The sequence below is a fragment of the Lagenorhynchus albirostris genome, chromosome 5, assembly GCF_949774975.1.
Source record: "Lagenorhynchus albirostris chromosome 5, mLagAlb1.1, whole genome shotgun sequence".
Taxonomy (NCBI): domain Eukaryota; kingdom Metazoa; phylum Chordata; class Mammalia; order Artiodactyla; family Delphinidae; genus Lagenorhynchus; species Lagenorhynchus albirostris.
In genome coordinates, this window is record NC_083099.1 from 71,844,835 (window position 1) to 71,988,524 (window position 143,690).

Here is a 143,690-nt window from a genome sequence, read left to right on the forward strand (position 1 = left end):
TTAACATCTGGAGCTCAAGTAGTTTGTGCTGCGCAAAGTCAGCAAGATCATTTGATATTCTTCAGTGAATGGCCATTTCCATTAGGATCCAACCAATTTCTGGTGCCCCAGGGACATGAGCCAGCCTCCTGTTGGGAGGGGCGATGTGTTAAAGACAAACTCCAGGGATGTCATCCTGTCCCCAGGCCTTCTGCCTTTCTAAAGATGAGCCCTCCTCCTGCCCTGCTGTTACTAATCAAATTAAACACGTTTCCCAAGTTGGTGCTGTAACCATGACTGTACATTTCTGCTTCTTGAAAAGTTGTGGCTGCAGGGATGTAAAACTCACCAATCAGCTGTGGCCCACCTGAGGCATGTCAGTCAGCTTCCTCTCTGTATCTTGCAATAGCTACCAGCCAGCCACAGAATTAAGCACCAACTCCCAGGTTCCTTTCCAGCCTCTTCACCCACCCCCTACATCCATTCTGGCCACATCAGAGTCCTCTTTCCTTAGCTAGATTCCCCCCTTCCCTGCTTCCAATCCTCTGTGTGGTTTCATCTGCTGGATTGTTCTCCCAACCTCCCCTTGTCCCCAGTTAAAAGTTTCATCTTCCCTCAAAGTATAGCTTCAGTGATTAAGATCACAAAGCAAAACTGACTTTAGCAAACTCCATTAAAAGACAACCAGGGTCCAAAGCAGTTGGATAAATAGGGTGGCTTTAGGTTCACTTCTAGTTCAGAGATCATGCAGGGGATTGGAATCTGTGCAGAGACCTGTGGAACAACCTGCTTCCCTGAGGCACCCCCTCTTTCATGCTGCTGGGACTTGCACTACCCCTCAGGAGCAACTGGACAGCTGCAGCTGAGTCACACAGGCTGCCAGGGGCCAGCCAGAAGCAGAGCTGTGTTTCTTGGCATTTCTCCCAGGTCCCCTGGTGGCCAACTTCTGTGGCTGTGCTGGGATTCAGACGTATCTCTGTGCTCCATGGTGAGATGCTTCAGTGCACTCGATCAGGATTTATTCATTCTAGCGTTCCTCCCACCGTAGCTCCAAAATAATCCTGAGAGGGGATTTCGAGCCCCTCCCACCGTGCCTCTTACCCTTTGCATGCTTTCCGTTACCTCCTGAAGCAGACAGTTCCCTGCACCTGCAGACCCTAGCCCAGCACACACTGGGCCAGGCTGCAGCAAGTCCTGGTACCTAGAGCACTTTGCTTTGCTCACCCTTGCAATACCAGTGACCTTGCAAACACTTGGTTGATCAAACAGTCCTCTCTCAACTTCCAGCAGAAAACTCAAGTGGGTGACTGGAGGGCAGGAGCCAGGTCCCATCAGAACCTGTGACTGTGTCCCAAACCCCCCAAACGCGGGCCCACCCCTCTCTAGGCTTAGCCAGGTCTTACAGAGTGGGGCTTTACTAAGATCCAAACATATTAGCTGTTTGTTAGATGAGCTCGTTTGTAGCAGATATTCAGAGTAGGGTTGAATCCAAAGGGAAAGGGAAAAGAGAGACCAAACTATTTTAGATTATATTTCAAAGCGAGATTGGTTTGTGAACTTTGAATTTTCAGAACAAACTCTGGGTGTGTCCAGGTCTGTCCACAGGGCCCAAGGTCTTAGCTCCATTCTGAGCCATGGTGCAGACCAGCCAAGCTCCGTGACAGCTCCTGGTTCCTCACTTTCATGGGTGGCCTTGGCAGAAGCTTAAATTCCTGCCATGGCTGTCTCTGCAGGTTGATCCCTGCTCAGTTCCTGACCAAACCTTGACCTTGGGTTCTGAGCTGCTGAGCTGGCTCCAGAAAGTGTTACTTATCAGAGGTCAAGTCCACTGGCTTCATAGACCACCTGTGCACCCGGGGTCTGAATATCTCCATGTTGTCTTTGTTCCCTCCAAGGTTTACGTCTTCAGGATCCCACTGTGGAGAAAAGACACAAGAGGTACCTTGGTGGAATAGGCCCTTCCCATCTCTTACAATTTCCCCAACGACAGCTCCAATCTTGGTCCTCATGGCCCAGGCACAGACAAGAACAAACAGGTAAGGACAAGTTAACCAGGTCTGTGTTTCTAGAACCTAACAGGGCAAGTATAACTTTAAATCAAGGAATTAATGGACAGCCACCCTGAACAGACCAACCCTACTTCCCCCTCCTACTCTCTGTTCCCCCCTCTTCACCAAGTCCTTCTCTAGTGAGACTCAGTCATGCTCCCTTTATCCTGATAATTCCCACCTCCCTGCCTAACTCATTCCTGGAAAAGACCAGGCAAACTCAACCCATTCTTTATGGCCCAGGTAAGTTCCTCCTCTTCTTAGAAGCCTATCCTGACACCCATTGAGCTCTCCCCAGCTTCTCTATACTGCCTGTACCACTGGTTTGCAGCTGAGCATGGGCAGCCCTGCCCTGTGTGTCCACCTTGTCCTCTCAGGTAGATGACAGAGCTTCTTAGGAGCAGGGTACTGGTCTGCCCTTGCCCCCCCACATGGTGTTTCCTCTAAACTTGAGGTCAGCAGACTTGTCAAAAACAAACATTTAAAACCTAATCCAGAGTGGTGGTCACTGCCTGTGAGTATTTCATCACTCTGACTCAGACAAGTATGGGAAATTGAAATGTGTAGGGGTTAAAAAAAAAAGGTTAAAAGGAAAAAAAAAATAGGTGAGCACACAAGCACTGATGAAGCTGTTTGCAAAATCCTCCTATTGTTCTAAAACAACAGATAAAGAGAGAGCTTTTCATGTGGGCCAAGAGCAAGGGCATCATCTTTAGTGATTCCAGCCACAGAGGCAAGTAGGGGTCGGGCTCGGGTCCTCTTTCTGCCACTAACTTGCTTTCTCTTCTCTGGATCTTGATTTCTCCATGTGTAAACTGGGAGGCTGAATCAGCAACTAGATAATACGATCTCTCATTTCTGAGTTTCTATGACTGGTGATTCTGAGTCATAAGGTTGCATTTGACAGTAGCAAAAGACCCAGGAAACAACAAGCAAAGGCCACACAGGATGTGTCAGCCCGGGCCAGACAATCTTATTTGGGCAAGAAAATAGAGCCAGGCACGGACATGCACTCCAAGAAAAGTGTTCCACCAGCTACTCAAACCTGAGCAGAATCAAACAGTCCAGTCCTCAGAGGGTCAGGACAAGGTCCTCAAGGCTCCCTGAGCCACTGAAAGATAATGCCCACGCCCCATTAGTTATAAAACACAAATTGTAGCTTTGTTTCCAACAGAAAGAGAGTCCCGTTCAATTCCTGATTTACTGCTCATAACTGAACTGAGTTCTACTACTTGGTCATGAAAAACAGTATCATGTTAAAAAGACCACCTCATTCCCAGTAACCTTGCAGGCCAGGGACTGAGCTGATTTCGTTGGTGCAGCTCAGCCCCTTGTACGTGTCTGGGGCTGTGTCAGGCACACGTATGCTAATTTCTCATCTACCTGTGGAGGCAGACTTGGGCGGACACCTCTAAGCAAATTCCTTCCAGATGTTATCAGAGATCCCAAGTAAAAGAGCTCCCTGGCCCCTCAGCCTCTGAGACCCAGTTGCCTAGCAGTGGAAGTGGGGGCCTGTTCCATTCTCTGAGAATGGACAGTGTGCTTTTTGATGAATTCTGTTTTCAAGTGGAGACCCACGTTCTAGATCTCAGTTCTGGACCAGTCTCACCAGGAGCGCCCAGGGTGCTCATTAAAAAGAGTGATGCTGGGCTTCCCTGGCGGCGCAGTGGTTGAGAGTCCGCCTGCCGAAGCAGGGCACACGGGTTCGTGCCCTGGTCCAGGAAGATCCCACATGCCGCAGAGTGGCCGGGCCCATGAGCCATGGCCGCTGAGCCTGTGCGTCTGGAGCCTGTGCTCCGCAACGGGAGAGGCCACAACAGTGAGAGGCCCTCGTACAGCAAAAAAAAAAAAAAAAAAAGACTGATGCTGGGGACCCACCCTAGACCCTATCTGTGGGTTGGGACCTAAGGCTTGGCATTTGAACAAGCTCTTAGGGTGGTTCTTAGCCGCCCTGATGTGTCAAAACCACAGCTCCAGTTCCTAAAATGCCTTCTTAAGAGTTATCCTTGCTACTCCTGACCAATTCCACTGCCGGCAAACAGAAACAGCCCACCACTCTGGTCAGGTGCACTCTTTAAAGTGGGTTAAGCCTTCGAAAACAATTTAAATCTCTTCCTTCTGAATTCCCAGAATATTGTGTTTTAAAATGTCATTTTAAGTAATAAAAACATCACTGGAATCCAGGCATTCAGAGAATTTGAGCAAAAGATAATCTACTCTCTTATCAGAAAAAAAATCCTGGGAGGTGACAGGCACAGGTGGCTGTCATGAATCATGTGCTTATTTGTCACTTGGAGGCGAGGAGGGCATAGAGACAGCAGCCAGCTGCCCAACGTCTCACGATGACAGCATAGGGGAATGTTGATCTCAACTCCTGCAGCCACTCCCGGCACCACTACCATTAGTGACCTGCTGGGCTTCCTCTTGTTCAAAAACTTTTGTTCCAATCAAGTTTCTTCCTTGGGTTATGCATCTTCTCTGAGCCCCTACTAGATGGTTTGCACAAAGCAGAAAGAACTCTGAAATGGAGAGCCTGGAAAAAACCCTCGACTTTCAGACTCTCCACTCATTTTCAAATTCTTTTTTTTCCTAGAGGAATTTGGCACGGGCCCAGCCATCCAAGGGGGGCTCACAAAAGCAGGAACTGAAATCAAGCCACAGGAAGTCCCTTGCAGAATAAAGAGAGAGCACGATTGTCCATACCTGCTCCGAGTTTAGGGCTTCCCAATAGTTCTGCTGCAGAATAAAAAGAGAGATTAAAAAAAAAGTGTTGACTAGGTTTTGCCACCATCACAGAGCAGAGATCAGCGCCAGCCCCTGTCTGCTCAGTGAGCCAGGAGAAAGGCCCTCCGCTGGTCCGGAGGCAAAGGAACAACTGACTTCAGCAAGCAAAAAGGCAGCAGCTACGAGTGGCTACAACTTAGTTAAATGGTCAGTAGGATAATTGTGATAATTATGAAGGGCTACAGGTCCTTGAAAAAATTATCATCTATGCACATTTAAAAATTACTATTAGAAATTATTATTAGGCATAATCATAAAGATTCCATTTATTAACCACATGGCTGAGATGAGTCAACACAAACCCATAAAACTAAGAAAGAGAGATGCAAATAAAACCCTCATCTTGAAACCATGGGGTATTTGCTACCAGCCAAGATTCATATTTAATCAGCCTTTACCGCACGGTTGGTTCCACCCCAAGCCTCAAATATGTCTGGCTCAGCTTCTTGAAGGGTAGTGTCGCTGTCTGCTCTCATTCGTCCAGCACCTCCTGTAGTGCCCAGGACACGTGTGTGTGTGTGTGTGTGTGTGTGTGTGTGTGTGTGTGTGTATTCATAAGCTATGAATCTGCAAATGTCTGTTATACTGATCTGCTGCCAATCTGCCCAGTACACAGGATTTGGCTTTATTGTCACATTGAAACAAAGCCCCTACTGTTCAATTCTTTTAAAATTTCCATTTTGAACAACTTCTGTTTGTTTGCTTTTGTTTGGTTTCTCTGAGCTCCTTGAGGGCTGCAGTTTGACTCAACTTTGAGTCTTAAGGACCGGCAGGGCTGGCGAAATGCACTCAGCCCAGTCTGTTACGTGAATCTGTACGTGCCTGCGTGCGTGCAGCTGTGTATCTGTTAGGATTATAAAAACTTTATTGAACACCTCTATTTGTCCACTGATAACTGCTAGACCAGAGATGGGGCTCTGCTCTGGGGCCTGCACAAGTCCCATTCTGGGTCAGAGCTGGAGGTAGGGGTGGAGTCAGGCAGAGAGGTCTGACCCAGGCTGTGCTGGCAGAGCTCTGCCCCAAGCTCAGTGGCAGGGCACCTGGCAGACTGGAGGCGAAGGGCAGAGGTTCCACCTTGAGACTGAGGAGGGCAGGGAAGGGGCACCAAAGCTGGGTCCTTGGTCAGTGCCCCCCACAAGAATGCCTTGCCCCCTGCTGGGTAGGATGAGGTGGCCACTGCAGGAGGGAGGGCAGGATATGGGGATGTGGGTGGCAGAAATGAAGCTTGAGAGTCGTCTCCCCAGTTTCTCCCTCTTCCCTCCCTCTCCCACCCACCCCTTCCAGGTCACATGCTTCCAGCATGGTACCTATGAACTACTTCCCCCCGTTCCACGGGAGGACAGAATGGACCTAGAAAACTTGAGTCACCACTGACTTCAGCTGTACCACGCCTTTTTCTTTTGAACAACTTTTTAATTATAAGATTTTCAGTCATACACAAAAGCTAAATCTAATGAACACCTGTGGACATATCCTCTTTCATTTGCTCTAGCTCCCCCAATTTTTTATTTGCTGAAGTATTTTAAAGTAAATAATTTCATCTGTAAATACTTCAGTATGTATCTCATAGATAAGGACTTAAAAACTCCTAAGCACGGGACTTCCCTGGTGATGCAGTGGTTGAGAGTCCGCCTGCCGATACAGGGGACGCGGGTTCGTGCCCCGGTCCGGGAAGATTCCACATGCCGTGGAGCGACTGGGCCCGTGAACCATGGCCACTGAGCCTGCGCGTCCGGAGCCTGTGCTCCCCGGCGGGGGTGGGGGTGGGGCCACAACAGTGAGAGGCCCGCAAAAAAAAAACAACTCCTAAGCACAATGCCATTAATACCTAACAAAACCGTGATAATTCCACAGCATTCATCTTTTAATGATATCCTGCTGGGGAAAACATAAACTAAAAAAAAGATTAAATGGAGAACACACAAAATTACGAAAAATGATGTTTCCACACACACTGCAAAAGACGGAAATGTTGATGACAACACAGGTGGAAAAAGTTACATAACTTCTGCAAATGTAATAGAAATAAAAAGAGAGATGAAAGAAAATATGCTAAGAATAAGAACATTAATAGAAAAACTGGAGAAACCCAAATAAAGTCTGTACTTCAGTTAACAGTAATGTACTAATATTAATTTCTCTGTGTTGACAAATGCAGCATGGTGGTGCAAGATGTTAACATTAGAGGGAATTGGGTGAAGGTATACAGGAACTCTCTGTCCTACCTTTGCAACGTTTCTGTAAATCTAAAATTACTCCAAAAGAAAGAGTGTATTTAAAGACAAGCAAACAAATAAAACAGTTTAAGAGTCCTCCAACTGAATTTGAAATGAAACCTTGAAACCTCCTTTTCAAAATCTTCAGCATCACAAGCAATCTAAAATTTCAGAAGAGTACCCTCTAGTGGAAGTAGTAGCCAGGATTTCTTTTTTAAGTCACTTTCTAAACTAATGATAATGTGCCTAGGGAATACAATTAACTCAAATCTTTGTAACTGAGGTCTCTCTCCACCCCCCACAAAGAAGTAAAAATAAATAAACATTTGTGTAGTCTTCCCTGTTTCAAGAGCAAAATTTGTTCATTTTTGTATAGAAATTTTTTCAAAACCCAAAATAAAGATTGCCCAGGGCTTCCCTGGTGATGCAGTGGTTGAGAGTCCGCCTGCCAATGCAGGGGACACGGGTTCGTGCCCCGGTCTGGGAGGATCCCACATGCCGTGGAGCGGCTGGGCCCATGAGCCATGGCCACTGAGCCTGCGCGTCTGGAGCCTGTGCTCCACAACAGGAGAGACCACAACAGTGAGAGGCCCGCGTATCGCAAAAAAAAAAAAAAAAAAAGATTGCCCAGAATTCTATCCCTAAAAGAGGGCGTCTATGAACAGTTATTGAATAGCCCTCTGAAATACAAACACACACACACACACACACACACACACACACACACACACACCCCAAATTATGCAAATGGCTTTTCCCTCTTAAAATATAATGAGCATTTCCACATATCCTTGAATTGTCTTTAGGATCACAATTCCATCATCTCCATGAACCACAGCATGTAGGGTTTCAATTCACCTCATTTCTAAAAGAACACTTTTTCGTGCTTCTGAAACCAAGAAGCAACCTATAGGCGCTGTCCACAGGGCATGTGGTAAGCTCTCCTTTGTTCCTGAAGACTCTGAGGTGTGTCTCAGCCACTGAGGAAACAGGGTCACTTTCTAGGACTGGGAGCTGGATGGGCCCTCAGAGACCATTTGTTCAACTCCCTCCTCTTACATCTGGGGAGAAGTGACTTCCCCAAGATGGGGGAGGTGAAATGGTGTTGGACTCAGGACCCATTATAAAGGTTTTTTGTTTTTTCTGATCATAAAGTTTTTTTTTTTTTTTTTTTTTTTTTTTGCTGTATTCGGGCCTCTCACTGTTGTGGCCTCTCCTGTTGCAGAGCACAGGCTCCGGACGCGCAGGCTCAGTGGCCATGGCTCACGGGCCCAGCCACTCCGCGGCATGTGGGATCTTCCCGGACTGGGACACGAACCCGTGTCCCCTGCATTGGCAGGCGGACTCTCAACCACTGCACCACCAGGGAAGCCCTGATCATAAAGTTTTGAGACTGGCCAGATACACGCCAGCTACAGTTCCGTCTTAGATTTCATCAAGTAGATTTCCTTTTTGATTTTCCTAGTACCTTACAGGCTTTTAAACCTTAACACCGTACGCTTCAAAAATCTCATCCTTTCAATTTCTTTAGTTAGTTAATTAAGCAGTTCTATAGCACTTACTCCGGATCAAGCACTGTCTCACCTCCCATACTTTCTTTCCTCCTCTCTACCAGCCCAAACTCCCCACTCAGCTCTTCCTTCCTGGGCTGTCGTGAGGAAAATGGGATGTGAGGAAAAATGGATCACAGGCCGTGGAGTGCTGTATGCAAAGCCCATGGTGAACTGGATCAGTAAGAGAGTTCTGACCCACACTGGGCCGGTTTCCCTTATAAAGATGACAGTTTCACTGCAGGGACATCCCACGGTTGGGATGAAGGGGAAGCCGAGATGAAGGCCTATGTATTACAACGGTGGGCAGCAAGGGTTGGGAGCGAGCACCTCTGAACTCCACTGACAAGGAGATGCAAATACTGTATTTAGGCCAAACTCCAAGACCACCAGTGGGAAAGGCCTTGGCAACCCTGGCTCCTGTTCCTGATTTTTTTAAAATTATTTTTTCCCATTAAAACAGGAGATATAATTGACATAAAACATTGTATGTTCCTGATTTTTTTGGAAGAAGTTTTGCTATTCATATGCTGCTCAGAACCGAAGAAGTGGCCCAGGGAAGGGCGGGAAATGGCCATGATCAAGTTGGATTCAGGAGCAGGGCTGCTGCAGATAAAACACAGGATACACCGTGAAATGTGAATTTCAGATAACAAATGGTTTAGTATAGGTGTGTTTATCTGAAATTCAAATTCACTGGCCTCTTGTATTTTTTGCCTGTTAAATCTAGCAACCCTACTCAGGAACACAGGGAAGGCTTCCCGGAGGAAGCAGGATTTAGCCAGGGCCTTGAAGGGCAGAAGACAGATGAGCAAAGGAACCCAGAGAAGGGAAAGCTGGCTGGATGTGCAGAGGAAAACCTGGAGAGTTAGCCCTGAACCAGACAACGAAATGTCCTAGAGGTCAGGCTAAGGGGTCTGGACATAAACTGTAAGCAGTAAGGGCCTTAGAGCAGGAAGGCCATGGGGCTGATGGAGTGTTGAAGATCTTGGGTAGGACAGCACTGAAAGGAGGAGGGACGGAGGCAGGAGCTCAGTCAGGAGCTCTTCCCTGGATTTCAGGCAGCGTAATGGAAATGCTTCTAGAGACTGCGGAGGCCAGAAGAGGTTTTCTGAGTGGCAGACACCCAGGCAGACACAGCAGCCCATTTTGCTGGTGGTTGGCCCCGCTGTTTTCCTGATGGAAGCCTTTCCACTTCTAAGAACTGACTCAGTGTAATTAACCTCCACCTAACTCCCCCAGTACACTTGCCCACTTAAGGTCACTTGCTAAATGGAACCTGAAAGATGGCCCAGTTCAAAGCTCATCATCTGCGGGAACAGTGCTCTGTCAGAGCCTCACCAGCTCCCTGAGTTCATTATCTCCACTTACTGAGCAAGTCCAGAGAAATGAACGGCGTCACCTGGTTCAAAGGCTCTCAGGGCCAGCGTAGGTGTCTGAGCCCACGTGCAGCCCGTTGTCCACTGCACTGCATCTAGCACCATCGGCAGGCTTGCAGGGCCCCAGCAGCACCCCCATTTGATCCTCAGAATCACTCCGTAATGTAAGTAGGGCAGGTCTCCTGATTCCCACTTACAGAGGGAGAAACTAAAACCCAAGAAGTCCAGGGCAGAACCAAGGCCGCCTGGCAGGTCAGCGAGAGCCTGGACAAGCCAGTGTCCACCTGACCCCTGGTCAGCCCTCTCTCTCCTGCTCAGCCCCGTTGCCCTGGGGGGGCCCAGTACAGTCCTTCCTTACCCCCAGGGGAACTAGCTGACTGTCCACACATTTCCGGACGCACCATCTCTCACTGCTGCCGAGCACATAGGGGCACACAGATCTGTGCAGGGCAGATACCATGCCCTGAACTTAATTTCTGGTCTTTGGGACCTATTAGAAATTTCTGGCCTCCTTCTTCATACTTATATGTATTTACTTCTAAAATTAGCACTTTCAGAGTCAGTGTGTGGGTGTGTATTCTTTTTATTAACTAATTAATTGTTTTTTCCTTGAAAGAATGATTTGGCTTTAAGAATGACAAACATCCAAGGGACTGTGTCCTGGTCTGCTGGTGCTGGAAGCAGGGTCTGGAGAGGGAACAAGCAGTCCTGGCTGTCAAGAGCCTTAGGCACAGAATTAGCAGGACACAGGGGCCTGGGACGCGAGCCTCTTCAGACAGCAATCTGGTGTGTGGTGTTTGGCTCTATGCGTGCGCGCGTGCGCGCGCGCGCTCGTGCGCACACACGCGCACACACACACACACGCGCACACACACGCGCACGCACACACACGCGCGCACACACACACACACACACACACACACACACACACACACACACACACACACACACACACACACACACACACACACTGAGCCAGCTCCAGGTACAGTCATTCTCAACATGCAGACTTTCTTCTGTTGACAGAAACAGCCTCCTGGCAGAATTCCTACAAAGCTTCAATGGCATTGCTAGGAAGCACAGAAGGAAAAAAATGACTAAACACAAAGCTGGACTCAATCTTTTCTTGCATCCCAGAGGCTAGGAGGAAAAAAACCTTTAAAAGGCACAGGAGCAGTCTCAACACTGAGGGAATGTCGACCCTGCACTCATAAAACAGGTGCTGGCTGCCCCGGCAAGTGAGTGGGCCGCTCTGGAAAGCCCTGCTCCCTCTGGGCCCTGGTCCCTCACGCACTGACCATGAGCCAGTGACCCTTCCTCCACATGTGTTCAGAACGCCCTCCGACGGCTGTGTCAGGAGACAGGCTGCCTGGTGTCGAGTAGCTGAGTGAGTAGGTGCACAGTCTCCGCGGAGTGTGCCCTGTCTTGTGGAGACGTCCAGAAATCCGCACAGCCCACACAAATGGCCTGTCTACAGGGTTATGAGTCACATTCAGGCTCCACTGCCATTAGTCTGGTGCCCTGACCAGCCCATCCAGTGGACACTTGAGAAAAGGTGAAAATGACCCAGTTCTCCCTCCACGCAAGCTCCCATGCCTTATCTGTCTCTACTTCACCTCTTTTCATGGGTGTTCTGCATCACTGGAATTCCTTGTAAATCCCAATGTTTTATCCTGCCTATTAGACAGGACCCTGCCTGAGAACACAGGTAAGTGGAGAGAGTCCTGTGGAGAGAGTTTTCTCATCTGTAAAATGGGAATGATAGATAAGAAACTCAGCCCTGGGTAGTTACTGCTGAGGCAGTGGGGTGTAGTGGGTAACAACAGGGTTTCAGAGCCAGACAGAGCTGTGTTCAAAACCCCAGGTCTGCCAATTATAACGATGACGATGATGATGTTTTCTTGGGCAGGTTACTAAAACTCAATGTATCCCAGTCTCCTCTTCTGGGAAACAAGAATATTTAAAGGTACTTGCCTCAGGGCTGTTAGGAGGACTATATCAAACAGTGCTTGTAAAGTATAGAACATACCACGCCTGCCTCATGACACACACGCAGTCACTGTGAGCAATGAATTTAAAAACGCGTAGTGAGCTGAGTGCTGTGAATACAGTGTATGTCGTGTTGAGGGACCTCTCTTCTCTCCACCTCCCCCAGCACGGCAGGAGGTAGGTCTTCAAACCTGTGGGTATGTGCCCCAAGGACATGGACACAAAAGCACCCTCTGAGAGTTAAGTCACAAAGTCGGAAAGGACCACAGAGTGACAAACACAACACCTTAGCGACAAAGAGTGCCCCCAGGCCTCCAGAGTGGGAGGCGCAAGCGTTCACCTATGGACCCGGGGGTCAAGCAGGAGCCCAGCTGGCTGGCAAAAGACACAGACGACTGTAGCCAGAGAGTACAAACAGATGCCCTGGGTGTCTCAGCCCAGTGTTAGGAAATATCTCAACTGTGCAATCCATCTCGGGAGCAAGAGAAGTCGCAAACCAGAAGAGGTGATGACCTGGGGCCCGGCTTCAGTCCCTTGGGGGTGTGGTCTGGAGGAGCAAAGTCATGATCAGACTGTGACCAACCTACCAAGTACCTCCCACTGCGTGTGGTGGGTCAGGCCAGCCCCCCTGCCCTCATGCATTTTTCTTTCAAATGCCCCCCCAAGAACATGTTTGCTAAATGAGTGACCCAAACAGGTGGATGAAATGCAGTGTCACACTCATCGGCTAAAAGACGCCCTCTTCCTCCCCTTCAGCCATCAGGGAGCCAGAACTTTTAAGGAATATTGCTCTGAAAAACTGGGGAGCCCACCCAATCAATCCCACCGCCCTGAGGCAGCTGCTGGTTGATGGGCTTGTGGCTTAACTCTCATTTTCTTCTTTACATCTTCCAACATTTCTACAATAAACATGTATTACGTTTAAGAGAGAATATATAGATTATAGAGAGAATAGAGAGAGAGAATATATAGATTACCAGAAGGCCGGATGGGCCACAAGCCTGACAAGCTACACTGTCCCCTGCTCGCATTTCCTCAGTGCCTGTGTTTAGTGAGATTCTAAGTAACTTCCAATCGGGACTCGGCGCTTTGTCATGTGTAGCGTGCGGCTGTTTTGGGGAATGAAGTAGGAGGCTGTGCTGGGGGTTCTGGAGGGGGTGGGTGGGGTAGATGGGGGCACCTGGGCTTCTAAAAATATACCCCTTGTTTAGCAAGGGCAAAAGCATTCATCTCCATTTGCCTCATGTATGAGCGCGACCCTGTGCCCTTGGAATTTAAAAGGAAAGAGCGAATAGAGGAGAGGGAGAAAAAGGACTGCAAAACACAGAAACTGCCCGAAACAGCCACAGAGACAAATTTCTGAATTGTTCAAGGTCACTGTCCAATCCTTAGCTCAGTTGAGGGTTCCCACAGAGCGAGCTTGCTTCCCACCCTCCCCAAGCCCCCTCCCCCCATCTCACCAACTCAACTGTCCCTTCCCCTCACTGAACACACTCTCCCTCTCTCCCCTTAGCCTTAGACTCTGCCCGGACTGCTGGCTCCGGGCTGCCAAGACATGCGCCTTGGGTTGTCCGACACATTCTGAGACGAGATCCAAGAAATAAACAGCACCAAATGAAGGACTCGGGGATACACGGAGCCCAAATGGTCCTTGGTCTGGAGCAGAATTTCTCCGTCAAAACCCACCTCTCAATGACCAGCTGTGTGTGTTCCAGGATCAAGAGATAAAGATGAGGGCAGTCCAGGCCCCTAGACCTAAAAGCCTGTGCACAGCCTGGCCGGGGAGACAGGTCCCTGCAGCCCTCAGGCTACACGGCAAACACCACCAGGGATGGAAGAGAGGTGTATGCTCTGAGCACCCAAGGGAAGGAGGCTTTAATCTCTGGTGTGTACGTGGAGGGGAGGGGAGTTCACACAGCAGGTGGCATCTGGGTAGGATTCTGACACACGGCAGTTGGGCCAGAGGAAATCCCAGGAAGAAAGGCCCAGAGCCCTGGGGATGAGGGAAGAGTCCACGGCCAAGGAGGACATGTAGGTGAGGGCAGGGGAGGGGCACGAGGCTGGGGCAGGTGTGCAAGGCCTGAACCCCACACTAAGGGATCTGGACTCTACCCCGCAGATCAGGGGCTCTAAGTCTTTCGGATTTCAGGGTCCACTACGAGTTGAACGAATCTGGGGGACTGACTCAGGACAGATGATTGATTACTTTGCCAAATAAGGCCATTAAGACCAACACCAAACCCTCAACACCAACTTAGCACTTCCTGTTGTCGTCAATTCATAAAAGGGCATTTAAATATCAAAAGAGTGGGAGACCCCAACAAACCCAGAATGAAGGACGGTCCCTCCCCCTGCTGGTACCACCTGTCCACTATGCTGTCCTTATTCTCACTTGCCACAGACAAAGGGAAACTTCCTCCTGACCGGGGCTGGGAGCCACAGCTGTGGGGCTGAGAGTGACAGGACCGTAGACCTGAGAGTTAGACCCATTTCCGGTATCCAAAATGTGATGTGTTTTGTTCAAAGATCCAAAAATTCAAAATGAGGCAAAGCTTATGAAAGTGCCAGGCACAGTGCCCATTGAGGGCCCTGTGTGTGACCCTGACAGCACCACAGGGAACAGCCTGGCGCTCCTTGCGGGGGAAGAAAGCCTTCCATGGTCAAATGGGTTTGGGAAACACCAAGACTCTTTAAAAAGTTTGTTAGGGGCTTCCCTGGTGGCGCAGTGGTTGAGAGTCCACCTGCCGATGCAGGGGACACGGGTTCGTGCCCCAGTCCGGGAAGATCCCACATGCCGCGGAGCGGCTGGACCCGTGAGCCATGGCCGCTGAGCTTGCGCGTCCAGAGCCTGTGCTCGGCAACGGGAGCGGCCACAACAGTGAGAGGTCCGCGTACCGCAAAAAAAAAAAAAAGTTTGTTAGTCAGCATTTATTTCTGCAAGACTTGAATGTGCCCCATGATTCAGCGTGCAGTGTTTCCATGACTCATTTGACTGTGGAAAGTCCTCCTCAGCGCGGACAGCGTGGGAAAGTTCTCGCGCAGATGCTTATTCACTACTGAGTGGGCATGAGGCTGGCGTGGGCCGAGGAGAACAGAGCAGTGCAGGCACCTCAGAGGCACCAGCAAGCACGCGTGAAGGAGGACCCGTGCACCTGCCGGCGGACACAGCACCTACCTCGAGGTCAGAGTTGATGGAGGAGACCTGGGAGGAGCTACTGGAGGACACGCACGCCCGGATGACCTGAACCGGAGGGTACGAGGGGGGCTCCTGCAGGGACGTGGCTCCCGTGCTTGTCTGTCCATCTCCAGGCAGCCTGGTGGCACTGCAGCTCGCCTGCAAGGTGTGCGGGGAAGGGCAGGCAGGAGACTTGGTTGGCATCTTTGTTTTTCGCACTGTCAGAGCATCCACGTGCTTCAGCGTTCAAAAGGCACGAAAGGACGCAGCTGCCTCCACCCTCCTCCTGTGGCCACTCAGCTCCTCCTCAGAGGCAGCCGGCCCTCCTTTGTGTGTCCTTCCCAATAGTCTGTGCACACGAGAGCAAATGCATGTACATGTTTCCCCCATTTCCACTAACGGTAGTACACTCTATACTCTCTTATGCATCTTGCTTTATTTCACTTAACAACATGCCTTAGAAGTAGTTTCATAGCAGTTTTTTTTTTGGTAGCATTGTACAGATGTTCACAAGCTATTTAAACCAGTCCCCTGCTAATGGACGTTTAGGATATCCCCAGTCTCTTGCTTTTACAATCAACCCTGGCTGCAGTAAATTACACCGTACATTAAAAATTTCAGGATATAAAGGATAAATTCTTAGAAGTGGAATTGCTGGATCAGAGGGTATGAGCGCTTGTAATTTGGATAGATCTTGCCAAAAGTGTGCTCCATAGAGGCTTAACCAACGCACCCGCCAGCAGCCTATGAGAGTGAGCTGGGAAGGGTTAAGGGAGGAAGAAACTTGTGAGATTACCTGTCTGTCTGTCTGTCCATCTATCTCAGAAGACAGCTTCCTCCCACAGGCCTCACAGGGGTTTCCCCAGAGAGCCTCAAGGCTCCCGGCTGGGCTCGGAGCCGGGCAGTCATCCCACGGACACAGCACAGGGGGAATAACCCACCTTCTGGACCGTATCTTCCACCAACTAACCATACGTGACCTCGGCAAAACACTTATCCTCCGGAGTCTCAGTTTCCTAATCTGTAGAAGGGGTTGGTAACCCCTGCCTTGCTTCCTTTGAACTGGTGTCACGGGCTCAGGTTTAGTAAACGTCCTGGACACACGAGAAGAACAGCTGCTCATACGGGTCCCCAAATCACGCAGGGCTCCAGCCCTGGAGGGGTCAAGGGCACAGTTCCCCGTGAGAGTCGGCTGCAAGGGAGGAAAGTCCACAAAGGAGACAAAGACAGCTTTCTGGGTGGGAAAGGGGGGGAGGCGGGGCAGCAGAGGCCTCCCAGGCCACAACAAAGGAAATAATCTATAAATTCCTCAGGTCTGAGCACACCTGAGTCAACAGAGAAAATGGAGTTTTCAAATGCTGCCAGCTGTTGACTCCTAGGACCCCACACCCTCGGCCTCCTAGGCTCAGCCTGACCCCAGCTGCATCTCTTGGAAAATCTCTCCTTGACCAGCGCTCGGGAGGTGATGCTGGCAAGAGTGAGCACCACTCTGGCTCTTTTGCCCACTTCCTGATGGTAGTTCAAACAGGACGTATATCAAGGCACATGGCAACAGGGTACCGATATCACCACAACATGCCCATCGGGACAGCCTCATGAAAAAAAGAAAATAATTTGCTAATGCAGCAGGCATGAAATCGTGGCATGAAACGGCGGCATAAAAAGCATGTCCTCTGCATAAAAGCTCAGGTGCCAGAGTCAGACAGGATTAGTCTGAAACCTATTCCTGTGATTTTCTAACTATGGGATCTTGGGCAAGTGAGTTAATCCTCCCTGTGCCTCATTTTAAAAGAATAATAAGGGGGGCTTTTCCGGTGGAGCAGTGGTTAAGAATCCGCCTGCCAATGCAAGGGACATGGGTTCAAGCCCTGGTCCGGGAAGATCCCACATGCCGCGGAGCAACTAAGCCCATGCGCCACAACTACTGAGCCTGCGCTCTAGAGCCCGCGAGCCACAGCTACTGAGCCTGAGTGCCACAACTACTGAAGCCTGCACGCCTAGAGCCCGTGCTCCGCAACAGAGAAGCCACCGCAATGAGAATCCTGTGCACCGCAAGTAAAGAAAGCCCGTGGGCAGCAACGAAGACCCAACACAGCCAAAAATAAATAAATAAATATTGAAAAAAAAAAAAAGAAGAAGAAGAAGAAGAAGGGCTTCCCTGGTGGTACAGTAGTTGAGAGTCCGCCTGCCGATGCAGGGGACACGGGTTCGTGCCCCGGTCCGGGAAGATCCCACATGCCGCGGAGCGGCTGGGCCCGTGAGCCATGGCCGCTGAGCCTGCGCGTCCGGAGCCTGTGCTCCGCAACGGGAGAGGCCACAACAGTGAGAGGCCCGCATACCGCAAACAAACAAAAAAAAAGAATAATAAAATGATTAAGTATTAATAAATGACAATAGAAATAATACTAGTATCTACCTCAGGTTGTTCTAAGACTCTGCCTTGCTAATAATTGTAAAAAACATTTATCAAGCGCTTACTCGGTGTCAGCCATCATGCCCAGTAAGAAGCAGCACAGCATTTTGGTCAAAGGCACAGACTCGGCAGAGACAGGTCTGAATCCTGGTTCTACCACCAACAAACCGTGTGACCTTGAGCAAGTTGCTTAACCTCTCTGGGCCCCATTTTCCTTTTCTGTAAAATGAGCATAATACCTCAAGGGTTGGCTGTTGGATTAAATGAGTTCATCTATGTAAAGCACTTAGACCAGTACTCCAAGCACTGTGACCAGTGAGTACAATAAGCATCATGGAAGGGTTGGCTGTTATTATTTACTCAGAGCCTGGCAAGTAGTTAGCCCTCAGTAAACAGACCACCATGCGAATGATGACCCTAGAGCCCAGGGAGGCAGCTTCTGCCCAGGCTAGAGGGTGGGGCTCCTGGCTCCCTGCTGGGAGCTGTCTTGGAGGCAACTCTCGCCCTCTGGTGGACACAGAAGGAAGAGGCCGAATGGAAGTATTTGCTCAAAAATGTGTTGGCTGGCCTCAGTGGAGGAGAACGGAAGAGGAACACAGTCTTCTCTCAAGGAGTCTGCTCTCCAGTGGGCATCCACTCAAGATTCAGGTACTGGAAGGGTTCAAGTGAATGCAACTTTTGCACTATTATTTTTCACAAGTTCCACGATTTAAAAATTTCTAGTGCAAAGCGTTGGCCAGATGCTGCCAGGGCTCCCTGTGCTTTCCCCAGGGCTTCCCATCACCCACCCACCACCCACCCTCTGGACAGAAGAACAGCTTAATGGCCGAAGTGGACTCTTAATCGTGAAAGCGTGCTCCAAACCTCCCAGAACTTCACTTACGTCACATACAGGTTATTTACACCCACTTTCCAAGGAACAACAGCAAAGAGTAAAACCTTTCTCTCAGGCACAAAGTCTGAGCGTCAGCACGTCCCAGGGGCAGCCCAGCGGGGCGGCTATCACTGCACTCTGGGTTCCAAACGCACCTGTACGGAGAGCCCGTGACCTGACGCACCAGGGTTTTGGCAAACAAGACAGAAGGAGACAAAGTTTATATCCCAGCAGGAAACAGAAAACAAACAAAAGTAAAAGATCACGATAAGTGCTTTGCAGAGCATTTTAAAAGGTAATAAAACAAACAGCAGAGGGGTGGAAGCAACTTTTCCACAGAATGAGTGGTGGGGGAAGGAGAAGGTGACATTTTTACTGAAATCGGAAAGACGAGAAAGAAGCATCCATGCAAAAAATCAGGAGGAAGAGCATGTAGGCAGAGGAACGGAGAGAAATTCTGTGCAGAGAGAAGTGAAGAGGGGAGAATAGGAGGCAGTGAGGGAGGGGGAAAGCGCGGGGCTGTGTCAGGAGATTAGATTTTATTCTGCGTGAAATGGGAAGCCAGAGGAGTGTTTTAAACCAAAGACGAACAAGATGTCATTTACATTTGTAAGAGACCCTTCTGGTTACTGGTTGTAAATGGAGGGGGTGGGACAAGAATAGCAGTGAGAGGAAAACCAGTTAGGAGGCTCCTGGATCTACTTGTTTTTTTCTTTCTTTACTGAAGTATAGTTGATTTACAATACTGTGTTAGTTTCAGGTATACAGAAAAGTGATTCATTTCTACATATTTATATGAATATACCTAGATTCTTTTTTTCCAATTCTTTTCTATTACAGCTTATTACAAGATATTGAATATAGTTCCCTGTGCTATACAGTAAAACCTTGTCGCTTACCTATTTTATATGTGGTTGTGTGCATCTGTTAATCCCATAGTTCCAATTTATCCCTCCCCCTACCCTTCCACTTTGGTAACCGTAAGTTTGTCTTCTACGTCTGTGAGTCTGTTTCTGTTTTGTAAATAAGTTCATTTGTAATTTGGGGGGGTAATATTTTTTAGATTCCACATATAAGTGATATCATATGATATTTGTCTTTGTCTCACTTACTTCCCTCAGTATGATAATCTCTAGGTTGGATCTACTTTAAAAGAAGTATTTGCGAGACTCACAGACGGGTGATATGGGCACGGGCGTATAGTGAGGGAAAGAGAGGAATCTGAGTTTGACCCACTGCACGGACAGTGGTGTCGCTTACTGACATGAGGAAGATGGGGAGAGGAGCTGGTCTGGACATGGAAATCCAGAATTCTGTATTGGACACGGCACGTGTGAGATGCCACATGGGGACGATGAAGAGGGAGGATGAAGAGGTAGTGGGGCAGCCAAGACTGGAACTGAAGGAGAGGAAAAGGATGGAGACACAGGCCAGGGAAATCAGCCAGAGCTGGCAGGTAGGGCTATGGGACTGGAAGAGTGTACCCAGAGAAGGGAGCCCTCCTGAGGCGGAGCTGCGGTACAGCAACCTTGAAGTCCGCTCACCAGGAGGAGCCCGCAGAGGTGAGGGTGGCAGAAAAAACAGGACAGGGAGGGGCCCAGAAATCAGAAGAAGCAGGCGGCCAAACGAGTTGAACCTCAACTGGACAGAAATGACCCCGGGATTTAGCAACTGGGAGGTCGCTGTAGCCTCGACAGGAACGACTTAGTGGGGTGCGGGACATGGAGTGGGCTTCCTGTCGCCTCTTTCCCTCCAACACTCTTCCTCCTGAAGGCCCCCCGTGCAGAACCCTGGGAGTCATCTGGAGCATGCAGTCCTCTTCACCACCACATCCTCACTGCCCCCACTGCTCTACCTGCCGACTCCACTGCAGCTCTGCTTCTCCATCGGCTGCAGCCTTGGTTCAGGCCACATCATGTCTTTCCTGGACTTACAACTGTCCCTCACTGACCCCCTTGCTTCTAGTCTCCACTCCCTAGTCTGCCCCCCAACAATGCCTGAGTGACGGCTCTAAAATGCACGTCTGACCCTGAGTCTCTAGTCCTGAAGCCTCCTGTACTCCCGTCACCCTCTGCGATCTCACACTTATGCCGCCTCCACCCTTTCATCTCCGAGCTCCCCTTCATCTGACCACCACCGCCCGCCCCCCACCAAGGCCTCTGAGAGTTCCTTCCTCTTTTTACAGGCTTTCCTGCCTCATTCCGCCCCTCCTGTAGCTAAAGTGTCACTTCCTCCAGGAAGCCTTCCAGGACTACCTCCCACCCTTCTGTGGCCCACAGCCACTTACCTGCTGCACAGGCTCGATGGTCAGCTCCAGGTAGCGGCTGACAGCTGCCATCCTCTTGAGGGGCTTGCAGTAAGGAAGCGTGGTGAGAGGCACCCAGTCCGAATTCTTTCAAGCGGGGATGGGGAGACAGAAAGGGGGATTCTTAAAGTCAGGAGACCTTTTCTCAAAACACGATCCCAGTTTCTTCAAAAGAACCCCTACAGTATTTTTTTCTGTTCTTTTATGGCACATCTCACTTTCTGCTTCCTGTGAGATGTATCTTATCTGCCTCTTTGAGGTCACAGTAGGTGGGTGGGTCCCAAACTTGGCTGCACTGTGGAATCACCTGGGCTTCTTAAAAAACCAAACAACTGAAGTTTAGCTCTCACCCCCCACCCCGCCCCACACCAGACATTCTGATTTAATTGGTATGGATGTGACTTGCAGAGTTTAAAAGCCCCCCAGATCATTCTAAATTATGGGAAAGTTTGGGAACCACTGAAATGGGTGCTAAATAAGTGTTTTTGTAAAGCAGTGTGGTTCTTGAACTTTACTGCGTACCAGAAGCACCCAGAGGACTTATAAAAACACCCCGGGTTTTGGATTTGGTAGAGCTGGGTGGAGCCCTAAGATCTGCATTTCTAACAAGTTTCCAGGCAGTGCTGGTCCGGGGACCACACTTTGAGAACCACTGATGGAAAGACTGCTGAAGAGATTACAAAGGCTCCACTTCCTGTCTTCAAAATACTAAACACACAGGGCTCTCTTGAAATACCTTAGCTCCCCATTGGGATATAATTTTGTAACAGTTTCTAGAATGGAATGAAAATAACTTCCCACTAGAGCCTCCTTGGGAACTTGGATCTTTGGTCTAAGCACCTGTATCTCCCCTTTTACCTTGGTCATACCCACACTACCTTCTACTTCATTAACTCAGTCAGATTACACTGTTAAACCTAGAAAATTCGGAGGAGGGGACCCGGTTCACTCACACGGAGCCTCATTTCTACTCCGAAAGAAATGAAGGTAGTGAGGAGTCCAGGTAGTAGGCGAGACTTTTTTTCCTCAAAAAATGATCTTAGAAAAGGGGGAGCTGCTGTATGTTCAACTCTTTACCAGCTCTCTTATTATTATGAGGCACTTTCTCAACTATTTGCAACAAGGACTTTTGACAAAGAAAAATTGCCTCAGTTAGCACAGTTCTGCTTACTTAGAGGGGTCACCTGATTAAATCAGCAAAAGGCAGAGACAGACACATTCACTGGTATGACATCATTGTAAAGGGTGGAAGTTATTTGTAAGCAGCACTTTTAAAAATCAGCTTTTTAGTGATACCAACTTTAAAAAAAAGCCGTGTTAGTATGTGGATGTCAGATGCATGCACAAGTGGGAACTTAAGTTTTTACGAAATGAGGGCAAAAAGCACATTACTTCTAAACTAACGTATTAATTTATATAGTATGTGAACTTAAATATATATATGTAAATTACCAAATAGCGTAATAGCAAACTTAAAAAATATTTTGTCCTTGGGAAAACAGAGGATCCTACTTATTCAGGGCACTCAGCATTGCGCGTAACAGTAGTTTTTTAAAGTGACCAACTGGCCAAGCTCGTGGGGACCCCCAGGATTCCCAGGCCCGGCCCCGGTGAGGCTCGCTGCCTCTGCCCATGCTGTGCACAAACACCGGGGGGCCCCGTCCAGCTGTGAGACCTTGCCTCGGTCCTTGCCTCCTGGTTTTCTTCCTCCTTCTCTGCACAGGTCAAAAGGGCTTGGGTGTCGGCATTCTCTCTGGCTTCAGAGGCAAACCCCAAAGCATGTCTCAGCTTGCTCTTCATCACCCAGGAAAGGAAAATGATCTGAGAAGTGAAGTTAAGGTCCACAGAGGCGGAGGACTTCAGCCACCGGTGCTGCCTTCACCTCTGCACCCTGAGGGCTCCATCCTGGGCTGGTTCCTTACCTCCCCGGGATCATCCTGTCGGGTCGGCCCCAGAACAGACACAGCTCATCTGAGGACAGAGCCAGGTCCAACACTCCCTAGCTGCTATCCCCCTGAGGGCCCAGTACCCAGCCAGACGCTGCCTCTAACAAGCACTTAATAGATACTTGTTACACAAAAAGATTTTGAAAACCATTTTCCCTGGCTTACAAGGACAGTACACGTAGTGGGTTGAAGAGTGTCCTCCCAAAATTCATATCCACTCGGACCCTCACAATGTGATCTTATTTGGAAACAGGGTCTTTGCTGATATAATTAGTTAAGATGAGGTGGTAGTGGATTAGGGTGGATAAGGTAAGTCCTGTGGCAGGAACCTCACAGGAAGAAGAGAAGTAATGCAGAGATACACAAAGGGAAAAAGGCCAGGTGAAGATGGAGGCAGAAATTAAAATTATGCTGCCAGCTCGCCCGGAGATGGAAACAACCTAAGTGTCCATCATCGGATGAATGGATAAAGAAGATGTGGCACATATATACAATAGAATATCACTCAGCCATAAAAAAAAACGAAATTGAGCTATTTGTAATGAGGTGGATAGACCTAGAGTCTGTCATACAGAGTGAAGTAAGTCAGAAAGAGAAAGACAAATACTGTATGCTATCACATATATATGGAATTTAAGAAAAAAAAATGTCACGAAGAACCTAGGGGTAAGACAGGAACAAAGACACAGACCTACTAGAGTATGGACTTGAGGATATGGGGAGTGGGAAGGGTAAGCTGTGACAAAGCGAGAGAGAGGCATGGACATATATACACTACCAAACATAAGGTAGATAGCTAGTGGGAAGCAGCCAGTGGGAAGCAGCCGCATAGCACAGGGAGATCAGCTCGGTGCTTTGTGATCGCCTGGAGGGGTGGGATAGGGAGGGTGGGAGGGAGACGCAAGAGGGAAGAGATATGGGAACATATGTATATGTATAACTGATTCACTTTGTTATAAAGCAGAAACTAACACACCATTGTAAAGCCATTATACTCCAATAAAGATGTAAAAAAAAATAATAAAGGTGACTCCAATCTAAAAAAAAAAAAAAAGAGTCACGTACCACAATGTTCATTGCAGCTCTATTTACAATAGCCAGGACATGGAAGCAACCAAACCGTCCATCGACAGATGAATGGATAAAGATGTGACACATATATACAATGGAATATTACTCAGCCATAAAAAGAAACAAAATTGAGTTATTTGTAGTGAGGTGGATGGACCTAGAGACTGTCATACAGAGTGAAGTAAGTCAGAAAGAGAAAAGCAAATACCATATGCTAACACATATATATGGAATCTAAAAAAAAAAAAATTGTTCTAACGAACCTAGGGGCAGGACAGGAATAAAGACGCAGACGTAGAGAATGGACTTGAGGACACGGGGAGGGGGAAGGGTAAGCTGGGATGAAGTGAGAGAGTGGCATATATACACTACCAAATGTAAAATGGATTACATGTGGGAAGCAGCCGCATAGCACAGGGAGATCAGCTCGGTGCTTTGTGACCACCTAGAGGGGTGGGATAGGGAGGGTGGGAGGGAGATGCAAGAGGGAGGAGATATGGGGATATATGTATGTGTATAGCTGATTCACTTTGTTATAAGGCAGAAATTAACACACCATTGTAAAGCAATTATACTCCAATAAAGATGTTAAAAAAATAAAAAAAAATTATGCTGCCAGAAGCCAGGGAACCCCAGGAGCCACCAGAAGCTGGAACAGTCAGGGAAAGACTCTCCCCTACAACCTCTGGAGAGAGTGTGACTCCACCTGGATTTCGGACTTCTGGCTTCCAAAGCTGAGAGAATAAATTCCTGTGGTTTAAGCCATCACGTTTGTGGTTATGTGTTACGGCAGCCCTCGCAGACTCAAATAGTATGTGAGAAAATCCATTTCTAAACTATTTATGCTAAATCTACAGGTTTTCCACCCCTCCCCCAACCCCACCCAGCATCTCCACTCACCACTGTTTGAGCTTAGCTTGCCCTTGAGGCCCTCACACCAAGGTCACTGGGGTGTCAGCACATCAGGCAACACCTGCTTGGGGATCAGAAACGGGCTCAGCGATCACTGACAGCTTTTCTCTCTGCTTCCCCACCCCAGGCTTCCAGCACCGAAGAGGACAGAAAGCAGATGATCACCCGTGTAGGGCAGGTCAACTTGCAAAGCCCTTCCCAGCCTGTGAGAAGACAAGGCAAAGGTGAGGAAAACAGGTTCACAGAGGACAGGGACTAATCCAGGTGGGGAGCAGCACCGAGACAGGAGCCTGGCTCTTCTGTGATCCCAAGGCCAGGAAGCTTCATACTCCCCTCTGCTGTTTCACAAAGCTCCAGTCAAGAGATATTTCTTCTTATTAAAAAAAAAATAAAAAGGAGGAGGGACTTCCCTGGTGGCGCAGTGGGTAAGACTTTGCACTCCCAATGCAGGCCGCCCAGGTTCGATCCCTTGTCAGGGAACTAGATCCCACACGCATGCCGCAACTAAGAAGCCAGCGAGCTGCAACTAAGGAGCCAGCCTGCCACAACTAAGACCCGGTGCAACCAAATAAATGAACAAATAAATAACATTTTAAAAGGACACAAAGCACAAAACTGCACATTGCAATTGTGTCTGCCTCCCCCAGAATTCAAACCACCACCCTGGCTACTGGGAAAGAATTCTTTCTAGCAAGAGGGTAGGAGGGCAGATGAGACACAGCAGCCAAGCCCCCGGGCCTGGGGTGGATACGGTGAGGTCCAGCGCTGCACGGCCGAGGGAGGTCAGGAACCAGGGTGTGGCCCGTAGCAGGTATTCAGGCCGCCGGTCATGGGCCACGATGGCCGAGGCGTAGAGGAGGCCAGCCAGGGCCGACAGGAGCCGGGTCCACAGGTAGATGGAGGGAAATGTCCTACCCCAGCACTGGGCAGAGAAAGAAGGGGGCTGGGCTGGGAGGAACACTGCCACCTCCCTCAGCTCCCTTAAAGCTGATTCTAAGACCCAGGCCCCTGGTGATGTAAGAGGTTGGAGGGCAAGCCCTCTGCCCATGGCCAGTCCCCAGAGGTGCCACTTCTGTTGGGCTTCAAGCTGCTTCCAGGAATTCCCTGGCAGTCCAGTGGTTAGGGCTCCTCGCTTCCACTGCAGAGGGCATGGGTTCGATCCCTGGTTGGCGAACTAAGATCCTGCAAGCCGCGCGGCGTGGCCAAAAAAAAAGAAAGCTGTTTTCTTTGTCTGGTGAACTCCTATTCATCCCTCAGAACCTGGCTTAAACCCAACTCTGGGAAACCATCCCTTAACACCTCCACCCTAAGGGGAGCAAGTTATTCCCTCTTCAGGGTCCCTCACACCTCTGACATATCCCTCTATTGGAGTGCCTTTCACCCTGATCATGACTTAGCTCCTTACACATCTGTCTGTCCAACAGACAGAGGGCTCCTGAGAGCAGGGCTGAGGTCCTCACCATCTCGGTGCCCTGGAACCCAGCACTGGGCAGGGGCTCGTGAATGTCAGTGGGGAGAGCAGGACAGAGACTGAATTATGGAGAACCAAGGGCCCACTCTTCTCGTCTCGGGGCCACCAACTCTGAACCAGGCGGGACGGGAAAGTCAGGAAAATTAGAGATAACATTCTGGAAATTTTGAAGCCAAGGGGATATTTCTGGAGAATGAGCAATGGAAATATTGGTTTTTAAAAAAGGAAACATACAATATTTATATGTAAGTATCCTTTACAGGTATAACGTCACTTTATATACACATTAAGTATATATACAAATATTATGTATTTCCAATTATATACAATTACATAGGTATTTAAATCAATACATAAATATAAATTATATTATATATATATATATATAAAACTTAGTTTGCTCATTAGATGATTGTACTTAGAGACATACAGACCTTGGTTAAGGAACGGAAAATATTCAAGAGAAAAAGCATGTTTTAGCCGATTTTCTCCATTTTAATTTAACCCTCAAAAAGATTCCTGGGACTTGCCTGGTGGCGCAGTGGATAAGAATCTGCCTGCCAGTGCAGGGGACATGGGTTTGAGCCCTGGTCTGGGAAGATCCCACATGCCACGGAGCAACTAAGCCCGTGTGCCACAGCTACTGAGCCTGCACTCTAGAGCCCACGAGCCACAACTACTGAGCCCATGTGCCACAACTACTGAAGCCCACGCGCCTAGAGCCCGTGCTCCGCCACCACAATGAGAAGCCCGCGCACTGCAACGAAGAGTAGCCCCTGCTCGCCGCAACTAGAGAAAGTCCGCGCGCAGCAACAAAGACCCAACACAGCCAAAAATAAATAAATAAAATAAAATAAAATAAAAAAAGATTCCTGGGGATTCTCCGGTGGTCCAGTGGTTGGGTGTCCACGCTTTCACTGCCAAGGGCTTGGGTTCAATCCCTGGTTGGGGAACTAGGATCCCACAAGCCACACAGCACGGCCAAGGGAAGGGGAAGAAAAAGAAATAGATTCCTCAGGAGTGTTATATCTACCTCTGCATCTCTTCCAGTTTTGTTCCCAGGCCTCCCTGTTTCTGGCCTGCCACCCCCTGAGCAGACGGCACGCAGCCGGGGACAGTGGCCCCTGGCCCACTGGCCCCAGAGGTTGCGGGTGGAGTGTCACTCCTTCCCATCAGCCCGTCCCACCTCACACGGCCCAGCAGCATGGCTATGGCGGGAAGACTTTGGGGTCCTCCAGCCCACCCACCCCCATTTTACAGAGGACATTGATGGGCAGAGGGGAAGGTGACTTGCAGAGCCGGGCTAGGCCCTGAGCTGGATGAGGCCAAGCTGGGGGAGCCCTCTGCTCTCACTCCCTGCCAACCCACGCCCAGCGCCCACTGACTCAGAACTCAAGCTCTTCTCAGGGTCGGTACTAGGGTCTAGAGGGCTCCGCCTGCGGCACTGAACACACAGCTGTGCTTCAAGCATCACTGCTTGAAGACTGGAACTGGCTCGGTGACTCGAGATGTGGTATGAATTTCTCCAGCACACACAGGCCTGTCTAGCAGGTCAGGACAGACGGCTGGGAGGACGACCTGCCTGGTGGCTTCCCGGCAAATCCGCGCTGGGGACTGGAAGCGGGCTGTGCCTCAGACACTCTTACAGCAGCAATGATTCCCGGTGTTGTCAGCACAATGCTTTACTGATCAGTGCGTGTTTCGCACCCTTTGTCCTGTTCAAGGACTTGCTCCTGGAAAAATGGGAACTTTTCCCACCAAAGCCTCCCAGCCAGGCTGCTCCTCAGCGCCCCCTGCAGGGGTAAATTAGAAGCAGCTTCTGGGGGATCCAGGGTCCAAGTCCAGGCTGGCTTGGCTTCCCATAGCACTGCAACCCTGCTGGCTTTCTCCCTAACGAGGGAACCCTAGCTCTGGGTTATTCATGGGACCAGAGACACTCAGGGCTGGCAGCCCCTCCGAGATTGCCCAGCTCAGTCCCCTTGCAATCTCCCTCTATCTTCTTGCCAAGGGGCCATCAGGTTTGAATGCCTCTAGTGATGAGAAGCCCACTACCTCCTAAAGCAGGAACAACACCACCAGCTGTTCTCAACATGCCAGGCACTGGGGAAAGTGTCTAACCCATGGAATTCTTCCTTTAACCGAATGGGAAGCGGCCCTCCCAGTAACCTCTTGGTTATTGATTCTGGTCTTGGTCCTGTTCTCCGAGACTGCAAAGAACAAGGCTGCTCTTTCTGCCCCAGGATAGCCCTCTGTTTCCTGTATCCGTGAGCTTCCTTTTCTCTAGGCCAAATGCAGTGACTCATTAAGAAGTGTCTGCTGGAAGCTACCCTGGGCAGACCCCAAGCACCTGGAACACAGTGAGAAATGAAACAGACAAGGGCACTGCTCTCACACTGCTGATGCTCTGCTGGGGGACCAGGCAGCAACCTGGTAAGTAACTAAAGGAGCTCATTCAGGCTGTGATAAATGCGAGGAAGAAAATTAAGCAGAGGGAGGGACACAGCGGTGGGGCTGGCCTGGGGCTATTTTAGGTGGGATGGTGTTATGGGTTGAATGGTGTCCCCCCAAAAAGATGTTGGAGTCCCAACCGCCAGAGGTAGTGAATGTGGCCTTATCTGGAAAGAGAGTTTTTGCAGATGATCAAGGTAAGCTGAGGTTATTACGGTGGGCTCTAATCCAAGAGGACTGTGTCCTTGTGAAAAGAGGAAAGTCAGACACAGAAACGTACGGAGGGAAGCCATGCGACCACACACACACACACACACACACACAGGGAGAACTCCACACAAATCCTGGGGTTGTGCTGCCACCAGCCAAGGGACTACCAGAAGCTTAGAGAAAGGCCTGGAACGGATCCCTCTCTAGGGCCTTCAGAAAGAGTGTGGCCCTGCTGACACTTTGGTATCGGATCTCTGGCCTCCAGGACTTAAAGACAGTATGTTTCTGTTGTTCAGAGTCTGGGATACTTTGTTATGGCAGCAGCAGGAAACTAACACAGGTGGTCAGGGCACTGCAACTGTTCCTTCAAAGGCCCGCATGTGACATGGCTTCCCAGCCCTGACCACACCCTGGAGGCCCATCCCAGCGGTGGCTGAACTGAGCACAGTGTTCCCCACGCTCCCCTCCCTTGCCCTGGAGACAGCATCTTTGCTGATGAGGCCCTGTGCCACGGGAGGTTTCAGGCTGCAGCTCCCACGAGCGGTCAACGAAGCACCCGCCTCCTCAAATCCTGTTCTCCTGGGATTGCTGTTAAACCACAGTGCTCTTGGGCAGGACTAATTGATGAGCCGTCACATTTCTGGCGTCAGGCCCCACCATTTCCATGCGTCAATATGGGGCTCTTCGGCAGGCGCTCTCCTGCCTCGGTGGTCTTTCCCGCACACTCTGCTCTGCCCTGAGTGCCTTCCCTTCGCCTCTGCCTCCTTAGACCCCACCTGGCCTTCGCTGCCAACCTGGGGCCGCGCCAGCACCCAGTGCCTGGCAGTGTGAACAGTTTTCACCCTCGCTCATTTGAATAATGCAGGAGGCTTCTCTCTTTCTTCCAGAACCCCAAACATTCGATTCTTTCTTAGAGCATTCAAACATCCTGCTTCCCATTTCTGTGTCTTCCTTGGGGAGACTGTGAGCTCCCCAAGGGCAAGCAGGGCATCTCAAGGCACGTCTGTTCCCCCAAGGGACTGGCCATCACATGACTTCCCTAACCCCAGATGCCCGAAAAATACTGCCAACAAGACACTCTCGAATACACAGACCCCAGGAGCTGCATGACCCTGTTCTCTAAAAGCTCAGATCTTCTCGCTCCTTAATGGGGTGCTTATCCATCCAAACTCAGGGACTCCTTCCGGAGAGCCTGATTTTCATTTGCTACGAAAAATGGAGAGAACACGGTGCCCTCTCCCTGTGAGTCTCAGGACTCTCCGAGGCCTGGGGATGGCTGTTCGCTGCCCACACACGTGTATACACGCACACACACCCACGTACACACCCACACGCGCACATGTGAACGGAGACACCACCTCTCCACCCCGGTGACCTGGAGCTGGGAGGATGCTCCCAGATGCCCTAAGACCTGCCAGGGTGACCCACAGTCCCGGCCCCAGACTCACGATTCTGGAGAGTGGGGGGATCCGGGAAGCCCAGGCACCCAAGGCTGCGATGCCACCCAGCAGGTAGCCAAGGATTTCAGTATTGTCCTGCGGGAGCAGTGATACACTCAGCACCCTGAGGATATGCCCATGCACCCCAGGCCCGTCCTTTTCTGCTTTTAGAAGGTTCTTCCCAACAAGGCCTAACCCTGATGCCCACCCCCAGGGCATTTGTTGGAACTAGGAGAAAGGGAGGGGCCCGCATTGCCCCCGCCCCCCCCCCCCCCCCCCGCCGTCAGGTCCCCCTGAGCAGGCTCGACCTCACCTGTACCAGGCTTCCCAGCAGCCTCCGCTGCGACCCTCGGATGGGGCCTGAAGCCTTCGGGACAGCGGCCCACAGAGCCCAGCCTGGGCCCAGGCTCAGCGGCAGGACCAGGGCAAATATGCTGGCCCTGAGCTGCCGCCTCCTCTTTCTCTCCCGGGAGCCCCGACCTGCAACAGACACCAAGGTCCCACAGGGCTCCCGGGATCTGGAACTCGACAGACAGCTGCGTGGGAAGAACTGGTGTCGACCCCAGACCCGAGGCCAGGATGGGCTCCCCCACTGTTCCACAGGCCAGCCCCTCACCCCCCTTCAAGGGCCTGTGGTTGGGTTTTCCCCCCTTCCCCTTATCCCCCCACCCCCCCATGACTGGCACTCTTCCCCTTCCTCAGCCTCTCACAGTGTTTTATGTTTCAAGGCAGGGCAACGTGATCCTTTTTCATACGCATCTGCACGCACACAGAGTCGCCCGTCCTAGACTGGAGACCGCTGAAGGCAGGCACCGTGCCCGGCCAGTTCTAGAATCTGCACAGAGCCCGGCACAGAGTGGAACCGGCACAAGCTTGGTGAATGTATTATAAGTGGGCACACTGGTGCCAAGGCACCAAAGCTGTGAGTAGGATAAGCATCGTCTTTGAAAGTCTCCTTGAAATAGAAGACAGATCCGCCTCTGAACAATTCCAAAAAGAACATTCCTCCTCTGGGCAGCCTCGAGCAGCTGAGCGCATCTTACATCACCCCTGATGCAAGCATTTCCCTTTGGGACAAGGGTCCGAGCACACTGCTGCCCCTTCTCAGGAAAGTCCCAGTCCCACATACTTAAGGCTACTCATCCCATCTCAGTCACTTCCAGCGCCCGCTCGGCCTGAGGCAGCCCAGGTGGTTCGCTTGGAGCCCCTGGACTTGCACACTGAGTATCACTGTCCATCCCCAAAGCCCCGCCCCCTCCCCTTCCTGACCTCTGCCCATGCTGCCCTTTCACCTGGAATGCCCTTCCTTGCGGTCCCAGTTCCGACGTCACATCCTTCTCTGACACCTGCAGCCCCTCCCCTCCTCTGGTTGCCCATTGTGAGCCCACACCCCCTTACTAGCAGCGCTAACTAACTTTTAGGCCCCTGACTCCCCGCTCTGGGTGAAACCAGGGAGCTCGCCCATTCGTCTGTGCTTGGCAGGGTCCAGGCTCCGGTGTGACAGGGAGAAGCACTCAGCACACTGATGGATGAAATGAGTGGATGGGTGAAGACAGGAACAGATGGCAGCACACTTACCTGAACTGGACTTGACTTTGGAGCTGCAGACTGGGAAGAGAATGGACACAAAGCTCACCAGGTCAACAGCTGCTAGGTAGACACCAGTGAAGACCTGGGAGTAAAGGAAAGAGGGTCTTGGTGTTCAAACACCTTTCAGCAACTGTAGCACCGCTCATTCTGGCTCTCCTCTACCACGTGTGTTCCACTGATGTAGGGCTTCCAGGGACACCTCCAACCCCAGGAAAGGTTGGTTATCACCTCCATTTGACTAACGAGGAGATGGGGTGCTTAAGTAACCAATCCCATTATGCAGACGCCCATCAGAGAGATGGGATAAGAACTCAGCCCGCCCCACTTTCCACTGGACAGCATGGTCTCTGCTGTGCAACTTTGGCCCAGCCACTGAACTTACCTGGGCCTCGGTTTCCTCATCTAGAAAGCAGGGATGATAACAGTGCCTCCCTCCTTGTTAAGTAGATTGTATGGGCCGATACATGGGAAGCTGCTTAGGCCAGCGACTGGACGAACGTAAAATGCACCCACCCATACATGCACTAGCTACTGACGGTATAGTTGACACTTGAACAACTCAGGGGTTAGGGCACCGACTCCTCTGCAGTGGAAATTCCAAGTATAACTTTACAGTCAGCCCTTTGTATCCGAGGTTCTGCATCCATGGTTCAAGCAACTGTGGATCCTGTAGTGCCGTAGTGTGTATTTATTGAAAAGAATCCATGTATAAGTGGACACACACAGTTCAAAGCCATGTTGTTCAAGGGTCCACTGTACTTAGTGCTTAAGAGCATGCGTTCTGGGGTTTGAATCCTGACTCTGTACTTACTAGAGGGTGACTTTAGCAAGGTTATTTAACCTCGCTATGCCTCAGTTTCCACATGTATAAAACAGGGATAATGAGAGCACCCACGTCATAGGTCGATTTGAGGATTAAATGAGTTAATACATGAAAAGCCCTTAATGTCAAGTACATAGTTAAGTATTTAATAAATATCAGCTATTATTATTGGACTTGAGCTAGGCCTCATTATAGTCTATCAGCTAATGACAATGGGCTCCCAGAAGGAAAGGTGATTTGTTTCTGCTAGAACGCTGCTCACAGCAGGGTCTAGAACTCTCCAAATCTGTGTCCAACCACTAGGCTCCCCTCTTTCACATCTACCTGGATGGCAAAAGGCCAGGACCAGCCCCCTGAGGTGGGACCCATAGGTCCTCCTTGGGATATGTGTTTTGGGATAAGCCCCTTCTACACAGATTTGTTTGAGGGTCTAGACGTTGGAAAAACTTGAAACTGCTTCTGACTTGCTCCAAAGCCCACATCACCACCTGGGAAAGGATTCAGACACCCCTGCCTGAGCTGCGGCTGGGCCCTGGGCTCTAAAACCAGTAACAGCAACAATCCCTTTTTACTGGATATCTACTATGCGTCAGCTGGTGTTTTAAGTGATGGGGATATGGTAGCGAATAAAAATTTTTGCCCTTATGGAGCCGACATTCTAGTAGGGGTTAACATACAGTAAGCCATAAACATAATGAATAAGTAAAGTCGATGGTATATTAGGGAAAACTAGAGCAATGAGGTTGTCTGGAGCACCTGTGGTAGAGGCAGGGCACACTTTTAAACGGGTGATCAGGGAGGCCTTATTGAGAAGGAGATATCTGAGCAAAGACTTAAAGGAGGTGAGCAGTGAGCCACGTGGGTATTGGAGGAGCAGGAAGGCCAGCAGCGGCACAAGCCCTGAGGTGAAACTGCCTTGCATGGGGAAGGAACGAGACAGAAACCACTGTCACCTGTAGGCCCAACACACCTGGATGGTGAGCTGTTTGGCCAGAATCGCCCCGATGGTGTCACACAGGCTGGTCAGGAGGCAGCAGGCAGCACACAGCACCGATTGGTCCCGTCCGGATTTCTTCCCACACCTCAGATAGAGAAGCCTGCGGGGACAGACAGGCGTGTGGGCAGAACACAGAGACGTGAGTTTGGGTTCCCAAAGCAGGTGTCTGAAAAGGGCAATTGTGACTTTAGGTCCCTCAGAATCACTTTCTTCCCGATATTCAGCAGGTGGTTTTGACCTTAGTTTACAGGTGGTTAAAGAAAGGATGGAAAGCCTCCGAACCTCTGACCAACAAGCCCATGGCAGGAGGCAGACCTCGTGAAAGGATGAAAGAAATTCCTCCTACAAATCTGGCTGCCTCAAGTTCGTGACCCACCACTCAGTGCTGACAAATGAGCTGTCAGCTGTTATGTTTTGAAAGGCAACAGGAGGGTTATAAAAGTAACCCAATCATTGCAGTTTAACTGCAGAGCAGAGTTAATTGCCTGGATTAAAAAGGCAACTGGCTTCTTTGAAATTAAAATGCAATCCTTCTAATCCATCTGTGCGGTGAAATGGCCTGGCTTCTGCCAGCTGCATCCAAACTGATTTCATTTTGGGCGCACGTTCCTCACACACCGGGGGAGACTCCGCTAAGCTGCGATGGCACTTTGGGCTGGCCTCCCCCTAGGGGCCCCACTGCTGGCTTCTCTCCCTTACTGCCCGCTTTCCACCCCCAGGAACAAGCGCAGGAAGGCAGGACAGACTGGAAGGGGCCAGATGTCTCTCTGTCAGCATCATTGACCGAATCTTGGAAATACTTTATTCTAGATGTTTCCCTGCTCCATTTCTATGGAGAAACTGAGGCACGATTGCAGCTCTGGTTTCACTTCATTTAACCACAGGGTGGTGCTCACTCTGCATCATTAGGACCATATGGCTGGTCCTGAGCATCAGCCCTTGGGACTAATGAATGAGGACAGAAGGCCATTGGGCTCCCAAACATTCCCCAACCAGCCAGCCGAAGCCCAAAGCTCACAGTAGGAATACTGTGGGTCCTGAAACTGTTTCAAGGCCCAGGAGTGAAGACTCCTACATTAGAGACTCTCTGAGTTGGACCCAAATTAGAAATAATTCATTTAGGGCTTCCCTGGTGGCGCAGTGGTTAAGAATCCGCCTGCCAATGCAGGGGACACGGGCTCGAGCCCTGGTCTGGGAAGATCCCACATGCTGCAGAGCCACTAAGCCCGTGCGCCACAACTACTGAGCCAGCGCTCTATAGCCCGCGAGTCACAACTACTGAGCCCGTGTGCCACAACTACTGAGGCCTGCGCGCCTGGAGTCCGTGCTCTGCAACAAGAGAAGCCACCGCCATGAGAAGCCCACGCACCACAACAACGAAGAGCAGCCCCCGCTCACCACAACCAGAGAAAGCCCGTGTGTGGCAACCAAGACCTAACACAGCCAAAAAGATAAAACAAATAAATAAATAAATAAATTGATTTTAAAAAAGAAATAATTCATTTCAACCCTCCCATTTGAGAAAGGAGAACACTGAGGCCTATGGTGAAAGGTGAGTTAACGGCAGGCCTCTGCTTCACGTGTGGCGGCTCTGCGTGTGCCCTGCGGCTCTCCGGCCACTTCCCCAGCTCTTAGGGGTCAGGGATCCTGGGCTGACTCTGACCCAGTCCCCACACAGCTGAGGCAAGGCGAAAAGGCAGAGGCTGTGCTCTCAGCCTGGCCACTGGGCATTCTCGAGGGAGCTCCTTAACCTCCCCAAGCCTTAGTTCCTGGAGGGTAAGACGTCTAATAATACTGGCTTTAGAGGGTGGCGGTGAGGGACAAGTGAGATAAGGCACATAAAGTGCCTTGTTAGTTCCCATCCTCTGATCTGGGTAGTTTACCTCACAAGCCTGCCCCTTTCTAGTAGGTTCTGGGATTTCGGTTCTTCCCATTTACTCAGGCAAGTTAGTTAACCTCTCAGCAGCTCAGGCTTCTCATCTAAGCGGGATCAATGACAGTCCCTACCCCATGGGGCTGTGGCAGGGATCAGTGAGTTAACGCAGCACTAGGCCCTCAGTAACTGTTCTAAGTGTCTTCTTATTCATATTCCAGGGACTGGGCAGTGGAGCTGCAGAATCTCTCCACCAGCGTCAAATGCCTGAGGGGAACGTGACTGCCTGTCAAAGGTGAGCCGGTGTCAGCCTCCCTCAGGGGTGGTCCTTCTCCCCTGCCAGGGAATACGTGGGTGGCACCATCCTCCAGAGCTTGGGACAGGGTGGCAGAAGAGCTGGAGACCATCTTTACCCAGACTTCACCCTTAGAACCCAGGTTATGGGGACCACTTGGCCAAAACACTCCAGGTGTCAGACAGACCAGGGCAAAGTCTGTGGCCAGAGTCGGATACTAGCCTCCCCTCTTCTCAGCTAAGAGGGCCAGTAAATTGAGGCCAGAAACATTGAGAGACTTGTCCAAGGCCCTTGCCCTCCGCCAAGGGTTGATGGCAGTGTTGGAGCAATAATAATGCTGTTTAATGAGCATTTAGTAAGAGCTTTACCAGTACTATTTGATCCTCCCAGCCGTCCTATGTGCTATCAGGCCCATTTACGTGAGTAAAACGGGCCCCAGGGATCTTATAGCTCGCCCAGCTCACACGGCCAGTAAACGGGGAAAGGCTGACACTAGAACCCAGGACTGGCTGCTCCCAGTCCACGGCCCCGTCCACTGCACCACCCAGCCTCCTCCTGCTGGCTCCCAGCCCAGTCTCCTGTGCGTGGAATCCGGAAAGAAGTATCTGATTTCAGTCTACAGCAAAATGTTCCTCTCGATCCTGCAATTGTGCTGCCTCCTGCATCCTCCCTTTCTGCCCCCTTCCCTCTAGGTTTCCAAGCGCGAGTTGGCAGGGGGCAGCGCCCCATTTCCCCCCGCTGCCGCCCCGGTCCCCGCCCTGGCGCCGCCCGGCCCCAGTCCCCATTACAGCGCGTGGACGGCGATCCAGCAGGAGAAGGCGCAGATCCACAGGCCGAAGGAGATGCAGACACGGTGGCGGGCGAAGCAGTGGTCCAGGTAGTCCCAGTCCCAGAGCGCGGGCGCAGGGCTGGGCGCCTCCCCCATGGCTGTATCAGCTTCGCCTGGCCCGGTGCCCGCGCCTCCGCCTGGCCGGGGACCCGCGCGCAGCCTCCCCCCGCTGCCCGCCGCCCCGGGCGCTGCCTCCCCGCGCGTCTCCTCCGGTTCTGTTCCTTCGCGGCGGCCCCAGCCGAGCGCGCCGACCGCAGGCCGGAGATGGGCGCGCCCAGATCCGCGCTTCAGGGGGCGGGCGGCGGCGGTCAAGACTCGAGGGAAAAGTTTCCGGGAACGCGCGGCTCCCCACCCCTCGCGCTATTGTCGGGGGTCGGCGGGCGGGAGGCCGCCCCCCAGTGGCGGAAGCCGGGAGCAGCCTCTGCACAAAGGCTGCGCCCCACGCCCCCCAGACAGCGGCAGCACGGCTCCCGCGGACCCCTTCGCTACCACGCACCCCCAAACCCGGCGGCCAGAGCGGGATACAGTGACCTGCCGGCGCACTGTGAGGCACCTCGCCCGTTCATTAACCCACCATGTTTCCTGAGTCAAACAATACACACTTGGCGCCTGGGGAGCTTGCTTGGGCGCTGGGGATCCCGCGAGGAGTGGGGCTTGGTCCAGATGGTTAAAATGGCACAATACAAAGGGTGCCGTGGGAGGCCAAGAAGGAGGAATCAAACGCGCCCCTCTGCATCCTCCCTTACTCTTTTCTGAGGTTGGAGCTGCACCCTGTGTCCCTGTTCCGTTGCCCAAGCGGGGCTCTGGAGGCGAAGTCCTCTTACCCCGCGACCCCCGCAGCCAGGGAGCCCCGTGATTTTTGCAATCTGTCCCCTCCCATCCAGCCACACTGCCGTCAGTTCAAGTACACAGGGCTATTGTTCTTGAAATCAAACTATTATTATGATTTAAAATTTTCCTTGTTGATTTTAATAACTTTTCTTAAAGGACATGACTATATCATTTCTTTTTTTTATTTTTAAAAATAGCTTTACTGAGATCCCATTCATATATCATAAAATTCACCCATTTAAAGTGTACAATTCAGTGGTTTTTAATATATCCACAGAGCTGTGCAACCACCACCGTTATCTAATTTTAGAACATTTTCATTACCTGCCAAAAAACCTAGTGCCTACTAGCAGTTGCTCTCCACCCCTCTCAAGCACTCCCAGCCCTAGGCAACCACACATCTACCTCTGTCTCTATGGAGCTGCCTATGCTGGACATTCCTTATAAATGGAATCATCCAATAGTGACCTTTTTGTGACTGACTTCTTTCACTTAGCATAATGTTTTTAAGCGTCATCCATGTTGTAGCATGTATCCGTATGTTATTTCTTTTTATGGCTGAAAAATAATCCATTGTATGGTTGTACCAGATTTATTTATCTTTTCATCAGTTGATGGACATTTGGGTTGTTTCCACTTTTTGGCTGTTATGAATAATGCGCTGAGAACATTTGTCTACAAGTTTTTGTGTGGACATAGGTTTTCAGTCCTCTTGGTCACATACCTAGGAGTAGAATTGCTGGGTCCCATGGTAACTCTGTGTTTCAAGTTTCGAGGAACTACTGGACTGTTTTCCAAAGTGGCTACACTATTTTGTTGGTTCATTCATTTTAAAAAAGTTATGACCACACACGGGAGAAATAAAACACTATCTGTCAGGCATTGTGCTAGGAGCGGGGGACACATTGTTGAGAAAAACAGATGTTTTTCTACCTCAGTGGAATTTACAGTCCAGTAGAAAAGAGAGAGATATTAAACAGGCAATCGAGCAAATAAAGATAAAATTAAAATATGTTATTAAGCAAAAGGGGCCAAAATTCAAATAGTAACATGATTAAGATGAATTGATATAAAATTCATGCCAACCAAGACAAGATTAAAGGGTTAAATTAAAAATATATGTAACCCAAATTTCTCATAGTGTATAAACAAAAAATGCTCCTAGTCTGAAACCTCTGCCTTCTGATTCTTTTTTTTTTTTCTTCTTCATCTTTTTTTTTCTTCTTTGTTTTTGCCTTCTTGTTCTTTTCGGGCTCTTCCGGTGTTTGTTCTCTGTGCTTACAAATGGTCATCTCTACCTTGCTTTCCTGTGGGTGCTGACCAGTGGCTGCCTAGATCCTGGGTTCCTCTAGTGATGCTGTCTACTTACTGCTCCCAAAGGCAGATCTATCCAAAGATAATCTATTCCACTAATTATCTCACTGAAGTGAGGACACAGCCCACAGTTTTGTGTCACTCTCTCACCAGGCCCTAAGGTTGCCTTATGCTCTCAGTTTTGTTTTGACTTGAAGATACCACTATTTAATTTGATTCAATCTTTGTTACGGTTTCCTTCTCTCTCAGGCTCAGCATAGACCCTGGGGAGGTGGGCCTAATTTAAAAGTTGCGGGGACTTCCCTGGCTGTCCAGTGGCTAAGGCCCCGTGCTTCCAATGCTGGGGGCACGGGTTCGATCCCTGGTCGGGGAACTGAGATCCCACAAGCTGCATGGTGTGGCCAAAAAATAAAAATAAAAAATAAAAGTTGCTTCAGGGAATTCCCTGGTGGTCCAGTGGTTAGAACTCGGCGCCTTCACTGCCGTGGCCCCGGTTCGATCCCTGGCCAGGGAACTAAGAACCCTGCTTGGCCAATCCTCCTCATCCACCTTGGACCAGGTTTACACACATTAACGTCTTTTTCTTAAATTAGTAGTTAATTCTCCACCTTTTCTGTGACTCCTCTGAGAATCTGAAGAAAACCTCATCCCTGAAAAATATGAACTTGTGTGCACACCCACACACAGTTTCTCGTATAATCTTAAGGAATTTATGGAACTCCTGAAATTCAACTATGGATTCCATAGCAGAATAGACCCAGACTAAAAATCCCTAGTTTAAGGGTTTAAGTCCTACAGGTACCCTGCCTGAGCAGTTGAGGCAGTGTGGCCCACAGATTGTCGGTATCAGAGTCACTCTGGCTGCCTGTCAAAAAGCAGACCTACTAAATCCAACTCCCTGGGCATGTGTCCTTGGAATCTGCATGGATTAGTTTCCGGGAGTTGCTGAAACAAATCACCACAAATGCAGTGGTTTAAAGAAACAAAAATGTATTCCCTCAGTTCTGGAGGCCAAAAGTCTGAAATCAGTTTTCACTGGACCAAAATCAAAGTGTTGGCTGGGCTGCCTGTCCATGGCAGCTCTGGGGGAGAAGCTGTTTCTTGTCCTGCCTCTTCCAGCTTCCGGTGGTTGCCAGCGTTCCTTGCCTTATGGCTGCATTCCTCTGATCAGTCTCTGCCTCCTGCCTCCGTGGCTATATTGCCTTCTTCTCTTCTGTGTGTTAAATCTCCCTCTGCCTTTCTCTTATAAAGACACTGTGATTGCATTTGTGGCCTACTCAAGTAATCCACGATAATCTTCTTGTCTCAAGTTCTTTAACTTAATCACGTCTGCAAAGACCCATTTTCCACATAAGGTAACATTTACAGGTTCCAAGGATTAGGACTTGAAATCTTTGGGGACCATTATTTAGTCAACTACACTGCTTTGCACAAGCATTTTAGGAGATTCTTTTTTTTTTTTTAATTTATTTATTTTTGGCTGCGTTGGGTCTTCATTGCTGCATGCGGGCTTTCTCTAGTTGTGGCGAGCGGGGGCTACTCTTCGTTGCAGCGTGCGGGCTTCTTATTGTGGTGGCTTCTCTTGTTGCGGAGCACAGGCTCTAGGCGCGCGGGCTTCAGTAGTTGTGGCATGCGGGCTCAGGAGTTGTGGCTCGCGGGCTCTAGGCCGTAGGCTCAGTAGTTGTGGTGCACGGGCTTAGTTGCTCCACGGCATGTGGGATCTTCCTGGACCAGGGCTTGAACCCATGTCCCCTGCATTAGCAGGCAGATTCTTAACCACTGTGCCACCAGGGAAGTCCCTTCTTAGGAGATTCTTATGAGACACACTAGGTTATGAGATGGCCCTCAGTGGGGCTGGAGAGCTGCGGGGAGCTGTTCCCAGTCTCTGGATATCTTGGCTCATTGGATGATGCAGTGGGAAGACGTGAGCTTTGGAGAATCTTGACTGGAATTCTCACTCCGCATCCTTGCAGGTGTGATTAGGGTGAAGCACTGATTCTCTCTGCACGGGAGTATTTTTACCTGTAAACTGAGAATAGGAGTACCTATCATAGAGTTACTGTGATTATTAGACATCCTGCAGATAAAGCATCTGGCACATGTCAACAGTGGCAATTGTTATTGTCCTTCCTAGGAAGAACCTCAGATCCACTAAAAAAAAGAGGTATAGGGCTTCCCTGGTGGCGCAGTGGTTGAGAGTCCGCCTGCCGATGCAGGGGACGTGGGTTCGTGCCCCGGTCCGGGAAGATCCCACATGCCGCGGAGCGGCTGGGCCCGTGAGCCATGGCTGCTGAGCCTGCGCATCCGGAGCCTGTGCTCCGCAACGGGAGAGGCCACAACAGTGAGAGGCCCGTGTACTGCCAAAAAAAAAAAAAAAGAGGTATAAAGAATATGTGAAAAGGAAGATCAACAATGGAGGGAGACACAGAGCTCAGTTCTTCCCTTCCCCACCACGTTCCAGGAGCATCTGTCTTCTGTGCTGTGCCTCCCAAGTGAGTTATCTGCAGCTCAGAGCTCCCAAACTTTAGACTCACATATGCAGCTGCCTATGCGTGACATGTCTTGCATGTCTTAATTGAGCGCGTCTAAAACCAAACTGGGTGGTTTTCCTTCCCAAAGCTGCTCCACCGGTGGTCTTCCCTACAAAGGTGATTGGGCGTCCTGGTCCTGAGGGGGTAGGTGCCTGCTCCCCTCCTCTGTTAGGGTGCCTCTCAAGCACGATGAGTGTTGTCTTTCTACCAGGCTGTGAGCACCTTGCAGCTGGGGTTGGTTAGTTCCTACCTGTCTCCCCAGCTCAGTGCCTGGCACATAGTTAGAAAAATATTTACGGAGTGAAAATATTGATTTTTAAACAGGCCAGAGAAATGTGATATGTACTTAAGAACATATTGAAAATGCTTTGGGTAGTATAGTCACTTTCGTAATGTTGATTCTTCCAATCCAAAATGGTTCTAATGAACCTAGGGGCAGGACAGGAATAAAGACACAGATGTAGAGAATGGACTTGAGGACACGGGGAGAGAGAAGGGTAAGCTGGGATGAAGTGAGAGAGTGGCATGGACATATATACTCTACCAAATGTAAAATAACTAGTGGGAAGCAGCCGCATGGCACAGGGAGATCAGCTCGGTGCTTTGTGACCACCTAGAGGCGTGGAATAGGGAGGGTGGGAGGGTGGGAGGGAGGGAGACGCAAGAGGGATGAGATAATGGGAACATATGTATATATATATAACTGATTCATTTTGTTATAAAGCAGAAACTAACACACCATTGTAACGCAATTATACTCCAATAAAGATGTTAAAAAAAAAAAAAGAAAGAAAATGCTTAGGTGATACCTAACATTGCATGTGTGGGTACATTGGGGAAGGCTTTCAAGAAATGCATGAGCTGGGCTCTGGAGAATGTTTGCTTTTTTTTTTTTTTGTGGTTTTTTTTGCGGGCCTCTCACTGTTGTGGCCTCTCCCGTTGCAGAGCGCAGGCTCCGGACGCGCAGGCTCAGCGGCCATGGCTCACGGGCCCAGCCGCTCCGCAGCATGTGGGATCTTCCCGGACCGGGGCACGAACCCACGTCCCCTGCATCGGCAGGCGGACTCTCAACCACTGAGCCACAAGGGAAGCCCGAGAATGTTTGCTTTTGGTGGCAAGGCCATAGCACCAGTCCAGCAAATGTGCTCCTGGAGGTGGTAAGAGCTTGTTTATGGGCACAGGAAACAGCAGAGGTTCTGCAGCGAGGGGAGATGGGCGAGAGGGGCAGATGGTCCGGTCCTGAAGGAGCCAGGACTTCATCTTGTAGGGAACACTTAGGATGATGCATTCTAACCAACTCCCTCCCTGCCATTAGGACCCCTCCCAAATTCTTCCAGTACCTTCCATAGGGCTCTCCACTTGATCCGCCCTCAGGAAGTGTCTCAGTTCCTTTACCAGGCTCCCCCAAGGCCCAGAAGCGAGTGTTTTTCTGGCCATGGTCCAGAGTTTGCCAGAAAGAAAAACTAACAAGAGGACCATAGCACACGTCCTCCCTCACAGCTCGTAAACTTGTCCTGTTGGTAGAGGCACTGTGCCCATCGGCATTATCCTGACGCAGGAAGGGCTGCAGCGGGCTGAGCATTTCTGAGGAATGGGCGGCCAATCAGGCCGTAAATCCCAGCCGCTTGTGGTGGTGGGTGGGACAGGCTAGCCGGCTCACCAGCTTTTCTCTTCTGAGGACACATTGCCTCCTGCCAGTGTTCTTTAAAATGCATTATTGAGAGGAAGGGCTTGGGGCTACTCCTCAAACAACATTTAAAAAAAAGTTCTGCATCGGTGTGTTTTACCTGCTATAAATACAGAGAAGTTAATTCTAAGAGAATGCAATACTGACCCTTCCAAATCTTTTAAAAAATTTTTATTGAAATAGAGTTGATTTACAACGTTGTGTTAATTTCTGCTATACAGCAAAGTGATTCAGTTATACATATATATTCTTTTTCATATTCTTTTCCATTGTGGTTTCACAGGATATTGAATCTAGTTCCCTGTGCTAGCCAGTAGGACCTTGTTTATCCTGGCCTTTCCAAATCTTAATCAGTCCCGTTGTGGACAAGTTGGAGTGTTGTGATTGAAGCAGGTGGTAGGACTGTTGGGGTCCTGGGTTCTATTTAAAACTCTGTCATCAACACACTGTAGGATCTTGTGAGGGTTTCTTCACCTTTTTCCCCTCAAGCTCCTTGTAACATCTGATTGCTGAAAGTCACTTCCTGCATGTCACTCAGAAGCTAGGCAAGGGCTAATAGAACGGACAGATGTTGAGATGTTACATCAAGGAAAGTCCTTTTTTTTTTTTTTTTTTTTGCTGTACGCGGGCCTCTCACCGTTGTGGCCTCTCCCGTTGCGGAGCACAGGTTCCGGACTCGGAGGCCCAGCGGCCATGGCTCACGGGCCCAGCCGCTCTGCGGCATGTGGGATCTTCCCGGACTGGGGCACGAACCCGTGTCCCCTGCATCGGCAGGCAGACTCTCAACCACTGCGCCACCAGGGAAGCCCCAAGGAAAGTCCTTTTTTAAAGGGACTTTAAAGCAAGGCAACTCACCTTTTTTAAAAAAATTAATTAATTAATGTATTTATTTTTGGCTGCGTTGGGTCTTCGTTGCTGCAAGGGCTTTCTCTAGTTGCAGCGAGCAGGGCCTACACTTTGTTGCGGTGTGCTGGCTTCTCACTGCAGTGGCTTCTCTTTCTGCAGAATGTGGGCTCTAGGGGCGCGGGCTCAGTAGTTGTGGCGCACAGGCTTAGCTGCTCAGCGGCATGTGGGATCTTCCCGGGCCAGGGCTCGAACCCGTGTCCCCTGCACTGGCAGGTGGCTTCTTAACCACTGCGCCACAAGGGAAGTCCGGCAACTCACCTCTTAAAGCGAATTGAGCACTTGAATATTTGCATTGAGATAATTATTTAAAAGAAATGTAAGTTCTCACTGCCGTTTGCAATTCAGAAAGCAACCAGCATCCTGCTAAGTTCCTACATGCCAGTATGGGAGCTGGATAACCACCCTGCCTAAAAGCCAGCAAAGGCAAAGAGTAAAGACAGAAGCTCTGTGTGTATCTGTTAATCGTGGTAACTGTTTGATTCTGTAGTCTTCTGGTACAATTTTGTCTGTGCATCTGAATGGCTCCTGAGCCCTTATGGCATTTAACTGTCAACTCTTACAACACCTCACTCCCCGATTTTTTATTTTGAAAAATTTCAAGACTACAGAAAGGTGAAAGAATACCTACCTAGATTCACCAACTGTTAACATTTTGCCACATTTGTTTTGTCTCTCTGTCTCCACTCGGAAACATTTGAAATTGCAGGTATCATGACATTTTACCCTTAGTATGCATCAGCATGTTTCTCCAAGGATAGTCTCCTCAGAACCACACTTCTATTGCACTGATACAATAATCTTATCTAATATGCAATCCGGGGATGGGGTGGGGGAGGGGAAGTGGATGAAGGTGGTCGCAAAGTACCAACTTCCTGTTATAAGATACATAAGTAGTAGGGGTGTGACGTACAACATGATGAATATAATGAACACTGCTCTATGTTATATATGAAAATTGTTAAGAGTAAATCATAAGAATTCTCATCACAAGGAAAACAATTTTTTCTATTTCTTTAATTTTATACCTATATGAGGTGATGGATGTTCACTAAACTTACTGTGAGAACCACTTCATGATGCATGTAAATCAGATCATTATGCTGTACACCTTAAACTTACATAGTGCTGTATGTCAATTATATCTCAATAAAACTGGAAGAAAAAAATGTAATCCCTATTAAAATTTGCTCAGTTGTTCCAATAATGTCCAGTAATGTAGTTGATTTTTTTTTTTTTCAATTTAGGATTGACTCATTTAGCTGTGTGTCTCTTTAGCCCAGGTCCCTTGTTTTATAGATTGTCCCAAATGTGGGATTCATCTAGTTGTTTCCTCGTGATTATATTGAGGTTAAGTGCTTTTGCAAAAGCAGTACAAGGTGATGTCGTGTACTCCCTAATACACTGCATCGGGGGTGCAGAATGCCAGGGTGGCGTTCCACGAGTGATGCTGAGTTTGATCACTTGTTTAACGTAGTGGCTGCCAGGTTGCTCCATTGTAGAAAGCACTTGCCCTTTGAATTTAATAAGTAAGGGTGGGTGATACTTAGAGGGGTGTGACTATCCAGTTCCACGACGACCTTTCACTCAGTGCTTTCAGCATCCGTTGGTGATCTTGCCTGAATCCTTGATTTCGTTGATGGTTACAAAATGATGATCCTATCATTCCTTCTACGTTTTCTCCCTGGGGTTCTTTTGTAAAAAAGTTTCCCTTCCTCTCCCTTTTTTGAATATTACTATGGATTCAAAAATCCTTTTTAAAAAAACTCAATGGTTTATAATCCAAAAGATTATAAGTGTTTTAATACTGTGTGTTGCCTACTTTAGAAGTAGACAAGATGTATAAATTATAAATGTGAAATTTACCCCTATTCTCCCCCAACTCTGAAAAAAATCTCATCATACTGACCTTTGATTGTTGGGTCAGGCAGGAGTTAACAGTCATTACCTTTAGCAGTTAACTTCTGAAGATGTCACTAGCCACATTTTAAGGGCTTAATAGTCACATATAGCTGTAGTTACGTACTGGACAGCACCGATTATAGAACATTTCCATTATAGCAGAAAGTTCTGTTGAAGAGCACTGTATTACCACATCCATGGCAGCACTATTTTAAAAAACCAAAACCCATTGGGTGATAAGGATGTGTTACTGTAGCTTCATCCATTGTAACGAACGAGCCACTGTGGTATGGGGTGTTGACAGTAGGGGAGGCTCTGTGTGTGGGGGGACTGGGGATAAATGGGAACTCTCTGTACCTTCTGCATAATTTTGCTGTGAGCCTAAAACTGGTCTAAATAATAAAGTTTATTAATTGAAAAATTAAAAAAAACCCAAACCTGAGAAACCTCTACAAGCCCACCAATAATAAAACTGATAAATTGTGATATATTCACACCATAGAATACTATTTGGCAATGAGAATGAACGATTTACGATTACACGTGAGAATATGGACGAATCTCACAAACCCTGATTAAAAAAGTGAGATACGTAAGGGTACACACCGTTGATTCTGTTTCTATATAATATAAAGTGAGGCGAAAAGGTTAGAACAGCGGTTAGGTGGGTGCTGGTCATGCTCTGTGCCTGCATCAGGGTGCTGGCTGCGTCAATGTGTTGCTTGTGGAAATTCAGCTATCTGTACACTTATGATTGTGCACTTTCTGTATACGTATTGCACTTCAATAAAACATTTAAAAATTTTATTGAGGGTCTACTTTTTGCTAACATAATGCCTTTTGTTTTTAAATTGCTCAGAATGGTTATTGTTTCCTCTTTATACTGGAGACTTTTAAAAAAATATATTTATTTGGCCGCATCGTTGCAGCGCATGGGCCCTAGAGCACGCAAGCTTAGCTGCGGCATGCATGTGGGATCTTCGTTCCCCGAACAGGGATCGAACCTGTGTCCCCTGCATTGGAAGGCGGATTCTTAACCACTGGACCACCAGGGAAGTCCCTATACTGGAAACTTTTGAAAGCACCATTTTTCCTTTCTGTAGGGCCTCTCGCCTTCACCTGGTTTACAGTACGTTGAACACAACAGACGACAAATGGTTGTTAGGCGTGGAAATTTAAAACGATTTTCCTCACTTCTCCACAAAGACCGAAGATGGGAAAAGGCTGGTAAAACAAGGTCGGAGTTAAGTAGATTTCTGGCTTGCTGCCAAATTTTTCCTGGTTCCCCACCAAGAAAACATATGCTGCTATTGGTTTCTTGAGAGAAACCACACTTCCTACTAATGTCCTGAAAAGTAAACAGATGACAGATGTATAGCAGGTTCTACTTGAAAAGGGTGGCATAGTCCTTGTAATTAAATATTGGAAAAACATTTCGAAACAAAAAATTTGATAGTGTGATAATGACTGCACTTCGTAAATTTAAGTACTAACCTGTAAAACAAGGGTGAGAATACTTAAAAATAAAAATTGCGAGGATGCTTAACGAGACATGTTCTGGGCAGAAGCAAAGGTGAAACTAGAAATTCCCTCTTCGTGGTGTCCTAGTTTGGGTTCCTCAGACTGTAAGCAAAGACTTAGGTTCAGTTAGTTTATCTGGGTGGTACTTCCGTGAAGCAGAAATGAGGAAGAGGAGAGTGAGACCGGGAAGGGAGAAAAGGTAAGGTGAGTTCATGAGACGGTTTTAGCCGTGGGCAAGTGGGGCTCAGTTCCACTGAGGAAGAACATGTAGAATGTACACACTGGGTGAAAGGGAAGCTGGGGTGCTTACCAACTGGCCCCCATTCCTTACTGGTTGGGGGTTACCCCAGGAATGTTGAGCCCCCAGCCCTTCTAGACTGCCCTGTGTGCAGGCTGAGCAAGCTCCTGGGGTGCAGGAAAAGTCCTCAGGTGGGAAAGCAGAAAACACAGGGCTTGTGGAAAGCTGTGAGCCTGCACAGGAACCGTGTATTGGGCTGCAGGCGAACTCCAATTAGGCTAAGGGATGTGGAGTGGGTGGGGCATCTGCACAGACATCATCTCTTACCAGCAGTACATGCTAGGAAATTGAGTCAGATACTCTTCCCAATTGTTACACACCCATGAATGTTAAATATCAAAGGCATACATCAAGAAATAAGCCCTCACATTTACGTTCGACTTTTGACAGGGGTATCAAAATAATTCAGTGGGGAAAGGCTAGTCTTTTCAACAAATGGTGTTGGGACTACTGGATATCCACATGCAAAAGAATGAAGTTGGCTTGTCCCCTACCTCACACCATATACAAAAATCAACTCTGGCCCAAAGACCTAAATTTAAGACCTAAAACCCTAAAACTCTTGGGAAAAAACACAGGAGTAAATCTTAGTAACCTTTTATTTGCTATACTTTCTTAATTATAATACCAAAAGCACAAGCAACCACAGCAAAAAAAGATAAATTTGGACTTCATGAAAATTAAAATTTGGTCAATGAATACTTATTAATGAACAAAAATTTTTAATTTCCCATATATAACAATTTTCAAATATACCAAATACATTATGGTCAGTTAAAGGCAAGCCTTCTTTTAAAAAAAATTTTTTTTAAATAAAAAATATTTTTTTTAACACCTTTTTTTTTGGCCACACCTCATGGCTTGCGGGATCTTAGTTCCCCCACCAGGGATAGAACCCAGGCCCTTGGCAGTGAAAGCAGAGTCCTAACCACTGGACCACCAGGGAATTCCCAAGGCAAGGCTTCTTAACAGTGAATTCATGAACTTTGGGGACCTGTGAATGTTCTGATACATTTTGCAAAATTGTGTAGGTGAGAATGTGCATTTTTCTGGAGAAAGCATTTATAACTTCCATTAGATTTCCAAAAATATCTATGACACAGAACAAGGTAAGGATCTGAATTAAGGGACTAATGAGGCTCAGAGAAAAAGAGAGACAAAAGTAAAGAAGTGAGAGGCTGAAGCAGCCATAGTGTATTACAAAGGTGATTGTAAAAGGTCAACTGCCCTTGTTGGTCAACTACTCCTGATGGTCCTAAGTGCTAAGGACGTCAAGGATCCCTACACCTAAAACAAGAACCAGCTGCTTAGCTGCCACTTTCCTCACTCGCTGTGGGTCTGGCTATAGAAAAACCCACGCTCCCCTCTGGGGAAGAGACTCACGGCGACTTTCAACAGAGGATTATGCTCTTCAAGGGCTTTTAAAAATCACCCGTGCTAGCCCCTATTCCAAGACGTGATATGCCTTCTGCCATATTAGGGGTGTGTATTGGGTATGTGTGTGAGACGGAGAATCACAAATCTCATAATGTACTCAAAAATCCATCTAAAATCCCAGCATGTTTTAGCAGATTAAAATTGTTTAAATAATGTGAAATGTCCAAATTGCAGTGTAGCTACACGAACAAATAAAAAATCCATGTGGCAATTTAATTTTAATATCTCTTCAAAAAATTCCCAGATTACAAATTACTATGCATCTGTATATATGTTTACACAAATAAACATACATCATTCATTCCCCCATCTCAGATTCAGCCTCCTACAGGAACAGGTTTCTGGGGCTCCAAGACGACCCTGTTAATTGGAGTTGGTGCTCTGAGGAGCCCCTCGGTCTTGATATCAGCTGTTGGGTGTGAATCACAAGGGCAGGGTCCACCCTATAGCACCACAGATGCACAGTGCAGATGCTACTTCTGTTGCAGCCCAAGTTCACGTATCCAGGTGCTTATAGAGTCTACGACTTTTCTCTTTTTTATTTCTGTTGCCATGTTTTTTCCAGGGCTTCCCAGCCCCCGTCTCAGACCTGCTCACAGTAGCTGCCGTCACCAGGCCACTCCCAGGCTTGTAGCCCATGACAGCCTGGACTCCTTTGGTCAAAGCTCTCAAATTTTCCTAGGAAATAAGAGAAAATATTATTGGCGATGTCAGCAGTCTCCTTTACAGGATATGCACAGGATTGCTTATGGAGAACTCCAAGAAAGTGGACTTCCATCTCTCACTGGTCCTCTTTCTCTCCCCATTCCTTAAATAAGTTTCTCAGTGTTTTGTCTTCACTCCATTCTCTTTGTCTTCAACTTTGTTTAGTCCACGGCTTCAAACAACATCTATAACTAGGCTCAGTACCAGCTATTTTCTGGAAATCTCTATCTTGATACCAAACTTCAACCGGCTGCAACCCAGAGTTAGTTAGAAGCTGACTCTCCATTCTTCATTTCGGCCAGTGGTATAAGAATCTGCCCAGCCCTGAAGATGGCGCACACTCTGTCTTCCTTATCTATCACACACAGCCAGGCACTAAGCTCTGTGGATTCCACTCTCAAGAACTCTGTTCATCTTTCCCCCTCTTCTCCATCCCCACTGCTCTAACCCAGGTGTTCATCAGCTTTCACTGAACTTTCACTTTCACTGCAAGACTCCTCAGATCCAGTGTGCGCATTTCTATCAGAGTGCTCTATTCTGTATCTCTCTAGTCCTGTCCTCACAGATCTCTGATGGCCGCCTGTGGCCTGGGGAATCAAGTTCATATTCCCTCACGTGGCACACAAGGCCACCTACAACATAGGCTCTTTACTGAAAATATCCACAGTCTCACATCTTTTTGCCTTTGTTCATGCTACTCCTTCTATCTGGCCCATGCTACTCCTGGAAATCTGGCCCTCACCGCTTCTTCCAACTGACACATTTTTATTTGTTCCTCAAAGTCCAGCTTAAATATCACTTCTTTTCTGTAGGTTAGCAAGGATGTGGAGGAATTAGAAACCTCATACACTGCTGCTGGGGATGTAAAATGGTGCAGCCACTTTTGGGAAGTTCGGCAGTACCTCAACTGTTAAACTTAGAGTTTCCACATGACCCAGCAATCCCACTCCTAATGTATATACCCAAGAGAAATGAAATATATGTCCACACAAACACTTGCACATGAATGTTCATAGCAGCATTATTCATAATAGACAAAAAGTGGAAACAACCCAAATGTCCAACAACTGATAAATGCATAAACAAAATGTGGTCTATCCATTCAATGGAATATTATTTGGCAGTAAAAAGGAATACAGTACTGATACATGGGTGAACCTTGAAGCCATTAGGCTAAAGAAGCCAGTCACAAAGGACCACAGAGCATATGATTCCATTTACATGAAACGTCCAGAATAGACAAATCTTCATATAGAGAAAGTAGCTTAGCGGTTGGCAGGGGCTGGGGGGAAGAGGGGAGTGGAGAGTGAATGCTAATGGGTACAGGGTTTCTTTTCGGAGTGAGTGGTGATGGTTACATAACTCTGCAAATATCCTATAACCTACTGAACCGTATATTTTAGAAGTGTGAATTTTATGGTATGTGAATGTTATTTCAGTAAAGCTGTTATACAAAATGTACTGGATCAGAAGTTAAAAAAAAAACTTTAAAACTTACCTGATGGAAAAAAGTTTTGTCCACTACATTTTCAATCTGATTTGCTTTTTTATTTCTGTGTGGCTGCATTTTTATTTCCCCACCATTCGCTTTTTTCTCTGGGAGTCGCTGGTGTTGATACTGAAAGGTCAGAGGATCTCTTCCAGGAGGAGGATGACAGTACAGGAGTTTACCCTGCAAAGACAACATGCATGGTAACAGCACATCCTCAGGACCATCTGTGTGAGAGGCCACAGAGGAGGCCTCTCCACAGTGCACACTCTGATGGAACTTTCGGCCATTTGACAGCTGAGCTGAGTTTTGGTCACTGCAACTGGAGAGTCCCAACTTACACCCTGATGATGATCCTTAGTGCTCTAGAGGCCTACCTCTTCCCACAGCTCCCACACAAGAACGAAATCTTCCCTGTGCCCCCTTTCACCTTGTTTACCGTACTCTTCAGTACATGTATATGATTATACTTAAGAGAATATTTTCCAAAACAAAAGCCAGGACGTAGTTGGACAGTGTGGCTGTACTGATGGGGACACTGGGCCTGCTGCTGTTGTCCACTGGGTGCCAAGTTTCCTCTTTCCACCATAAACACTCTAAAAACTGTGGTTGTTTTTAACTCATCTCCCCCACCCTCCATAGTTTTACAAATGGTAAATGAATGAATAATTCATCTATACAAATATTCTATTAACTGTTTTCCTACCGAATTAAAAAAAAAGAGAATACGGCTGCCCTCTTTTATTTCTATGCTCCAAGCTCCGCTGATGGTGTATTGAGAAGAGGAGGGAATAAAGTGAAATCCTCACAACCAATTAAGCCCCTGGAATGCTTTTTTGTAGAAAGAAGTAGCTTAATAAATAAAAACTATTGGGGCTAATTAAGTGCCAGGCACTGAGCTTAGTGATGTGCGTGTGTGCGTGTGTGTGTGTATGTCTCCACATACATACACTGTTCTCATTTATTTCCCATAATAATCTCATGGGATAGGTACTATTAATTCCTATTTTACTGATGAAGAAAACCCAAAACTTAGCATGTCCTCACTTGTAATTGGAGAATAATACCTCACAGACTTACATTTTTTTTTTTTTTTTTTTTTCAGTACGCGGGCCTCTCACTGTTGTGGCCTCTCCCGTTGCACAGCACAGGCTCTGGGCTCACGGGCCCAGCCGCTCTGCGGCATGTGGGATCTTCCCGGACCGGGGCACGAACCCGTGTCCCCTGCATCGGCAGGCGGACTCTCAACCACTGCGCCACCAGGGAAGCCCCTTACATATTTTTAATGAGATGACAAACGTAAAACATTTAGAACTATTCCTAGCAGGGCTAGCTTTGAATAAATGTTAGCTATGATTATTATTTTTACTGGACAAGTGTTGGAAGACAGGTATATAAACAGCTACACTACAAGGAATACCGTGATATAGCTGCAGTAGAAACACACCCAAGGGCTGGAGGAGATGGAAAAACTGGAGACATAAATTTATCACCTTCACTGCAAATAGGTATTCAGAGATCTTCGTCTCTTTCATATTATGTCAGTCACTTCTATGATTTATATGATGCTAGTTCTCCTGGATCAAGAATATAATTCCAGTTATGGCACAATATCAATGAGAAGATATCTCCTTTATAACCCAGCTGGTTGCCATTACCCTAAACATACGCTGTGGAGAAAGAAGACCTACTTATTCCAGAGGAACGAGAAGCAGGGTTCACTTACATTGACATAATCCTTCAGGATGTAGCGTGCAGATCGAGGTTGGTCTGGCTGTCCATGTGCTGTCATGAATCCTCGCATACCTGTGAGGAGAAATGAATTTTGCAAAACCTAAGTTAGAAAACATCACAACAAAGACAACTGAGGTGATGGAAATCTAGCCTTTTCTGTTATTACACTGTGCATTCTTACTTAACCTTAAAAAAAACCAAATCAATTAATAATGTAGAAAATATTTTGGTTAGCATTACAAAAACATCTGATAATCCAGGAGAACAGACTACATTGTTACATCTGATCTTCTGACAACCACCTAGCAACATGCTGTGACACATTCAACCTCTCTCTACTCCAGTCATTTCTATCTCTCTGATTTTAATTATTGATTCAAGGAGGCTACTCGTACAATGCTATGTTGTCAATATTATTAGCAAACCCCAAAGCAACAGAGCAAGTTTTCTTATTTAATGATATGTCTACACCTTTTTCAGTTTCCCAAACATGCAACGAAGATCCCTTTAATACTAATTCAATTAGAAGGGAGTAGCAGAGCACAGCAGGTGAGAACACAGCTTTGGCTGACAGGTTCAAAACTCAGTTCCCTCCCAGACTAGCTGTATGTTGGCTCCTTAAGTTTAGAAGAAAGTATCAATACTTAGAACCGTACACAAAAAAACATTTAGGAAAAGGAAAAAAAAATCTAAAGATTAAAAAAAAAAAAGGATTACAGTAAAATAGTTTTTCCCAAGTAAAACACCGAACCCAACAAAACTAAGAAGGAAAAACATTGTTGGGCTTCCCTGGTGGCACAGTGGTTAAGAATCCACCTGCCAATGCAGGGTACATGGGTTTGAGCCCTGGTCCCAGAAGATCCCACATGCCGCAGAGCAACTATGCCTGTGCGCCACAGCTACTGAGCCTGCGCTCTAGAGCCCACGAGCCACAACTACTGAGCCCGCGCGTTGCAACTACTGAAGACCATGCACCTAGAGCCCGTGTTCCACAAGAGAAGCCACCGCAACGAGAAGCCCGCACACTGCAAAGAAGAGTAGCCCCCGCTCGCCTCAACCACAGAAAAGCCTGCGCGCAGCAGCAAAGACCCAATGCAGCCAAAAACACGCCCCCAAAAAACAAAAAAACCCCACATTGTTTATTAAAGCCGTTAACTTCTACAGGGCTAAAAAAACCATAAATAGACACTGGGAAAAACATTTGCAGCATAGGTAGCAAAGAACTCCTACAAATCATTACGACAAAAACAAATGATGCATAGAAAAAAGTGATTCTCAGAAGACAAAATGGCTAACAAATATATGGACAGATGTTGAATTTCACTAATATTTTAAGAATGTTCAGTCATCTGTTTTTACAAACTGGTTTTGTCCTCACTCTCTTTGATTTCATCAGAGAGAATCAGATGAAAAATCTTAAAAGACTCACATTTCTTTCAGTTTTATCTGGAAATCAAACCAGATGCAAAGTTTAGTGCAAAGTCTACCTTTCCCCATCTTTCAGGTTAGCACACTGGAGAGGTCTAGATTAGGAAATCTGGGTTCTCACTGAGGCTATGCCACTGACCAGACACCACCTTGGGCAAGTCATTTCATGCTCTGATTTCAGATTACTTAGGAAAATCTGATTTCAGATTACTTAAGAAAAGGGGGATGAGAGGTGGGGGAATCTTTAAGGCCCCTTCTTGTCCTATGATGTTGTGACTATGGCAGTCTTGCAACAAGTGCTTAGTATTCATCCTCTTTAAAGTCGCTCAACTAAAGTAAATTCAAGGTCTGATTTTAACCATATAAGTGTGGTTTATATCAAATCACCTTTCTCTGCCAGTAAATACTCAAATAACCTGAACTCCTTCCCGGCTGGGGGCAATTCCTTACAAGGCAAGCCACACATGCATGGAAATTTTTTTAACACCGCTTTTTCTTTAGGTAGATACGCGTCTTTCCAGATTACCTTTAAAGCTTGTGTTTAAGGTAAATAAATCACAATGAATTGGAGAAATGACAGACAAAGATAATTCCCATGCAGAAAAGGAAAAAGCCAACATAGCCTTAGATCAGAAGCCCTGTGTCTACACTTGGGTCCTAGGCCTCCCATAGGAAAGGGCCTGAGACAGCCTGGGAAGATGTGTCTCCCAGGCACTTGATTTCTACGATGAAGATCTGGGGAAGAGGCAAAGGATACAGAGCAGCTCCTTCTCTAACTCTAAAAAGCACTTAACACTGAAGTAAAATACCACTCAGGCAGTGGCCGGCTCTCCCTCCTTTACTGCTGGACCAAGTCAGCTACCTGGAGGCCACCTAGTGGGCAAGACCAACAGGACAACAAAAATATCAAGCCTGAAAGGTGACATGACAAATGCTAAGGAAAACTTCTGAACTTGTACCTTTGCAGAGTATTCCTCTTAGTAGCTATACTATTATTTTTTGTTCATGTTTTAAAATAAATCACAACTCACATCCATAAGCCGTCAACAGCTCTTCTGACGTTGGAGGTCGCTGGGGATCTTCATCTTCTCTAGGTTTTATGATGTCAATGCCATACGTAGCTTCTAAAACATGTCTTGGAATATTCTGGCAAATGTAAGATTGTCAAGGAATCCGTTTCTTTGAACTGACCCCTTCCTCCTCCCCATGGTGTCTTCTAAGAACATGGTTTCAGCACCTCTGTGACAAAAAAACTTTTCACCTCTCCAAAGAAGAAGTACGATTATTCGTTAATTTAAAAGACTTTTCTTCCCTCTTTTATTTTGTGTTATTATTATTTTTTTTTTGCGGTACACCGGCCTCTCACTGTTGTGGCCTTTCTTGTTGCGGAGCACAGGCTCCGGACGCGCAGGTTCAGCGGCCATGGCTCACGGGCCCAGCTGCTCCGCGGCATGTGGGATCTTCCCGGACCGGAGCACGAACCCGTGTGCCCTGCATCGGCAGGCGGACTCTCAACCACTGCGCCACCAGGGAATCCCCTCTCCCCTCTTTTAAACAAAGCCTTATGCACAATGATCACTTCCAAATGTATCCTTTAAAAATATTATCTCTGAAAACAGACCTTAAAGATGACACATTTTTATGTAAATACACTATAGATTTGTGAGATGACCCTAATTCAGACATAAAGCACCGAGTCTTTGTTTCTAATCCTTACAACTATGTAAGGAGTGATTATTTTTTCCTCCCCTGTCTATTGCCCAGATTTTTCTTAAGCCCTAATATACACATAACAACCAAAATTTTGGCACAGCATAGAGGATATTAGTGATATAGGTGGGAGGTGATCTCTCATCTGGTCAATCGGGAGGATTCCACTGCAAATCATCTCAGCTTTGGTAGAGACAAAGGACGGCATCACCAGGCCTGGGCAGTCACATAAGCAGAGGCCAGGTTCCACATAGAGAGTCTGAAAGACACGTAAGAGGTTTATGCTGGGCATACAGCAAAGGAAGGGAAAGGAGGGCAGCAGCACACGAGTGGCAAAGAACTTCAGAAAACACCCAGAGGGAGGAACTGGCGGAGAAGGAAATACAGAGGCCGATGCTGTAGAAATACCTGAAAATGCTTGGTGTGACCGGGCGTGGCAGACACAGACACCTTCTTGTTGCCCATGATGGTGTTGATTGTTGAACTCTTACCAACGTTTGGGTAGCCCACCTAGAAGGGTGTCAGAAGGAATGTTTACAGTATAAGTTGGCAAGGATCACAGGATGCCGAAAGCCTACCCTATGTAAAAAGCCTATCTAAAGCTAAGAACATTGGACTGGAAGTCTGAAGACAACCCTGAAAGCTCTCATTCTAGTATCTCTTGTAAGTGACGTGACAGGTAGGGATGAACTGGGAGACTGTAGAAGATAATTAATATGAACAGTGGTGTAGCCAATATAAGCCTTGAGAAAGTTCATTCTTTGAGTTGGGCTTTGCCTGTCACCCAGTCTGCTCCCAGGATGCCCGTGGGCAACAAGAGGGCATCAATGTTCCCTATGACGCCAGGGCCTGAGCTCTAGAGTACCAGTGTAGCTACCAAAGGATGGGGAATACAGACCCTCACGGAACAATTTTATGATATATTTCATCTTACCAGTCCAACAGTAAGTTGTCCATTCTTCACCTTCTTTCCAGAGTGTAGCTGTTTAAAGATCTCCAGTAATTCCTGCTTTGATACCAGGTGGCTAAAATTGTGTATCTGCCTCTGCTGGGGGGTCTTCCTTCCTTGCGCCTCAGAACGCACAGTACAGCGCTCCTTCCAATCCTGGCCGCAGGCCTGCTCGTCGGGGCCGCTGCTCTCTTCCGAACACGTCTGCCAGTCCTCCTCCTCCTGCCAGCAGTCCTCATACTCACTGTCATCTTCATCACTCCTGGCAACTTCATTAACTGAAAGATGTTCAGTCTCTTTGTGTAGAGTTTCAGCTTCGTCACAACTGGAGTTTTCAAACTCAGCTGTGATGGCTTCTGCACTGTCTCCATTTACTTCTTCCTGATGAAATAACAGAAACCACCAAAGTTCAGAAGTGTGTAACAACTGCACTCTTCACTCTGGTGAACAACATTCAGAGTTGGTTACCTAAGATGAACACAGGACAAGGAAAGTTACGAAGGAGAAAGAGAAAGGTGAACAGAGGGAGAAGACAGCATGAGGATATAACCAAACTATCAACAGTGGTGTCCTCTGGAGTGGTGGACCTTCACTTTACACAGTTTTGTATTATTTGAACTCTTTACAAATAACATGTATTACTTTCCTAGTAGATAACTCTTTTACCTATTAAAAGAAAGCAAGGGTTTAGAAAAACCTGTATCAAGCTGAACTCCTTGGCAATACACTTTTTTTGGCAATGGTCTGTAGAATAAAACAAAGCATTTCTCATGAACGATAAAACATTTAACATTCTCTTCTCTGCACAAAGCAAGAAGGGTATATAATTTGTAATCTGAGCTTCACTGTATATTTGCATTTTCAAAGACTGGTTTGCATAGTTAAGGAAACTGCTATTCTTTTATAACTGCCTTTAATAAATCATAGCACCATGGAGCATAGGTCCCTGTGTGTGAAGTATGAGAGCAACAAAACTCAACGCTGCACATGGAAATTATTCACCAACCAACGATTTCCTCTGGAAAGAGAAAGGTAAAAGTCATCTACGATTCATGGGTGTGTTAATCCTTCTGAATTCCTATGGGTAGCAAAGCAGAAATATGGCAGATTTATAGTATTACCAAGCAGTATCAACAAGGGAGAACTGATTCAGATTCAGAAGTGATGGAAACCTATCATTTCCAAATAGTCTAGCATTACAATGAGTAGCCACCGCAGGAGAGGGCATGATGAACTCAGTTAAACAGGCATCCTACATTTTAGGAAAGAGATATTAAAAAAAAATGTCAGGGAAAAAAGGTATGATTTCATTGTCATTCCTGGCAACTCAAAAAGAAATATGGAATTGGAAGCAATTTCTATGATAAATGAGCAATAAATGTAAAGAAGTCACTGTGTGCTCTTCTGCAGACACAAGAATGTACACTGAGCATGAATGTGCATTAGGAAAACTAAGGCTAGGAGCAGTTTTGGTTCAGGAAAAATGATAAAGGCAACAAAAGGACTTTGCAGTAGTTACATCAAAAATAGAAAGAAAGAAGGGAAAAGTCAGTCTTTTGGGGGAACACAGTGCAATTTAAGAGATGGCCAAGAGAAAACCAAAGTACTCAATTCAAAAAAATGTCCTATTTTTTTAAAATAAGGAAGGTTAAGCAACCATAGAGAAAGAACCAAACTTCAGATAGGTGAGAAAACAGTGAATATCTATTTTTAGTAAGTTCATGTTTGACACTCAAATGACAGATGTGATTAGATAATATCACAATGGTAGCTGGCTACTTGACTTGGAAAATCATGAATAACAGATTTCAGAAGACCTGGAAGGAATAAATAGGGTTCAACTTTTAAAAAGGAAGAAAGAATATCTTCCATAAATCATGCACTGTTAATCCAGAGTCTGACAGGGAAGCAATTCCTCAAGTTAGGAAATTCCTCCAAACAATTCCTCCCCTGACAGTAATGGGAGGCAACAACGGGTCCCTGAGAACAGATGGTGCAAACAAATCCCACTTCCCTTTGCAATCTACTCCTTGGTTGATAGGTCAGGGAATACCACAGATGCAAAAGATGAAATGAAACACATAAAGTACTCAGAATAGCAGTGCCTGGCTAAGAATAAGTTTTCTATGGGTTAGTTTTGATTAACAGTAATAACAGAATAACTATTGTTATAGCCTTTCAAATACATCTGTATGCATCACACTAAAATGCTTGGTACTGAGCGCTTATTAAGTCCACAAAAGTTCACAGAGCTCTATCCTTGGCTCCGGTCTACTCAACAGCGTTATCAATGACCAGAAAGAATATATAGAAGGGCCAATACAAAAGCTGCAGATGACTCAAAGCTGGAAGAAGAGAAAAGCAAATGACACTTGCAAAATGAATTCTACCTTGTTCCCAAATCACTAATATTTAAGAGGAACAGCATGATCCTAAGCTGAGCTAAAACCAAAATGAAAACCTTTTCCCACGTGTAAAGACAGGATGAGATCTGCTTAGTAAGTCTTGTCTTTTAAATATGTGAGGGATGTGGCTGTTCACAGGTTCAATGAGCCAAGAGCATAAGCTCCTTTGAAAGGGGGTGAATTAACAAAAACTCTGAATTACTGGGAGTATCCTGAGCGCAAGAAACAAGAGTACATGTCCTGGGCAAACCACACCTGGAATACTGTACTCAACCAGCTGCCACCCACTTTAGGCGTCTGACACAGGCAGACAGGCGCTCAGGGTGAGGAGTGCTCTGGAGGTCACGTCAATATAAGGAGCAGGAAAGCAGACAACGTCTCTTCTGCAGAAGAGGGAACACGGGGAGAGAGGAAGAGGCCTCAACTTAGGAAGAGGCCTAAACAACATTCTAACCTTGGAGATAAAAAGGAATGAGACACCTGGTGTCTGCCATTTAAAGGAGTCACAGAGACAGCATGTGACTGCCAGGGAGGTGAAGGGAAGAACTCCTTCACAGAGTTAGAGCTCACTAACTTGTGAGCTCACCAAGGGAGGGTGTTGTATTCATAGCACCCTAACCAGTCAGCAAATAGTTGATAAATAGAGGCGAGAGGAAAGGAGGTGGATAGGAAAAGATATGACTTTAAGTCTCTTCCAGCTATAAGATTCTATTACTAATTTCTTTTCATAGTTGGTTACCATTAATTTTTACTAGAAAATAACTCCTAAACTGTTTCTGTAAAAAGTGGATTAAAAGATACAGAAAATAACATGGTATATCTTAATTTAGGACTACTTCATTTCTTTGTTTTCAAAACAAAGTCAAAAGAGAGTCTAATCAAGTCCAGAGAAGTTACTACATTCAGTTGTATCTGATTTTTGTTCCGACTTCTCTTAAAAGCAATTACATACAAGGGCAGTATGAAACTTCCTATACAATTTTCTGCCTAAAATTTTTAAAAATTAAAAATTATAGCTACTATCAGTGTGCATCATAGACCCCTGGGATAGCAGACGATTTAAAAACCAGAGAAAGCAACCTTGTGGCTTACTTTTCGACTATCTCAGCACTTAGGGAAAAAAGAAACAAATAAAACCCCACACATCAACAATAAACAAACAAACAAAAAAAAAAAACAGAGCACACTTAACAGAAGCCAAAATCCTCCTCCTTGAAACCCAACCTGAAAAAGTCCCCCAGGTTACCTTAGAGTCATCAATCAGTTGAATGGCTTCAGACAAAGCCGACCAGAAAATGACCTTCACGTTTTCCTTTTCGAAGAACTCGGCCCAGGCACTCCGCTGCTCGGCAGTCATCAAGTCAGCCTTATTTATCAGAATAACATTCTCCTTGTTGTCATCAACTGTTTTCACATAACATTCCTATGCAAGATAAAAGATATTTAGATACTTCTCCAAAAGGGGGAAAATTAGGCTAATTATACTGAAGATCCCCAGCTATGACTAAAAGTTTTTACCGCCCCCAGTTTTATGTCATTCCTAATTTAAAGATTTTTAATCGTGATACATTCTATGGATCCTTTCAGCAAGCTCTGAAAAGAAGTTAGGTCATCTATACCTAGAAAAAATACTCTTCACATAAGAAACTGGAAAGGGTAAAAGAAATGCTTTCCTGCCCAGTTTAAGTAAAACAGGTTCTTATTTCTTTAAATTATATAGTTCCTCTCTTTAATAATCTTGAGTTCTTTCTTTTAAGCAAAGTTAAAGAACTGTATAACTAGATTTGTCGGCCAGCAGGGACTATCTTCAAGCCAAGTGATGATAGCTAATAATAATCTTACCTATTAATATAAAAAAATATTTTTGAAGGCTAAAAGGAAAAGAAGACTCAGTGATTAAATTAATTCCCAAGCATAGCTCTCCATTAGGAAACAGACCAGAAGTATGAAAGCTGAATTAATAAGAGTTTCCCCATTAAGACTGTTATTCACCAGTGGCTTTTAAAATAATCAGTACTATTCCTACTCTGGTCCTCAAACAAAAATAGGAATACTTCATGTGTGTTCAGTGTCTTATTAATTGAAAGCCTGTATCACATTATTTCTTGTGATCCTCACACCTTAATGATTACCCCCTTAATGTTTGTGGTGTTTTACAAACTTAGTTCATTTGTAAAATACCACAGGAGGTAATAAGTACGGTGTGAGAAGAGAAAGTTTAGTGGGATGGGTAAGTGAAGGGACTAGGCATATGCTAAAGTAAGCAAAATGCTATTTCAACTAGTCTCTTAAAAAATGAGAAACACTGGCAAATGCCTATTAACAAAGTGGCTTCGAAACTAAAAGTAGGAAGTTCAAGTGTTTGTGCCTTCCTGCAGATGGAAACAACTGTTTGAAGAAAACACCTATCTAAACAGTCCCAAAATGCAAACTCCTGACCTTGGGAGGAGCAGGAGGCCAGATTAAACAAAGCTAGAGGAGGGTGCAAAGGCCTGCCTAGGCTCACCGCTATCGGTGATGCTGTCCTCCCACTGCTGCCCAAGGACTTAAAGTTCGAATCATGTCACATTTTACTTACCAAATCCTCACACCTAAATAGGAGTGGATTTCGAGCATCTACTATCTGGACCACGATATCACTGAAAAACAAATGTGAGATACACCAATCACTGTGAAGTGAAAGGAAATAGTAGCAAACACTTTCGACATATTAAGCGCTGGTATATTTAACTTTTTAAGGTGCAATTATCCCCAGTTTATATACGAAGAGACTGAAGTTTAGAACAGCTAAGTGGCTTGTTCAAGGTCACCAGCTACTAAGTGAGGGAGCTGGAATGAGAACACAAGCACTCTGGACCAGAGCTTGTAGTCTCTGATGATGTTTCATTGTTAAAACTTTTACCTGTATCTTCTAGTAAACTCTCCTGGAGAGATCAAAGAGTATTCCGAAGACTTCAATCCAAGGTGAGGTCTACTGTATACTCAGTGCCTAGTTTACACTTGTGTTAAGTAAGGCCTCAAAACCCCCTAATATATCACCTGCTCACAGCTGCCACCACATCAAAGCCTATATCATATTTAAACCTAGGGCTGACATGTGTACATGTAGCAAATCATCACCCACCAGTTCCAGGAATGTGTTTAAATGGCAAAAATACAAAACAGCAAAATATCAACTTAAGTTGCCATAATGAAGCAGGAATGATGAGTCCAACGCCTTCCATCACATGTAAGATGATGTAGCAACATGAAAACTTTCCGCGGCTGACAGCAAGCCCCTCGAATCCCTCACAAATGTAGTGGGGACGACAGCAGCTGAGCACTGTAAGAATAAATACTGCACTTCTCCGGCAGAATCCTCCCTCCCTTCAGACCCTGTGGCTAGGAAAGCTGCTTTAAGGGCCAGCTGTGACTGCCACTGGAGGGAAACAAGCTGGATGTGCTACCACCTTCCACCCGTCTCCCGCAAATCCGTATCTGGTCAGCTTTTCCTCAGGTAACTCCTATGCAACTGAAGGAAATGTATTAAATCAAGGTTACCATTTAGGGCAGAGCTTTTGACAAAGTGCATTTTCCTTCAGAAGAGTTAAATTTCCAGCATGATCTTGTGAGTCAAAGAAACTCACAGACCTGCTAATTTATGACAAATTGCTTTTAAGTTCTCTAGTTAAGTGGGTCCTAGTATTTCCTTCTTTAAGGTAATATCTACCACTTTCCAACTGTGAGAATTTAACAGTAAATGCAAAAATGACTGCAAAAAATGGACAAAGCCTAATGAACTAAAATAACAAGGTCCACACACATTATGTCTACCTACCAAACAGGTAGAAAGAATAACCAGCTTAGACACACCAGTAAGAAAAGAAGAAAAGTTTAAGGCAGCTTGCTTCGTGTGCTGAATTAGGATGCCTAGAAAAGTGCCAGCTATGTACTGGGAAGGCTGATGCAACACAATGGAAGCGCCTTGTCTTCCTGGAATACGGCGTTCTGCCCTCCGTACCTCGGCAGTTTCCGCCATTTCAATGACATATTATACATCAAATCTTTTCTGATAACTACTCTTGAAATTAAAGAGGCAGATGGCGTAGCTAGCCTGTTACCAAACAGGAGACATCTGCTGTACAGAACATATCAATAAATATTTCCTATTAAAAGACACAGCAGTAGTCACTTTATTGATGTTTCTATGTGACTCAGATCCACTTCTGTGCGATATAAACTATATTCCCTGAGTCAGGAACGTGTTCTCTCTTGTAAAAACACAGAGAAATATCACAAAAAAGTAAAAGAGCAAGTAATGCTGTAATGCAATAGAAGCTAGAAGTTTCAATAGTACAGGCTCACTCTGGGGAAACAAATTGCTTATTTAGGGGCATGAAAAGCAAGGGAAGGGCCTTGCTGTTGCTGAACCTGGAAGAACACATATGGCTACCTCTGTTCCCTCTCAAAGCCTGCAAAACATGAAAGCAAAGACTGGAACTCATCAGAACAAAGAGAAAGAAAGAACAGCAACTAAGAAATGTCAGCCCAATGAGAAGTGAGCCTGTTCATGCCCCAGAGCTCCGAGAAAGCTCAGGATTAGAAGCATCACGTCTAGCTCTCATGGCAAGAGTGAGGTATAGGACTGAAATCATTCTCAGCAGGGAGCAATTAGGTCCACGCCCCTGTTCCATTCAGCCAGGCAGCCACACGTCACCCCACAGCCCCTGTGGAGAAAATGAACCTCAGAGGCTCCTGAACTGGGACCTCAAGCACAGGAGAAGGTGGGAAAGAGGTGCTATACTGAAGAAAGGAGGATTAAACATAAGTCTACACCCCAAATGATGGAAATGCCCAGCTCCCTTGTATTACACCACCACCTTTAGCCCTGCTCCTGGCAGGAGATAGTCCTCCTCTTTAAGAAACTGACCGATCACTGGGAAAACACCCATAGATACTGTAAAATAAAATCGATCCCTGCTCAGTCACTGTACAGTGAAGTTCACCAGTGGGCAAACTCCACCCAAACAAAAGTCCTGTCAATCAGCTTTGTAATGCTTTGCTCTTAAATATGAACAGACAACAAACATCATTTGACATTGGAGGAAGGCCTCTTACATAAAAGTCAGAAACCAGAATAAGTAGGAAAAAAAAAAAAAGAATGCAGAGGGAAGACGGACAATAAAGGAAGTAGGAGAAAATCTAGAATTAAATAGTCAACTATAAGAGTGCAAATGGGGGCATTCCCTCAAGGGTGAGGTTTCAATATTTCACATTGTTACCATTTATCTTTGGAAATAAGAAAACAGACATTTTCAGCAGTATACATCCCAAATGCTAATGAGGTCCTGATGAAGAAATTAGCTCACTCTGTTCCCTGGGAGAACCATACTGGGTCTTCCCAAGCCCCATTCAAGCCTGCAGGGAGCCCGCGATCAGGAGCAAGCTTCCCCTTTCTTCAGGCTTAGAGATTTGCCTAGCTACTCTGGCCTCCTCACATCCCAGGCCAACAGCCCTCTCTGCCCCTGAGGAAGCAAGATGCGGGCGGGGGGTGGGGGGGAGTATATAAGTGACTTAAAAAAAAGAGAGAGAGATATAATTCACATATCATAAGTTCCATCTTTTAAAAAATGTACAGCTCAGTGGTTTTTCGTATATTTACAAAGTGGTGCAACCATCACCACTATCTAATTCCAGATCATTTTCATCACTCTAAAAAGAAATGTAAATAACTTCTACAAATTTAATCCAAGTCCTTTTTCTTAGTAACGGTGCTAAATGTGCTAATATTCTTTCCTGAGAATCCCAGTTAAAGCACCTTGTTTCCTAATGTTCTTATTGGGTATATTCTATGGACTAAACAAACAAACAAACAAACTCACATCCTAAGGGCTCCTTGTTAATAGCATCATTTCAAATATAAGGTTCATTTATGGTCTCCAAAATTTACAAGCTGCTCATGCAGCTCAATATCAAAAAAACAAACAACCCAATCCAAAAATGGGCAGAAGACCTAAAAAGACATTTCTCCAAAGAAGATATACAGATTGCCAACAAACACATGAAAGAATGCTCAACATCATTAATCATTAAGAGAAATGCAAATCAAAACTACAATGAGATATCGCCTCACACCGGTCAGAATGGTCATCATCAAAACATCTACAAACAATACATGCTGGAGAGGGTGTGGAGAAAAGGGAACCCTCTTGCACTGTTGGTGAGAATGTAAATTGATACAGATACTATGGAGAACAGTATGGAGGTTCCTTAAAAAACTAAAAATAGAACTACCATATGACCCAGCAATCCCACTACTGGGCATATACCCTGAGAAAACCATAATTCAAAAAGAGTCATGTACCACAATGTTCATTGCAGCTCTATTTACAATAGCCAGGACATGGAAGCCACGTAAGTGTCCATCAACAGACGAATGGATAAAGAAGATGTGGCACATATATACAATGGAATATTACTCAGCCATAAAAAGAAAAGAAATTGAGTTATTTGTAGTGAGGTGGATGGACCTAGAGTCTGTCATACAGAGTGAATTCAGAAAGAGAAAAACAAATACCGTATGCTAATATATATACATGGAATCTAAAAAAAAAAAAAAAAAATGGTCATGAAGAACCTAGGGGCAGGATGGGAATAAAGACGCAGACCTACTAGAGAATGGACTTGAGGAAACAGGGAGGGGGAAGGGTAAGCTGGGACGAAGTGAGAGAGTGGCATGGACATATATACACTACCAAATGTAAAATAGATAGCTAGTGGGAAGCAGCCACATAGCACAGGGAGATCAGCTCAGTGCTTTGTGACCACCTAGAGGGGTGGGATAGGGAGGGTGGGAGGGAGAAGCAAGAGGGAGGAGATATGGGGATATGTGTATATGTATAACTGATTCACTTTGTTATAAGGCAGAAACTAACACACCATTGTAAAGAAATTATACTCCAATAAAGATGTTAAAAAAAAGGTTTATTTATGGAATCCTTATAAATAATTCATCCACTCTTTGACAAAAATAAAAACCTTTTAGCTATCAGGATATGGAAAAGACTTTAAAAATCTCCCAGTCTCAACTTATCAAAGGCATTCTCTTCTTTTCAAAGCCCAATTAAAACAAATCACTCCTTAATTTCCCCCAATACTACTAACTGCTCCTTCCTCTGCTCTGACTCAGCCCACTACCCTCTCTCTAATACAATAGGAATCACACTCCAGTTTGTATTTTACTAATACCTTAGTGCAACGATCACGTTTCATCCATCTGTGTGCCCCTGGTGCTTGGCCCTTTGCTTGGCCTCCCCCATAACATAATTGCTCTTTGCAAGCAGACACCTACCCCTTTCCCAGCCATATTTTCCGTATTACAGGTAGGAACTCATATACATTTGCTGAAATAACTACAGGTGCTTCAGAACTCATCTTACAGAAAATAGTCACCACTCTTGCAAGTTTATCAATGTGTTTATCTAATAATAAAAACCCCTTATATTTAAAAAGAAATATAGTATCCTACTTTCAGTTTTTATAATAATTCTCAGTAGCCCTGTGCCTAATTTGATCCTGTCCCCTCAGCCCCTCCCTGGGCTACAAACGTATATAACTTCCCAATCTAATATACCGCCACCACCACATACTCCTTACACAAATAGAAAACGGTAACCTACCTTCTTTCAATCACCCTCCAGAGCTGGCGCCAAAAATCCAAATTTCTTTCAAATGGAGTCAATATCAGGTTTTGTTCCTCTTCCAACCTGATTTTAGAATGAGAAGTTTATACCTCTGCCAGATTACAACAGTAGGGTTCAAGTAGTATAAACACCCAAATTCACTGCATTAAAAAAATAAGTACACAACTATTAACTGCCAAATGATTTTTATATACTTTCTGCTGAGTCAATATGCAAATCAAATGCAAATTTTATACTTAAGCTTTTTAAGGCCTGAAAGTTTATTTAACACACAAAGTGACATTTCCCCCAGACATCTCTTCTTGGAAGAATGCTCCAGAGAGCAGTGATCAACTCCGGGGTTACTAATGGCTAGAGAAGGGTATGAAAAGGAGAAAAGGCCAGGAATGGAGCAATCAACTCACCATCGTTGTGCAAGGACACAAGTGCACAAAGCAATGCGGTTTGCACACACACCAATTTGCACTTATAAGATGAAATCTACCATTTCCCTTTTAAAAGAACAAAGCCTTCAAAATGCAAATAGCAATGCAAGCACACTAAAATGCCTAACTCAGAATTTCAAGGCAAATCTTCCTGTAGACTAACACTCACCGGACAAGTTGACGTCTCCATTCTAGAAAGTTATCTTTCTCTGCCTGTTTGAGTTCTTCTGCACTAGTGTTTTGGTCCCACTTTGGTCTGCAACAATCATAAAGGAAAAAAAAATTCCACATGAGTTACCAAAATAATATAGGAGATTGGGATTTAATAATAGCAGCTGAGAAAAGAAAGCAGAAAAACGTGAACACCTAATAAAAAATTTTATATTTAGTTGCCTTGTTATGCCTTTTAATGTCCTATATCTTTACTCAACTCACCTCCTCGGGATACACAAGAACTGTTTGTTTTCTTCATGGAGTTTCTTAATTCTCTGGTTCTCCTCAAAAGACAGTAGTCCAGTTCTAGCCTCAGGAGGCACAAATTTAATATTAAGCTTCTCTGTAGGAAAACAAAAGTACTGTTATTTAAGAGGAAGTATAGAGAGTGAATGTTGGTCGTTACTTAGAAAACTAAAAATAGGAGAACCTAAAACAGAATTTAAGCTTTCTCGATTTAGATAGATTCCCCTAGCCTTGAATTAATTATAATTTCTAAAGGAAGTTTTCTAGCCACCCCACAAAAAAGAATACAAGAACAGATCTTTACTAAAACTTTCAAAAGGTCAACCACTTTTTCAAGTACTGATTTTATAAAACTCCACATGCTAAATGCATTTCATGGAAACAGAAGCAATAAGAGTGGGAAGGGATTGTAAACATTCATTACAACCAATCTCCTCATTTTACAAGTGGAGAATAATTGTAAGCCAATGGGAGTGAGGGGGGAAGCAAAGATTCAGCAAGGAGACTCACTCCAGTTAGAACTGGTAAATTACTACACAGCTATAATTTATATGAAATATTTATGAACATCCACAATTAAGCTATATAAGAATTCAAAGGAATAAAAAAACACCCAGTCTGTGTATGAACCAGAGACCTCTGCTCTAGGGCTCTATCCCCCTCAAGTTGCTCCAGGCCCCTCTACTGTACCACACATGGCCACCTGGTCTCCTGGGCAGGTGACTCCACTGAGATAAGCACCTGAGAAGCCAGCTAAAATGCCAAGGGGAGGTCCTATCCAAGGATAACAGGACATCTTCAGCAATGTTCCTCTTAACCTTTAAGCAAAGACCGCAATCTGCTACCCTCATTGGACCACCAATACTGCACGGTCCAGTCACCTAGAGCAGCAGTCCCCAGCCTTTCTGGCACCAGGGACCAGTTTCATGGAAGACACTTCTTCCACAGACTGGCGGGGGGTGGGGTGGGGGTGGGGGGGGGTGGGATGCTTCAGGCGGTAATGCGAGCCATGGGGAGCGGCAGATGAAGCTTAGCTCGCTGGCCCACCGTTCACCTCCTGCAGTGCGGCCCGGTTCCTAACAGGCCGTGGACTGGTACCTAGGTTGGGGACCCCTGACCTAGAGTACAGCCAATTCAGTCACCATTCTCATTCATGTCATCCTCAACCAACAGTCAGAATACACATCCCTTTAGCCCCATACTGGATAATTCTTTCACATTAATTCCTCCTTCCAATGGTGATCTCCCACCCAGTGTTCCCACTTTGCTTGGGCCAACCTCTGTAAACGTCTCCAGCCCCTTGATTCTTTCCTCTTCTCCCAGTGTACCACCCAGCTTGTAGCTTCACTTCTTTCCCTATTTGGCTAAAACCATATGGTCCATCCACTCCACCCCTCTCCGACCAAACATCAAATTCCTTAGCCCACTGCACCGAGCCAACTATCCATTCTCGTTCTCATTTCAGTAACGATGCTGAGTTCTGCTGGAGGTAATCACACAATAATGCAGCCACCCGTCTCTGAACTGTTTTTACTACCAACACTTCTGACACCAAATGTGTGGGTTTTCCCACACCAACAACCAGTTCTCCAACTCTCCAGACACCAACTGGGTGTCCTACAATTCAATTCTATTCTGACACTAATTATCAAGTGACTTCCCCACTTCAGAGGCCAAATCTCTGAATGTATTTTTATGGAGGCCCCATAGATTAAATCATTGGCCCCTGGTGATTAACTCAATCTCCAGGACGACTCCGCTCCCCAGTGGTTGAGGGAGGAGTTTCTGAAAGTCCCAACCCTCAAATCCCAGGGTCAGTTTCTGTGGCAATCAGCCCCCACAAAGAAGTTACCTAGGGGCCCACCGGTCACCTCATTAGCATAAACTCTAGTAAGGTTGCAAGGGGCTTATTATGAACAACAAAAGACACTCCTCTCACCCCTACCACTCAAGAAATTACAAGGGTTTTAGAAGCTCTTGTATCAAGGAACCAGAGATGAAGACCAAATATAAATGTATTTCTTATTATATCACAATATCACATCTTCCTCTTACTTGCTGAACATAAGAAGTGAGTACGGCCTGTGACATCTTTTAAAGGTAAAGAGTCCCCAGTGAACACTTAGCATTTCTCATTGTTTTGCTCTCCTTTGCAAGGTCAGGGATCCATGTGAGAACCGGCTTAAAAACCATGGACCTAATTTGATTCAAAACGCACTATGTACACACATACAGACGTACAATTTTGCCTGCAATCTGAGGGGCTCACAGCTGAAACTTGTAGCCTCCAGGTTAAACCCCTGCCCCTGTGTGTCCAGGAGACAAGTGCTGTCTGAAGGCCATAGAGAGTTGAGATAAAATTCTATCACTTCTACATTATTAAGGAAAAGGGAAAAAGGCATGAAATTAATTTCAATGAGGAATTCTTACCGATTTTTGAAAGGCTTATGGAAACTTCATTATGTAGGTATGACTGCTCAAGTCATTGGTCATTACTGATTAATCTCCAGCTCCTCTCCTCTCCCCAGTGGGGCTAAAAATTCCAACCTTCTAATTATCCTTACATTGCTCACAAGACCAACCCCCATCCTGAAGCTATTTAGGGGTCCTCATTAAAATGCAAAAAGACACTCCTCACTCTTCACTTACTCCACCCCCTCTATAAAGTCTGGTTTATTCTAGCTCACTAAAAATCTTGTTGCTATTCTTTTCTCCATTCTTCTACTACTACTATTTCAGTTCTAGCCTGATTCTTTTGCTGTACTAAAGCAACAGTTTCCTAACTACTCTTTCTTCCTCAAAATCCATCAGTGATCTTTCAAAAAATGTTTCCTACTTGCTTACATCCCTCTAAAGACTCCTTTCAAGCCCTTATTCTCTCCTGGCCCTGGCCCTCCTCCCTAGTGTTTGTGCATCACATCCTGTCCCCATGTACTTTAAGCACCAACAGGGCGAAGCTCCTAACCATTTTCTTTTTTTTTTGCACATTATTTTATTTTATTTGCACATTATTATTTTTGTTTTGTTTTGTTTTATTTTTTTGGGGGGGGATTTTGTTTTTAATCAAACAGAAAGTCACAAAAATTATAATCATCCTCATCAGTTCACTCAGTCCGTTTTCTGAACAAAGTAGACTGCTGCTCAGATCTTAGCTTGAAGTGCTCTGCCTGCCTGTGTATTAATGTCCTGTGTCATCTCACCTGTCCTGCTAACATCTACTCATCTTTTAAGACTCAGCCCCAGGGTAAAGCTTGCCCTGACTGGCCCTAGTTTTCCTTCAGACAGAAATGAACACCAACTCCATCTTTTATGACCCTATTCTCTGCTACAGAATTCTTTTATAGCACCTTAGACAAAATTCTGCAGAAACAAAATTTGTCTTAGTCAACACCATACTTTCAGGAGCCAGTACAATACCTGAGAGTAGCTGGGGCTCAATAAAAGCATTCTGAACAAATGAATGAATTTGCTAAACAACATAATAACACTTATAATAAGAGAAGAGCAATAGAAATGGTAGTTTATCATGCTGTCTCTGTGCCAGGTAGTTTTCTAAGTGCTTAGGAAAAACAAAAACAAAAACAAAAAAAGGGAACGCAGTGACTAAAACAAATTACATGCGTGGAAAAATTCACTATAATGTGTTAACAAGTGCTTTAAAATACAATTCAAATTGCCTACGTTACAGCAGCAGGCCCAGGATTTTGCTTCTAACAATGGTATCAGAAAACATTTTCTGGAAAATGCTGGTATTGTCCACTGTAATGTTGACTGGTCTCTTTCCTTATGAGAGACTGAGGTTCTTGAATTTGATATGATGATGGATAACCTGAAGTGTTTTTTAGAGCTGAATTTGAAACCTGTGGCACATTCTGTACCTCCCAGTTGAGTTCATCTCGACCTTCCCACACTGCTTCTGGGATATCTGCCTTTGGATTAAAGACAGCTCCTTTATGAGTTTGGTAGGATTGGCAAAACATTTCCGAGCAGACTTATTTGTATATAGTCAGCAAAGACACAAATGTGCTGTAGGCACTCAGCAACAACTTACCAGCTACAAACTCTGTTCCTGCAAGTTCTGCAGTGGCAAGGAAGTCATCCAGGGAGCTCTGCTCAGTCACGGACTGAAGATTAAGACGACCCCAATCATAGCCATCATTGAGTTCACTTGTGTGCAACTATGAATAAAACACAAGGTGGTAATACAGCTGCTCTCTTCTGTTCTTAACATCCAAACGAACTCCCAAGTAACTATTCTATGGTCTTGAGAGTGGTATCAGCCCCTTTAGAGTCAATATTAGTAACAGTTAACATTTAAATGAGCACTTTCTTACCTCACTTTCTCATCCATCTTACAGATGGATAGTTACTCTCCATTTATTTTCTCATTTTATTTTCAAAATCTTTTAAGATAAATTTTATTGTATCTCTATTTTACTGATGAGGAAACAGGATTAAATTAGATAAAACAACTTGCCTATAGTGGCAAGCTAATATGTGGTAGAGGTAAGAACCTGAACCCATATACCATATACTCTGGTCCTGGCAGCCACTGTTAGTCAAATTTTTTTGACGGAGACCCACAGTAAGAAATACAGTTCACATAGTGACCCAAATGCTGTGAGAAACTTAGTGATACAACTGTGTACCATTCAGTATAGTAAAATGGAAACAAAAGAATCCTGAAACAAAGTTACTTTATTACATGCCACACAGACTGGTATTTTCTTGAATTCTATTCTGTAGGGTGGAAAACCTGGCTAGTTGAGAGTTACTGAACTGATTTCCAGACACAACCCACAGTTTGATAAGATAAACACCATCCTAAGCTCTACACTCTGTACAGGTGCAAGTAAATGAAAAAATTAAAGGTTAAAAGGTTAGGTGGTTTGCCCAAGGCCACAGAATCAGCAAAAATCAGCATAAGGATTAGAATCCAGTTCTTTAGAATTCATAATCGAATCTTCCCACTACTTCCTAATGGGTACATTAAAAACAGGTTGCTTCAAAATCAATTAAAATTACTGGTAATCTAATGTCCAGAGTAACTCTGACCTGATGAATATTGATGAGCTCTGTATGCTGTTTACTCTGCAGATTACACAGATGGAAGTTAGATGGTGTGAAGTGCACATGGATAATTAGAGACACCTTCGACTTTGCACAGATTCTTACAGAGAACTTCGTGAGTTCTCAAATACACGAGGGAATGAATGTCAAAATGACAAACACAAGTCAAACTACTTCAACCGCTTTTCAAGGATCCTAAAAATTATGATCGTTCCCAGGCCCAGGGAACTATTAGGCCCGCCAAACTTTGGAGATGAGTTGTTCATCTCTGAGTGAAACCACTAGGGGATAAAAAGGGTGAAGCAGGAATCTGAGTTATTTTGTACTTCTGGAACCAACCAGCGGCTCTTGGAGGGTCAATTCTTTGAACAAATGAATACGAAAAGTCGTTTTTATGCCTTTCCTGTGCAGAAACTTCCAAACGCTTCCATGGCTTACAGGGCAAACTTTTATCCTGGCATTCAAGATCTCACTGCAACCTCATCACCACATTAGCCTCCACCTCTGGGCCCTGTGCCTTGCTAGAAGGAGGGCCTGTTTATCTGCCTGGTAGGCTCTAAGGGACTCGAACATTTGCGCATTGTGGTATCCGCGGGGAGTTGGGGGGTCCCAAACCGATCCCCGCGGTTAACGGGGGACGACTGTACTCATCCTTAGAAACCCTATTTTGGCATCATTTCCTCTGGAAAATTTCCCTGTGACCTCTTACCCCAAGCTTCGCAGCTTTCAGACTCTCATAACTAGACAGACTGGGAAAGATGACAAGGTCTTACCCAGGAGTCGGTGTGACGATGGCTACGGCTCCGCTGAACTTGCTGGCGGATAAGAGCCCGACCGAGGGTCCCAGCCTCCGGCGCTCTCCTCCGACCCATACCTGCCCCGTCTGCACACGAAACTTCCTTGCCGTACCCGCTCCTATTTTTTGGATAGTGAGGCGATAGATCTCCGGAAGTGACGTATGAGCTAGCCCAAGTAGTTAAGGCCCGAAGTTGAAGGGAAACACAATAATTGTTTCAAATCACCACTTATATATCTCATATTTGCCACTATGATGGGAAATAAATGTAAAGTGGTCTGAGGACTTAATTTTCAATATATTTCCTATGAATATCTCAAATTTTGATAAGTTGATTAAATTAAAAGAATGGTACCTTCCAAACTTGTGCGTCGGTCTTTAGCGTCCGGTGTAGAACTAGGAGACGTGGAAAACGTGGCCTTTCATATTAGGGATACTAGCCCCGCCTCCCGGCTACTTTCGTCAGAAGGAGGCGGAAACCCGGGTGAAGGGTGTTCCTGCAGCGCTAGGTGGCGTTGCTTCCTGGCGCTAGTTTTCGGCCGGTGTTCTAAGGTGTGGCCTCGCTGCTGTCACGCCCGGCAACTAAACAGCTTTTTGTATACTTGTTCTTCCGGAGCTGTGAATTGGTGAGAAGAGTCCCAGCCTTGATGGTAGTTGGGAATGGAAAGAGCTTGGCAAGGTTGCAAGGAAAGCCAAATGGATCTGACTTAAATGCTTTTGTTTTCAAATAATTTTTTAAAAAACGTTTAAAAGTTCCACCTAGAATTGTATTTAAATTTTCCTAAAAATTAAAATGAAGTGAAAAACAGTGACCCCGCTCCACTCTTTTCGGCCTGGATTTTGTTTCTCACTTTATCGTTAGAAAAGTCGGGTCAGAGTTGTGTGGGTGTTGAAGCTCCATTCTCCTTAATCAGGAGAAACACCTCAATGTTGTGATGCTCCGGAGAGGAAGCAGCTTGCCCAAGTCAGAGATGAACTATATTCGGAGTCAGTTATCAAACCCAGGTCTCCTCACTATTTTGTTCGTTCCTGGAGCAAGGGGAGAATGACGGTTGTTAGTGTGTATTTCAGAATCCAGTTCTCAAACTTTGATGTGCATGTGAACCCCCTGGGAATCTTGTTAACGTGCAGATTCTGATTGATAAGGTCTGGGGGGGCCGGCACTCTGTACTTCCAGGAGATGCTGATGATGCTGGTCTGGGCCACAGGCCACTCTGAGTAGCAAGAGAAGTCCACTCCCTGCTAGTGAAGATACTGAAGTGGACTGGCTAAAAGTCAGTCACAGCAAGTTTGGGTCAGGAAAAGCTGGGACCCTGACCGTTGTGTGCTACACCTCACTGCTGACTCTTACTGAATTGGAGTGAACTTTGGGAAATACCCAAAGGGCTGCTGACAAGCCATGTAGTAGCTGGCAAGGCTTTGGGAAGGCAGTGCTCACAGATCAGTAAAGGAATACATTAGAACGTGGTTTCTCCCATTTCTCAACTTAGAAACAGTGTATCTTTAAAAAACCTGAACATCATTTCCAGAAGTAAGATATGGAGAAGACCCATGGAAGAGAATTAGCAGTTTCTGGCATTCTCTTGGAGCTGAGTGGTTAAAGATAAAACTAACTCATACAGTAAGATTCAATGAACTTTATGTTCTAGTGACAATAATAATAATATATGACATATATACATACCAAATGTAAAGTAGATAGCTAGTGGGAAGCAGCCGCATGGCACAGGGAGATCAGCTCAGTGCTTTGTGACCACCTAGAGGGGTGGGATAGGGAGGGTGGGAGGGAGGGAGACGCAAGAGGGAAGAGATATGGGGACATATGTATATGTATAACTGATTCACTTTGTTATAAAGCAGAAACTGACACACCATTGTAAAGCAATTATACTCTAATAAAGATATTAAAAATAATAATAGACGATATAAAGAAACCTGCCACCTCATTCCTAGAGCTCAATCAGAAACTTGGGACTTCACCCTCATTTCCTCTTCCAGATTTTGTCACCTTCAGAGATTTAAGGAAAACAAACACTTTTGGTTTCTATTGTCATTCCTCTTATGGGCTCCAAAAAATCTTGACCAAATAAAGTGATAATTTAATCAAGATGGGTGGGGCGTCAAAAAGACACTGACATTATAAAATTAAAATAGCAGCAACTATTCCTGGCTGACCAATAAGTCAGTCAAAAATAAAAATAATTCTATCGCCCCAAGATGCTCCTCAAATCTACCATTGAAAAAGAACTAACCGAGCCTCAGTTTTCTTATGTGGTTCATGGGGATAATAATAACTCCTGTCCGGCAGAGGTAGCAAATGAGATAATGCTGCAAGTTCATTGCCTGGTATTTTGTGGGGTACCCATTTTCACAACTGAACAACTTTCTCCCCAGAAGTGGACAATGCAGGTGAGAATCCAGATGTATAATTGGTCCATGTTGAGGGATTATGAGGCTAGTTCAGTGAGAAGGGCAAGGAGGGAGGGGACCTGAGGATGCTGATGAGACATGATTATGGGATCCAGATTCAGAGAAACCAAGTGAGATGAGGAGGGAGTGATGATGGTGGTGGTGAAGGGTGGGGAAGGTGTTGGCTGCTGCTCCCGAGTGAGGGGGTTGCAAAGATGAATCAGCCCGGTCCCTGCCCTCTAACTACAGAAGCCATTCCACCCACACACTTCAGGGAACGACACAACCCAGCCAAACTGCCCTCATCCCTTTGTCACGACAGTGGAAATGTTTCTGTCTGGAATACTGGTCAGATCCTCCTGAATGCCCATATAGCTTAGACCTTCTGTTGAAGCCAAGACTTTCTGAATAGCTGACCCTTGGAGAAAGTTGCATTGATTTTGAGACTGGAAGCCTCGTATCCAGTTTCTAGCAATACGGAGTGTTCCTCATTCATGATGTTGCATACTACTTGATTTACTGTGGTTCAACAAATGTAGTTCCAAGCCCCGCAAACCCACACCCAGGAACAAACCTTGGGAGTAGCTTTCTGCTCTCCAACTCTGCACTGTTCTGCCTCTGGGCTCCACCTCTCTCTGGGAATGGAGAGGGGTGAGTAGGTGGGTTTCTGTTTTGGTTTTCTTTTCACCCCTTGGCCAACAATGTGTCACTGGTAGAAAAATTGTTCCCAGGCAAGCTTGCAACCCTGCCCCTCTCTCTCTCCCATTCTCTACACCAACTACTTCCACAAGGACATTAAAGCAGTTTGCATAAGGCTGAGAGTTGTGAAAATAGAAGTCTGGCAGTCTCTGCAGAGTCACTGAATCAGTAGGGAAATTCCCTTTGGTTATCTGCGATTCTCAATTTATCCCTGTTGAAAATGAGTGGATTCTTACACATTGTCAAGTTTCAGTAGTTCAGCAACCCTTTGTGGTTATTATAAATGATTAATTTGAGTCACTTCAAACATCGATTTCCTGCTTGTGCAAGTCATTGTGTGTGCAACGAAACGTGTAAATGACCTCTTGTTTTGGTGTGCAGGCTACAAGATCCTACGTGTACTGTACTTGAACCTGTGGATTTTTCCCCCAACTCTTGTAGTTACATGTGGAATTTCCGGGGTCTTTTATTCACAGATGACTTTGTCATTCTTTTTTCCCTCACAACAGTCAAGTGAGAAAGGGCACTGTTGTTTTTCTGAACTTTTAGTTGTAGAAATTGAGACCCAGTAAAGTTCAGTGAAGTAATACAAAGTAAAGAAGGCTCCAAATAGAATGAATAATCACCAACTTTAGGGCTTCCCTGGTGGTGCAGTGGTTGAGAGCCCGCCTGCCGATTCAGGGGACACAGGTTCGTGTCCCGGTCAGGGAAGATCCCGCATGCCGCGGAGCGGCTGGGCCCGTGAGCCATGGCCGCTGAGGCTGCGCGTCCGGAGCCTGTGCTCCGCAACGGGAGAGGCCACAACAGTGAGAGGTCCGCGTACCGCAAAAAAAAAAAAGAAAAAAAAGAAAAGAAAAAGAATCACCAACTCTAAAATCTGCAGATGGAAAGTGCCAGGTTTCTCTTGTTCATTCATTCATTCATTCATTCATCTCTAGGCTCTGGGGATTCAGCATTGGACAAACTTCTTGCCCCTATGAGCTTGTATTTTAGTGGTGATCAGCCTGACAGAGGGACTCATCCAAGGTTAAATAGCTCAAGTCGCTGGTGGAGCCACAAACTACACCACCAGGTAGACCCTAATCCATTGGGAAAGTCTTCTGACTACTGGGATTTTACTTTTTGTGTCTAACCGTGGGCCCTCCCCTAAGTCACTTTAATAGGTTAATAGATACATTGATAATGTTAGCAGGTACACTTGCATGGTGAGGAATGAGGAAATGGTGGAGGATGTATGGCTAGTCTCGGGAGAAGGTATAATGGGCCATTTCTATTTATGTGAAGGACTACCCTAGGACAGGAGAGAAGAGTGTTCTGAGTAGACATGAGGCAAGCAGAACTAGAACAAATAGGGCGAAGCTACAGAGTTGCCACTGCCATCTGTTTCCACCTACTTACAATTGGAGTGGTTCAAAGATGGAATGGATAGCTTTGAAAGGGAGTGAGCTCTCTGCCACTGGAGGTGTTTAAGCAAAGGCTAAATAACCAGGCATCAGGATGTTCTCAAGTAGGTTCATACTTCAAAGTGGGTGTTGGAATACATAATCACTAAGGTGCTTAACAGACTCCTTACCTCAATGGGTTCCCTTCTGCTTCACGCTACCCTTTGTTTCACCCCAGTCCCTGAAATAACAGGGGCACAATGATGGTCTCAGAAAAGGTGCCCAGGCTGTCAATAGCAGGGCGGTTCCTTCGCCATATAACCCAAGGAAAAGACAACATTGCACCCTTTATGTCATGTGAGGGTTGAGGGCACCATGAACCAACCATCTAGCAAATGCGGTCATCATTAGTTAAAGTACTGTTAGCACAAACGGAAAAGTGAAGATACAAGGTTTCAGTTTTAAAGGGAGCCAGGCAGGCATAGCAATTTCACTGCCCTCTGCTTTTGGAGGGGACAAACTTGGGCTTCCTTGCCTCTGGTGGCACTGATGAGAAAGGCTCACTTGCAAGGCTCATCGTTCTTCTCTTGATTGCCTCCTTATGCCTTTGCATTTCTGCCTGGCCCTTGTCCAGGTGGTAAATATTCCAAGCAAGCAGCGCATGAAAGGAGGGGCTTCAGGGCAAACAAGGTCATGGTGAGAACATCTCTGGGGACTTCAGACACAGGGTGACCTTCAGAGTTTATAGACATCTAACTTGTCTATTTTCTTCTCTCACCCCTGCAATTTCCTATCATGGCCTCTGCTTTGAGTTGAATGGTGTCTCTCAAGAACAGAGGTTCCCCCCCCCCAAAAAAAAAAGAGAGCTTCCACTCTTAACATGGATGTGATGTTATTTGGAAATAAGAGCTTTGTAGATGTAATCAAGTGAAGACGAGGTCATATGTGATTAGAGTGGGCCCTACTGTAATGATGTCCTTATAAGAAGACACAATTTGGGCACACACAGAAAAGACACAGGGGGTGAACACCATCAGAGGATGGAGATAGAGATTGGAACGATATGTCTACAAGCCAAGGAACGCCAAGGATTGTGGAAACAGGAAGAGGCAAGGAAGGATGCTTTCTTCTTCCAGCCTCAGGACCTGGGAGAGAAAAAATGTCTATTGTTTGAAGCCACCCTGTTTATGGTAATTTGTTATGGCAGCCCTAGAAAACCAACACAGCCTCCTATGATCTTAGAACCAGAGGGGAGTTCGCTCAGCTCACAAGCAGGAAGGTGAGGGCCAGAAAGGGGCAACATCTTGCTCTGGAACTCTCACTGAGTGGGAGCTGGGATGTGGGTGTCCGAGCTCCGGCTCTGATCAAGGCACGTCCCTACTCAAATGCCTCCAATGACTCATCCAGTTTGTGAGATGCCTCCGCCTGCTATTCAAGGTCCTCCAGAGTCAGGCCTGACTTGACTCAACACAAAGAGCATAGGCTTTGTATGGACTGGGAGAAAAGACTTGCAAATGACGTAACTGACAAGAGCTTAATTTCCAAAATATACAAGCAGCTCATAAAACTCAATAACAAAAAACCAAACAACCCAATTGAAAAATGGACAGAAGACCTAAATAGACATTTCTCCAAAGAAGACATACAGATGGCCAACAGGCACATGAGAAGATGCTCAACATAGCTAATTATTAGAGAAATGCAAATCAAAACTATAATGAGGTACCACCTCACACTGGTCAGAATGTCCGTCATTAAAAAGTCTACAAATAACAAATGCTGGAGAGGGTGTGGAGAAAAGGGAACCCTCCTACACTGTTGGTGGGAATGTAAATTGGTGCAGCCACTCTGGAAAACAGCATGGAGGAGCCTCAAAAAACTAAAAAGAGAATTACCATATGATCCAGCAATCCTACTCCTGTGTGTATATCCAGACAAAACTACAATTCAGAAAGTACTCTTACACGTACTCTTATGTTCATAGCATCACTATTCACAATAGCCAAGACATGGAAACAATCAACAGATGAATGGATAAAGAAGATGTGGTACATATATACAATGGAATACTACTCAGCCATGAAAAAGAATGAAATAATGCCATTTGCAGCAACATGGATGGACCTAGAGATTATCATACTAAGTGAAGTAAGTCAGAAAGAGAAAGACAAATATCATATGACATCCCTTATATGTGGAATCTAAAATATGACACAAATAAACTTATCTACGAAACAGAAACAGACTCAAAGACATAGAGAACAGACGTGGTTGCCAAGGGGGAGGAGGGATGGGGGAGGGATGGCTTGGGAGTTTGGGATTAGCAGATGCAAACTAGTATATATAGAATGTATAAACAACAAGGTCCTACTATATGGCACAGGGAACTATATTCAATATCCTGTGATAAACCATAATGGAAAAAATATGAAAAAGAATGCATATATATATATATGTATAACTGAATCACTTTGCTGTACAGCAGAAACTAACACAACATTGTAAATCAACTCTACTAGAATAAAATAAATTTTAAAATAAAAAGAGCATAGGTTTCTTTTTTTTTAATTCAAGTATAGTTGATTTACAATATTATATTAATTTCAGGTGTACAGCCTAGTGATTCAGTGTTTTTGTAGATTATACTCCATTTTAGGTTATTACAAGATAATGGTTGTAATTCCCTGTGCTATACAGTATGTCCTTATCTCTCTCTTTTTTTTTTTTTTCAGTACGCGGGCCTCTCACTGTTGTGGCCTCTCCCGTTGCGGAGCACAGGCTCCGGACGTGCAGGCTCAGCAGCCATGGCTCACGGGCCCAGCCGCTCTGCGGCACGCGGGATCTTCCTGGACCGGGGCACGAACCTGCATCCCCTGCATCGACAGGTGGACTCTCAACCACTGCGCCACCAGGGAAGCCCAGTATGTGACCTTTTGTGTCTTCTTTCGCTTTAGCATAATGTTTTTGAGGTCTCCACTTTCACTTTTAAGGACCCTGGTGATTACATTGAGTCCATCTGCATAATTCAGATTATTCTCCCTTTTTAAGGTCAGTTAGTTAGCAACCTTAATTCTATCTACCTTTCTACCTACCTATTCTACCTTAATTGTAGAATCTTCCTTCCCCTTTGCCATGTACTGTAACATATTCACAAGTTCTGGAGATTAGGACATAGACATCTTTGGGGGGGGTCATTATTCTGCCTACCATAGGAGGGGTCAGAATGGGTTGAGGCACTGCCCAAACAGCTGAGGGATTCTACTCAGCATTATAGCTCCAGAAGCAGAGCATAGAGATTGTGGCAGTGGTCCAGGGATGGGGTGGATGCAGTGCACAGAAACTGTGGACCCGATGCTCATCCACAAGGTCTTGGATGGGGAGGAAGGCAAGGATAAGAGGTTAGGAAGGAGTTGATAGTGGGAAAAATGAAGTGGGCTAGGACAGGGCTCACTAAACTTGAGTAACTGTTCTATCATGGAGGAGTTTAATACAGGTCCCTAACTCCAGAAATTCCCATTTAAGGGTGGGATCCAGGACTTGTCCCAGGGAATTCTGATGCAGCCAGTGGGTGAGTCTACTTGTGAGGAATGCTGACGTAGACCCTGGAGGTCCTGAGAAGGTTAAAGAACTGATGTGATAGAGTAAGGAATGAAGAGGGCTGGAAGGCTAAGAGGCTGTGATCACAGAGTGGGATTCTGAAGCCAGAGAGTCCTTGAACCCACTGGAATCATTCCCACCTTGGGGACTTCGTACTGGGTGTGCCCTTTGCCTAGCACAAAGCTGTCCATATGTATAGTTTTAAATGTTCTAGCAGCCACATTAAAGAAGTAAAAGGAAACAGGCAAAAATAATTTTAATAGTATATTCTATTAACTCAAAATAGCCAAAATATTATCATTTGATATATAATTACTATCAAATTATTGAGATAATTTACATCCTTCTTATCTTACTAAGTCTTTAAAATCCAGAGTGTATTTCATGTTGGCATCACATCTCAATTTGGACCAAGTACATGTCAAGTGTTCATTAGCCACACGTGGCCAGTGACTACCACTTTGGCCAACACGGGTTGGAATGTTCTCCCTCCATATCTTTGCCTGGCTGGCTCCATCCCATCCAGGTCTCTGCCCAGAGATGCCTTCCCTGGCTCTGCTGTCTAAGCCAGCTACTTCCTACTCCTAACACTGTTTTCTTTTCCTCGGCAACTTATCACTAACTGATACTTTATTAGTTATTTGTTTGCTGATTATCTGCCTCCCCATAGGATATAAATCCCATGAGGGCAGAGACCCGTCTGTCTGCTTTGGGGCAGTATCCCCAGCAACAACATCACATCCACAGTATATCCACAAATCACATCCACAAATATTTGTTGAATGACTTTGAAGATCCCAGGTACGTCATTTATCGTCTCTGAAGCGGGGTGTTCATTCAGTGGGGTGTAGCGGGAGGGGGACCAAGAGGCAGGAGCGTTATGCAAGAAATAAGGTGGGAGAAAACCAGCCTGAAAGCTTCCTGCGCGCTAAATGGCTGACTCTTACATGTTACGTTAGAGGCTGGGTTTCTTTCCAGCTGTGACTTGGCTGTGTATTGATTCAACCACTGGCTTATCCAGTTCTATGAGAAACCATCTCATCAAGTGTCACTTCTGCCTGGCACCAGTAGATGGGGCAGTGTCATAAAAAACAAGTGCAGTCTGCGGTCCTATGCAGTTTCTAAGCCGTTTCCAGCTGAATTTGCTGAGGTCTCTTCTGGAACTGCTCTGTGTCTCAAATCTGCACAGAGCGGGACTCACATGTCAGAGTGTTGACATTTGCCTAGAATTTCTCTGTCCTCCCCAGGTTGAAAACAGGCTTATTAAGAAGACAGCCTAGGAGCAGCTCTGTGGGCCTGTGCATCTGGGTCTGACACTCTGGCTCCACTGGAAAGCCTGGCCCGCCAGTGGAGTCCTCCCTGCTGCTGTGGTCCACTGGTTTCCCTGCCACCGCATGAAGCCCAAAGAGGTGCCTCTCACGGAGGCTGAGACCAGCCTTAGCTCCCACCACTGGTCCCTTCTCTTCCTGCTCAAACACTTCTGGTCCCTGGACCTCTGAGTAATTTGGAAATGTTAACTGCTTGAATATGATGCCTGCTTTTGTAGAGTCTAGACTTCGAGATTATGGACCAGCTAAAGGTCACTTAGCACAGGTTAATTTGGTGGGTTTTTTATCGGAATTTTTTGTTGGGAGCACATACCATCTACTCCATTGCCACTGCAAGATATTCCAGAAACGTGAGCAGAAGAGGAATTAACCTCGGTTTAAATGGCTTCTTATAGTCCTAACCAGCTCATTCCAACACCGTACATCCATTAACCCATCAGTGCAGCTGAGGAGTAAGGCATTAGAGCTTTGGTCTAATGACAGTCTGGGACCAGCCAGCCATGAAAATGCCATTCCTTCCCTCAGAAACTAGGAGGGCATGATCAGGAGACATCCTTGTTTGATCGGGAAATTTTCTTCTTTCATTGTCACAATTGTCAAATGCCATCCTCAACTACACGTGTGCACGCATTTTTATGTTCTATAATTTTGCTGTTCTCTATATCTGGAAAGCCCTTTCATTCTTCCCTCCGTGGCAAAATCCTGTCCATATTTCACACTTCACCACCTCCATGGAACCATTTCTGATTTTCCTAGTCACAAAGAACCTTTTCTTCCAGCTTCTCAGAGTACTTTGGGTCTTGTCTCAGGGCATTTAGTTCCCTCTGTCTTCTTGTTTACATGCATACGTCATTCATTCATTCAACAATTAAGTAGTGTCAGGCACTGGAGGGAGATAGGGTGCTCTCACAGAACTTACATTCCAGAAGAAGCCCAGAGGTGGGTGAAGTTTACATCCTTCATTGGACTGGGAGCTTCTTGGAGACAGGAATTAGGTCTGTTCCCAGCTCAGGGCCTGGTACCAAAAGGTACTCAGGAAAGTTAGTTAAATTGAAGCGCAGCGCCAGTGACTCTAGAAAATTGCGTTAGAGTTCAAAGAAAGGTTAAAAGTTAGTAAAGGTAGAGGGTCAGAGAATGTCCCTGAGAAGTTACAGTTGTTTTGAAATCAGAACCTGGTATGGAAGCCAGAGACATCTAGATCCCCAGTAGACTGGGCCTGGGGAGTGGGAGGGCCTACTCTCCTCCTCTGGGATGAGCTTGGGAGTTTGACGCGGGGTCACGTGCACATTCCAGCTAGAAGTGGTTTTGCTCTGATTGAGCAGACCGCAGAGGCAAGCCCCTTGTTTCGAGGGCCCAGAAATGAGTTACTAGCCAAGGGTCAAGCCGGCCAGATGATTAAAGTGACATTATCCAGCTGGCACAAGAGAAAAGAATGATTAATGTTAATCATTCTCTGTGGGGGGTGGCCGGGCATTATTTGACACAAACAAAAAACATCATTTGAATTTTTACTAGGAATTCTCATCCATAATGTGGCAATGATGTAATAAAACTGAATGACTGGCCTGCCAAATTATAAACTGAGTTCTAACCACACACAAGCATCACTTAGAAATTGAATATATCTCAGAAAATTGCTCTACTCTGAGGCCTGACAGAAGGAGGGGGCACTGCTGGGGGTTAGAAGCTGGAAGCACCTTATTTACCAAGCACATACTATAGTGTTCACGCTAATCATCCCATTACCACTCATCTCTCTTTTCACTATCTGCTCTTTGCCTGTGGAGAAAGGGCTCCAAGATAGTGAAAGATAAGTCTCAGCGTTTTCTTTGCCCCTCTTTATTTTCTTTAATAGAATAAAATTTTGGAAAAAAAAATTAAACAGCACCCAGTCAATTTCAGAAAGCTATTACACACGGAAAGAATCACTATTTCCCCAACCTTTTTGTATTGTATAGTGTAAATCCCACCCTCCACCACCTCCCCCAGAAGTTCCGATGGAGACACACATCAGTGAGTTGCAATTCAGGCTGGGGGGTGGAGTGTCAGAATTCAAGTTGCTTTTCTTGCGGGGTAACCAAAGGTCTTGGCGATTTTTGTAGATAAATTCTACAGAATTTCTGCTGGTAAACTTGGGATTTAATTGCCAGGTTGGACCGTTCTCCCCTTTCCCTCAACCAATGGCTGCAACCAGGTCCCTTTAAGAGACCAGGAACCCGCCGGCCTTCCAAGCCCGAAACAGATCCTCTTCTCTGCTCCTCCCCTGTCCCCGCGCGGCGAATGGTTCGCGCCGGCCTATATTTACCCGAGATCTTCCTCCCAGACGGCAAGGATATGAGGCTGGCGAGGCAGCTACGGCTCGCGACACCGGAGGGGGCGCGCTGCAAAGGCGGGCAGCCGAGCCAGGGGATCCCGGGAGCGCAGTCGGACACCCTCCGGAGAGAAGAAATGAGGTAGCGACCATCCCCGGAGCCGACCATGCGCACGCCCCGCCCTCGGAGGCCGGCGCTGCCCTGGCGGAGCCAGCCCGGACAGTGAGCCGGCGAAGCCAGAGTCCCCGGCGTCCTGCGGGAGAGAAAATGCAGTGAGCCACGGCGGGACTGCTGCGCTGGGCCCGCCGCGGCCAGCTGGACCCACCATCTGAGCGCACTCGGGGCAAGCAGCTGATTCTGGGACCCGCTCAATCGAGGGGCTCTCTGCCTACAGCACCCCTTGGGGGTGGGGAGCACCGACCCCTGGGCACACTCGCGGTTGAGTTTCCGCGGTTTCTGGCCCTAGCCCTGGGGATTGTGTGTGTGTGCGAGGGGGCCCCTTTTCACCTTCGCCGAGGAGTTCCTGCGTATTCTCGCACCATCCCGGCTGCTTTTGCTGCACGCACGCATCCCTTTTTTCTAAAGACATTTTCTGCTCCACTCTCGTGCTTTCTCTCATTTTGCTTGCCCAAGACTCTTTGCCCTGGTCCTGCCCAGGCTGGGGTAAATCTGTGTGCTCCTACCCACTCCCTCTCCTTGCAGTTAAATCCTCTTTAAAAAATTCTACCCCTACCTCTTTCGGCGGGGTTCTCGAACATCTCCCCCGCCCCCACTCCCTCCGACTGGGCCACTCCCAGCAGAGTTTTATTTTTCGGTCTTGCCCCGGCCGAGCCCGGCCGGGGCGGGTGGCTCAGCCGGGCTCTCAGTCGGCGCTCCGCCGCCGCCCAGCTGCGCTGGGGCGCCCTCCGGAGATGCTGCCGTGGAAGAAGCACAAGTTCGAGCTGCTGGCCGAGGCGCCGCCACGGCAGGCGTCCAAACCCAAGGGCTACGCGGTGAGCCTGCACTACTCGGCGCTCAGCTCTCTGGCACGGGCGTGCCCCGAAGGCGCGCTCAGCCGGGTGGGCAGCATGTTCCGCTCCAAGCGCAAGAAGCTGCACATCACCAGCGAGGACCCAACTTACACCGTGCTCTACTTGGGCAATGCCACCACCATCCAGGCGCGCGGCGACGGCTGCACCGACCTAGCGGTGGGCAAGATCTGGAGCAAGAGCGAGGCGGGCCGTCAGGGCACCAAGATGAAGCTGACTGTGAGTGCGCAGGGTATCCGCATGGTGCACGCCGAGGAGCGTGCGCTGCGCCGCCCGGGCCACCTCTACTTGCTGCACCGCGTTACCTACTGCGTGGCGGACGCGCGACTGCCCAAGGTCTTCGCCTGGGTTTACCGGCACGAGCTCAAACACAAGGCGGTAATGCTGCGCTGCCACGCGGTGCTGGTGTCCAAGCCCGAGAAGGCGCAGGCCATGGCCCTGCTGCTCTACCAGACGTCAGCCAACGCTCTGGCGGAATTTAAACGGCTCAAGCGGCGGGACGACGCGCGTCACCAACAGCAGGAGCTGGTGGGCGCGCACACCATCCCGCTGGTGCCCCTGCGCAAGCTGCTCCTGCACGGACCCTGCTGCTACAAGCCGCCGGTGGAGCGCAGCCGCAGCGCGCCCAAGCTCGGCTCCATCACCGAGGATCTGCTCGGCGAACAGCAGGAGCAGGAGCTGCAGGAGGAAGAGAGAGGGGTGCACACGGAGGGCTGCCCGGAGGAGGAGGAGGGGGATGAGGAGGAGGACCGAGCCGGGGAGGGCGACCCGGCAGAGCAAGAGGCCGAGGCGCAGCGGGCGCTGGTGGTGGCCATGCACTTCGAATGCGGGGACTTGCTGGACACGCTGGAGAGTGGCCGCGAAGAGGTGCTGGGGGGCGGCGGGGTCTCGCCGGGCCCTGAGGCTGGGTCGCCGTCTCTGCTGCTGGGCAGCACCTCCGACATGAAGGCCGAGCTGTCCCAGCTTATTAATGATCTGGGAGAGCTCAGCTTCGGCAACGACGTGCGCAGCCTGCAGGCCGACTTGCGGGTGACGCGCCTGCTGTCGGGTGAGAGCACGGGTAGCGAGAGCTCCATCGAAGGAGGGGGCCCGGAAGCTACCACTACCACCGCCGGGGACCAGTCGGACCCCGCCGACTGCGCCAGACCAGACGAGCCCCACTCGGGCTGAGCTCCCAGCAATGTCCTGTGCGCGCCCCTGTTGCCGCATCGTGACACCCCACCCCCGTCTCTCCACCACTTGCTTACCTTCCCGACCCCCCCCCCCAAGAAAGGGGAAAGGGGACACTTGAGGCCCAGACCCTCCCCCACCCCCATACGTTTGGCTCTGTTTGAAGCAGGGCTCAGATTGCACGTGGAGATATGGGGGAGGGAAACCCTACAAGGAAGGGGAGAGCGGCAGCCCTCTGGGGTCTGGAGAGGGGAAGGGCAGCTGGTGTTAGCAAAGCCCCGCAGGCGTGAGGTGCCTGCTGGCCAGTTTCCTGTTTGTGGGCAGCTGGGGCCTGAGGAGGAGGGGTTAACTTCCTCCACCAGCCCCCAGCTGGGAGCGGCCTGGCGCTGTCACTGACATGTCATTAAAAAAAAAAAAAAAAAGGATTTGCTCTCAACGTTTGAGGCTTTAGTGCCACCTCCTTGCCCCCAGTCTTTTTGGTGCGAGAGCTTGGGTTGTTTACCTCAGACTCAGACCCTTGAAATTCTGCCAAATTCCTCAAATAACTGGTGGGGAAGGGAGGGGGGGAGAAAGAAAGTTGCATTTTGTTTACAGTTAAAGACATCTAATATCTAAAAAAGGAGTTTTCCTTTAGAAACACACACACCTTGCTTCCGCTCAAAAGATCTCACTCCATGATACTGTGTAAAATATTTTTGCACTGTTGTGAAGTATTTTTGACATTTTTTTTTGTACATAACTGTTGTCAGAGTCCAATGTTTATATCTTTTGCTGTGCAAAAGGGACATGTAAAATGTTGTTCAGTTGTATATACGGAAATGTGTATAAAACATTTTGTTATTTTTAAAGAGTAGCACTGCTCTGGTTCTGTTTGCCCGCCAGTGGGGAGAGAATAAAGAGGAAAATTTAACAGAACAGGTGAGTGTCTAGACCTGCTTCAGAAAATGCTTGGCCGTGGGGCTGGGCGGCAGAGGGTGTGACCATGGCTGGGATGGAGTGGGAGGACAGTCATTGTCCTTTGCGGGGCTTGGAGGTAATTAGGGAAGGGGAACCCACTTTATGTGTAGCCTGGGGCCTTTCTGGTCCTCTGCAACTCTGTGTGCTGCAGCTAGGGCCGTGTTCTTCACTTATTATTAGTTGTGTGAGCGTAGGATTTTTCTGACTTCTTTGAGGCAGTTCTTGGAGATGCCGGTTGAGTTCTGTTCCTCATTGCCAGACCTGTGAGGTTATTTAGGGAGGGGTGACTTTCAAGGTCTTCTGAGGTTTTACCACCTTCTTCTGTGGTTCACCTTTTCCTTTCCAGACAGCTCAAGGAGCTTTAAAGGTGTGAATTAGAGAACTAAGGAAAGTCCCCACGATGCTCTCAGCAGTGGGAGCATCTCTGTTTTTCCTGGGAGGAAAGTCAAGGAGAGAGGAAAGTGGAGAGGTTCCAGTCATGGCTTGAATGAGTCATGGTGCACGTGGGGTGGGGTCGGGGCAGGGGCAGGTGGAAGAGCCTATTTCCTTTCCTTCTGCAACCCAGCATGACCCAGTGGGAGAATGGTTTGGAGGTCAAGGCGGAGAAGAACTGCTAGAGCTTGGTCTGTGTGTGTGTCTTAGCGTTTTCATGCTTTCCGTGTGTTTGTTTCTGTTGTAAACTCCAAACAGATGTCTCTAGTTTGGCTACACCCGATCAGCTGGAAGCTGTAATAAGATTCTGCCCAAACTGTGCATTCTGCAAACTATTTTTTCCCTTTGCCCCTATGGGCCCCTTTTCCTATGTTGCAGAAATTGATCGCTCTCCTGGCCTTCCCTCGTGTAGCGTCCTGAGGCCCTTGGTTTTGTTTTCATCATAAATGTGTTCGGAGCAGCTAGACCCAGTGATCCTAGGGAGTCTGGAATTCACTGGAGCCATAGAGGAAGGGGGGTGGTAGATTTTCTCCCTAATTAACAGGAGTGGTTCAGGCATAAGATGATCTTTAGAAAAGCGAAGGGTGGGTGGGTGGGTGGGAAATTGAAAAATATTCAGAGTCACTTTCTGAGGGCATTAGAACAAGGCCTAGCTTATATTTCTCTTCTGTTATATTTTGGTTTGGTTGAGAGTCCCTATCCCTTTTGCTGAATACCTCAGCTACACATTATTGGATGATGTTTTCAAACCCTCAGGTAGAGAGAGGGCAGGAAGGTCAGCTGTGGGTCATCGCTAGTTTGCATGGTTAGATTTCACATTTCAGTAATTTCATATTTCAGGTTATTTCCATGCACTGCCAGTTTCTTTGCTGTTTGAAACTGATGAGAACATTAATCACCGTGAAGATCATTTGATGAATACTTGGGGGTGGGGCAGGGTCTTCATGTCTTCCTTCTTAATCCAATTGATGTGTCCAATGAGAATGCCAAGGTGGCTTTCATCTGTGACTGATGGGGGTATGGTGATTGGTCAGAAAGTTCAGACAAGTGACATTTACACCAACACCATCAATAAATATAAGGCAACTGTCTCTTTAAAGTCTGATTTTTCCTGTTATCTGATTTATAAATAGGGAAGGGGTGTTTAGGGGTTGAGGAAGGAGAAAGAAGAAAATAAGCAGACTGCAAAAGAACCGGCTCTCTCTTTCCCTCCCCCCACCGGCACCCTCCCTTTCCCTCTTTCCTCCCCTCTACTTTTTGGCTTTTATCCCCACTGCACCCCAGGGCTCTGGCTGATGTAATTCTAGAAGAGATGCGAAGGTGATACATGATTCACCTCTTCTTACATCTCAGTCTTCCAGGGATGACATCACTAGCGTAAGGAGAGATGTTTTAAATGAAAAAACAAAACCGGAAAACCGATTACTCTTGACGCTCAGAAGGAAAAGCGTGGTGTGACAAGAGCACAGCGAAGTAGTGGAAATACACGTTCCAGAAAGCACCTGAGGTCTGGTTTATTCATCAAATTTAGCTTTTCCGTCTCGCAAGGTGAGGCTCACGTTTCTCCTTTACTACCCGATGGTACTTTAAATGCAGTGAGACTCTTGCCACAGTCATCCCCAGCCTAAGTAATCCTCGGTGTCCAGCACTGCAGCCTTGACTGCACGAAACACGGAGTGACTTACGGCTGAAAGAGAGATGGTTGCAGGGGTGGCCGCATGCGTCCACGGAGGAGGTGTTTCTCCACCTCTCTGGGCACAAACATCCCCTGTTTGTACAATTTTTGTGTGTGTTGAGGCAGAAGGAGAGAGGAGTAGGGCAGAGTAAAATAAACAATGGTATTACATAGCCTCTCAACTATTACAGTGTCAGACAACACCCACTCTACACACATGCATGCTCCCCCCCTAAAGAAAACCTTCCCCCTCACTGCCCCGCAGTCAGCAGAAGAGTAGATTTTAAACAAATTAGAAAGGCTCTGTTATACTGAGAAAGCACAATGCCCTCCCAGGGACAGAGTTGCTTTTAAGGGTTCTGCTTATGAAAGGAGAAAGAAATGGCTGGTAAAGTCCACCCCTAGCACCACACTGGAGATTAGAAAACCACATGGGAGTCACCAAGAACCATGAGAAACGTAACAATTCTATTAGGAGCTCGTTGCCCTCATTTCTAAAGGGTTTAGTAATGTAATAAGAAGAACTCTTTCCTCTGTGTGGTATGCAACCGTAGCCTGAGCATCTGCTGGTAAGTGATGCGTGACAGAGCTAGCAATGTGCGTAGACTGTTGGTGCTAGGAGCCTTGCCTAACACGTGGGAAACTACTCAGGGCTCCAGGCGGGCAGGAGGCCCCTAGGGCCAAGGCGATCTATACTCTTGCCACCAGGTTTTCCTGTACTTGGCCACATCTGTCTCTAGGTATTTTTTGATTTCCTCTTTGATTTCTTCAGTGATCCATTGGTTGTTTAGTAGCATATTGTTTAGCTTCCACATGTTTGTGTTTCTTTCAGTTTTTTTCTTATAGTTGATTTCTAGCCTCATAGTGTTGTAGTTGCAAAAGATGCTTGTTATGATTTCAGTTTTCTGAAATCTACTGAGGCTTGCTTTGTGACCCAGCATGTGATCTACCCTGGAGAATGTTCCATCTGCTCAGCCCCATCTGGATCTGGCTTTATGGTTAGCTGGGGCCTTTCCTGCTCCTGCTAGCTCATCCATGTTCACAATGTGCCTGGGACCAGCCCCACTTCCGGCCCTTGCCCCCCCGCCAGCTCTGGAGTGACCCAATCTGAACAGCCTTGACTAACCACCATTTTGGTGGTTTGAATGGCTAGGTGGCCCTGCAGCTTGGCACTAATTCCTTCACCACTCTAGGGCTGTTCAGTGGCACCAGCAAAGGCCCTTGTTTCTAACCCCGAGGGAGAGCAGCCCTTCCAACCACCTCCTTTCCTGGTTCTCTTCTTCATCTATCTCCCACCCCACTTCCTCCTGTAACACATCGTTCCCCTTGGGCTTCTCCTATTACCCAGCTTCCCACCTGATCCTGGCTTCATTTTTCCTTCTTCCCACAAACCTAGTTCAGACTTTAATCACATGGAAGAAAAGAAAGCCCAAACTTTAAAGGAAAAACAAACCAAGCACACAGTCATCCATCAGCACCAATCCTGCAACTCCAGGGCATGCTTTGGCCCTGCCCACCCCCCACTTAGAAATGAACAAATGAGGTACAGAGGGGTGATGTCCTGCCCAAAGTTATACAAGGAGACACCAAGACCCAGGGGTTCAAACTCCTAAACCCATGCTCTTTTCATATTCCTCCAGTTTTTATGGCTTATAACTAGATGTTTAGCTTTGGGATGGCAGAAACTGGCAGTTGAATTGTTCTTTGTTTCCCTCCTTTTTTTTTTTTTTTTTTTTTTTTCCCGGTACGCGGGCCTCTCACTGTTGTGGCCTCTCCCGTTGCGGAGCACAGGCTCCGGACGCGCAGGCTCAGCGGCCATGGCTCACGGGCCCAGCCGCTCCGCCGCATGTGGGATCCTCCCAGACCGGGGCACGAACCCATGTCCCCTGCATCGGCAGGCGGACTCTCAACCACTGCGCCACCAGGGAAGCCCTGTTTCCCCCTTTCTTATGTACCCCTACATTTTACACATGGTAGATGCTGGATGATAAACTTGTGTGCCATTCTTCAACGTGCCACTCCCACCAACAAGTGCACATGAGCGTCTACTAGCTGCATGATGCCGCAGGTAGAGGGGCCAGGTGTCTGTCTTCCTGGCAAGGATGCTGCTGGTGGGTGGGGTGGCCACCCCCAGAGAAACTTGGTCTCCTCTTATTTCCACCCCTGAGGTCTGGTCTGGCAAGGTCTTGCCCTAGAAGAGCAGGTGTAGTTTGAGCGTGGGGGAGCTCTTTCCCTTGCACCATATTTATCAATCACCTGTATCCCTCCTGGTTGGCTGAGTTCTCCCAGGACAGGCATGTGACTTTAGGCATCTCTGATTCACCAAACTTAGCATAGAGCCCAACACCTAGTAGGTGCTCAGGAAATGCTAAGGAGGGAGTAAGTAAAGGGGGTGATTCCACTTCATGCTATGAGAATAGGGCTGATAAAGTTCAAGGTCATCACCCAGATGGAGGAGCCAAGGTTTTAAGGATATTATGTTTGGAAGGGAGGGAAGACTGGGATTCAATTGACTCCTCCACTCCACATCAGGTAGAGTCAGTTCTCAAGATTTTCCTTGGAACTTCCCCGACCTTCTTAGGGAAGGGATGGTTCTGGTTTGGAGAAGGATGGTTTACTTGGAATTAGCTTTAATGGAATTGTAGTCACCAAAGTTATTGCCCATATCCCTCCCTGTAATTTGAGCCAAATGAAGGCTCACAAAACGTGGCATGGCAGAAGCCTGAAGGAAGAGCCTTGAATCCAGGCCTTGAAGTGATCCGGACTCTGTCTGCACTGACCCAGTCAAGTCACTTCCCCTCTCTACCCTTGGGATCCTCATAGGTAAAATGGATGGGTTGCATTAGATAATAGCAAAACTAGTGTTCTGAATCAAAGAAGGAGCAAAGGTTAAGGTCAAGTGTGTTTCTGCCTTCCTCCATCCCCTAGTGGATGAGAACAGAAGAAACCTCTGACTGGCTAGAAACTTTCTGGGGCTCTGGGGACATCTTTAGGACTCACTGTGGCCTGGACCCTCACCAGAGTCTAATTTGGAGGTGATATTCTCTTGGCCAAGCCAGAGCAGGAGTTGCCTGCTAGACATCCCTTTCACTACCTCAAAACCTGGAGGCCATGCTGTGTCCTAAAATGCAGACTGATACTGTATCTAAGGGCCAGGTTAGGAAACATAAAATAACTTGCCCTAAGATCACTCAGAAAGTTGGGGCGAGAAGTCAGGTCTCCTAACTCCAAGTCCTACCCTCTTTTTCTCTGTATGTTTTTGGTTGGGATAAGGTAGTTTGAAAGCAACCCAGCCACTCTCCAAGGAGACTTGGCAGAGCCCAGGCATCTGATCAAAGACCATAAGGGCACCTGGTAGCACGGTGTTTTGTTTTCCTAATAAGGGAGACCAGGATCCACCGGCAACAAGTCTGGGAGTAAGAAGGAGTAGGGGGCTTCCCTGGTGGGGCAGTGATTGAGAGTCCGCCTGCCGATGCAGGGGACACGGGTTCGTGCCCCGGTCTGGGAAGATCCCACATGCCGCGGAGCGGCTGGGCCCGTGAGCCATGGCCGCTGAGCCTGTGCGTCTGGAGCCTGTGCTCCACAATGGGAGAGACCGCAACGGTGAGAGGCCCGCGTACTGCAAAAAAAAGAGGGAGTAGGCATCCCGGGGCATCTTCCTCACCCTCTTGCTCCTCCCTACTCCAGAACTCATCCCAATCCTGGATCCCTCTCCTAGGGGAATTTATTCTTTGCTGCCTGTCAGGGATTCTCCCTCCCCTCTGTTCCAGGATTGGCCAACAATGAATGGCTCAAGAGGTCACCAGCTCACTCCAAGATCATCTACTCTCCCTGAGAGCCTGAGAGCCAGACAACCTCAGCGCACTTCCAGACCAGTCCCTTCCTTTTATAGATGAGGACACTAAGCTCAGAGAAGGGAAAGGACTCGTTCAGGTGTTGCAGGGAGCTTACAGTGGAGCCATGATTAGAACTCAGGCTTCTAATTTCTCCCCTCACTGCCTTGGTGACATGGGCCAAGTGTGTGTGTGTGAAGCACAGGGCCTGCCCCCCTCCCTTCCCTAAGTGGTAATGTTCACACTTTTGCATCCTCAAGCTATTGTTCCTAAAGCCTACAGTGTGTCCCAAACTCTTACCTAAGTGGCCTTTTCAGGGAACTGACATTTTAATAGGGTATTCTTGGATATTAAAAGCCTTTGAGATATAAAACCCCATAATAAGAGAATTTCAGGCGCCATGATGTAGGCGGCCAGAGTAGGCAGGAAAAAATGTTTTAGTGCAGGGAATACCTCTCCTAACATTACCGATGTTCTAGCGTCATAAGCCACGTTCCTAAAGGTCACACTCTTGCAGCTGAACTCATACACAGAGAAAGTGATGTTTCCAAGGTCTCGTGAGTTCAAGGAGGGGGGGTGGGTAGGGCCACTGGGTCCTACTGTCAGTTCTATGTGCCAGACCAGGGCTTGCAAATGATTCCCCGGCACCATCTAAAGATCTACAAAACCATCAGCAGTTCCTTGTCCACAGCTGCTGTCTGTCCTCCACCAAGGCTTCCTCTGCAGGTAAACCTGTCTTAGCCTTCGCAGGCTAACTCATCCTCTATGTCCTCAATTCCCAGGGAAAATGCTCACACTACCTGATTTCCAGCAGAGGAGCTCATCTCTTTAAAGGAGCACCATGAGATCAGGTGGTCCTGTTTGTGCCCACACCAAACCACGCTACTTACCCGAAGGAGATGCGGAGCCACACCAAGGCGTGTGGGACCCTTCCTCTCATATCCGTAGCAGTTGTTGCTGATGAAGGAAGCTCACAGAGCCCATGGCCGGTCAGACCCTTTTGGAGGTGTTCACGTCGATGAAGTCCAAAGAGGTTTTAGTTACGTAGTATCTCTGCCACTTCATTTCTTTGACCCAGGTCTTAGCAAATGTCCAATATTAACTGACAACTGAAATAACTGGGGGGCTGGGGTGGGGTGGGGGATGAGACTGTGGGTAGAGCCAAAAGAGAATTGGACTTGAGACCTGGTTCTAGCCTTGGTTTTCCCGTATATCAGCTCTTTGACCTTGGGCAAGTTTCTTTTTGTGAAATGGAGGTAGTAATAGCTAACCAAACGATCTCTCAGGTTGCTTTGAGGCTCAAAACCTAAATGTTGGATAAGTCAGTGCTCTCGGTAAAGAGCAGTCCAGGAAAGGAGAGGTGGCTGCTGGAATATTCAGATTGAAATAACACAGTCGGCATGAGTGAGGCTCAGTGGGGCTCCTCCATGGAGGGAATGTATAGCTGGGCAGGGACATTTTCCATGAAACATATTCCAGGGACCCAAGGAGGGAAAACAGGCAAACACAAGGAAGTAATCTATTAAGAATAGGAAACAGTAGGTGGGCGTTCAAATGGCATGCTTTATGTGGAAAGATTATGGGCCAATTTTCCGTCTGAAGCTCTAGATAGCCACCTGAGCTATGCGGCTCCACCTCCAGCCCAATCTCTTCCATCGGCTGTGGCGAGAGAGCAACTGCCTGTGTTCTCTGGCTAGACTTTTATTTGTTCTCTGTAATTTGATGATCAGCCAGATCAGTATTTCTAGTGTGATTACTGTTCTACACTCAGACTGACAGACACACACACACACACACACACACACGCTCTACTTCCCGAAACTTTCCACAAATATTCACAATCCTGATTTCATTTACTTCTCAAATGGATGTCCCTGAAATGGACACGGTTCTCTTAGAGTGATTCTTTAGACTATTTTCTAGAAATGTGGAAGTTCTGAGGTGTTCCTTGGAGACATGCTATGTAGGTAGAGTACACACAGGAATAATTAGGATCCTCTTGTTCTGATGGAACTGGTGTGTGTGTGTGTGTGTGCGCGCGCATATGTGCAAGTTCCTGTGGGTGTGCCTGGGACTGTGCTCTTGTGTGTGTGCGCACACATGTGCAAGTTCCTGTGGGTGTGCCTGGGACTGTGCTCTTGTGTGTATGTGTGTGTGTGTGTGTGTGCACGCACACACATGTGCAAGTTCCTGTGGGTGTGCCTGGGACTGTGCTCTTGTGTGTGTGTGTGTGCGCGCGCGCACATGTGCAAGTTCCTGTGGGTGTGCCTGGGACTGTGCTCTTGTGTGTGTGCGCGCGCACATGTGCAAGTTCCTGTGGGTGTGCCTGGGACTGTGCTCTAGGACGCAGCTGAGCTGTACTGTAAACTCAAGATGTTGTGCTTGGCATTAGTGTGAAATGATCAGTGAAAACTCACAGCGCAATGAGAGAGCTATGCTGTTCCTCCGAGATTTTGGCCAAGAAAAACTTCAAATCACGTCACCCTTTCCTTTCCATTGTACTCTGAGTCTTCTTTTTGGCTTGTTTTTAATCGTGAAGGATCCTAAAACTAATAGAAATCACCAATTTGCTTGAGGAATGCTCTATATCGTGGGAGACCACGATCCACAAGGGCCTCTGCTAGGATGACCACAGATCCTGGTTTGCTCAGGACAGTCCCCATTTATGCCTGATGTCCTCACATAATTATAGTAGAGCCACATTTCACTCTCAAAAGGGTCCTAGTTTGGATGATAAATTACATGTTTCCCTACCTATTACCTAGATAATTTTGACTTAATCTGTGCATGTCTTTATCCATGCATTCCAGTTCTCTTCTTCACTGGAGAAACATTTATAATGCACCTACTGTGTGCCAAGCACTGTGCTGGCTGTGGGTGAGGTGGGTTAGTCTGAGGTGGGGGATGGGGTGCACCTAGGGAAACAAGAAGATATCCCTGCTCTAATGGAGCTTGTAATCCAGTGGAAGAGACCAAAACATGTAATACCTGTACAACCTAAAAAGAAGTATGGGCAGTCAGTGTGTAAAGTATTGAGGGAACACAGGACAAGCAGCCAACCCACCACTACCCAGCCAGGTGAGGGAGGGATGACCATAGAGGGCTTCACAAAAGAGATAGTTATCCTTTTCAACCATCAAGAGGGTCTTCTCAAAGACTCTGACTGAGTTAAAACTTTGCCTCATCTAGGTTCTGGGGGAAGTATAATCCTCCAGAACATTTTTTTTTTTTTAAAGGGTGAGATTGGAGGATGCTTTTGAAAATCTCCTACCTGCAACCTCTCTCCGGCCCTGTACTTCTAAAGGCCATTTTAGAAGAATATTTGGGTTTTCTTCCTCCTTGGTCCATTTCCTGATCCATGAACTTGGCAACCAGAAGGAATAGAATATGTTGGGTATAATTAAATAGGGTAAAGAATGTTAACTGCTTTAACAAATTCCATAATCTTACTGGATTAACATAAGGAGAGCTTATTTCTCACCTATGCAATATTCAGTGTGAACACTTGTGGTTGTCAAGCAGTCATTTAGGGACCCAGGTTCCTTCTACATTGTGGCTCCACCATCTTCTAGAGCAGGAGACATGGGCCAAGCTGGACTTGCTGGCTGTTTTTTGTATTTGAAGTTTAATTGGAACACAGTCATGCTCATCCATTCACACATTGTCTATGACTGCTTTGCACTATGGCAACAGACTTGAGTAATTGCAACAGTCTGTATAGCCCACAAGGCTAAAATAGTTGCCATCTGGTCCTTTAGAGAAAAAATTTGCTGACCTCTATCCTAGTACCTCAAAACTCTCTCTGGGTCACCTGCTTCCAGCCAGAGAATGTCTTCCAGTGGACAGAGAAAAAGTGTGCATGACCATTTGGAGGTTTTAATGGGCAGGCCTAGAAGTGACACACACAACTTCTCACCATGTTCCATTGGCCAGAATTCAGTTTGTGGTTACATGTAACTGCAAGGCCAGCTGGGAAATGTAGTCCAACAGTATGCTCATAAGGAAATGCAAATGGACTTGGGGAAGAGATACATAGTCTCTGCAACAGAAACTCTTCATCTTATGACCACAGGCCCAGGTTTAGATGAGCTGAGACTTTAGGAGGATCAGAGAAAAACTGTTATTTATAGAAGTTTGTGGGGGCTTCCCTGGTGGTGCAGTGGTTGAGAGTCCTCCTGCCGATGCAGGGGACACGGGTTCGTGCCCCAGTCCGGGAAGATCCCACGTGCCGCGGAGCGGCTGGGCCCGTGAGCCATGGCCGCTGAGCCTGCGCATCCGGAGCCTGTGCTCCGCAACGGGAGAGGCCACAGCAGTGAGAGGCCCGCGTACCGCAAAAAAAAAAAAAAAAAAAGTTTGTGAAGACAGTCATCATTCAGTCTGCACTTGGTCCTAAGGGCTGCTTTGAAGAGCTCAGGACCCAGAGTTCCAGTAACTTTTCAGAAACAGTTGCTTCAAACATTAGCCCAACGCTAGAAGGATTTTTGAGGCAAACTGTCCCCTCTCTGGGGGCTCTGTGAATTCCTACGGCCTTTGGGAGCAGATCTCTCTTTCTCCTGAGACAACCCAGCCCCTGGATGACAGTTCTGATTCTTGAAAAGTTCTTCTAAGATTTGTCACACTGCCCTGTGAGGCTGCAGAGAACAAGTCAGCGACTTCTTCCTTGGTCAGACCCAGCCGCCTGCAGGGAGATGCCTGGGTTCTTCTCTCCTAGAAAGGCCTCAGCTTCTCCCACCAGGGACCCAGACACCTGGGGAGAGGACGGCTCTGCTTTTCCAGTGAAAGGGAGACCTGGATAGATGCGTGAGTGGTCACTGAAAGTTCTGGGAAGGCCCTAAGTGAATTGCACTGTCCCCCAGGGGTCTGAGAGAGGTCCCACTGTCCCATGTCAGAAATGCCTCTACTGGGCTTCCCTGGTGGTGCAGTGGTTAAGAATCTGCCTGCCAATGCAGCGGACACGGGCTCGAGCGCTGGTCCAGGAAGATCCCACATGCCATGGAGTGACTAAGCCCATGAGCCACAACTACTGAGCCCTCGTGCCACAACTACTGAAGCCTGCGCGCCTAGAGCCCGTGCTCCGCAACAAGAGAAGCCATTGCAGTGAGAAGCCAGTGCACCACAACGAAGAGTAGCCCCCACTCGCTGCAACTAGAGAAAGCCCGTGCACAGCAATGAAGACCCAACACAGCCAAATATAAATAAATAAAATAAATAAATTTATATATATATAAAAAGAAATGCCTCTACTAAATGCTCAATCTGCATACTGACCCGGGGGAGGGCAGGAGAGAGGGACTTTATATTTTATATGATACTAGATTGGCTGAATTTTTATTTTATTAGCATGCTACATTTATAATAAACTAATCTAATTTTAAAAAAACATTGTATAGTGCATTTTAGAAATATTTTAATTCAGAATAGTATTTTTTAAAAGGCTTAGGGTACCTAACAGGATTAACTGGGAAATGTACTGGTGTGGGTGTTAATGGAATATGGCATTACTTTATTCATCATTATTCTTTGATAAGTTTAGAGATAAACTAGCAAATAGTTTAAATAAATGCATCATTATCGAGAAAAAAAAAAAGAAGAAAGGAAGGAAGGGAGGGGAAAAAAAAGAAAACAAAGGCAACAAGCTGTGCCTCTTCCAGAGGTAACCACCACAGGGGGAGAAGCACAGGATTCTAACTCAGAGACCTGGGTTTGCACCCCATTCTACAAGGCTCCCTGTGTGATGTTGCAGAAAGAGGTGCATTTCTCCTAGGTCTGCTAAATTTGTAAACAGGGTCATTATGCTTCCTTATGGCATTGTGCAATTCAAAGGAAATCACATATATAAGCCACCTCTTATGGAAAAGCATGACACAAATGTGAGAATTTTCCTTGCTGACAGTTGGGTCTCAGGCGGATCGGGAAGCATGCCCTGGAGAGATTCTGGCCATGTGGTGGCCAAGCCTGCTCTATCCTTCTCTAGTTGCTTCCTGGGAGTTCCACTTCCCCGAAAACTTCTTGAGGATGGATACCTATTTCCTAGAGACCTGCATTACTAAAGGATAGACCCTAGATTGGGGTCTGTCCAAGGGACTCTCCCCGCTGGGAGACTCTTCTGGTCAGTGATCCCTCTGGCACTCCAACCCTCCCTCCTTCTGAGGAGACCACCCTTCTGTGTAGCATACTTTACAAAGGATGCTCTTAGCCATTTTCTCTTCTGATGCTCACAACCACTCAAGGGAGGCAGGCTGGGCAGCATAAATAACTCAGCTTTCAGGTGAGAGACCTAGGGGTTCAAGAATGGAATGGAGTAGAAAGGAAAGCCACCGCAAGTGTTTAGCACCTACTGTATGCAAGGCAAAGCGCTGGGCACTTCAAGTGCATGCATCTCATGGTGGTGGAGTAAGTAACGGGCAGATCTGGTACTGCGGTCCAGGCTTCCAGATTCCAAGTGCTCTACAAGCACAGAATGGCACAAGGCAGGGGGATTATGAGCAAGGAATACTGGGAGATGGCTGGGTAGACAGGCAGGAGAGTAATAGAGAGGGGCAGGTCGGGGTGCGGAGGGGAGGTTGGCAGCTGCTGGCAGGTATGAGGCTATGGATGGGGTCTGGGCCATAGTTCCCATTATGTGGCTGTCATCAAAGTGCCCAAATAAATAAAGGTTTGCAATTACAGGGAGACATGCAGATACAGCAGCAGAGCCCAGATGTTAATTAAGCCTAAGATAGGTTATTATCTCTCTCCATTGGACTGAACAGAGGGAAATTGATGCAGATGGCAGGTTGGGGACTTGCCTATGTGACTGTTATGTGTTATTATTTCTGGTTTTTAAGAGGCACCTAACCTGGGGCTCTGGGGTACAGCCAAAGGGAAGGAGGCCACATTTAAGTGCTAGTCACTGAGGACGTTTCTCTCTCCTCCCTCACAGTTAAGGAAGGGCCTGCCTAGGCACTCAGCGTTTGCCCTGTGGCTTTCTGAAGCCACTGACTTGTGTTCCCACAATGGGGCTGCCACAGAGCCAGAGAGCAGAGTGTGGGGTGCAGAGTACAGGAACCCTGCAGGTGTTCCATCCTAAAGTCCTCAGTGCAGCTAGGCAGGGAGGAATTAAAATAGGCAACGACCAGCACGGCATGTTCACCTACCCAACTGAATGGACACTGGCTGTAGCACTGGCCTAGCGCGGGTCTTAGGGACCTTGTTTGGCCAGGTGCTAACTCTTTGATTGCTGAATCTTGGACAGGTGTGTGTGTGTGTGTGTGTGTGTGTGTGTGTGTGTGTGTGTGTGTGTGTGTGTTGGGGTGGGGGAGGGGGTCCAGAGGAAGGGCCCGGTGGTCAGGGTGACCCAAGAAGCACTACTGCAGGGAGGCTTGGGTCAGGGGCTATTTACCAATAGATATGGAAATAATTCAGTGTTTTACCAATCAATATGACTGTACTGGCAGAATATCAATCATGAGAAAAGTACTTTTTTAATCTGTAAAGTAATTTATGAGTATCAAATATTTTATAATAATAATAATATTTTATTAATAATAAAATGATGACATTTAGTCCCTTCATAATAGCACTATTGGACTTTGCTTTCATGCCTATTTTCTAATGGGCTGCCTTTCAGATACCAAGAAGTTGTTTCTTTTCTTTTCTTTTTTTTTTTATAAAGAACAATAATTATGTTTGAATTTCACTTTCTTTTTTTAAGAAATTAACTAATTTATTTATTTTTGGCTGTGTTGGGTCTTTGTTGCTGCGTGCACTCTTCCTCTAGTTGCGATAAGCGGGGTCTACTTTTCGTTTTGGTGCGTGGGTTTCTCATTGCGGTGGCTTCACTTGTGGAGGAGCACGGGCTCTAGGCACGGGGGCTTCAGTAGTTGTGGCATGTGGACTCAGTAGTTGTGGCTTGCGGGCTCTAGAGCACAGGCTCAGTAGTTGTGGCGCATGGGCTTAGTTGCTCCGCGGCACATGGGATCTTCCCGGACCAGGGCTCGAACCTGTGTCCCCTGCATTGGCTGATGGATTCTTATCCACTGCGCCACCAGGGAAGTCCCAAGAGGATGTTTCTGATTGGCTGGTCAGTGGACTGGGAGCCTTGGTTAACTCTTGCTTTTAGGGTAGTGGGGAGAGTAAGTTTTTCTTTCTTCCTCAGTGTCTTCCATCAGTAAGATACATTTACATTGTTGCAAGATAGATGGTCACCTGTGGGTAGGCCACCTGTATCTGTCCACCTTTGTAGATCAGGTAACTGTATATTGATGAAAAAGTGGGTTGCTTAGGAGTCAACCTTTTATTCTAAGCATCAGTTGGAACCACTGAACAGAAACTACACTCCCAATATCATGTGTGTGGCGCGGGGTACAGAGGGAGGGCCTGGGTGGCCAGGGTGGCCAGGGTGACACAAACAGGAGGACCGCAGGGAGGCCTGGGTCAATGGCTATTCACTCACAGGTGTTTACCAACAAGTACTTCTCTACTAATCTACCGAGCAAAAGAAGAGTGTCATTCTTTGGTTGGGGGCTTGGAAGAGTGGCCAGCCATCATTTTCAAGCAAAAGCTGTGGAGTGATGTGGACTCCTCTTGTTGTCCCTGGCCTCAATCACCTCCGGAGTCCCAATTCTCAAGGACACTATATAAAGATTTCCTAATTAGGCTTTTACTGTGCTTGGAGACACGGGTATGCAGGCTGCTGAGCAGAGTGTGCCCATGATCTTGAAGATCAGAGTAAGACATGGCTTACTTCTGAATCTTGACCTTGGTTTTGAAGGGCTGAATCATAATAATGATAATAAAAAAGATGGAATGAAGACGTTTTGAAATACTATAGTGACCTAGCTACACTCCACCTGGGAAAGGCGAACAGGCAGGAGTTACTTTAATTCTCTTCAGCTCATCTGTTAAAAGGCGGACTGAACATTCAGGTCAAGCCTTAGTATAGCCCGGCATGCACAGACTGTAATGGCCAGTCCTTTGTGTAGATCCTGTGGAATAAGAAAAGCCATAATGAAAACTACTGATACAGGCCTGGCCTGTAACTGTCCATAGTTCGCCTAGGAGGTGTCTGACCTATGAGTTTGCCCAATTATGTGAAGAGTCCCCATTTAGGAAGTCTTGCCTTTAATGTACTCTCACTTTTCTCCTAAATTCACAGTCACCATGACTACCATCGTGTTAAAATCTATTTAAATCACCCAGGAATGTTTATAGAAGACTTCAGTGCCCTCATTAAATTTCAAAAATAATAATAACTAATATAGTTATAGCATACAAGAGTATTTTTATGTCCATTATCTCTTTTGATCTTCACTAGCCCTCTGAGATGGGTAGATATTATGACCATTTTATAGATGAGGCGATTAAGGCACGATGAGCAGGAACTGGCTTAGAATCGTAGCAGCAGAGATATTAGTGATCAGCTGGTCACTGACTTTCTTTTTCAGATGGAAAAACCAGCTGGAGGGAAGAGACTTGCCGAGTCTCTTAGTAATTGGAGCAGAGATAACTTGCCAAGGGTGTTTTCTCACAATTATTTTAAGGAAAGTACCTGAAATCCAAGACATTGTCCATTTGATCTGGGACTTAAGTTTGAATGTGTTTGGGGAAAGGGGGGTGGCTGCCCTCCAGCCTTAGGATCAGAGCCTGGACCAGAGCCTTTAACATGTGGCCCAGTGGTTGTTTTGAGCCCATAATTACCAATTTAATGCAATGTAACAGACATAGAACCTAAGAGACGGGTTTTAACATGCAGAGTGGGACATTCAGTCCCAGAAGAAGGAAACAGATGGGGAAGGGATCCTGGGAGCCTCAGCCACCATAGAGCATTCTGGAAGGGTTCCTGGTCCTCACTCCCCTCCCGCACACTCCCCCACCTCCCTCAGCAACCTGTACCCCTGTCTGCCGGGAGCTCCGAGGCTTTGGGGTGGGAGAGGTGCTTGGCTGGGCACATTCCCACTGCCTCACCCTATTGACCTCGTAGCACCACCCTCCCTCTCCAGAGCCAGACAGGCTCTCCCATCACGCAGGACACGGTGCCGGGCACTGAAGAGTAGGAGACTCACTCTAGGCTCCTGCCCTCAAGGACCTTGTGGCTTTGGTGGGTGGAGAGAAAGGTGGAGGCACACAGAAGCAGCCATGGTTCCCCGTAGCAAGTTCCCCCACAGAGTTTTCCATAAAACGCGCGGGAATGTGGGACAAGAGGGGCTGGAGGAAGCGGACAATGCTGATAAGTCCAGAGGGAGGAGCGGGGCTGTGACTGGAGACAGGGCATTTTAGGCTGTAGGAACGTCAAGGGGGGACAGGAAGAGTATCATGGTTCATCAGAGAAATGCCTTGGGGCTCAGTGCGTGTGTGCGCGTGTGTGTGTGAAGATGGATTGGTGGATGGGGGTCAGATCATAAAGAGCCTGCACACCCGGCAACTCTGACCTTTCCGTTGAAAACCGTGGGTTTGAAGGATTTGAAGGATGGGCAGCATGGTGCCGTGAGACGGCCGGCTGGTGTAGGAACGCTCACTCCTGATGGCGGGGAGGAGGGGGGCAGTGAGGAGGGAGGGCCCGGAGGCAGGGAGAACAGGGAAGAGGCTCTTGCAATAGTCCAGGCAGGAGATGATGAAGACCTGGGCTGAGGGAGAGATGCTGGGCATGGGGAAGGGGGACAGGTCCCAGGGACATTTCAAAATCATCAGGAGGACAAGAATAAGGGAGAGTGAGGTGTCCAAAATGCAGGGGTGTGCTGGAGCCGGCGGGCACTGGCTCAGGAGAAGGACTGTGTACATCTTTTCCTAACTCTGCACTCAGGAACATCATGTTGGCACCTTTAAAGCAGCCGTGGGAGTAGCATTAACACCACAGAAATTAAAAATAGTCTACAAATCAGGACCTTTTCTCCTCAGAGAGCTGGTTGTTAAATATTTACCAACACACCTTTGCTGAGCTTCTCCTGCTGTGGGTGGTGCAGACGGAGGCATCAGAGGCAGTGGCCTCCGGAGATTTCAGAGGCATTTGAGATGAGCCTTGGGCAAGCGATAAGTTTGTGGTCGGTAGGGGGTAAGGGAAGACATTTTTAGTGAACGCTCAGTGTGAGCAAAGGCCTACCTTCCTCTGGGGTATCTCCGCACAGAGAATGGAACTTAAGAGACTCTTGGTGACCGTTTGTTGGCTACTGCTAGCAGAATCTTCAAGTAGATCAGATGCACCAATGAAATGTTCTTTAAATACTTACAGGTACCTGATGCATGTTTACCATGAACTAGTCCATTTGTGCCAGGAGTTCATCTTTACACGGAGCATTCCCTGAATCCAGCTGTAATGGTTAATTAATTACCTTAAGAATGACTCAGAAATTTTCCTAGGTTATTTTTAGCAGCGGAGCGCCAGAGAGGGCTCCAAAGACTTTCTCAGGATCACAGCTAATTAGTGACCTTCCCCAGGACCAACACTTTGGAGGTAGAAGTTGTAATAGTTACCTATAACTGCAAAGCACAATTCCTCCCAACTTTAAAAAAAACAGTTAAAAAACTGGCTTAAAACAACAATAAACATTTATTATCTCAGAGTTTTTGTGAGTCAGGAATTCAAGAGTCAGGAATTCAAGAGTGACTTAGTTGGGTGGATTTGGCTTTTATATATATAAAATATCTAAACTATTGTATATTATATAAAATTTATATGTTATATATAAACTATATATAACCTATATATATATTATGTATATATAATTTATTATGAGAAATTGTCTCATACAATGTGGATGTTACAAAGCCCCATTATCTGTTGTCTACAACCTGATGCCTGGGAAAACTGGTGTTGTAATTCAGTCTGAGTCTGAAGGCCTGAGAACTGGGGGAGCCAATGGTGTAAATCCAAGTCTGAGGGCAGGAGAATATGAGATGAGAAGTCCCAGCTGAAGCAGTGAAGCAGGAAGAAGAGGGATGAATTCCTCCTTCCTCCACCATTTGTCCTATTCAGACCCTTCGGATTGTATGATGCCCATCCACACTGGGGAGGGCCATCAACTTTACTGTTTCTCATCCAGAAACACCCACACAGACACACCCAGAAATCATGTTTAATCTGGACACCCCATGGCCAGTCAAATTGACACAGGAGATTAACCATCATGGGGTCTCTCGTGAAATTGTGGTAGGGACGTCGGCTGGGGCCGCCATCATCTGATGGGTTAGAGGATCAGCTCTCACGGGGGCTCGCCCACGTGGCTGGCATATTCGTGCTGGTGTGGGCAGGAGGCTGTAGGTCCTCACAGGGGCCTCTGTAGGGCTGCTGGCATCCTCACAGCAGGGCAGCTGGTTCCTCCTGAGTGAGTAATCCAGAGAGATCAAGGCAGAAGCTCCAAAGTCTTTTATGACTTAGCTTCAGAAGTCATCATCATCATTTCCACAACATCCTAGTGGTCACATGAGTGAGTCTTTCTCAGTGTGGGAGGAGATAATACAAGAGTCAGGGATCACTGGGGACCAGATTGGACGTTGGTTACCACAGAGCCCAATACAGCAAGTGAGTTAAAACCGGGAGACTCTTGACGTCAGAGGACGTGGTCTGCCATTTGGTAGGTAGGTATCCTGTTAAAGACTCAACTTCCTTTACCTCTAAAGTGGGACAATTGGTCCTGCCTGGTTTGCCATAATGAGTTGTGATGAGGACCAAACTGCAAAGAACAGTACAGATGTCAGTTCCAGTGATTATTCCTAAGCCACCTTCGTTTAAAAAAAAATGCAAGAGAGAGAACCCTACGTCCTTGCTTATTGATGGCTATTCAGCAAAGCATAGGGATTCAGGCCTCCAGGGGAAGCGGCTGCAGTGCGGTGGGTACAAGGATGCGCTCTAGAGTGAGGCTTCCTGGGCTCACAACTCAGCTCCACCACTCACCAACGGTGTGACCCGGGGCCAGATACTCAATTCCTCTGTGCCACAGTCTCTGTACATATTTCCGTGGAAATGATGACAGTACCTGCTTCATAGGGATGTTGTGAAAATTAAATTAGCTAATTCAGGTGAAACATTAAGAACAGTGCCTCCTGACATTCCGTGACTGCTTGATATAAATCCTAGCTTTGGCTCCAGAGTGGCCACAAAGTCTGGAAACATACATATTATTATTATTATTATTATTATTATTTTTGTGGTTCGCGGGCCTCTCAGTGCTGTGGCCTCTCCCGCCGCGGAGCACATGCTCCGGACGCGCAGGCCCAGCAGCCGTGGCTCACGGGCCCAGCCATTCCGCGGCACGTGGGATCCTCCCAGACCAGGGCACTAACCCGTGTCCCCTGCATTGGCAGGCGGACTCCCAACCACTGCGCCACCAGGGAAGCCCTACGTATTATTTTATCACGTGTTATAATGTGATATCCATAAACCATTTATTATATATTGGCCTGTGTTGCTAGACTTGGTGGCCAACCTCTATTATGGCCTCTGATCCTGACTGTCCAGGCAGTTTACTCTGTCCTTTAGTTGTGCCTGTAATCCAGTTGGCTGATCTGGTATAAGATCCTAATCTCTCATTAGAGAGGAGAAAGCCCTCATTATACTTGTTAATGTTGACCCCACTTCCAAGCTTCCCCAGATGTAGGTGCTGCTAACACTGCTCTCCAGGGTGTTGCTCACCCCAGTGGGCCTCTTTATTACATGAGCACACAGGGCAGAGAAGATGCCCTGTGCTATTAAGTTGGTTTTGCAAATCGCAGTGGCCAACTACATAATGGCATAAAGATACACCTCACCTCGAAGGGGGCAGGGTACCAGACATCACATGAAAAGGGTTCCGAACAACCTGTAAAATTGCCCTAGGAAAGGAATGTTCCAGAGCAGGAAGATTTGCAGTTGCAGAGATGTATCTCATGTTAATAATATTGAACATACAAAACTCTGAGTCTAGAAACTGGTAGTTTTGATGGTGTTATAACTTATGTTATAAAACGACTCTTTGCAAATAATTTACCAGTTTCTGTAAATACCCAGCTCTCTGGTTTGTTTAAATATTTTTTATTTTCTTTTTTAAAGGATTTGAGGCACATCTTTCTGGAGAACATCTATCACCTAGGTTTTCCCAAAACGTGTTCTTGGAACACTAATCCCATGGGGTGTTACTGGATGTTACATTAAAAAAGTTTCAGTGATCAAATGAGGTCAGGAAACACTGGATTAAACATAGTTAAACAAGCTTCCTTTTTACAGGACTTCTCAGAGCCTTTAATATACTAATATTCCTTATGAATCTCTATGAGGGTGATACAATCTAAAGTTTTTCCTACATTTATTTGATCGTAAACCATTTTGGGAGGGGGGATATATTTCAGAAAAAGTATTCAGCGGAAAATAGATATAGGAAAACATAGACCTAATAATTGCAAACCTACCGGTTCATCTGCGTGCCACATCCACATTCGATTATTTCTGGTAACACCATACCCCTCTCTTGAGAACTGTTCCCAGCTGCATTCATGTGGTCCGCAAGGGAGCTGGCATTTTCTTGACCACAAGCAACACACCTCCTAGCCATAGGAGTGAGCACCAGACCTGGGCTGGGCCACTCAGTCCCTTTTCTGAAATCTTTGGATTTGGGACCAATGATTCTTTCCCTGGTGGCTGAGCCTGTAAGACATAAAATGTGAAGAACTGTTAGTTTTCTTGTATCCGGAGAAAGCTGTTCTGTGGTGGTGTTTAATAGTACTAACAAGCAGAGGGAAAAACACGGGAGATGGAGAGACCAGATGTATTTGACTCCTTGGTTCTGGCTCTGGACTGCTCATTCCATTCCCACTTTTGTGCAGTTTGGTTAATCTATGTCAGTACTACTCAAAGTGTACTCAGGTGTGTTTGTGGACCAGTGCTGTTTCCCAAACTGTGCATTATTTGTCTGTAGTGAGGTAAATTCAGAAAGTGAGTGTTTAGTAAATTAAGAGGCATTTTATTTTTCTAGTAATTCATATTGATGTAATTTACCAAAGTATTGATCTACAATGGATAATAATAATAATAAAACCTGGGCCTTGGGGCTTCCCTGGTGGCGCAGTGGTTAGGAACCTGCTTGCCAAGGCAGGGGATGAGGGTTCGAGCCCTGGTCCGGGAAGATTCCACATGCTGCGGAGAAAATAAGCCCGTGCGCCACAACTACTTAGCCTGCGTGCCACAACTACTGAAACCCGCGCACCTAGAGCCTGTGCTCTGCAACAAGAGAAGCTGCCACAATGAGAAGCCCGTGCACGGCAACAAAGAGTAGCCCCCACTTGCCGCAACTAGAGAAAGCCCACATGCAACAATGAAGACCCAATGCAGCCAAAAATAAATAAAGAAAATAAAGAAAAAAACTCCTGGGCCTTCAGCACAGATAGTTTGAGAAACACTGGTTGTGAAATATTCTAGCAGGGCTGCTATATACGGTTGTGTAGGTAGTGCACTGCACAACTCTAGGAAGTGCAGATCATATAGGTGGCAACGTGAATGATTCCACCCTGCCTGAGTTGTACAGTGTACAACTGGCCCAACAGTTGACACAGTCCTTTGATCTCAGTATCCTTCCAACAAATTCCTTTTTGTTTTGCTTAAATTAGCCAGAGTCTTTTTGCTGTTGTTACTCTCAACCTAAGGAAATTTAAATAACACATCTTCTACTGTCCCAGTGGCCTATTTCAAGTGTCTACTATATATAAGAGACCTGGTTCTGGAGTCCGACTTTCCCACGGTATGATTCATCCATTTTGCTGTCTTGTTAGTTCTCATGGAGGGAGAGCAGGTTAGTACCTACCGCTTGGGAGGACACCAGACATTCTACACCACCAAACCGGACAGTCTGTGACTGGGCACAACGGTATTTAAAGGTTCCCTTTCTTTTCACATCTGAGCCCCAGTGTAACAAGCTCTCACAATTAGCTTCAGTGAAGGTAGGCCCGCTGGGCATTCTGAACACTTTGTTAGTGGACTCGTAATATGGGTGTCTTTCTAAAACAGTTTTATAATATCTAAAGCTTTAAAAATGCTCTTTCCCCTTCTGAGAATTATACTTCTAAGATCCTCTCTTAAGGATCTGAAAGATCATCAAAGATTTATCCCCAATGATGGCCACTGCGTTGTAATTGTAAAAACAGAAATTAGGAATAACCTAAATATCCAATACACAGTTGACCCCTGAACAATGAACACAGGGTCCAAACCTGTGGACTGCATTTTTTTCAATAAATATACAGTTGGATCTCCTTATTCGTGGACTTTGCATCTGCAGATACGGAGGGCCAGCTGTATTCATTGTACTCCACCATTTATAAGGTGGACTTTCATAAGGGACTTGAGCATCCCAGGATTTTGGTATATGAAGGGGCTCGTGGAACCAATCCCTTATGGTTACTGAGGAGGATTAAGTAGATAACTGAGTATCTAATTAAGTAGACAATAGAAAATGAGTAAAAGAATAATCTGAATCTGTTAAAATTATGTTTACAGAGTTTCCAACAATATGGAAAATTATATAATGTTAGGTTAAAAATCAGAATGCAATAGAATATATATGTAAGGAGAAAATGCTAAGAAAAAAGACTGAAGATATTTAGGTTAAAATGCTAATAGTGACTGTTTCTGAGGAGTGATATTTTATTTTATTTTTAAAAAACATTTTATTTATTTATTTATTTTTGGCTGCGTTGGGTCTTCTTTGCTGTGCATGGGCTTTCTCTAGTTGCGGCGAGCGGGGGCTACTCCTCACTGCGGTATGCAGGCTTCTCATTGTGGTGGCTTCTCTTGTTGTGGAGCATGGGCTCTAGGTACGTGGGCTTCAGTAGTTGTGGCTCACAGGCTCTAGAGCGCAGGCTCAGTAGATGTGGCGCATGGGCTTAGTTGCTCCGTGGCGTGTGGGATCTTCCCGGATCAGGGCTCAAACCTGTGTCTGCTGCATTGGCAGGCTGATTTCTAACCATTGCACCACCAGGGAAGTCCCAGGAGTGATATTTTAAATGATTAACATAAAACATATTTGTCTAAAATTTCTGTTAAGAATACATATTACAGATTGTAAATCAACTATACTCAATAAAATAAAAAAAAGAGTACATATTACTTTGATAGTCAGGGGAAATAAAGTTAATTTTTTTTTATTCAAACAGAAAGTCACAAAAATTAAAATCATCCTCATCAGTTCACTCAGTCCCATGTAATTAATTTTTTTTTCATCTTGATCTTTTGTTAGCACTTTTATGAGTTCATCAGTTTTCCATTAGAGTTCTGAAAATGCTTATCCATTCAGTTCAGCAGTATAGTCAGTTACCAGAAACCTGTACTTGTCAGAGTCTTTTCCATGAATTCCTTGAAGATGAAACCTTTTATAGGAACATATTTGCAAAGGCATCAGAGTACACCCAGAACTGTCTGTAAATGACAGAAGACTTAAAAATGACCACGGTTAAAGATTTTATGAAAGGTCATAATAATGCAATTGACAAGGAAATTTAGTTATTTCTGAGATATACATTTTAAAGTAATAACTAGATATGACTTATAACATTATACCAGAACATATAAGAGTTTTAGAAATTTCATGTAATGTCTGAAACATTTATATTAACATATTTCCATACAAATAACCCAAAGAAAGTTTAGTATTAGTTGTTTTGTTTGTTTGTTTGTTTATACTGCAGGTTCTTATTAGTCATCAAGTTAAATATTTAAAAAGAAAAAATAAAGACAAGGCAGCTATATGTTTGAGGTTGGGCCCCAAAACATAGCTGGTGAGGTCACTGCAGGCTTCAGGTCTCAGTTGAGCAGGTTGATTTTCTCAGTTCCTGGAGAGCATCTGGACCAGAGGCCCCGATTCACTGACAAGCACACTCAGCCCAGCTCAGAGTGGACACTCATGCATGTACTGACAGCATATGTCCAGCGGTTTCTGTTTCCATGGTTAACGTTTCCTGATCTTACCCTTGGCGCCAGGAGTGCCTCTGAAATACCCATGATAGCAAGGTTTGGGCAAAGAGGCTTAAAAGAGACTGAGGCATAGATGAAGGATATGCATTCCCCCAGCCCAGCAACTCCACTCCTGGGTACACAGCCTGGACAAACCCACGCATATTCATGAAAACTCATTATGCCATTGTTTGCAATAGTAAAAAATTGGAACACTGGGAAAAAAGTGGACACATTGCCTTCCATCAAAAGGAGAATGAATATATAAATCATACATTTTCATACAATGAAATACTACTCAGCATCAAATTAAATGAATTAACATTAATATAGATGAATCCCTGATCAAGAATATCAGTGAAAAACAGAGCAAGTAGCAGCTGGATTCCATCTATACTAATATCATATTTATTTGTTTATCATATTTTGTATATTATTTATTATATTATATAAAATATAATTTATTAATACTATATTAATTTATATGGTTTACATTTATGATTCCATTAAGATTAAGTTAAAATATGTGAAAACAACATTATTTATGGATGTCCATTCACAGCGAAAGTAAAGTCATGCCTGGGAATAGTAAACATCAAATTCCAGAGAGTGGTTTCCCCTGGGAATAGAAAAAAGAAAAAGAAATCAGCCTATGGAGGCGTCAAAGGCATCTGTGAAGTTTTGTCTTTAAAAATATATATCTGAAACAAATATGGAGAAGAACGTTAGGATTTGACAAAGCCTGGTGATGTGCACAAATTATATCATTTTCTATTCTCTTTCCTTTTAGAAGTATTTCATAATAAAAACATATATAGTAACAAAAATAAAGTAGGGCACCAACCAGGATGTTCTGAGCATGAGACAGGTGGAGATGACCAGGGGAGAGACGGGCTGGCATGCACTCGGGGTGCAAGTCTGGATGTGGCAACACCAGGCTCGAGGGCCCTGGATGCCTCCCTGCATGGTGCAGTCTCAGCTCTGCTCACCAACACGTGCGGTGCCTCTTTCCCCTTCCTGTTTTCATGTCTGATCTGGTGGCTCCTCTCTGATCTGCTGTCTGCTGGGAATCGCACATCTCAGCACCAAGGTCAAGCCCCTGACTACTGTTGCACTGGTGAACTGCCTGCCCGCGTGCGCCTCCTTGGCTGGCTCCAGCCTTTACACTCCTGGGGCTGTATAAGAAGAGCACAAGTTCACACCCACCTCCTGCCAAAGGACAGGGGAATCTTGGAGGATTGGGGATCCTGATTTATTTCCCTCAGGCTTTCCCAGGTGCTCACATAGTGCATGGGTCTCCGATGTCCTGGTTTCAGGCACTTATTAATCTGTCTACCTCATCTTCTTTATTCTTCATAAGAATGGGTTGGGTCCAGGTCAGTGCCAACATTCCAAGAAAATCCAGTCTGGGCCTCCTCATCTGGTCTTGGAATCTGGAGACCTACCTGCTCTGGAATCCCAGCTCAGCCAGCAAACCGTGTCTCCTCTCTGGACCTCCCTTTCTTCCCCTGGTATGTGGGTCATGGACCTCACCAGGTTGGCATGATGTCATGATTGCATAATGTCTCACTTGTCAAGGCTCCAAGCACAGTGTCTGCACAAGACACAACACATTAATTTAACTTTTCCTAGGGACAAATTTAGCAATAAATGTCGGCAGGCCTTTCAGGTTCTGATCGTTTCTTTCTTCCCACCAAGCTACTTCCCCCTCTTCCTTCCTCTGCCCCTCTCTTCTCCCAACTCCCTTTCCCTAGGTTACCTCTGAGTGCTCAGGCTCCTATAGAACAGCCTGAACCCCAGCCTCCAGCTCTGGATAAGACTTTCCAACAGTGATTCTCAACCTTGTAGAACCTTAGACTCCCCTAAGGAGCTACTAAAGCACCAAACTCCAAAACAGCACAACAACAACAGTCTCCCATCCAACCCCCAGCCCCACCCCCTGGAGAATATGATTCACTTGGTCTGAAGCGGGGGTAGGGGGCAGGCACTGTATTTTCTTTTACTACCCACCCCTACCGGGGCAGGTGATCCTCATGTCTGTTTGAAGACTCTTATCCCTGAAAGCACTACAACTTCCTCTTGGGCCCCTTCCCTCCTTGGCATGCTCCCCTATTATCATAACAATGGGGAAACCCACCATCCCTTCATTTTTCCATTTCCCAAACTCTTTTTTGAGAAACATTTAATAATTTACAGGTTCTTCCTGAAGTTTTCCCTTAACTTTGACCTTGGATAACTTGTATGGTAGACAGAACAGAAATAACCTCCAGGCTGCCCCGAAGGGTGAATTGGGTTTTCCTTCCAGAGCCGATATGTACTTCTGTTTGGCTTGCCCTGGGACCAGCTACCAGTCTGCACATAGGGCTCACTTTTCCTTTGCCACAGATCTGGAATAAACAGCCCACATGGAACCCAGCTAAATCAAGCCCACTGTGAAGACTCTGTATTCAGGTAATGTTTCCTGCTTATTTTTGGCTCATCTACTCCTGAGACACAGATGTTCCACCGTGGCTGACACCTCTGAGCAGCCCTGGTGTTCTTGGCCCTTGCAGGCATTGTGGGCTTGAGGATCCTTCTGAAATCTTCTACATTAGCCCATGTCCTCCCATCTATGGCTCCTCCTAGCTATTAGACTTCCCAGATGTGTATGACACAGCAAGACTGGGAGGTTCTGGTTCTCTCTGAGGCTGCTTCTCCAACTCCAAGCACAGACCCCAGGCTAAAGGAGGATCTGAAGCCTGGAGAGTAGAAGTGGCTTACCCACAGCAATTAAAAATGATGTGGTTGGTGGGCCAGTGCTTGGAATTCTTGGCTTTGCTTCCTTCACGTCCAGGGCCTAGGGTTGGGATGTTGCATCTGGAGCCGCATACTCAGATCAGCAGCATTTAGCTTTGAATGAGCAGCATGGCTCAAGTCTATCTTCTGGCTAAATGAGGTGGTGACCCCCTGGGAGGTTCCACAGGCCTTGGCTTAGAACTTGCTGTGAAAGGTGAGGGGGAGGCTCACTTATACTTGAACAGTCATATCAGGATGCGGTTAGACCGAGAGAGACAGGAGTACCAAGGAAGGTTGGCTGAAATTTGGGGAAAACACCAACAGGTTGAATATACCTGACTATATATTTTTTGATATTTGGTTAGGCTCTTGATGGGTAGGTGGAATTTCATACTTTACTCCCCTACTCCTGTAAAACAACTTGCATGCTTATGCCATTTGACGGCTTATGCCATTTCAGCCTCACAGCACCACTGGTTGAGCTTATCATTGTTTTACAGATAAGAGAGCTGAGGACCAGAGAGGTGTGGGCTGGGTTGTCAGAGGAGCTGGGAAAGGCCATGGCTCCTTCCTCTACAGCATTCTTCCTCCCGTTTTTCAGCCTTAACCCATCAGCTTTCCGGGTTTCTACTTCACTGTCGCACACCAGCCCAGTCCATTTCAAAGCAAGGATTTACCTGCTGGTAAGACTCTATGTAGTCCAGGTGATCATCTGGCTCACAAAAGGGAGACATCAAAAACTATGTTGGGGAGAGAGGTTTTGTCTCATGTTCTGAACCCCTTTTAGTTCCCATGCCCTCCCCTCCTGCCTTATACCACTATGGCAAGAAGCACTAGCCAATTAATTATTTCTCTGCATATATGCTGAGTACCTTTCATGTGGATGGTCCTGGAAAGGGCTCATGGAAAGACAGAGATGAATTCGATATGTCCCTACAGGAATGGCAGATGTGTGCTCCAGTAGACCCACTCTCCTTTCTACAACCCGGGTAGACATCACAAATCTATCGGCCATTCCTTCCCATTAAGCCTGAACATGACCTCTCAAGATTCTGATCTAGGCAACCATGAACATTTAGTGGAATTTGTACTCAAGTTAATAAGAGCTAGAAGTTGATAAGCACTTACTATGTGCTGGGCACCATGCTTCATTCACTATCACATTACTTCCGCATAACTCCAGGAAGCAGGCGCTGTCATTATCCTCTTTTTACAGATGAGTAAACAGTCTTAGAGAAGTTAAGTATCTTACCCCCACCCCTACAATGGTTCTAAGACTTGAACCCAGCCAGTCCAACTCCAGAGCTTGCATCCTTGTTCGTTTGCTCTTTACTGCTATCTAGTTTCCAGCCCTGAGCTGCTGTCGTGTCTGCCTTTCTGAGCACAGAGCTGGTGCAACTTGTGGGTGAAAATACGTTAACATCTCCTGGCTGCTCTGCCAACTCCCCTGATGTTTCATAGCCAATGATCATGAGTCTCATTTCACAGAAGGAAGCATGTATGGGCTGTGACATCTCCAAGGTGACAGCTCAAATGACAGGAAGAAATGGGAGAGGGAATAGTGAATTCCCAAACCCAGACCTCTACGTCAGCCCAGGAACCTTGGGGACTTTGGGGGTTTTCTAAATGCCTCTTCTCATACTCAAAGTCTAACACAGTTTAATTTTGCAAACACACCTGGAGTGTGGGGCTGAAGAGCAATATAAGCAATAGATCTGGCTAAAACCTGCCTCAGGTTTTGTAAAAGAAAGTTGCTGATGAAGTAGAAGCAACTGGTGTTAAATGATTATCTCATAGGAATCCCTACAGTCTCACTATCAGCCTGGGCTCCCCTTTGAGCTTCCTGGGGCCATCTAATTGAATAGTTACAACATTAAATTTGAACAATAAAAGGAGTTCACAGTTCAGTTCCTTTGTGTGTGTTTGTTATATAGTCTGTCAAGCTTCACTAGGAAAAAAAATGAATTCATTACACTTTAAATATTACATATTTCCTATTTCTGAACACGTATGGAACCAGAAAAATGGCTAAAAATGTGGAATAAAGTCTAAAAAAACAAAAGCATAATACCTGCCTTTTTCATCCCTCTGTATTGATAACACTTAAAAGGCCAACCTAATTAGCCAAATTGTTTTCCTTTAACTATGGGCAGATGGCTTTCTTTCTAAAACTCTAGAGAAAGATTAAGTATCTAACTAGACTTACAGGTAGAATGTGATAAATGTTTCTACCACCTGCATCCTAAGAATGAAGAACAAGAATACCCACAAGTAGTATATGAGCTGTTCTGGGTTCAGTAGTGTCCCCCCCCCACCCCCCGCAATTTGTGTCCTCCTGGAACCTGTGAATGTGATCTTATTTGGAAATAAGGTCTTTGCAGATGTTATCAAGTTAAGTTGAGGTCATACTGGATGAAGGTGGGTTATACATTCAATGGCTGGTGTCCTTAGAAGGAGAGAGACACACAGAGACACAGGGAGAAAGCCATGTGATAGCAGAGGCAGAGACTGGGGTTGTGCAGATGTAAGCAAGGAATGCCAAGGATTGCCAGCAACCATAAGCGAGGAAGAGGCAAGAAGGATTCTTCCCTAGAGCCTTCAGGGAAAGCATGTTCCTGCTGATCCCTTGATTTTGGACTTCTAACCTCCACAACTGTGAAAGAATAAATTTCTGTTGGTTTAAGCTACCTAGTTTATGGTACTTTGTTACAGCAGCCCTTTAAAAGTAATAAATAATGGAATTTGAGATGGAATTTGGACTGACATTCATTCCAAACTTTCTTTCTCAGAGACCCTTAGATTGAGGTCTTGATGTGGGTTAAGTGTTCTCCAGACGGTCTCCCTCCCATTTCATCAAGGTGAGAAAAAGAAACCCAAACGGTGTATGACAGTTTCTGGAAGTCAAGAATAGGCAACATTTATGAAGGCTTTTCTCTAGCTACCTGATCACCATAACAACTGAAAACTGGAGACCAGAATCCACTTTTATTTTAGAGAAACAAATGCTCTTCCCAGAGCACTGAGCTGACTAAATCCAATAGCATTGAGAGTCCTGCTTCAGGCATGGACGCATATTTATTGAGTGGCAATGAGGGATACCTGCCTACTTCTATTTAGGGAAGAAAGCCTGACATGGTGTTTGACTGGGCACATTGGAAGAGCCCAGAAACTTAAAAAGTACTGATGACTGGGTCTCATCCCAGAGATTCTGATTTAACTAGTTTAGGGTGCCACTGGGCATCAACATTTCTAAAAGTTCCCCTGGATGATTCTGAAGTGCAGTTAGGGTTGAGAAGTAGTGGCATAAGTACCTGTAGATTCCAGCCATTGGGTGACATTTTCCAATGGTTACAGTAAATTAAGAAAAATTAGTAAAAACATTAAAATATATAATGAAGAGAGAGAATAAGATAAACAAAAAGTCAACATCCAGGATGCAATCAGACTCTATAGTAAGGTCCTCAAATATTTAAACAATGCAGCAGCTATTTTGTAAAGAATGGTCTCTCCCACAAGTGCAGCTCTGAGGTCAATGAAATGAGTTTGAATCATTTTGTTTATTGGCGCCTTCAGCACAATACCTAGCACAGAGCAGGCTTCAAGAAACATTGGCCAATGGCGTCTCTTTAAGAAAAATAGAAAGCCATGGTTCAGATTTCCCTTGGTAGCTTCTCTTCTCCTCCAAAGAAATCTAGATCATCCAAATTACCCCTCAAAGGCTTCTTAATTATTAAGAAGGCAAACCCAATTCTTTCAGTTAAAAAGTTAATTACCATTTACTGAAGCTTCTATATTCATTTTAGGTGGGTTAAACGGATGATTCAGGAGAGTTAGGTGTTCTTACGTGGTATTTGAGCACGTTATAAACACTGACTAATCGACATACATACTTAGGCCCATCTTAAGGGACTTTAAAGTTTCACACTTGAATCAATCATAGGAGGCTATTGTTTGATAATTTTGTATGACATTGTTGATCATCTTTGTGATTGATTTGCTGCCAAGTTCTTAATTAGAAACACAACCTCCATTTATTCTATTGTTATAAGAAAACATAATCCACTTATAATATGATTTTCAGGAGTATACCTTGGTAAAAGGTGGGAATTGCCCATCCTCACATGAACTAGTAGGTGCTATGTGGATATTTAAGGGAGGGATGATGGTGGGGTGGAAATACTCAACTCCCTGGAGGTGGATGGGTTTGAATCTAGCTTTCATGGCATAGCTGCCATGCCACTGCTGTCATCTCTTTTTGGTTTTGAGCATGTATATGTGACTATACAAACACTTAGCAAGGACCAGACAAGAGAGGCCAATTAGGCTTAAACTTGTTTGCCAAAAGTGATAGATCCATTGGTAGTGACCGCTTGGGCTACTGGGTTAAAAATTGTTCTGAAGCCAAATCCACGGTCAGAGGGAAAGAGTACCAAGACTGATTAGCAATGTCTTAGAGAATGCAAGAGGAGGGAAAGGAAGCATGAATGCCAAGCATTTGCTATGATTATCTTAGACCCTTTTTTGGAAAGACAAGAGCAAATAGGCCTTACACCAGTCACAGGAAGTCCTCCTTATTTTCTAAGCAACTATATGCCCACGTTGGAAATTCAGTGTGTGGTGTAAAGCTGGGTGAACTTTGGCTAAGAGTCCCAGTTGAGAAGTCCCCTAATAAGGTGAAGCATTTTGTTTGAGACCAACTAAGGTCTGCACAGTGCTTTCCATTTAAGGCTGAACAATTGCTCTCTACTACCACTTATTCTATTTTCATTCATTCATAAAAAAGGACTTTGCTGTTTGTGAGGTGTTTAAGAATATAGTGCAAGAGGCCACACTCTGCTTCAAAGAACAATGGTCAATGTCCAACCTTGATGTTCAGGCTTGTACTCAGCAGTCCTTTAAAAAGCTGCACGTGACATTACTACCCCATCCCCTCTTATTTCCCACCATTCAGCACCATGATTCTCACAGTTTGACTTCACTGTATGAGAGAAGAGTCAGGATGAACATCTGACCTGAGGAACTGGAGTTGCCATTCTGGAGATGAGGATGGTTGTGGGAGGAGCAGGTTTTAGGGACAGATCATGAGATCAGTTCTGGATAGGTGAAATTTGGGATGCCTATTAAATATCCAAGTGGGCAGTTGGACAGATGTGTCTGAAAATCCAGAGGGGGAAATGTGGGCCATAGATATATATCTGGGAGTCATCAGCTTATCAATGGAATTTAAAAACATGGAGCTGAATGAGATCAGATAGTGAAGTTCAGATAGTTCAGAACCTAATAAGTTCAGAAAGACCGAGCTTTGGGGTAACTTCAAGGTAAAGAGGTCCAGAGATGAGGAACCTGCAAAGATTCCTGCTCTGAGAAAGAGCAGGGTGTAAAGTAGGAAGAAAGCCAGCAGAGTGCCCTGGTAGCCAAGTAAAGAAAGGGTTTCAAGGAGGAAGAGTCATCATTAACTAGGTCACATGCTGCTGATGAGCCAAGTAAGGTGACGACTGGAGAACTGACCATCGGGTATAGCAGTTTGGAGGTCATTGTTTTATTTTATTTTATTTATTTTTTTTGCGGTACGCGGGCCTCTCACTGTTGTGGCCTCTCCCGTTGCGGACGCGCAGACTCAGCGGCCATGGCTCACGGGCCCAGCCACTCCGCGGCACGTGGGATCCTCCCAGACCGGGGCACGAACCCGTGTTCCCTGCATCGGCAGGCAGACTCTCAAACACTGCGCCACCAGGGAAGCCCTATGCATATTTTTTAATGTAAACTTTTTCTTGAACTATTATATATTTGTGTGTATATATACACACACACACACAAATGTGTTTTCAAAGTAGACATACCTTCATCAATAAACAGAGCCTTACCAGCACTCCAGAAACTTCCCTCATACCTTCTCATTACTCAAAGGTAACCACTGTCTTGACTTGTAGCATCATGGATTCGTTTTACCTGTTTTTGAACTTCATATAAATGGAATCAAACAGTATGTACTCTTCTATGTCAGACTTCTTTTACGCAACAGTTTACTTCTGTGACCCATCCACTGTGTGTGTGTAGCAGTCACTGTTCATTCGCATGGCTGTATAGTATGCCATTGTTTGAATATACCACAATTATTGATCCATTCTACTGTTACTGGACATTTGGACCATTTCTAGCTTTTACAAGTAGGCCTGCAATGAATGTTCTTGCACACATTATTGAACACATGTACACTTTTCTGCTGGATATTTACCTGAGAGTGGGATGGCTGGGTCATATATCCAAGTGCTATGTATGCTTTTGGTCATATTCTCGTTACTCAGCAAGCCCAGGAGCAGAGTTCTAGACCCTGGAACCACACAGTCTGAGTCTCTGCAGTCTATGGCCTCTGAGATGGTTTGTCCAGCCCCTTCTTTTTCATATGAGAAGCCTGAGACTCAGGCTGTGTGACTTGCCCCAGGTCTCCTCATTTCTGGGCCAGTATGAATCAAGACTCGTGTTAGTCAAATACCTCTTAGTATTCACATGGGGGAACTCTCCTCTCTGACCCAGGAATGATCACACGCCATTGCAATTTGCCTAACAAACACTCTTGTTTATTAAGTATCTGTAAAGTGCTGGGCACATGGTGTCATATGTTTAAATTATATATTATCTCTAGTCCTTACAACAACCCTTCAAGACGGGTAGTATCAACTCTGCTTTTCAGATGGGCAAATGCGCTCAGAGGAGATGCATACCTCGCTCAGGTTTCCACAGGACATGGCAGAGGTGGGATTGGAGCTTTGCTTGTAATTCCTTGGGAGACAGAGGAGTGGACACCTTCTTATGAAGCTATTGCTGCTTGGGTGCAGGGAAACATTTTCTTTCCCTCAGGCCCTAGACCTCCTCCCAAGTCTAGATAGTCCAGTTTTCTATCACGGACCACGTGACTAAAAGAAGGCAACTCAACAGGCATGCGCTTAATGTAGCTCCCCTTTCCCTGTAAGGGGCTGCTGACAGTCACTGTGAGGATAAACATCTCTCTTCGAAAGCTACAGAGGGGTGAACTCTTGCTCCCTTAGCTCTCCCCAGAAGCCTGTGGGGCAGTGAAGCTTGATGTTCAGAAACTAATTGAACCCATTTCAAAGGAGCTGGAACGTGGTCTTCATTATTGCAAGAATCTTTATAGACATCCACTTCCTGTTCCCGTCCCATATCCTGTATGATATCTCAAAGATAAGAAGAAGATAAATGATAATCATCAACATGTATTAGGTACTTACACTGTGCCATGTACTGACTGATTACTCTTATATGAATGATTGCATTTAGTCCTCCCAGTGACATTTTGAGGTAAGAACTGTTATTATCCCCATTTTACAGATGAGGAGACAGATGTTTAGAAAGAGGAAGTAACTTACCTAAGGGCAACCATTAAATGAATGAATTGGGGCTTCACTGTGGGCCTGCACAGCAGTGGTGCTCTGTTCTTGTTGGCTGAGTTGATGCAATGCTTGTTTCCCAACTGATACCTCCCTTTGATTAAGGTTTTTGTTGTTGTTTTCTTGTTGCTTTAAATCATTCATCTGGGGATGTTCGTAGTCTTATCACAACCACCACAAGCTAGCAAAGTGAATCCTGTATTTGTGAGGACAAGTCTCCCTTACCCTCCACCTTGGAAAGAGAGAGGCTTTTTTTTTTGCTTACTGAAATCAGCTTAAATAATCGACTGAGTTAAGAAAGAGATGGGTGGGGGAGGGAGAGCAGTTCAGGGAGAATGTGGGTGTTGAGGGGATTGGAGGTGGCAGCGTGGATAGTACCATGTAGCCGTGGGGTTTGTTTTAGCCTCTGACTGGCCCCCTGTATCTTCTTTGACTGACCTTACTTCAGCTTCTTTGTTGATAAGATTTCCAGGTAGCTGGTGGGCGGGGTAAATGTATCTGTGGACTATTACTTTTAGGATTTTTGAAAGACGTTGAAAGGATTTGTGTTGTTTTGAAATTCACTGATGCTTTTAGGGCATAGCTCTTAATTTTTTGTTTTGTTATTATTTTATAAAGAGAACAAATTTTATGAAAAGAACACTTCAGGTTTTAAGTGTTCATCTCCTCTGTTTTCCAGATGGAAACTCAGTGTATTACCAAGTGATCCATCTCTGTGGGAATACAGATTTCCTGCTCCTTCTAGCCTCTCCGCAATTGGCATTAACTAAAGAGCTGCGGCTAGATCCGCAGAATCAGCAGGTGACTCTCTGGGCCACATGCCGAGGAAGACAGCTGTTTTACTTCAGTTCACTGAAAGGGGAATGGAAAAGGCACCTAAAAGTCTGCTGGCTTATCTCTCTTCTCCCTCTCTCTTCTCCCAAAGTCCCTCCACTGACTGAATGATCTTGTGTATGGGTGTAGGGGGAAAGGGAGAAAGAGAAAGAGAAGAAGGGGAAGGAGGAAAGGGGCAGGAGAGACTGAGACGGTACCGGGGCTTTCTGTTCCGAGGCTGGCTATAACATACAGCCAAGAACTTCCAGTCTTTTAAGACTCCCTCCCATTTTTGCCAATACCTGAAAAGGTAGAGGTAAGGAAAAAAAAAAAATCATTTGGGAGGAAAAATGCTGACTAAACCATTTTCCAAAGCCACGTTCCAAGAGAGAACCCTGGGAACAAACACTTGAGCTTCTTTCTTTCTTTTAAAAAAAATTGCTTTGTGCTTCTTTTCCCTCTAAAACTCTCATTTTACCACTGGGGACACGAATATCAATCAAGTTGGTAATGGAGTAATCTCAGATGGCAGCTAAGAGCCAGCACACGAATTAACTGCATGACGGGCATAAGTGACTTCACCTGTCTGTATCTTAGGGTCCACACGTGGCAAAGCTATTGTACACTGTCAGGAATGATTCAGACTTGAGAGACGAAATTTGTCAGTGTTAGGTGTGTGTTGGGAGGAGGCCAGGTGTGGCAATATCATAGATCATAGTGGTCCTGTAGACATTTTGCAACAGAGATTTCCAACCAGTTTGAACAAGAAACTATTCTCAGTTTTCCCTAGTGTGCAGTGGAGATGTTAAGAATTTCAGTTACTCCTCTGATTAAAATCTAAATGGCTATCACTTTCAAGGTAATATGGAGAACACCACCACTCTGGGGCTCTTTTAATTTTCCTTTGTGTTCAGGCTTTCTATACAAGTTACCTGGAACAAAATTAGTTAAGGTAGAAGAGCTTTTATGAGCCTAATAAGATGGGACTCAACTTAAAATGCCTGGGGATTATCTAGATGGGACGTTGATCCTTTGAAATACAGATTATTACATGGCAGGTGCTGTGTTCAATTCGTGCCCTTAGGGATGCTCACAACCTAGGACCAGGCCAGGGGGCTACGAGCTTACTCTCTCAATCTTATTTGATGAGCATTAAATGCAAAGCAGGCGCCCTTGAAGTGACAGGGGGGTGACTTCACTAGAAGAGCTGTCATCCACATGGACCTTGCTTTGCACTTCAATGGCTTCTCACGTAACGCTCACAGCAAAGAGAACTTCCAAGAAGGGACACAGCTGCGAACTTCAGGTTCTCAGATTCTGAGTCACTAAAGAAATCCTTGACCCTGAGTGTCAACCGTGGAGGCTGGGGTCCCTGGCAGCCTGCCAGGCTTCTTGGAGGGTAGAGTTGACAAGAGCAGATGCCCATGCAATGAGTTTCCAACAAAGAGCCTGTTCCACTGGCACATGAAAAGTGTTGTATGGGAAAGTGCAACTTTCAAGAGCCTCCGAATTGTTGAGAGAAAATGTCTTGTTCGGGGAGCGACTAGAATCAAGTTCTTATCTGATCCTCTTGAATTACTCTATTTTTTCTCTGCTGCATTAAATGATGTTTGGGAATAAAGTGTGCAAATATGAGACACAGGCTGTTACTGTGGAAACAAAGTGGGAATAATTATTACTTTGTGTTCCAAGCAAAAGGAGGTTAGGTATTCTAACTCTAGAGATCTAAGAATGGAAGTTAGCAGGAATGAAAATTAAATAGAGAAGAAATATATCCTAGGGCAGAAAGGGAATCCCCAAAACGAATGTGCCCAAAAGGTCCTTATTTATTCTTTAATAGAACGTGAACAGTTGTAAATGATTTATTTTAAAGACTTGCCTGTGTTAAATTTTTAACCTATAGACGACACATCATGCCTTTGGGACATGCTGTGGTGCTTCATGCCCACTTTCTGGATGTCTGGAGAGGAAATGGAAAGTGTAAGTCACTCATTTAAGTAACTGAACCAATAATTAAACTGCAGATGACAAAGAATTCCCTTGGTTCTGGTTGCGAAGGCCACTTTCAAGCACAAATGTTCTGACAATAGAACGAGCAGGAGAATTTGTTTCTTTAAGGAGATTTATTCGCACCTCCACTTCTGCCATGTCACTGCTAGTCCAAAGTCTGTTTAGGCCGGGGGAGTCTGAAATCAGTACCCTCAGCAACAGAAAACCATAGACCGAGTGGGGAGGACCCTGAGAAACCAAGTAGCCCGAACTCCTCAGTATCATTCTAAGGATTCCCAGTCCCAAGGTGGGAAGGGATTTGCCTAAGGTCATAGGATTGATTGGAAGGGAGAGGGGCTAAAATGCCACCATATTTGCATTTTAAAAAGATCTCTCTGGATATATACCCGGGAGTGGAATTGCTGAATCATATGGTAGTTCTATTTTTAGTTTTTTGAGGAAACTTATACTGCTTTCCATAGTGGCTGTACCATATATCCAAAGAAAACAAAAACACTAATTTGAAAAGATACAGGCACCCCAATGTTCAGAGCAGCATTACTTACAGTAGTCAAGATATGCAAGCAATTTAAGCATTGATCAACAGGTGAATGGATAAAGAAGATGTGATGCCCACATACGCAGTGGAACACTACTCAGTCAAAAAAAGAATAAAATTCTGCCATTTGAAACAGCATGGACGGACCTGGCGGGTATTAAGCTTGGTGAAGTCAGACAGAGAAAGATAAACACTGTATGTTATCACTTATATGTGGAATCTAAAAAATACAACAAACGACTGTATATAACAAAACAGAACCAGACTCACAGAGGTAGAGATCAAGCTAGTAGTTACCAGTAGGGAGAGGGAAGGGGGAGGGACAATACAGGGGTCAAGGATTAAGAAAAACTACCATGTATAGAAAAATAAGCTACAAGGGTATATTGTACAGCAAGGGACTATAGCCAATATTTTACGATAACTTTAAATGGAGTATAATCTATAAAAATATTGAATCATTATGTTGTACACCTGAAACTAATATATTATAAATTAACTGTACTCAAATAAATTTTTTTTTTAAAAACAAGAAGATCTTGCTGGCAGCTGCAGATCCGAGACCATCAAGGTCATTGGGCTCTAGAAGAGCCGTAAGAGTGGCTTTGGCCAGAGTGGTAGGGGTGGACATGGAGAAGAATAGACGGGTTTGAGAGGAGATGTCCCCTCTGCTGACCATCAAGGCCAACTGATGTTTCAACATACGAAGCAAACGTTGGATTGGAAACCTGGCCTGGGAAGGTGAGTTGAGAGATTTCGTGAATCGTGGCTGCATAAGGCACAGAGGTCGGGCCTCCTACATTTCTCACTCAGAGAAGCCCCAGAGCCTTGGTCCTCCTACACCATAACAATTGCTTTTATCTGTAGCTCTTAAAGCATTTTGCAAAGATGCTCCAGCATGGGAAGGGTGAGAGGGACATCTAGGCCTGCCATTAAGTGACTTGAAAAGTTACCGATTTTACTTTACTGTAATTGCAAACTTGGAGGCAACCCAGGTGGATACAAGGTTATTGGTGGTGTTAGTTTCACCCAAAGTAAATAGGATTCAAAGACAACACTGGTTTGAGAAAATGGTCCTAATCCCTCCTATTGCCCTCTTGTGGAAGGGCACTAGCCTCTTCAGTCCTGAAATACTTTCAACTTTGACCTGCTCAGAACAAGAATTTTTGCTGCCCATTCAGGTATTAAGATAATTTTTCTAATCAATTAATAGGCATTTTTAATATGCTTCCTTTAATAATACAATAACTAAGAGTTATTGAGCATTTACTGTCTGCCAGGTACTGCTCTAAGCCATTTACATATAGTAACTATGCGGGGAGAGAGGGACCATCTATGGTGTGAGAGGCTGTGAGAGGCGAACTGGTTTCTAAGCCAGGGCTCCAGGCACCACAGCGCCCAGCACTTTGTTGGATGCTGTGAAGAGAAATGCATCACTGGGCATTTTTCAATTAATATTCACCAGACCTAGGAAGCTTCCTTGTATTGTCAAGGCTGAAGAATTTCCTTTCTGTCCTTTCCTTATCCCCTCTGATTTTCCTGTTATACCCCAGCTCTTGCTATCACTTGGAATTTCCCCTTGTGACAGATCCCATCACTGCCTGGAACTCCCCAATTTTCCCCATCTCAACTCTCTCTCTCTCTCTCTCTCTCTCTCTCACACACACACACACACACACACACACACACAGACACACATGAGAGACACTTCCTCTATCTCACCCTCGTGGTGGGGTTGTGGTGGCCTGAGGGGAGGGGAGAAGGGTCTGTACCATCCACCGAGATGCTGCCTCACCAGGTGATGGCCCCATCATGTTGGCTTCATTGTCACACTGCCATGGGTTTTCAGGAAGGGACATCTTCATAGACTCTGGCTGGAGCAGGACTCAAGAAATGAGGGCTGGGGTCCTTGGGGTGGATGAGGGAGGTCTGAGGGGGCCCCACTCTCTGCTGGACCTTCACAGAGCCTGAGATTCTCTGCTCAGGGCCTGACTCTCACTTACTCTGGGTCACTCCTTGCTCAAAGGCTGGGGCAGCCATGGAGAATCTGGCTCCTGAGAGGAATCAGGGAAGGGTCTGCTCTGGGGACAGGCTGGATCTCTTCACTAGATTTGGAGGCAACACGGAAGCCTTCAGTCTTCCTGGAAGGAGAAACCCTGCAGAGGACGGGGGACCCTGGAGGGTTCCTGACAGTCCCTGCTCTCTCTCCCCTCGAGCTCATCCTCCAGGGTCTGGAGGCGTCTGCTCTTCAGCACCAAGGTCCCTCTGGTCACCTCCCAGGCACTTCTAGTCAGTGAGGTGAGACAAGTCCAAATGACCATCTCTCCCCCAGCAGGAAGACTGTCCCATGACAGGCCTGATCTCCGTATCACAGACCTCTTGACTGGGAGAGGAATTGTTTCCCGGGCAGCGGCTTGCTGTGCTCAGCCCTGGGTGCGGAAGGCCGGTATCTGATTCAGGCCACCAGCCTGGCTGACCGTTAGAGCCTTGGGGGCACCCCTTTCCTGGGAGAGGAGCCCTTCTTCCCCACACCAATGCCATGCATTAAATTCCATCTCCACTTGTTGACTCAGAACTCAAATCCCACCTCTTTCTAAAGCCTCTCTGACGTTTCCTCATTTCCCAAATGCTGGACCTGAAAGATCTCTCCCCCTCCTCTGACCACGAGTACTGCCCTGCCCCGGACTCTGAGCTCATGGGAAGCAGAGACTGTGTCTCCTTTGTCTCTGCTCGGTTCTCAGAAGGCGCTTGATCAAAGTTCGTTCCTTCATTCTCATTTTTGTCTGGGGAACAAAAACGAGAATGAAGGAATTCTTCTCGGTCCCTGGCCTTGTCTTGAGGGCCCAAAGAAATAGAACTGCAAGAGCCTGTCACTGGTTTACCTGCCTCTTTGGCTGTAGAAGGAAACTGGGTTTCGAGGAGCAGCCGGTGCCCAGCCAGCCCTGCGTCCTCTCATCCTTGCCCCGGGTGGATGCTGCACCTCTGCCCCGGGCCCTGCTGCTGCCGCTGCCGCTCTGGTTTCTGCTTCTGCTGCTCTGGCTTCAGTTTCTGCTTTCTGTGCTTTTCCTGCTTCTGCTTCTTCTGCTGCTGCTGTTTCTTCCTCGATGGCTCCTTCTAGTACTTCTCTCTCCTCCCTCTCTCCCTCTCTGCTTCCTCCTCCTTTCTTTTCTTCCTATTCCTCTGTTTCTTTCACTTCCGCTTCTGCTCCTTTTCTGCTTGGGCTGCTCCTGCCTCTTACGCTCTCCTTCCACTTCTGCTTTTCCTTCTTTCTCCCCCGCCAGCTTTGTCAGCGGCGGTGGCTTTGGCTTCAGCTTCTACTTCGTGACTTCGGCTTTTTCCACTTCTCCTCCTTCTTCTCTGGCAACTTCCATGCCTCTTCCTTCCTCCTTCTCTCCTCCTCCTCCTTCTCTCCTCCTCCTCCTTCCTCGTCTTCTGTCTCTTCTTCTGCTTCTGCTTCTTCTGTTTGTACTTCTTCTGCTTCTTCAGCATCTCCTCTGTTTCTTCTCCTTCTGCATTGGCACCTGCTGCTGCTTCTGTTTTTTTTTCTGCTATTGCTGCTGCTTCTTGTTCTACTACTTCTTCTCCTCCTTCTCTTCCTCTTCCTCCTTCTGTTTCTCCTCCTCCTTTATCTCCTTTTCTTTCTCCATCTCCTCCTCCTTCTCTTCCTCCTGTTCAGTTTTTTTTTTAACATCTTTATTGGAGTATAATTGCTTTACAATGGTGTGTTAGTTTCTGCTGTATAACAAAGTGACTCAACTATACGTATACATATATCCCCATATATCTCCTCCCTCTTGCGCCTCCCTCCCACCCTCCCTACCCCACCCCTCTAGGTGGTCAGAGAGAATAGAGCTGATCTCCCTGTGCTATGCAGCTGCTTTCCACTAGCTATCTATTTTACATTTGGTAGTGTATATATGTCCATGCCACTCTCTCACTTCGTCCCAGCTTGCCCTTCCCCCTCCCCGTGTCCTCAAGTCCATTCTCTACTTCTGCGTCTTTATTCCTGTCCTGCCCCTAGGTTCTTCAGAACTTTTTTTTTTAGATTCCATATATATGTGTTAGCATACGGTATTTGTTTTTCCCTTTCTGACTTACTTCACTCTGTATGACAGACTCTAGGTCCATCCACCTCACTACAGATAACTCAATTTTGTTTCTTTTTATAGCTGAGTAATATTCCATTGTATATATGTGCCACATCTTCTTTATCCATTCATCTGTTGATGGGCACTTTTAGGTTGCTTCCATGACCTGGCTGTTGTAAATAGTGCTGCAAGGAACATTGGGGTGCATGTGTCTTTTTGAATTATGGTTTTCTCTGGGTATATGCCCAGTAGTGGGATTGCTGGGTCATATGGTAATTCTATTTTTTAGTTTTTTAAGGAACCTCCATACTGTTCTCCATAGTGGCTGTATCAATTTACGTTCCCACCAGCAGTGCAAGAGTGTTCCCTTTTCTCCACACCCTCTCCAGCATTTATTGTTTGTAATCTGTTCAGTTTTGAATGTGCTGTCTGTGGTGCCCATCCTTTCTTTAGATTTTCCTAGTGCTCTCTAAGAGCTACAAAATTTCTGCCACCTTGGGATTGGCTGGTCAACCTTCAGTACAGTCTCTTTAGTAAGTGACAGATATTAACAAGAAGCGCTCACTGAGGGACAGTGCTCTATAATTAACTCAATATTAAAAAACCCATTAGTTTGTTTGATTCTTATAGTAGCCACAATGAGTAGAACAGGGGAACCAAGGCTCAGAAAGTTTCCATACTTCCCAAAGCCACACAGAAAGGTGCAGCGCTTTTATAAGAACTTAGGGCTTCCTTCTCTGTCCAGGGTTCATTGTAGGGCCTAACATTTTTGTTTGCTGTTTGTTTTTAATAGACTTTACTTTTTAGATAAGTTTCAGGTTTATAGCAAAATTGAGTGGGAAGTACAGAGTGTTCCCACAGGATCTTACATTTTCACAAAGCTTAAAAACTTCCTTTGCATCTGCGATTTCACTTATTCAAGAAACACTTAGATAGGATATCAGTCCAGAGAGGGGAGAGATTCGGCTGTGGCCACTCAACCAGTTAGTGTAGTGACATCTGATTGGGGTGAGATCCCCAGCATCTTGTCCAAGGGCTCAGAAGGGGCTGGTACCATTCAGGGAAACAGGGGGCGGTGAGTGGTAGGGGTGGGCACTGGGCCAGTTTTTCCTCAGTATGTCACCAGCCTCTCTCACTCAGGTCTTGGCACTGGAGAAACATCCAGATCTGGTTCTCTGAGCTCTTCCATCCTTAAGGAAAATTCTAGTGATGCCAGTTCAGAGCAGAAAACCAATAAACACAGGATTAGCTTTTTAAGAAAGATTCAATTGATAGGCTGAAAATGCCACAAGACCACGGGACAATTGGAGTGTGCTAGGCTTCAGACTCTGAGCAGATGCCATCCTGCTTGGGAGCCAGGCTCTGGGAACAGAAACGTCAGCCCTTCTGTACCAGTCCTGGCAGGGCCTCGCAAGGCAGCTGGTCTCCAGCCAGTAGCTCCCCTCTACTGCCAACACTGCATGGGCCCCAGGAGAATGGAAATGGAATTTGGCAAAATTCACATGTCTTCTTTTGAGAATGGGTGGGAGTGGCCCCCTCCTGTGGGAAGTAATACATTATCCATCAGCCCCATGAGGGCAGGCCTAGCCTGCTTTTACTAATCATCATATCCTGTTAAGAAAAAATGATTCCGTGACACCATTGAAGAACGATAAGGCAGACTTTATTCAGGGAGACCAACACGATAGGTGAAGGTGGGATTTTGCAGTGGGGGAGAGAGACTGGGCTCAACTCCAAATACAGCATGGCGAGGGGGAATTTACAGCTGATGTGCAGTGTGTAGATCAATGGATGGAAAATTAGTAAGAGGAAACGTGGGGGCTTATAAGTGGGGTTCTGGCTAAACTACCTTAACAGGATTATTGCTCAAGGTGGACCGTGGTGATCAGATATCAGCTGGGAGCTGCTCACCAGTTCCAATGTGTGGAGTTCCCCCACCCCCCTACCCCAAGCAATTCTTCTACACTAGCTGGGTGTCTGACACTCAGTTCTGACACCATCTACCTGGAGAGAGCATCGGATTCCACAGGTTAAGGGCTCAGTCCCACAAAACTGCCCTTGACTTCAGATGCCAATCACAAGTCCAGGGTATCAACTGTGCTTCTGACAGGCTGGCTATAAATCAGAGGTTCCTACACCCCCTCCTTTGCTAGAGTAGCTCAAAGAACTCAGAGAAACATTTTACTTACTACATTACCGGTTTATTATAAAAGGATATAACTCAGGGACAGCCAGAGGTAAGAGGTGTGTAGGGCAGGGCATGGGGAAAAGGAGTAGATCTTCCATGCCTCTCTGGGTCCAGTCCTCTCAGGATGCCCATGTGTTTACCAACCCGGAAGCTCCCTGAACCCCATCCTTCTGGGTTTTTATGGCGGCTTCATAAGCATGACTGATTAAACCAATGGCCATTGGTGACTGATTCAACCTCCAGCCCCTCTCCCCTCCCCAGTGGTTCCCACCCTTCCATCACAAGGTCAGTTCCCCTTGCATCCAGCCCCTATCCTTAGGTGATTCAAAGTCACCTCATTAGCAACAACTCAGGTGTGGTTGAAAGGGTTTTTTTAATGAATATTAAGGCATCTTTATATCTCTTATCACTTAGGAAATTCCAAGGTGATTTCACCTTGGAAATCCTATCCTTAGGTGATTCAAAGTCACCTCATTAGCAACAACTCAGGTGTGGTTGAAAGGGTTTTTTTAATGAACATTAAGGCATCTTTATATCTCTCATCACTTAGGAAATTCCAAGGGTTTTAGGTGCTCTGTGCCAGAAATGGCACGCAAGACCAAATACATATTTCTTATTATAAATCAAACTATCACAATGAGGACCCTGGCTAGACACCAAGAGGAAGAGGGACTCTAACTAAACTGACTTAGTAGGATTCTTGCTAAAATTGGACAATGAAGAGACAAGGAAGTTAAGGAGAGAATCTTCATCAATCCTCAGGGCTAAAACTAGTACCAAGCATATAACAGGTACTTAAAAATATTTGTTTATTGCTGCATACATGCTGAAGCCAGGGAAGGAGATTCACTACTTCTTGACATTTCCAGCTCCAGCATCTTTATGTTTATAGGACTCTCGGTGGGTTCTGATTAAGAGCCTGGTGTCTAGGGTAGGGGTAGAGCATCAGGAATAACAGGGTAATGGCTTCCACAGTCAGGCTCAATTTTAGAGCAGGTCCAGAGGATAAAGGGATGGACGTAGTTTCGAAGGGGAGAGGTAAGCTGGCTATGCCTTAGTCTTGCAGGAAGATAGGAAAGGAGACCTCAGAGAGCTGTCTTGAGCCCATTGCCTAGAGCTTAACTGTAGAAGGGCTGGTGTAAGCCATCTTGTCATTTAGCCATTCACCAAACATGCGTGCCTGCTCTTTGTGATGAATTTCATAGAAAAGTATTGCATCTCTGTGGGGAGAAAGGGCTCCTCCTGGGTCAGTTCTTTCCAGGAAGTCCTTCGAAGGCATGACTTGCAATCCAGGTGTGCAGATGCCAGAGGCACAGCATGCCACTGTTGCACTGCCCCCTGAAAAGAGCAACCTTTGGGACTCCATTGGGACCACGTCTGCCTACTAATAAGGACAAGCTCCCAGGCACACTGATCATGCCTGCAGTGCGGTGCAGAGGAAGGGCGTGGCCGCTCAGAGGTGGGAATCTCTGGAGGAGGTGCAGGGGCTGGACTTCAAAGGGTGGGGTGGACCTGGCTGTAGGGGCGGGGGTAGCATCATCAAAGGCGAGGAAGCAGCAGTGCTGTGTGTGGAGCTGGTCTTCCTGTTTGACCTGAGTGGGAAGTGGCAGCTAAGTCTCAGCCTGGGCCAGCTCAGAGATTTCTGTGTCCTTCCTTTTGATGTTTTTTAACTTCGAGAGGAGAGGATTGATTTAATCGTGCTCTTCACTTCATGACATGTTGTCATCATTGGTCCCTACAAATTCCCTCTCTGTTTTACTTATTTAGTCCCATTTCCTCATCCATAAGCCACACATTTTAATATGCTTGACCTCTTTTGTTCTGTTTGTACATTTTCTCATACAAGGTGCATTGTTGTTGAGCTGCTTAGAAGGCCTGTTACTCTCACTTATGTAAATGACTTTGGGTTTTCTCTGTCTCATTCCACTTCCGATGTCTTACTTGGCCCTATGGTTTTAAGATCCATCCATCCCGCCATGTGTGCCTCTAGACAATGACTAACCGCTGCATAGTACTGCATGAAGTCTACCCGCTACATTTTGCCTATCTGTCCCCCAGGGGTGGACATCCATGTTGCCCACAACTGGCTCCTTTGGGCAGGCTGGTGGCCTCACAGAGCTGCCACATGCTCCTCAGTCAACAAGAAACTTGTGAGGTCAGCTGGATGTGTCCAGCCAGAGTAGAAGTGACTATGACTTCAGATCCTGAGGCACCTGCAAGGTTGCTTACAGGCTGTCCAAGTTCATGGTAACCATGTAATGTGGTGATGCATGGGATATTAGGTCTCAGCCCTGGCTTTGCAAGGACGATGTGTTCTTTATGCATCAGAGGAGGTTTAGGAAGCAAATCCAGGATGTGTTTTCCTGAAGGTCTGAAGGTCGGCTTGTGAGTAAACATGGTCTTTGGTTTGATGCGGGGACAGGGTTGGGGGAGGGGCAGCTCATACTCACAGCAAGGAAAAGGGGTTGGAATGAAACTGGGAAAGAGTGTGTGTGTGAAAGGGTGACTAGGCCAGAGTGGAAGGTGGAAGAGGGAAAGGGCATCGTCAGGAAAGACTGTCTTCCTTCCCTCTTACCTACCCATCCTTGTCATGACTTGGAGATAACCTGTTGCTGGGTCCCAGTTATAGCTCCTAAGGGAAGAGCACACAGAGTGAGCTGTTATTCTTACTTTAACAGGGTTGGCTCCTGTCCATGCTTCCTGTATTTCAGGAGAATTTTTTTTCGATTTGGGGAAACAACTACATTCACGCAGAGTCCAGAGGATTTACCCCGCATCAGTGTGTCCGTCCATCTGATGCTGCAAAGGGATTTGGGCAGCTGGAGATGCTTTTTTGCTTCTTGACATCCTCCTTTCAGGCTGGCCAGGGTGGCTCTGACTTCAGGCTGGACATGGTAGGAGAGGGTGGGGGAACCATGGGAAGCAGTCATGGAATTCCAGGCATTTCCTCCTCCAATTCCAGGATCTACAGGCAAAGTCTAGAAGGGACTGGGCAGGTTGCAGATTGAACCCATCGGAATTAGTGGGAATCCCCAGTTTATCACGATTGACTAATTCTTTCCATGAAAGCCATATCCCTGGGACAACCCTGTCAGTGAAAGGATTAGAGTGGTTCCACGGTTGCCTTGACACAGAGGGCAGGGGTGTAATATTGACATCAGGCATTAGAGATTCATGGAGGCTTGGGCTGGCTGTTCCTGGTTGACCATTTCTTCACCACCATACCACAGCATCTAGTATAGTGCCTGACTCAGGCTATACTTTGGCCTATAAGGCCCTACACCTTCTGGTCACTTCCATTTTTCCCATTGCTCAAGATGCTCCAGCCCAACTGGGCTTTCTGTCACTCTAACATAACCAGCCTATTGCAGTCCTGCCTCAGGACCTTTGCACCTGCTGTAACTGCCTCCTGGGACTCTTCAGCCCTCAGATCTCTAAATACCTGGCCCTTGTCATCATTATGGTTCCAGCTCTAGCATCATCTCCCTAGGGAAGGCTTCCCTGACAATCCTGCTAAAGGGCCCCATCTTTACCTCCCTGACCATTCTCTATCCCATTACTCTGTTCTATTTCTTTATAGCATTTGCCATTCTGTCAAATTCTTTTATTTATATAATTGTTTAGGTACTTACTGCTGTCTCTCCCTCCTGACCACAGGCTCGATAAAAGCAGGGCCGTTGCTTTGCTCACCACTGTTTCCCTAGGGCCTATGCCACCCTGTGTGTAAAGTATGTGCTTAATAAGCATTTGGCAAATCGGTCAGTGAATGAACAAGTGAATGAGTGAATGAGCCAGCTGAACTGGAAGCAGTGCAGTAGAAAAGAATCTGGACTGGGGAAGGAAAACAGCATGAATTCCTTGTTCTTTTCATGGGAGCCATTGATTCTGCAAAAAAAAGCCCCTTTACCTCTATAAGTTGCCCCTTGCTCATCAGAAAAATGGAGACAACAATACCTTCACTCTGTGCCTCACCAGACTGTGAGTGAGGAAAGGATGCGAAAGCTTCTAGTATGGTGTAAAGCTCCGCCCACTGGTAGTCGCTGTGGTCATGCTCAGTGAGGGCACACCTCTCCAGCCGGGATGTAGAGGAACTGCATGGTTTGGCTGCCTTGTTGTGTTTCTGTTTTTCTACCAAGCAGCCAGGGAGAGTTTCCTGGCACTATTGGATGCCAGGAACTCCCAGGGACTGGGGTCTGCACAGGAGGCGGGGCCTGGCCCCTGATTTAATTGGAGGCAATTAGCCTGCCAGCTCTTTATTAGTCATCAGCCTAAAGAGCTGAAATGGAGCCAGGCTGAATAAAATCCATTAACTATAACTATATTTACACTTCTATTGTCAGCCACACCATTTGTTGGTTTAAAACAAGCTGACTTTATGAGAGTCATTATTTCTGTCTGGGAGAGACGAAGAACCTGCATTTTGTTAAGTATGTGTGCAATGATTACAGCTGAAGAGGACCCGTGCCTGTGCTTGGTGGATGTTTTCAGAACCAATCATTCTCAGTGCGGTAGAATTTTTATTTATTCTAAGAAAGAAGCAGCCTTCACTCTCGAGCGATAAAGAAGACTCCAGGAACTATGTTTGCTAAGAGTCTTCCTTTTTCATCTTAAGTGTTGTTCAAATACACCAGGATCCTGAATCCTTGGGGAGATAGGACTTGAAAAATCAGAGGGAGCAGAGTGAGGTGTGAGCGCGCAAGGCTCGAGCCTCGCAGGCTGGGATGAGTATGGCATTTTCTGGGTACCATGAGGAGGCTGGCCTGCCTGGAGTGGGGTTCATGCTGAGAGGTAACAGGAGATGCCATTGGGAGGATACGGCAGGGGCTTTGAGTACCAGCTCGAGCAATGTTGGGGTACATTGTAGTTTTCAAGGATTGCTGCCACATGTCCAGCCTGCATGCCCTTCTTGAAATGTGACTTTGGCAGCCCTACCACTGCGTGGTACCCATTCCTCTTGAGCCTGGACAAGACTGCCTCAACCCCTAGAGGATGGCAGAAGGGGCGTCATGTAAATTCCAAGGCTGGGCCATAAAAATTCCATGCACCTCCATTTTTCTCTCTCGGGCTACTTTCTCTTAGAACCCAGTCACCATGCTCTGAAGAGGCCCAAACTCACACAGAGAGGCCATGCGTAGGTGTTCTGCCAACCACCCAGCTGAAGACCCCACTGATGGCCAGTGTCAATTACTAGACATATTAGTGAAGAGAACTCCAGATACCTCCAGCCCCAGCTGTTGAGTAACTCCTCCCACCCCCTCGTCTTCATGTCTTCTCAGATAAGGCCCCAGATATTCTGGAGTGGAGATGAGCCAACCTGGCCAAGCCTTGTTTAAGTCCCTAACTCTCACCATCTGCAAGATAATGCTTATTTTATGTCATCCCCAACATGGTCCCGGTGGTGGTTTCTTACGCAGCTGAGTCACTGGAACAAACACGTACTTCAGTCAGAAGCCATTAAAGGATGGGGCAGAGAGACATGCTCAGGGCAGTGCCAGGCACTCTGAGCAGCTGGTGCCAGTGATCGTCACAGCGGTCATCTCTGTTTTCATGGATAAACACAGGCAAGGTGGTACAGAGATTGCCATCTCTCTATACAGGTGAGGAAACCAAGACTCAGTGAGACTCGCTACCTCAAGGCCCTACAGTGAGTAAGCGGCAGCAGATCAAGCCAATCTCCCCCACATCCAGCAAAGCAGCATCTAATCCCTCCTACAGTACTTGCCCAAGCCCCTCCCTGTCTCCTGCCCTTCCCTGATAGACGAGGAAGCTGGCCAGGGTATGGATGCCTTGTTCGAAGTCCCCGGAGCTTGAGAACAACACGCAATGACTGGGCATTCATCCTGCTCCACCACCCTGCTGAGCACCCTGAGGGCTTCCAGGGCCATGAACTTCTCTGGTTCACTACCGTTAACGTGGTGTCTCAGGTTCACCGTGACCGTGATCATGTCATAGCTTGTCTAGACTAACTCCTCATTATACCCATGGGCAAGCGCAGAGCCTAGCCGTTCTTGAAGGCCCGTCCCACTTGCTACCTCCTCAATAAAGTCTTCCCTGATGTCCCCACCATTAATAATTCATCACTCTCTCTTTGAGCTCTAGTAGCACTTTGTTCCTAACTCTGTTGGAGTACGTTATATGGCGGTATCTCCGCTTACTTGTCTAGTCATTAGTGTTGACTGTCAACTGGATCTTAGCTGGCCTCTTGCTAGAAACCTACACATGGCCTCTCCATGTAATCTCTCCTCGTTAGCAATAACAGATAAATAACTATTTATGAACTAGAAATGAATCTGCAGGTCCAACTGCCAGTGGGAGAATGTATGTGTGTCTGAGTGGAGACAAGCAGGGCAGGTGAGTGGGTTTGGAGGTGAAGAGGGAGGGAGGGAAGTGGGCATTCAAACTAGATGACTTTTAATTCCCCTCTCAGCCCTGAATTCTTCTGGGGTGCTTCACAGCACCCACCGCGATAGCAGGCTCTCTGCCAACACATCCTGACAGGAAGTTGTGTGCCCAGCACAGTGCCAGATCAAGGCTGCATGCAGCGGACCTGGCCAGGGCCAAGTGTAGCCAGGATGGCCTGCAGAGGCTGGGTGGCTCTCTGCCCGTGGTTCCAGTGCTGAGCTGTAAGTCAGAAGGCCTGGGGCAGCTCTCAACTGGACCCCTCGCCTCAGTGAGGACTTGATGAACATCCAGCAGCCATGTGCTGCCACTGGGCTGGGCCCCAGTAGGGCACAAAGGAGTAAGACCCAATCTCCCTATAGGAGCTTGCAAATAACTTGAGAATTTACGTAACTTCTCTTCGGCTTACTTTTCTTGTCTGTAATCATTGAGAAAAGGTGAAACCATTTTGCCTGGTGGGCACGTGACACTCTATGTATTCTGGTTGAAACTAAATGTTCTCAGCCTTCCCCCCTCAGACCCTCACTCCACAGATTTCCCTTTCTCAGGAGGGCGACCAAACAGACCATCAGAGCTTCGGGAAAGCAAGAATTGTTAGGACAGTCGCGAAGCCTGGCTGGCAACATTGAAAGCGCTAAAAACAAGTGAGCCTGCAGAATGAACGGATTAAGAAAAGACCTGAATTCAGAGGACGATGAAGAAAAACAGTTACTTGAGAAAGGGAAAGGAATAAACAATAATAACTAGTAACAACAATAATAACTAGTCAGATTCCTTTCTAAACTCTTCTTGAATTTAGTTTTTTCTCAAGAAGCTCAAATCACTTGCTCTGAGGCGGCTTCTCCCCCGCTTCTGTTATGGGCATTGGGGGATGGGGGAGACTTGGCCGCAGCAGCTGGGGCCTCCAGGGACAGTGGAAAGAGCCCCAGAAAGAGCAGTGGACGGGGATACCTGTGTGGGAACCCCATCTCTGGAGAAGTTGCTTTTTTTTCACAGTCTCTGTTCTCTGTAACATGAGGGGGTCAGCCACAGGGATCACCCTCACCCTGTTCCCTACCCCTGCCTCTGACCCTGCCATCTCCCGTCCCCGACCCCAGGCTTCCACTGGACACCTCTCCGCGCTCTGGTGTCTCCTCTACTCCCCCTTCCAAAACAGAACCTCACTGGGAGTCACCCCTCTTCTCGGGCCACAGCGGACCCTTCCTCTCCAAGAATCCTTCTTCCTCTGGCTCCTGGGAAGCCCTTCCTTCCTGTGTATCCTGAATGTCAGAGCCCAAAGGCACATGAGGGATACTTCAGCACTGTCCTCACTGGCTGCTCCAGCCAGATCTTCTTCCATGTCACACCTGGGCTCACCCCAAGCCAACTAAGGCAGGGGTTCAGTGTCTTCTAAAAGCTCCCCTGATGGCTCAAACGTGTGTCCAGGGTTGAGAACTAAAGGTGGCCTGAGCTCCTCTGTCCCATGTGGATTCAAATGACCATCTCCTTTCCTAAAAACAAACTCATAGCCCTTCCAAAGCCACTCTTACCAACATCTCCTGGGTTTGGCTTACGTTGGTCTCTTTTTCTTCCTTTTCTTTTTAAAAACATTTGGACCTGAAGTCCACAGGGCTGAGTTAATGTTATTCCTCAGTTCATGGCACGTTCCTAATTGGATGATAGGAGATTATCCCTGGCCCCCCGTCTATTCCCTTTCTTTACCCAGAGACCATCATTTTATCTTTTTACTTGAATATGCTCTGGCAAAAGGTGTGTTCTTTTGTGTATATGTGCTTTCACTTATGTAAGTCACACATTCTACAGTTTGTTCTGTGTCAGCGACTTGTCTTCCTGACACTCTGCGTGTGCATTTTCACACAGACCATCCAGTCTCTTCCTGGGTTTCTTCCCTGAATTCGCTGTTCTCCTTTCTGAGAGAGATGAGACAGATCTCCCTCCAGGGTCAGAAATGTTGTGGAGTATGTATGTATCCTCCCATCCGTTAGCCCTGTACTGGGAGTCAGACAGAGATGTGGGTGGAGGAGCGCCCTGTTTCCCGCAGATCGTGGGACTTGACCTACACCCAGGACAGAGGTACTCGTCTATGAGTCCTGGGAAACTACAGTCTCATGTTAGCATCTGATAAACAGCTGCCCCACCCACCTTGTTCTGTTGGCCCTGGTTTCACAACTGCTGATGTTGCATCCCAAGTTCCTGGTCACTTGGGAAGACAACCCAGAGCACCGTTAGCTATGCCCTGAGCACACTGGGTGGCTACCCGTCAGCACACTTGTGCACACACAGCGACAGCCAATAGCCTGGCGCCCTGGACCACCAGTGCTGATGTCCTCCATCCCAAGGGCCAGAACTGATGGGATCTCTTTACAGCAGAGCCTGGTGCTGAGACGCGGTGCTGAGCTGTGTTTCCGACCATCTGAATTGATCTTGAAAGGATTGCATTCTCCTGTCGCTTGCTGGCAGATTCCGGCTTGCGGCACGTTCTCTGGAGCTGGCTGTCTCGTTAACCCCAACCCGCCTGCTTTGGCATCCAGCTGGATGGGTTTTATGGCCAACAGAGGAAACAGTTACACCGAGCTCGAGCAACTGGATTATCTTTGGTCTTTTTATGCAAAAACAAAACCAAAATGTTTCTGATTTTGTTTTGGGAGTGATGTATGTGGGCATAGGGGCAATGTGTTAGACCGAGTCCAAACCCCTCTTCTTGCAAGTAGGAAGCCGAGGCCAAAGGGACTTGCACAGGGTGATGGAGTTAGCAGAAGAGCCCCCAGTAGAACCCAGGTGTCCCAACCTCCGGGCTGACTTTTCCGTGCACCAGCCTTTGTTCTGTATTTGATCACCCCCAGGGTGTGTGTCCTCTTCAGTGTATCAGATCAGATGTTCTGCAGGACAGACAGCCTTCTCTCCTGTGCTGAGTTGTTGAGCACAGATCACAGAATGTGTACTGTTCTGCCCAATGTTTTTGTCCCGGCCCTGCCTCGGATGAGCTGTATGAATTAGGACACATGATTTCAATTTCTGAGCTTCAGTTTCTAACCCCAGGAGAAAGGGATAACAATAGCTACAACATATGCATCAAGAGTCTTAAAATATTCATACCCTTTAACCCAGTGATCTGAGTCTGGGCAGTTATCCTGTAAAAGTAACCCAAAACACATAAAAAGCTTTATGCTCAAAAATGTCCATTGCCATTACATATTATGTCTAAGAAGACCTTTTGATAATGTGGGAAAATGCTTATGTTACACTGAGTTAAAAATTGCTTAAGAAAAGGAAGAAAGAAATAAACCAAAAGTGACTTCTGGGTTGCTCGAGGGTGGGGGGGTTAGCTTATGTGTAATTTTTTCCTTATCCTTTTCTGCACTTTCCAAAAATTTTGCTATATATATATATATATATATATATATATATATACACACATGACTTTTATAAGTAGGCAAAAAAATCCTTAAGTCATCAAACATCAAAAATAAAAGAAACATTTAAACACCTAGCCTGCTTCATCATCTTCTAAGCATCTTCTTCAGCATCTATTATCAGATCTCACAACAGCCCCAAGAGTTAGACGACTTGGACTCCGCTTAGAAGTGAGGATGTCGAGGAGGGAGGTAAAGGGGTTCTTTCTACATGTAAGTGGGGACCAGCAAGGGAACCGAGCTCCTGGCCTCAGTGGTAGAGTCCCTGCTGTCACAGTGCCTTGCCCCTCAGAGCCACAGTGGCAAGACTGACCAAGGAGGGGGCAGGGTAATTGTTAGGCACCTTAGAACATATCTTAGCGGGGCAGATGGTTCTCACTCGAGGCAGAAGGGGAGCCTGAGGTTCTTGACCCCTTTCCTCTGGCTTAAGCAGAGGTAAGGGAGGTGCAGGGAGCCCCACAGAGAGGCTGCCTGAGGTCTGGATGACCTGGCCTGGGGCTTCTTATAGCAGGGCTGTGTCCTCGAGCTCATAGGTGGGACGTGAGTGGCATCAGCTGGGGGGTGAGGTGGGGTGGCCAGAGAGTCATGGGCACCAGGAGCCAAGCAGAACACATCACACTCCACACTGGCGCCACCCAATAGCCCTAGTCTAGAAGATAATAACAGCCTGCCCGACTGGGCCGCCCTTTGCCAGGGGTTGTGTTGCCAGTGAGGGGCAGGAAGTCCACCAAAGGTCCTTGGTGTTTCCATTTGCCTTAACACCTGCTTCCTGCTCGTTGTATACTTCCTTGGAACCTCCGCAGCTCCCCAAGAGAGGAGGCAGGTCTGTTGACCCTGATGGTCAGATGCTGTCCCTAAAGCTCACACAGAGGCTGGCGGGGGAGGGGAGAAGTGAGTTGGGCTCACGGGCCCTTCTGCAGCCAGAGCTGCGGGTCCGATCCGGGGCTGGGAAAGTGTATGTCTCTCCCTCCAGAGCCGGGGAACGGGAGGGAGTTTAGGGTTTTGAACTCTCCTGAGTATTGCCTCGGCATCTCACCCTGTCCAGGTGGCACCATTTTGCAATAGCCCCTCCTGTTCTACTGTCTCTGGATAAGGTTTACATTCTCCTGAGTCCCTGTCAGAGCCCCTCCAATACGTGGCTGGTGGCTATTTATGTCATTGGCGAGGGTGGGAAGGTATTCCCTGGTCAGAGTGGGGAGCATACAGGGGAAAACGTTTTCACGTGGTCCACTTGCCTGCAGCGTGGGTGAGGATGGTGAGTTGTAGGGAGGAAGTCCTAAAAGGGAGGAAGGTCAGGTGGTGGAAGGTTTGAGACCCTCCCTGGCACTGCCACCCTCTGCCACCTCCCTGGACCTGTGAGAGCGGAATAAGACTCTGGCTGATGGCATGCGATGAACACCCAGGCAGGGCATCATACAAGAGAGGGGCTGCGGGGCTGACTCAGCTGTTGGCTGAG

The 143,690-nt window shown here is 46.5% G+C and overlaps 3 protein-coding genes across 8 annotated transcripts; 1 reads left to right on the plus strand and 2 right to left on the minus strand.

The window, feature by feature from the left end:
- Nucleotides 1-1,496: 1,496 nt before the first annotated feature.
- On the minus strand, nucleotides 1,497-36,918 carry TMEM44 (transmembrane protein 44). 6 transcript variants are annotated; one of them, XM_060150326.1, is made up of 11 exons: nucleotides 36,576-36,898; nucleotides 33,593-33,719; nucleotides 31,788-31,881; nucleotides 30,523-30,689; nucleotides 30,219-30,305; nucleotides 25,393-25,563; nucleotides 22,405-22,533; nucleotides 20,695-20,799; nucleotides 15,121-15,279; nucleotides 4,731-4,763; nucleotides 1,497-1,895 (listed from the first exon to the last, which is right to left on the minus strand). In XM_060150326.1, the coding sequence occupies exons 1-11, from the start codon at nucleotides 36,710-36,712 to the stop codon at nucleotides 1,785-1,787; spliced, it is 1,320 nt and encodes a 439-aa protein (XP_060006309.1). In that variant the 5' UTR covers nucleotides 36,713-36,898; the 3' UTR covers nucleotides 1,497-1,784. The 6 variants fall into 6 exon arrangements, with proteins under 6 accessions (XP_060006309.1, XP_060006308.1, XP_060006314.1 ...); XM_060150325.1 differs by having other exon boundaries at nucleotides 22,393-22,533; nucleotides 36,576-36,897; XM_060150331.1 differs by lacking the exon at nucleotides 25,393-25,563 and having other exon boundaries at nucleotides 22,393-22,506; nucleotides 36,576-36,899.
- Nucleotides 36,919-49,239: 12,321 nt separating this feature from the next.
- On the minus strand, nucleotides 49,240-74,047 carry LSG1 (large 60S subunit nuclear export GTPase 1). The gene is made up of 14 exons (XM_060150332.1): nucleotides 73,870-74,047; nucleotides 72,078-72,204; nucleotides 68,003-68,123; nucleotides 67,737-67,823; nucleotides 67,119-67,205; nucleotides 62,039-62,099; nucleotides 60,707-60,883; nucleotides 57,041-57,436; nucleotides 56,515-56,616; nucleotides 56,220-56,365; nucleotides 55,428-55,549; nucleotides 52,961-53,040; nucleotides 51,244-51,417; nucleotides 49,240-49,718 (listed from the first exon to the last, which is right to left on the minus strand). The coding sequence occupies exons 1-14, from the start codon at nucleotides 73,966-73,968 to the stop codon at nucleotides 49,536-49,538; spliced, it is 1,962 nt and encodes a 653-aa protein (XP_060006315.1). The 5' UTR covers nucleotides 73,969-74,047; the 3' UTR covers nucleotides 49,240-49,535.
- An 11,566-nt stretch (nucleotides 74,048-85,613) lies between these two features.
- On the plus strand, nucleotides 85,614-90,305 carry FAM43A (family with sequence similarity 43 member A). The gene is made up of 2 exons (XM_060150333.1): nucleotides 85,614-88,735; nucleotides 90,047-90,305. The coding sequence occupies exon 1, from the start codon at nucleotides 86,531-86,533 to the stop codon at nucleotides 87,815-87,817; it is 1,287 nt and encodes a 428-aa protein (XP_060006316.1). The 5' UTR covers nucleotides 85,614-86,530; the 3' UTR covers nucleotides 87,818-88,735; nucleotides 90,047-90,305.
- Nucleotides 90,306-143,690: the final 53,385 nt, after the last annotated feature.

Coding starts and splice junctions, on each gene's coding strand:
- FAM43A (XM_060150333.1), top strand. CDS start 86,531: ATGCTGCCGTGGAAGAAGCACAAGTTCGAGCTGCTGGCCGAGGCGCCG.
- LSG1 (XM_060150332.1), bottom strand. CDS start 73,968: ATGGGTCGGAGGAGAGCGCCGGAGGCTGGGACCCTCGGTCGGGCTCTT. Junction 60,884..62,038: donor TATTTAGGTGTGAGGATTTG/GTAAGTAAAATG, acceptor TATCTTGCATAG/GAATGTTATGTGAAAACAGT. Junction 55,550..56,219: donor CTCCCACCTATATCACTAAT/ATCCTCTATGCT, acceptor ACAATCTTACAT/TTGCCAGAATATTCCAAGAC.
- TMEM44 (XM_060150325.1), bottom strand. CDS start 36,712: ATGGGGGAGGCGCCCAGCCCTGCGCCCGCGCTCTGGGACTGGGACTAC. Junction 33,720..36,575: donor TGGATCGCCGTCCACGCGCT/GTAATGGGGACT, acceptor CTGTCCCCGCAG/GCTTCTCTATCTGAGGTGTG. Junction 4,764..15,120: donor CCATCAACTCTGACCTCGAG/GTAGGTGCTGTG, acceptor TTTATTCTGCAG/CAGAACTATTGGGAAGCCCT.